The sequence below is a fragment of the Dendrobates tinctorius genome, unplaced genomic scaffold, assembly GCF_039654945.1.
Source record: "Dendrobates tinctorius isolate UK_male_01 unplaced genomic scaffold, ASM3965494v1 ptg000020l, whole genome shotgun sequence".
In the NCBI taxonomy this organism is placed as follows: domain Eukaryota; kingdom Metazoa; phylum Chordata; class Amphibia; order Anura; family Dendrobatidae; genus Dendrobates; species Dendrobates tinctorius.
This window is the reverse complement of record NW_027361688.1, coordinates 36274389-36396284: the sequence shown is the minus strand read 5'-3', so window position 1 is coordinate 36396284 and position 121896 is coordinate 36274389. Positions and strand designations below refer to the sequence as shown.

At 46.6% G+C, this 121896-nt stretch overlaps 1 protein-coding gene across 7 annotated transcripts; it reads left to right on the top strand.

The window, feature by feature from the left end:
* Positions 1 to 1698: 1698 nt before the first annotated feature.
* On the top strand, positions 1699 to 102385 carry HMGXB3 (HMG-box containing 3). 7 transcript variants are annotated; one of them, XM_073568001.1, is made up of 21 exons: positions 1699 to 1813; positions 14038 to 14179; positions 14716 to 14890; positions 16616 to 17107; positions 18612 to 18710; positions 19010 to 19141; positions 26541 to 26893; positions 28207 to 28364; positions 29953 to 30050; positions 39216 to 39311; positions 40106 to 40252; positions 41150 to 41451; positions 44508 to 44638; positions 46978 to 47109; positions 66135 to 66319; positions 68447 to 68666; positions 69210 to 69293; positions 69743 to 69876; positions 73768 to 73884; positions 74716 to 74925; positions 100933 to 102385. In XM_073568001.1, exons 2-21 carry the CDS (start codon positions 14040 to 14042, stop codon positions 100996 to 100998), a joined length of 3471 nt encoding a protein of 1156 aa, XP_073424102.1. In that variant the 5' UTR covers positions 1699 to 1813; positions 14038 to 14039; the 3' UTR covers positions 100999 to 102385. The 7 variants fall into 7 exon arrangements, with proteins under 7 accessions (XP_073424102.1, XP_073424098.1, XP_073424097.1 ...); XM_073567997.1 differs by lacking the exon at positions 100933 to 102385 and adding an exon at positions 82613 to 83629 and having other exon boundaries at positions 26550 to 26893; XM_073567996.1 differs by lacking the exon at positions 100933 to 102385 and adding an exon at positions 82613 to 83629.
* The last annotated feature ends 19511 nt before the right edge of the window (positions 102386 to 121896 follow it).

Below are 121896 nucleotides of genomic sequence, written 5' to 3'. Positions count from 1 at the left end.
AGCGTGCTCTGATGGTTCATCTGTGCTACTGAGCAATTTATTAGCCATTAACAACTTTTCAATGTCTGTAATGGTGGGATCAAAAAACGATAATCCCACCAACTCTGCATTCAAATGCCACAAATGGTTCGAAAATTTGGTCAGGGCTATTTCTGCAATGTTGTTGTAACATTCTTTATAGTCTAACAGACTATGCAAAATACCTAAATCTTAAAATACCTCAATTTGGATTTTTTCAAACTTTGAGCGACGAGCGGCACGGGTTAACGTCATTTGATCGAGCTCAAATTTTGGCTCTCTCAATATCTGGAAAGGGGAATCGTTTTGTGGGGTCCAGACGGACAAAATTCCGACATCGATTTTTTTGCGGTCACCCTAGTGTCCACATCCTCCATGCACCCAATAGCACATGGTAACTGCAGGGCAGAGGTTAGTCGAAAGTCGTTTGCAGAGCGTAACGAGTGGGTAGACCGATAAACAGAAATGAGGGAGGAGATGTAGGGGGGTGCTGCACTGTGGAGAGCTTTGTGGGTGAGAACAAGTACTTTGAATTGGATCCTAGAATGAATGGGCAGCCAGTGTAATGACTGAAGAAGAGCGGACGCATCTGAGTACCGATTAGCCAGATTTGACAACTCTGGCTGCTGCATTAAGGATGGACTGGAGAGGGGATAGTCGAGTGACAGGGGGGAGGCCGTGACGGGGGATCAGGGTGACAGTGAGGGGTTTTTGTTGTTTCCACGGTGAGGTGTATTTCCGATAGTTGCAGTGGATGACTTGGTCCCAGAAAAAATTTGGACATGTGAATGGTCCCATACAATATCATAGGTAGGAAGACCCTCTGACAGTCCGTGTATGTGGTCCGACCCTCTGACAATCTGTGCATAGTGGTCCATGCTCAGACATCTGTATGAGCTGTAACGTCATTTACACGGCATGGTGGCTACTAGAGGTGAGCAAATACGTTTGGTTGTAGTGGAAGTGTCAGTGGTCCGTGGCCGCCTGTCAGGAGCGCTGCGAGTTGCCCCCTACCTGCTCGGATTCCTCTTCAGACCTGAAGCGTTGTCTTTGTGATGTGACACACGAGACGTCGCCCCGCACCTAGTGATCGGAAGGGGAGCCGGGGATTCCAGCAGGTAGGCAGCGGCTTGCAGGGCTTCTGACGTGGCCACTGGACCAGACTGCTGCATATGTAGTCACTCATTTCTAGTGAATAATGTAAAAAATGCAATTACAGAATTCCTAGGTTTTTTCCTCCATAACACAAGACGCGCTCGCTGCATTGTAGGTCACCCAGAATGGCGCCCTTAAAAAACACTTGTGTTAAAAATAAAAAAAAAACTGAAGTGAAAAATGAGCCTCAAAGACGACTTCTGACAGAAAAGTAAGAGGTGACTGAAAACAAACCCTAAAATTGTAAAAAAAATTACCATAAAGACTAGAAGTAGTAGGCATTTTTTTTGCTACTGCATTTCTCTGAGTCTTTCACTACAGTAACAATGTGTGTCCCAACGTGCGACATTGGTCGTATGGGGTCTGACACAACCTGTGGCCGATCCCCAGCACGCACTCGCCACCAGTACGCGCTCCACCAGCTCTGGCCGAGCGATCAATGAGAAGAAGTGCGCTAATCTCGTTTCGCCATCCACTACCTCAGGACACACGTGGCTAAAAGGCTGCAGCTGATTGGCGGTTCGTCTATCATTCCACGCTCCCATTGGTTGCTCCGCCCTAGCAACCCGGCCGCCATCTTGGAGAGGGCATGGCGGAGCAGTTGAGCCCTTAAACATCGGCGCTTGTTCTAAGCACACAGGTAAGTAACTACGGACTGGGCTTTGGGGCTCTGCGGAGCGTCCGGGGGGCTCCAGGGGGATCTAATGGCGGCAGTATGGGCTCTCGGGGGCGGCGAGGGGTGAAGTCCGGTAGGGAGTTAATAAGGCGAACGCTCATTGGCCGTCGGGGAGAGCCAGAGTCAGTATGAAGACACATGAATAGGCGGAGGGGGAGGGGGGAAAACATGGGACGCGTGATGGAGCGCAGCGGTGTGGGCGCCGGGCTGAGGGGAGCTCCACCCGTGACAGACCCCCGCGCTGTGACCCCACGGCTGGTGAATTGTCGCAGTCTCCACGGTTCTACATCTACAGCGACATCTTTGTTACCGGCAGATGTCAATACGGATTTCTGCAGAAACCTGACCCTGGGTGGACACATGGCCGAGTCTGCGCCATTCCATATGGTGTCCACAAAAGAAATCCTACATCCTGCGCTGAATCTTATTTTCCTTTCCGGCCGTCGTGCACCGCTGCAGCCAATCAGGCGGACTCCATACTGCTGGTATATTGAGTGATCACTGAACGGCAGCAGTATATCACGTGACCGCTGCAGCCAATCAGGCAGACTCGTGCCATGCTGCTGGTATATTGAGCGATCACTGAACGGCAGCAGTATATCACGTGACCGCTGCAGCCAATCAGGCAGACTCGTGCCATGCTGCTGGTGTATTGAGTGATCACTGAACGGCAGCAGTATATCATGTGACCGCTGCAGCCAATCAGGCGGACTCGTGCCATACTGCTGGTGTATTGAGTGATCACTGAACGGCAGCAGTATATCATGTGACCGCTGCAGCCAATCAGGTGGACTCGTGCCGTACTGCTGGTGTATTGAGTGATCACTGAACGGCAGCAGTATATCATGTGACCGCTGCAGCCAATCAGGCGGACTCGTGCCGTACTGCTGGTGTATTGAGTGATCACTGAACGGCAGCAGTATATCATGTGACCGCTGCAGCCAATCAGGCGGACTCGTGCCATACTGCTGGTGTATTGAGTGATCGCTGAACGGCAGCAGTATATCACGTGACCGCTGCAACTAATCAAGCGGACTCGTGCCATACTACTGGTATATTGAGCGATCACTGAACGGCAGCAGTATATCACGTGACCGCTGCAGCCAATCAGGCGGACTTGTGCCATACTACTGGTATATTGAGTGATCACTGAACGGCAGCAGTACATCATGTGACCACTGCGGCTAATCAGGCGGACTCATGCCATACTACTGGTATAATGAAGACCGATCACTTAATGCCACTAAATCGCGTGACCGCTGCGGCAGTCACATGAGGTCTCCACCGCAGACCGGCGGCGCAGCTGGAACCGGGAAAATGTAGACCAGTGAAGTCCGTTTCCTGACGTTTGCAGCGGTTACTCAACTTTTTAAAGGCCGGATGGGAGGTACAGTATGTCACAGTGTGACCGGACTGATTTCGAGACTGGACAAGGTCTACCTCTGTGTCTATGAGGTTGTAAGTGCGTGTGGGGGGCTGTGCAGTCAGTGAGGGCGCTGCGGACGGTGAGCGGCACCCGTCATATCCCGGGCCTTACCCGGATGCCTTATAAAGATGAGGTCACTACTTCTTCCAGAAAGTTCCTTCTGCGCAACCAGTTTGTTGATGTCTTTAAAGATCCCCGAAACCGCTGTTTTCCAAAGCGCCATGTTGTGCATGTGCCGTACAGCAGGGCCGGCTCCAGGTTTTCATGGGCCCCGAGGTACAGTACAATGCCAAAGAGTTCACTTACTTCTTACATTACATGAGTGATATCTATTGTAATTTCTACAATAGCTCAGAAATCCGAGAATCCTCGCAGCGCACAGTGCGTTCCCGCGGGGGATTCAAAAGTTTTCATTTTTGACTGGACAGTATTATAGGCACCTTATAATGCTCTATACAGTATTATGGACACCATATAATCCTCCATACAGTATGAGCCCCATATATTGCTCCATACAGAATAATGGACCCCATATATTGCTCCATACAGAATAATGGACCCCATATATTGCTCCATACAGTGTAATGGGCCCCATTTATTGCTCCATACAGAATAATGGACCCCATATATTGCTCCGTACAGTATAATAAGCCCCATATATTGCTGCATACAGAATAATATAATACCTGGCAGCTAGAGATGTAAGTAAATTTGTTGTACCCAGGTCCATCGGCCAGGTCTGTGCTTGCTGGATAGGATCCCTATGAACTGCCTCATACCTGCTTCTCTTAGGTATACCAGTCTAATCAAAAGAGAAGCCAGAATTCTGTCAGGTAGGAGATGATTCACAGAGTTCCCGTCCCTTCCCGTGTCTGCTGGTCCAGGGTCCTCAAACTGATTTGTCCTTCTCTACCCAAAGGCCATTCCTATGATGCTGTTAGTTTGGATGAGTTCCTGTGAGACTCACTTCAGTCCACAATTATATGTTTCATACATTGTGAGATTTTGAAGAGTTCCAGACAATGACTGTAGAGAAATATCGATGTGTATGTTCCTATATATAAATACCCTGACTTTGATGCGGGCTCCGATGCTGAGCCTCCATCTTTTCCCTGATATAATCAGCCATCGTGTGCCTTTAACAGCCGTAGGTGGAGCCAGCCTCCACCCACAGCTATTAACCAGTCAAATCTCACGGTCAATCACTGACAGCAGGAGTTAACATGCTCCAACCAGATGCCCATAATTAATCCCTCCTATCTGCGCCTTGGTCATAACAGCCGGGGGGACTACAGAAGACCCCCGTTGCTGTCATTGCGAATCTCCTGTGAACATTGGCCTGTGGCCGGCCTTCATAGGAGATCGTGATTTCTGCTATATATATAGCAGATCTGAAGCTCTATGTGTTGCACAGACGATCGCAGCGTCAAGTCTCCTAAGGGGACTATTAGGCTATATGCACATGTCCGGAATTCCCGCGGATTTTATGCGTTTTTGCCGCTTTTTTTTTACCGAAAACGCAAAAACGTATAAAATTATTATTATTATGCATTTATATAGCGCCATTTATTCCATGGCGCCTTACATGTGAAAAGGGGAAATATAGACAAGTATAGTAAACATGTGTAAGACAAGGGACACACAAGTACATAAGGAGAGGGGACCCTGCCCACGAGGGCTCACAGTCTACAGGGATGGGTGAGGATACAGTAGGAGAGGGTAGAGCAGGTCATGCTGTGGTTCAGTAGACCGAGGATCATTGCAGGCTGTAGGCTTGTCGGAACAGGTGGGTCTTCAGGTTCTTCTTGAAGGTTTCTGTTGATGGTGAGAGTCTGATGTGTTGCGGCAGGGAGTTCCAGAGTATGGGGGAAGCACGGGAGAAGTCTTGTATGCGGTTGTGGGAAGAAGAGATAAGGGGGGAGTAGAGAAGGAGATCTTGAGATGATCGAAGGTTGCGTGCGGGTAGATACCTAGAGACCATGTCACAGATGTATGGAGGAGACAGGTTGTGAATGGCTTTGTATGTCATGGTTAGGGTTTTGAATTGGAGCCTCTGTGCGATAGGAAGCCAGTGAAGGGCCTGGCATAGGGGGGAGGCTGGGGAATAGCGGGGAGACAGGTGGATTAGTCGGGCAGCAGAGTGTAGGATGGACTGGAGCGGAGCCAGAGTGCTAGAGGGGAGGCCAGAGAGTAGGAGGTTGCAGTAGTCGAGGCGGGAGATAAGAGCATGCACTAGTGTTTTTGTGGTTTCATGGTTGAGGAATGAGCGGATCCGGGAAATATTTTTGAGTTGGAGGAGGCGAGGGCTTGGATATGTGGTTTGAAAGAGAGTGCAGAGTCGAGGATCACCCCAAGGCACCGAGCGTACGGGACTGGGGAAAGAGAGCAGCCGTTGACATTGATGGATAGGTCTGGTGGAGTGTAGAGTGAGATGGGGGAAAGATGATGAATTCTGTTTTGTCCATGTTCAGTTTGAGCAGAGAAGAAGGCTGAGATAGCAGACAGACATTGTGGGATTTCAGTCAGTAAGGAGGCGAGGTCGGGTCCAGATAGGTAGACCTGCGTGTCATCGGCATAGAGGTGATACTGCAAACCGTGGGATTCTATGAGCTGTCCCAAGCCGAAGGTATAGATGGAGAATAGTAGGGGTCCTAGGACAGAGCCTTGGGGAACACCGACAGACAGGGGTTGAGGTGAGGAGGTGGTGTGTGAGAGGGAGACACTAAATGTTCGGTCTGATAGGTATGATGAGATCCAGGATAGGGCCAGGTCTGTGATGCCTAGAGATGAGTGAGTCTGTAGCAGGAGGGAATGGTCTACGGTGTCGAAGGCAGAGGACAGGTCCAGGAGAAGGAGGACAGAGTAGTGTCGCTTGCTCTTGGCGGTTAGTAAGTCGTTAGTGACTTTAGTTAGGGCAATTTCAGTTGAGTGATGTGGTCGGAAGCCAGATTGTAACTGGTCAAAGAGGGAACAGGTGGGAGGACAGTTCAAGATATACATGCTATTCCAGTAGTTTTGAGGCGTAAGGGAGAAGAGATATTGGGCGATAGTTAGACACAGAGGATGGGTCAAGTGAGGGCTTTTTGAGGATGGGTGTGATTGAGGCATGTTTGAAGGATGAGGGAAAGACACCATTTGTAAGTGAAAGGTTGAAAAGGTGTGTTAGAGAAGGGATGAGGACTGTGGCCAAGTTAGGGATGAGGTGAGACGGGAGTGGGTCGAGGGCACAAGTGGTGAGGTGTGATCTTGACAGAAGGGTGGAGAGCTGATCTTCTGTCATGGTGGAGAAGCTGGCTTTTGCAGAACAGGGCTGAGCGGCGAAGAGGGGCATTGAGGGCTGCGGGCCAAAATTTTGTCTGATCATGTCTATCTTCTGCTTAAAGAAGATGCTGTGGGACGGAGTAGAGAATTGAAAGTGTTGAAGAGCTGTGTTTAGGGTTGTGAGACAGGGAGGATATGAGAGATGCGAAGTAAGTTTGTTTCGCGGCAGAGAGCATGGACTTAAAGCTAGCAAGCGACTGCTTGTAAAATAAGCAACCCATTGCAATAAGCTACCCATTGAATGCAATGGCATTCCGCACATGCTGTGCTAATGCTGCGTATTTTTCCGCGGCGGAATCTCATCGCGGAAAAATATGCAGCGTGCTCATTCTTTTTGCGGAATCGCGTGAATTCCGCACACATAGGAATCCATTGTTCTGCTTACTTTCCGCATGTGGCTATGCCCAACATGCGCTAAGTAAGCGGAAAATGTGCGGATGGTACCCAGGGTCTGGGGGAGAGGAGCCTGTCCTCCAGGCTCTGGGTAACATATCCCTGTAAAAAAAAGAAGTAAAATAAAAAATGGTGGAATTCTCACCTTCCCGCATCCCGCGCAGACCGCTGCGTCTTCAAAGGTCATTGTCGCAAGGCATCGCTGGGAACGGGACTTGGCGGGAGCATCGCTGAGGCCTGGGGACGCTGCGTGGGACGCCGGAAGGTGAGAATATCACAATTTTTTTTTTTTATTATTTTTTAACCTTATCTTTTACTTTTGATGCCTCATAGGCAGCCTCAATAGTAAAAAGTTGGTCACACTCGTCAAACGCTGTCAATCAGTTTTCCAAGCGATGCTACAGATCGCTTGGAAAAAGCTAGTATTCTGCAAGCTATTTACGCTTGCAAAACGCTAGTTTTTTGCGGGAATTATGCATGCGTATTTGCCGCTGCAGGGAGTTGCGGAATTGCCACCGAAATTTCCGCGGGAATTCCGGACAGGTGCACTTAGCCTCAAGGCCAGTAAAAAAAAAAAAAGTTTAAAGTAAATAAAGGTTCAAATCACTGCCCTTTTGCTCCATTGAAAATGAATTAAAATAAAATAAAAAATACACGTATTTGGTCTTGTCGCGTTCAGAAATGTTTGATCTATCAAGCTAAAATGTAAATTAATCCGGTAGGTAAACGACATAAAGAGAAAAAATTATCAAAACTCCAAAATTACGTTTTGTTTTTTTTTGTCCTCCACAACATTGCAATAAGAGGAAATCAAAATATTGTATCTATCCCAAAATGGTATCAAGAAAAACATCAGCTCACGACGAAAAAAACCAAGCCCCAACCAGCCCCAGATTCCGAAAAATGGAAATGTTACTGGTCTCAGAAAATGACGACATAAGTGGTATTTTTTTTTTCCTTACTATATTCGGAATTGTTTTTCACTACTTTAATAAAGTAAAAACTATACATGTTTCCTATCTGTGTACTCGTACTAACCTGGAGAATCCTGTTGCCTGGTCAGTTTTACTATCTAGTGAACATGATAGATAAAAAAAAACACTGTGTGCGACTGCAGACTTGCAAATCCTCCTAGTGCACGCAGCACTGCGAGGATTCGCCGGTGTCTGCGCAGGAAGAACTATCAGTTATCCGATATGCAGAACCCCAGGCAGAATCCATCCTGTATTGAGCAAGGTCGTGCCATCTATACACTTAATGGGGTTTTTGGTTTTGTAAAATAAACCAGATGGTACTCGCCTATTCCTGCTCAAGGGCCAGATCCCCGCTGCTGTTCCTGTCTCCGCTGTTTGGCTGCAGCGGTGACATCGCTTTAGGAGCAGCCAATCACTGAACTCGGCGACTCCTCCCATCTACATCAGCAGAGCCACTGAGTTCAATAATTGACTGCAGTGGTGTCAATATGACCTGACGGCTGCAGCCAAACAACAGAGACCGAGGCAGCGGCGGAGACCTGGAGCTGGGATGGACGGGTACCATCTGCTTTTATTTTAGGATCCTGCTAGCGTTTAAGATCCACTTTGCTGAAAATATAATTTAATATAATCCTCTCTTCTAGGGGGCCATAATTATTATTTTTTTAACATCTGCTGTCACATTAAAGGGAATCTATCAGCTATTTTTTCGCATATAAAGCCCCCGTTACACATAGCGATATCGCTAGCAATATCGCCGTAACGTCACTGGTTTTGTGACGTAGCAGCGATACTGCTAGCGATATCGCTATGTCTGATACTTACCTCCGACCGGGGGGGCACTGAACTTTTGGAGATTGACAGGTTAGACCTTCAACATGATTACACTGATGGTCCAGCTAGTTAGCTATTAGAAGTTTCTCTTTAGCAACTGTTTAGGACTTGTGTGAAAATCTCATGCCATTTTTGGCCAGAAATGTGGAAAATTTTGAAGGGTTCACAAACTTTCAAACACTAGTGTGTACACCTAGAAAATTTAGTATCATCATAACCCTACAGACCTGAAGAATTATATTGCCAGGTCGTTTGACTGCACAATCAACGCTATAAACATAAAACCCAAAAACCGATGGCAGCATTGCATTTTTATTTTTTTTTCAGCATTGCTGTTTTTTTTTTTTTTTCATGTTTTCCAGTACATTATATGGTACAATGAATATTGTCTTTCCAATCTACAATTTGTCTCACAAAGAAAATAACAACAAAAAGGAAAAACACAAGCCCCTTTACGGCTACTGTATGTCAATAGAAAAATAAAAAAAAGGCGCTTGAAAGAATGGAAGGAAAAGACGAAAGAGGGGTAAAACTTCTTGCTGTTACTTACAAGACTTTTTTTTTCCGTGTGGGACCCTTGTTTATTACCTTTTGTAAAAGGATTGATAATCTAACAATCTGATCTTTAAATTCCTGGAAAGGAAAGAAGTAATTGATTACCGGGACATGGTAGAACAGGGCCGTAGACAACGATTCACACTTATTAATCTTCTGCATCATTTACCCTGCACTCTGCTAATTTCCATGTATTTGCATATAGTTTGCAGGTAATTATTAATTTGGTGCCTCTAATCTGTCATGTAGAAACATCAAAGACCGACTTGATTATTTTCTTTATTACGTAAGCCTAGATCATGCAAAGAAGATGTGGCCATTTGCAGCTGGAAGGTGTATGACGTATGTATGCTGGACGCAATCCTTTCTGACTAAAGACAATGGGCTTTCTTTAAATAAATACTCAGCAGGTTTTTGCTACCTCATCTGAGAGCAGCCTGATGTAGGCAAAAAAGAGAACCTGAATCCAATGATGTATCTCTTAGATTACTGGGTGCAGCCTTTCTCACACAATCAGAGCTTTTAGAATTTGCAATGCAGCAGCGCTGAGGAAGCTAACTCCGCCCACACCAGGCTCTGTATATAGAATGTCCATGGACAGTGAGCTGCTTAGCACAGGAGGGGGCGGAGTCGGACTACCAGGCACTGCTTCTGTAGTCCAAGCAATAATAAGCTCAAAGTGCTAAATCGATCACTGCAATCAAATAAAACCACTGAGCTTGGTAAGAGAGGCATTGCTGAAATCTGTGTTTTAACCCTTACAGCATGCTGTGTTCACATTGCATAGCAAAACCCTGCTGACAGATTCTCTTTAACCCCTTCACCATGTGTACCACAGACTTGTCACACTTTTGGTGCAGGTGTCAGCTGGGATAAAACAGCCGGCATCTGCTTCTAAGGCTGCAGTCACACTGCCGTATTTCTCGTGCGATAATAGCATCGCACTGCACGGACTGGCCGGCACCTCTCCTGACCTGATCATGACAGCGTGATGGATTACTATGCAGCTGTCAAGCTCAGGTCTGGAGAACCGACAGCCAGGGCGAGTTTTACGATTCAATTCTTGCACGAGAAATCCGGCAGTCTGTCTCTGCCCTAATAGCAGAGATCAGAGCCATTTCTATTAATCACTCAAGTGTCAATATCAAACTCTGACGGCCGGATTTAAGTGCTGCAGTGCCAGCTTCATGTGGACCGGATGCCAACACCCCAGCAGCCTCCATCCTTGTGATCCCATGAAGCTGAGCCAGGGCTTGGCTTCATAAAAGATTGTGATTTTTACTATATTCTGCAATACTGAAGTTTTTCACGTGACCTACTCCAAAAAATGCCAATAAAAGCGACCAAAACATCTTACGTACCCAAATATTATTGTAAGGACGTTGTCAGCCCCCCATGCAAAAACAAATTCTCGCACAGCTCCATGGATGGAAGAATTAAAAAAGTTGCGGATCTTGGAAAATGGCAACACACAACCTCTTCCTTTTTTTTTTTTTTTTTTTTTTTATACAACCTGAATTTTTGTAACCACTTAAAGGGTTGTCCGGCCTTGGGGTACACTATATGTGACTGCAGACTTGTGAGACCTCACAGCATGCCCACTCCGGGAGCATGAATATGTATGCATACTTCTGGGCACATTCCAACTAGACTTGTTCAGCCTAACAGTACATTTGTATTGAGAGAGGCTGCGCATGTCTAGTCTGCACATGACTCCATGTATGCAAATCACATCCTTGCAGTCATGTGCCTGCTGCTCCCGGCCCTGTCACCCCACACTGTGAAGATGTTCAAGCCTGCAGTCACATAGAGTGACTGCTGACTTGTACCCCAAGACCGGCAAACCCATTTAAATATGAAAAAAAACATACACATTTGCTACCGGGTCACTTTTACTGCACAATTAAAGCCTCCAAAACGAACACCCGAAAAAACCAATGGTTATATTGCATTTTTTTTTTCACCATTTCACACCGCTTCATATATTTTTGCTCTAATTTTCAGTACATTATATGGTATAAGGAATGGTGGTATTCAAAACAACAACTTGTTCTGCAAAAAAGCCTTTGATTGGCTACATGGACACAAAAATAAGAAAAAGTTATGAGTAGGAAGAAGCTAAGGTTTAAAAACAAAAGCGCAAGCGTGAAAATTGGCCACTATAGGAAGGGGTTAATGCAGAGGTGGGGAACCTTTTTTCTGCCGAGGGCCATTTGGCATTTTATAATAGCGTTCGGGGGCCGTATAAAATTATTAATAATGATAAGCGAGTATACTCGTTGCTCGGGTTTTCCCGAGCATGCGCGGGTGTCCTCTGAGTATTTTGGCGTGCTCGGAGATTTAAGGTACTGTCACACTTAGCGATGTACCAGCGATCCCGACCAGCGATATGACGCGGTCAGGATCGCTGGTACATCGCTAAGTGGTCGCTAGTGAGCTGCCACATAGGCAGATCTCACTAGCGACATCGCTGGGGACGGGGATCGCTACTTACCTGTCACACCAGGCGATCCTGCGTCCTCCCGCCCGGCTCCACGCGTCGCTCGTCCTCACAGCAGGAAGCGCCACAGGAAGCTGACGACGAGAAACAGTCCTGAACGTTCTCGCGCGATCAGCGATAAGCAGCGGGGGAGCCGGTCGCTGGTAAGTATCAGACACAGAGATATCGCTAGCAATATCGCTATAACGTCACTAGTTATAGCGATATTGCTAGCGATATCTCTTAGTGTGACATGCCCTTTAGTTTGTAGACGCATTTGCATAATTTGCAGCTGCTGGACAGCCTGAATACATGTGGAGATTCCTTAACAAATAGGCATTCCTTACATGTATTCAGGATGTCCAGCAGCCACAAATCATGCAAATGCGTCGACAAACTAAATCTCCGAGCACGACAAAATACTCCGAGGACACCCGAGCATGCTCAGGAAAGCCCGAGCAACGGGCCTGAGGTACCGTGATTACCCTGCACACTGCAGCCGTTTCCCCAGTGCAGCCATCTCCTCAGTGCAGCCGTTTCCCCAGTGCAGCCATCTCCCCAGTGCAGCCGTTTCCCCAGTGCAGCCGTTTCCCCAGTGCAGCCGTTTCCCCAGTGCAGCCGTTTCCCCAGTGCAGCCGTTTCCCCAGTGCAGCCGTTTCCCCAGTGCAGCCGTTTCCCCAGTGCAGCCGTCTCCCCAGTGCAGCCGTCTCCCCAGTGCAGCCGTCTCCCCAGTGCAGCCGTCTCCCCAGTGCAGCCGTCTCCCCAGTGCAGCCGTCTCCCCAGTGCAGCCGTCTCCCCAGTGCAGCCGTCTCCCCAGTGCAGCCGTCTCCCCAGTGCAGCCGTCTCCCCAGTGCAGCCGTCTCCCCAGTGCAGCCGTCTCCCCAGTGCAGCCGTCTCCCCAGTGCAGCCGTCTCCCCAGTGCAGCCGTCTCCCCAGTGCAGCCGTCTCCCCAGTGCAGCCGTCTCCCCAGTGCAGCCGTCTCCCCAGTGCAGCCGTCTCCCCAGTGCAGCCGTCTCCCCAGTGCAGCCGTCTCCCCAGTGCAGCCGTCTCCCCAGTGCAGCCGTCTCCCCCAGTGCAGCCGTCTCCCCAGTGCAGCCGTCTCCCCCAGTGCAGCCGTCTCCCCAGTGCAGCCGTCTCCCCAGTGCAGCCGTCTCCCCCAGTGCAGCCGTCTCCCCAGTGCAGCCGTCTCCCCAGTGCAGCCGTCTCCCCAGTGCAGCCGTCTCCCCCAGTGCAGCCGTCTCCCCCAGTGCAGCCGTCTCCCCCAGTGCAGCCGTTTCCCCCAGTGCAGCCGTCTCCCCCAGTGCAGCCGTTTCCCCCAGTGCAGCCGTTTCCCCCAGTGCAGCCGTCTCCCCCAGTGCAGCCGTTTCCCCCAGTGCAGCCGTTTCCCCCAGTGCAGCCATCCCCCCCGGTGCTCATTCTATACCCCCCAAGTGCCCATTGCCACCCCCCGGCACTCATTCTCCACCCAGCCAGCGCTGCTCTTTCTACCGCCGCTCTTTCTCCCCCTGGCTCACCTGTGGCTTGGACTATCCATTCCCTGCCACAGCTTCTTCCTGTTTGTGTGTGAGCGGAGCATGCCGTCACGTGGTGCCGCTTATTAGGATCATGAATATGGGCGCCACGCCTATGAGGAGTGGCGTCCATATTCATGATTTTAATGAGCGGTACCACGTGACTGCGCGCACTCACACAGGAAGAGCAGGACCATGGGAGCTGCAGCACAAGCACGGCTGGAGGAGGTGAGTATGATCGGGGGGGGGTGCAAATGGAAAATACGGCCCTGCTGAGCACAATACTGCCACACCTGGAAAGTGGCTGCGGGCCGCACAACATGATATGGCGGGCCGTATACGGCCCGTGGACCAGATGTTCCCCACCCCTGGATTAATGGGAACTGAGCTGCAGTACCTGAGAATGGCCGCTATACAATATACGGAGCTGTGGTACTCCCGATCTAATCAGATCCATCTGATCAGTGCGGGTGATGGGCATGACACCCCATTAATCAGTATTTATGGCCTAACATTATGATAGATCATCAATGTAAGAGATCCTAGACAGGCCCTTAGACATAATTGAAGCTCGAACTATGGAGCAGATTTATTAAGACTGGCATTTCTCACACCAGTTTAAAGCAAATGATCATGGGCACGGTTGTCTCTCTTTATTGTAATTTAAAGCTAGAGTTCCACTTTTATTCCTTTAGAAATGGATGATCCTTTTGATGGTAATGAGGTAACAGTGGAGTCTGAAGAGATGGAGGAACACTATGTCCCTGCTAAGCCTCCAGTGAAGAAGAAGAAATACAAGGGGTGCTCAGAACAAGGAGAGACTATGAAGAAACCAAGGTAAGAGGGTTTACACCAGCTCCTCGTGTCCACTTTAGGCAATCCTTTTCCATTGGAAGGACCCTACGAAAGTAAGCTGATCACTGGGTGTCCCACGTCTGGGAGTTGTTAGAAATGCATAAATCTGCGTGGTAATGTGGCAGGAAGTGTTTGATTTCCCAGCAGCTCCTCCACTGGTGGAAATGAGTATTACAGGATGTCCAATAAAATAAATGAGCTGTCCTTGTAATGCACGGACACGCCGGGTCCTCCAGAGAGACACTCTTTGTAGCTGCTGATCCATATAGGTGGGGGGACATAAGGTCAGTTTTCCCAAGATCAATGGGGGTTTCAGCAGTCTGACTTTCAGATCTTGAATCTACTTACCGACCGTAAATTAATTCTGTTCTCTATATTGATAACTTGGAAGGCGTTCTGATTTGTGTTGGCCGTTTGCGTCCCATAAGCTGTCAGATTGATTTAGGCCCTTCCGACCAACCAGTAATTCTCACTAGGGTGATCTATAAATGTACTGATGACGAGCCGTCATGTTGTAGGTCGGCGTACCTCCTCTACTACTATGACATCTACCTGAAAGTCCAACAAGAGGTGCCTCACCTGCCCCAATCTGAGATCAACAAGAAGATAAGCGAGAGCTGGAAACTTCTCAGTGTGGCCGAGAAGAGCTATTATCTGGAGCGAGCAAAGTTGGAGAAGGAAGGCCTGGATTCTGTGAGTGGCCATTAATTTACAGGACAGTTTGTTCAAGGGATATTCTAGTTTTTATTTCAAAGCGGGTCTTCCTGTACTGCTATCTTCCACATTGGGAGATGAGAGTTCTCATTCATGATTGTTGGGTATCCATCCATGTGTGAGATGGGTGAGAGTTGCCGATACCTGGCAGGCCGCCATCCATGCAAAATCAGTATTAACCATCTACTCCACTAGCGGAAGTAAGAAGCATTGGATAACCACTTTAAGGTTTCATTCAGATGTTCAAACGTGGACCGCAATGCACTCACTGGTCACGGGACTCCTGACCTGAGCATGACCGCTTCATATAGTTCTATGAGGCTGTCACGCTCAGTTCAGGAGACCCACGACCAGTCCGTGCATTACGGTCCATGCTCTGACTATGTTATACGGATGTCTGTGAGCCCTTAGGATTATTTCCAAAATTGCAAACTATACCCTATTCACAGGATATGGGATAGCTTGCTGGTCTCTAAAGGTTCTAACCACTGGGACGCTCATCGATTTTGAGTTCTGGTCTCTGCAAAGCCTCAAAAGTGTGCTTTCATTGTCCAGATGGGGCCCTTCAGAGGACAGTTCTTAGGATCGATCGCTGAATTAAAAAGGGACAGGCAGTGTGTTATAATACAGTAGGAGGAATGAAGCTGATAGATTACTTGTGGGGGGAATATTCTGTATAATTTCTGATATAAAGGGGTCGATACATGAAAAGTATGACACTTAGAACTCCACCGATCACATAAACGAGGGCCAGCGTCTTCCAGATGAATAGGCTTTGGTCTTAAGGGTCTGTCACACTAAGCGATATCACTAGCAATATCGCTATAACGTCACTGGTTTTTGTGACGTTATAGCGATATTGCTAGCGATATCGCTATGTCTGATACTTACCTCCGACCGCTCCCCCGCTGGTTATCGCTGATCGCGCGAGAACGTCCTGAGCCGTTTCTCGTCGTCCGCTTCCTGCTGGGCTTCCTGCTGTAGAGACGAGCGACGCGTGGACGCGGGCAGGAGGACGTCAGGATCGCCTCGTCTGACAGGTAAGTAATGACCCCCGACCCCTGCGATGTCGCTGGTGAGATCTGCCTGTGTGGCAGCTCACTAGCGACCACTTAGCGATGCACCAGCGATCCTGACCGCGTCATATCGCTGATCGGGATCGCTGGTGCATCGCTAAGTGTGACAGTACCTTTACATATGTACCGCTCCTTTTCAATATCCATGAGAATGATAGTTGTGTCCAGCTCTCGGCTATCTTCATCAGTCCTGTAAACTTTTAGGGCAAACACGTGACCACCACCCCATACCAGCCGGAACACTAGACCCCTGTTCTCATGATCGGTGGTGTCCTAGCGATCATACAAGTATCCCCTATCCATAGGAAGAGCCCTGGGAAGGTGTAAAGACTGCACTTCCAGTACGCAGATTATCATTGAAAAGTCCTTAATCTACAAAAGAAATCTGGGTGATTTCAGATCTGAAGCTTGCAAAATTGTTAACGCAGCTATGTTACACAATACCTTGCACTCTGGTTTGGTATTGTATAAATAGTGTAATGTATTTGCAAAGTTTTAAAAAAAATGTATGTTTTAATTTTATATGTAAACTACAAATTGTCGGAAGACTCTGAATGCCAGTGTCAGTGGCCCTAACTAGAAATAACCTAGAAGTTCTTCAAGTGATCCTTGTTCTTTTTGTACCCAGAATATAAAGTCCTGCTCATCCACCATGATATCAGATGTCCCAGGCTTTAGGAAAATCCTCCCTCGTTCAGAATATATCCTGATACCCAAAAGGATCCCTGATGATGAACCTCAGCGTGTAGATCTATGTCTCCCTCAGTCCCGGGAGACGGCCGTCCTTGCTCCTTCTGCTGCCTTATCCCATAACGGCGGTCAGAGCATCTTTACTCTGGACCCTGGACAGATTGACCTCTCTGAGCAAATGACAGAGGTGGAAGGTCTAATCGAAGACGGGGCAAATTTCTCTCCAGGCGGCACAATGCAGGAAGTAGCCCCTGGGGGCGTTTATACCCAGCTATCAGAGAAACTAGCAGGAGAAATCATCCTTAATGATGCCACTTTAGAGATGGGAGAAACCAGCACTTACCCTGGCACCAATGTGGTCATCGAGGAAGATGGAGGCATTGCCCTCACGCAGTCGGAGATGTCCGTCCTCACAGTTATGGCAATCCAGGTAATGCAGAAGAAGACATGGCTGTCATTTCAGGTTTTTTATGAAAAATTGTATCATAAAAAAAACGGTTTGGGGTAAATGTGTAGAACAGAGAAGTGTAATTCTTTACTACACTTCTATCTTTATTTCCTACAAGATCAGTAGTGGCAGAAGTCTTGGACAGTCGCTTATCTCATGAGCCTATAGGTTGCATATTAAGAAAATAGCCTTTGATTGATGGTTTAGCCCAAATCTCTGTTTTGAGTTTTTGGGACAGTCACTGTAAAGAGAGGAGGCAGCTGGGCATTGATTGATATAGTAGCACAGAGTAACACACCCAGACAGTAATACCCCTTTGGAGAACTGGATCTGTCATCTCATGGATAGGAGATAACTTTTTGATCATTGGTGGCTGTGGCTCCCAGCTATTCCAAAATGAAAGCTTTGTACCTCATTCATTGTCTATGGGAATGCCGGAGAAAGCTGAACACTGTTCTCTCATTTCAATGGCAGTCCTGCTGACAGATGGAGTGGGCACAGAACTCGCGCACCTCTGCTCCATTCAGAATGGGTCTTCCAGACCCCTATCTTGGGATTGCAGTTGGATCCCCATAAATCAGCAGGTTTCATCCATCCTTTGACTTATTTTGTGAATAACCATTTCATTTACGGGTTTAGGTCTATACATCTCTACTTTGTGCTTTCTATTTACAATTGAAGCCAAAGGGCTGTGACAAATTTGTTTCTCGTTGTGCACCAGCAGCCACCGACTGTCCCCGTTTGACATTAATGGGGTCCTCGAAATGGGATAAGACTTCTCTTCCTCCCATGAGCACCAGTTATGAGTGATAACCATGTTAATCTGCTTCTGAGCACATGTGCTCCTTTCCCTGTTCATGCAAACACAACCACCTCTGTCCTAGGGAAGATCACAGAGCAATCGTACAACATTGTTTAAGGAAGTAAGGTTCATGCAGTCTTATTCTACTTTTAAACAATAGGTAAAAAGATGCATATCATAGCCATAAAAATGACATCCGCCCAACTTGTGTTTCGCTTTAGTCAGCTCCATCTGGGGCAGTCATGCCTCAAAATTGCTGGAATCTCCACGGTGGCTCCGAACTGAGCCTTTGACATGGATGTGAACACAACCTTAATTTAATTTGTAGCGAGCTATGTCTTCTTGCATCAGGTTTGTTTTAAGCAGGATTGAGGATTTGCCAGCGGTTTGACACCTGGACAATGGAACAGGTGTCAAACCGAGGCGGAATCTGCAGAAAGAATTGACATGTACACTGCGGTTTTGAAATCCCATTGATTTTCATTGTACTGTACAATGCGTGTACAATGCCTTCGGATCTGCATCGGATCCGCAGAGGCAAATCCGCTGCGGGTCCGCAGCAAAATCCGCACCGTGTGCACATACCCTTAGACGTATTTTACAATGAATGAGGGTCACAGGACCTTTTTCCTCTCATTTTACTGGGTTACTTTGTATTGATTGCTTCTCTCGTGTCTCACACAGGACGCAGATGAGCCCTGCACTGCACCCCCTGCCTCCCAGTATATTATGATGCCCGTAACTAGTCGCTCCCTCACAGAACCCTCCCGAACTATCAAATTGGTGAGTAATAGCATACGGGATTGTTTTTGTAGTTAATATTTATACAAAAGAAAACCCGGCCGCGGTAATTATTTTTTTGGCTCACACACTTTTTGTACATTTCTTTGTTTGTGTCTATGTGTTTTATAATGACTGATCTTGCATATCTACAGATGAGCCCCGGCTATATTTTTTTAAAATTGTTTATTTTTTCTGATTTTAGGACATTGTAGGACATTTGTAGGACTTATTTTGTAATAAGTAATTCATTTAACTACTGTAATAGCATGAGAATAATACATTTCGTTTCTATGCCGCAGGCGACCACATACACGAGAAGAGGACGCGGGAACTGCACCAACCCCACCTGCACTTTTTCTTACGTGACAAGACACAAGCCTCCTAAATGTCCTGTCTGCAATCAGTTCCTAGGTGGTAAATGGGTTCCAAAGGTAAGTATATATTAATGGCATACATGGAGAACTGCTTTTCTGCCCCTTCGTCACAATATCCATCTTTGGGATCAGAATAGGTAAAAATCCACTGCTTGGAAACACCGCAAAGAAGTAACAGCAAATAGCTAACATTGTCAGCAGGTGTTTGCTATGTAATCTGACAGCAGCACGGACCCTGATTCTGGAGATTTGTCACGTACTGGGCTGCTTGCTGCAGTTTTAATAGAATGCCTGTTTTATCTGCTGTAAATCTAGCAGTGCTCAGAATGCTGAGCTGTGTATAACCCCGGATTGGGAGCTTCCTGTGTACGTTTTCAGCATGCTGCCAATCAGTGGTGGGGGCGGGGTTGCACATTAGCTTGACTGCTCTGCACGTGAGTCCTAGTCCTTCAGTGATAATCTGCTGATAAAATACTGATTGTATTGTAACTTCAACACACAGCCTAATAAGTGACACATTCTTGGAATCAGGCTTTATATTTTGCTGCTCTAAAATTAAATAGCAAAAACCTGCTGACAGATTCCCTTGAATTGTGAGAATATAGTGGAAAGCCCTTTTTAAGGATTGATGGAGGTCGCCGCCACATAATTTTGCACTGATCGATCGCTTACAATAGTAGGAAAACCCTTTTTCTCGTTCGCCTTATTGGGGGACACAGAGACCATGGGTGTATGCTGTGCTGCCACTAGGAGGCTGACACTATGCACAAAAAAAGGTTAGCTCCTCCTCCGCAGTATACACCCCACCGACCGGCAGGGAATTCCTCAGTTTAGCTTAGTGTCAGTAGGAGGTGGACACGGGTCTTTCATTAGACCCATATCTACCTCGTTGTGCGTCGTTCCTTTTCAGGTTTCCGGAGGGATACAGTGTGAACAGTCACAACTGTACTCCCACAAAGAGACTATGAGTACGGCGTGTACTGCCACCCCGTATCCTCATAGGTCTCTACAGCAGGACCAGGAGACCGTACACGGATGTGTGTCAGGCGATCCAGATGGTCCTCGTCCCCCGCCTCCCACCCACTCGCCTACCAGAGCCTGTCGGTTGGATGAGGCGCGGATACTCTTCGTGACAACACACACTGGATGAAGGTACCTTTATTATAGTGACGGAGGGTAAGTATGAGGCCCGGGTCCCATTCTCCTCGGCAGCCCCAGAGGTCACTGTGGCGGTACTGCGACGCCTCCGCGCCGCCCGCGCTTCCCGGCGGCCGCCGCATTTAATTCAGGCCCCGGCTTCTCGGCCTGTTCTGCCGCAACTTGCCCCCAGTGCATTTCTAGGGGGGGGGGTTTCTCCCTTCCGGCCCCAGCGAGCCTCAGGAGCGGTCACCGCGGCAGTGCTGCGGGGCCTCCGCGCCGCCCCGTGCTGACAGGCGGCCGCCTCATCTAATCCAGGCCCCGGCTTCATCTTGGGCCTTGTCCTGCGCCGCGGCCACGCCCCCCGCCTTCTTTCTCGGGTGGGCTTTCCTCCCGCCCGCTTTAAGCCTGCCCACCGCCTTCTCCCCTCACGCTAAGTCTCCCCGAGGCGGCGCTGTCTCCACCCACCCCAGTCTGGATAGGACGGCGCCATTTTTAACATCGGCGGTTAGCCCCGCCCATCTTCTTCCTCGGTCTCTGCAGGGAAGTGCGCGCTTCCTGCTCTGTTCTCAGGCTGCCGCCATTTTCACAGCCTGTCAGCCGGACGCTGTCTTATCTGCCGTGCCCCCTGCAAGCCCAGACAAGCCGTGCACTTCTTTTGCTGGAAGCTGTGACAGGACACCGGACCGTGAGTAGCTCTGCGACTGCAGACTGACACCCTCCTCTGCCTCCTGTCCCCCAACCTTCCGGCACTGCCTCAGTGACTGTCCGTCAGTATGTCTAATTCTAAGTCTGACCGCTCTCGTCCTCCTGCCTCCTCTTGCACCTTAGTTAAGTACTTTGCGTGCTCTTCTTGCAGTCGCAAACTTCCCTCAGGTCAGTCCACTTCCCTCTGCCTGGATTGTAGCAACCCTATTCAGCCTGACGCCGACCAGGAGCCATCTAGGGCCCCAGGCGAGAGTGAACCCCCCCCATGCCTGGCTGGGCCTCGTCTCTATCACAGTCAGTGGCAGACCTCACCAGGGTGTCTCAGACCCTAGTAGCCGTCCTGGATAAGCTGCCCCTGGACACCTCTACAGGGTCCAGCAGGTCCCGAGAGATTCCATCTGAGTCGGCCAGCGATAGTCGCAAAAGACCCAGGCAGGATCCCCAGCCGGATTCCTCTCCTCGCCCCATGTCACCACATAGTCCTTCTCGGCAGCATCCCTCCCGGGCCTCCTCTCCCGAGTCAGGTGAAGCGCTCTCGGACGGATCATCTGAGGGGATCTTAGAGCTGGATTCGGATCAGGATGCGAACATGAGGGTTACTGTGCAGAACCTCATTGCAGCGATCCACCAGACCTTCGACATTGCTGACCCCCCTGCGAAATCCTCAAATCAGGAGGTTTCGTTCAGACGGGAGGAAACACCCTCCAGGGTATTCCCTTTACATTCCGAGTTTGGAAAGATTTTTACCAGAGAAAGAGGGGATCTGACCAGACGCTTTCAACGAGGGAAGCGTCTCGGCGTTCTGTACCCGTTTGCTAAAGAGCTCACGGACAACTGGTCTGCTTCTCCCTCGGTCGATCCGGCCGTGTCCAGGCTTTCTAATAACACGGTTCTCCCGCTTTCAGGCGTGGCGTCTCTTAGGGATTCTAATGATGGGATCATAGAATCCCTAGCGAAGTCTGCCTTCGAAGCGGCTTCGACGGCGGTATGCCCAATTTTTGCTTCATTTTAGGCAGCAAAAGCCATAGCCACTTGGGCAGAGGATCTTCGTTAGGGCATCCTAGAGAAAGCACAACCAGATCGATTGGCCGATCTTGCCAATCAGATTTCCCATGCGGGGGATTATCTGCTTTCTGCTTCTTTGGATGCCGCATCCTGCGCAGTCCAGGCGTCAAGTAACGTTGTGGCAATCCGACGTACAATTTGGCTCAAGGCCTGGCAGGCGGACCTGTCTTCTAAAAAGTCTCTTACTAATCTGCCTATTCAGGGAGGGCGCCTCTTTGGATCCCAATTGGACCAAATTATTAAGGACGCCACCGGAGGCACGAGTTCTCTCCTGCCTCAGGCCAAACCTCGCAGTCCCCCACTGAGGCGTCAGTTTCGACCCTTTCGGGCTTACCGCCGTTTCAATACGGCGGAGACCTCCTCCAACCAGCAAAGACCGCAGGCACGCCAAGATAGGAAGAAAGTTTCCTTCAGACCCACTCCCTCCTGACGCTCCCACTATAAGCGGGGCAGACCATCCAGATCCGGATCGGGTCGGCCCACATCAACATGACTATCCTCGGACTCCCGAGGGTCCCTCCCAATTGGGAGGTCGACTCCTGTTCTTCAAGGACGTCTGGCTGGCCTCGGTAGAGGACGCTTGGGTCAGGGAGGTTGTATCGTCAGGATACAAGATAGAGTTCATCTCTCTTCCACGGGATCGTTTCTTCGAATCCCGTCCTCCAAAAGATCCAGCTTTGATCCCGGGGTTCTTTACGGCCATCGACTCTCTCCTCAGTCCCGGGGTGATTGTGCCTGTTCCCGAATCGGAGCGGTTTACAGGGTTTTATTCAAACCTGTTTGTCGTGCCGAAAAAAGACGGGGCGGTCCGATCCATCTTGGATCTCAAGCTGCTCAACAAGAGAGTTCGTCAGAAGTTCCTGCGTTTTGCTGTTCGCCAGGAACATTACCAGTTCGTCGCGCTGCCCTTCGGTCTCGCCACCGCTCCCAGAGTCTTCACGAAGATCGTGGCTGCGTTGATGGCCTTGTTGAGGATCAGAGGTCTCGTTCTTTTTCTGTACCTCGCCGATATTCTGATCAAAGCTCCCTCTTTCCAGCAGGCGCGCCTAAGTTTGACGATCGTCCTGGACACTCTTTCCGATTTCGGGTGGATCATCAACAGGAAAAAGTCCTGTCTGGTCCCTACTCAACGTCTTGTGTTTCTGGGCCTACTGTTTGACACTCGTCGGTCAAGGGTCTTTCTCCCACAAGAGAAGATTCTCTCCCTGCAGCAGGCTGTGCGATCGCTGCAGACCCCACGATTTCCGTCCCTCCGAACAGCTATGAGGGTCCTGGGAAAAATGGTGGCGGCGATAGAGGCAGTTCCCTTTGCCCAATTTCACGCCAGACCTATCCAACATGCCATTCTGTCGAGGTGGAACAGGTCGGCTCTGTCCTTGGATCGCCCTGTTCGTCTTTCATGCCGGATCAAGCGGTCACTCAACTGGTGGTTGACGTCACCTCTCATCCTCTTGGGGCGGTCTTTTCTTCCTGTTCATTGGCAGATTGTAACAACGGATGCCAGCCTCCTCGGCTGGGGTGCAGTGTTCCGCAATCACACTGTTCAGGGTCGTTGGTCGACTCATGAATCTGCTCTGCCGATCAACGTTCTAGAGATACGAGCGATCCATCTGGCTCTCGTCCACTGGGACAGACTCCTCGGGGGCCTGCCTGTCCGGATTCAGACAGACAACGCCAAAGCGGTAGCATATGTCAACCTCCAAGGAGGGACATGGAGTGCCTCAGCCCTGGCAGAAGTGTCCAAGATCCTTCAGTGGGCAGAGATTTCGATTCCGACAATCTCCGCGGTACACATTCCCGGCGTAGACAACTGGGCCGCCGACTTTCTCAGCCGCGAGGGTCTCGCGGCAGGAGAGTGGTCCCTACACCCGGAGGTATTTCTTCAGGTCTTCAGTCGTTGGGGAACCCCGGACGTAGATCTGCTAGCTTCTCGCCTCAACAGGAAGGTCCCACTGTTTGTATCCAGAGCTCGAGATCCTCTCGCAGTGGGCGCCGACGCTCTGGCCATTCCTTGGTCACAGTTCGAGCTCCCCTACCTGTTTCCTCCCCTGCCTCTTCTTCCCATGCTGTTGAAGATCAAAGCAGAAGGAATTCCAGTCATTCTCATCGCCCCGAATTGGCCCAGAAGGTCTTGGTTCGCGGACATTGTCAACCTTCTCGCGGACGCCCCCTGGAAGCTTCCAGACAGGGCAGATCTGCTGTCTCAAGGTCCGATTTGCCACCCCAATTCTCGGCCGTTCAATTTAACGGCGTGGCTGTTGAGACCGAGGTTTTGAAAAGGGCAGGATTCTCCGGTCGAGTAATTCATTCCATGATCCGAGCCAGGAAGCCATCATCTTCCAAAATTTACTACCGTACTTGGAAGGCCTATTTCACTTGGTGTGAGGCCAATAACATCGCGCCTATGTGCTTTTCGCTCCCTTCCGTTCTGGCGTTTCTTCAGGCAGGGCTGGATGCGGGGCTTGCGCTCAGTTCCTTGAAGGGTCAAGTTTTGGCACTCTCCATTTTATTTCAGAAGACTTTGGCCTCCCGCCCTCAGGTCAAAACCTTTCTTCAGGGCGTGGCTCACACGGCCCCTCCGTATCGAGCGCCCGTAGATCCATGGGATCTTAATCTGGTTCTTGAGGTTCTGCAAGGTTCTCCCTTTGAACCTCTCAGAGAAGTCTCCCTTTCCCTTCTCTCCTGGAAGGTAGCCTTTCTGGTGGCCATCACCTCCATCCGGCGCGTGTCGGAATTGTCGGCTCTTTCTTGCCGCTCTCCTTTCCTGGTACTTCACCAGGACAAGGTAGTTCTGCGGCCTCCGCCCTCTTTTCTTCCGAAGGTGGTGTCCTCCTTTCACCTCAATGAGGATATTGTTCTGCCGTCCTTCTGTCCGAGTCCAACTCACCCTCGGGAGCGGTCCCTGAACAAGCTGGATCTGGTCAGGGCAATGAGTCTATCTGTCTAGGACGTCTTCCTTGCGAAAAACAGACTCTCTTTTCGTCATTCCAGATGGGGCGCGGAAAGGTCACCCGGCTTCCAAAGCTACTATTGCTCGCTGGATCAGATCGGCAATTTTGGAGGCCTACCGGGTTAAGCATCGAGTGGCCCCTCCAGGGATCAGAGCGCACTCTACCCGGGCAGTACGCCACAGAGCCTCCGCGCTGCAGCTTTGCAAAGCTGCAACCTGGTCTTCGGTTCACACGTTTGTGAAATTCTACAGGGTCCACACCTACGCTTCGGCGGAAGCCAGCCTAGGTAGAAGGATTCTGCAGGCAGCAGTGGTGAGTCCACTGGCCTGATGGAAGTTTGTTTCCCACCCCAGGGACTGCTTTGGGACGTCCCATGGTCTCTGTGTCCCCCAATAAGGCGAACGAGAAAACAGGATTTTTGGGTTGCTTACCGTAAAATCTGTTTCTCGGAGCCTTCATTGGGGGACACAGCACCCTCCCATGTTCTACAACTCCTGTTCTTACTTTGGTTGATTGGTTACAGTTGAGTTGTTTGTTCTGTTTTCAATCTATTCTGTTTCTTCTCCTACTGCTTTCTCACTAACTGAGGAATTCCCTGCCGGTCGGTGGGGTGTATACTGCGGAGGAGGAGCTAACCTTTTTTTGTGCATAGTGTCAGCCTCCTAGTGGCAGCACAGCATACACCCATGGTCTCTGTGTCCCCCAATGAAGGCTCCGAGAAACAGATTTTACGGTAAGCAACCAAAAAATCCTGTTTATTTAAAAGGCTGTTCTGGTCTAAAGGGCCCGTTACACACAGCGATCTCGCTGATTTTGTGACACATCAGCGATCTCTCCAGCGAGATCGCTGTGTGTGACATCCAGCAGCGATCGTCCCCCCCGCGGGGTATCGCGCTGGATCGTCCTGGCCCGTTTTTTCATCGCTGGTTTCCCGCTGGCCAGCGCGCATCGCTGCGTGTGGCAGCGGGAGCCAGCGATGAGCGATGCTGCACGCTGGTTACCAAAGTAAACATCGTGGGGCCCTTAGAAGCCCGATGTTTACCTTAGATACCAGCGTGCACTGCAGGCAGGGCGGGAGGTGGAGGCAGAGCGGCGCACAAACCAGACTAGCTCTGCTATCTGCTACTCCAGTCTGTCAGACCGGAGTAGCAGATAGCAGAGCTACGCCGGTCTGTCTGCGCCGCTCTGCCTCCACCTCCCACCCTGCCTGCAGTGCACGCTGGTATCTAAGGTAAACATCGGGTTTCTAAGGGCCCCGCGGCCCTTAGAAACCCGATGTTTACGTTGGTAACCAGTGTGCTCACTGGTCCTGATCGCTGGAGGGGGGTCTATGTGACAGCTCACCAGCGATCAGCTAACAATGTCCCAGCGATCCCATCCACGTCGGATCGTTGGTGGGATCGCTGGGACATCGTTTTGTGTAATGGTACCCTAAGCAAGGTAACATATATCCACTGGATTGTTGAGAACTGCTAGATCATTGACAGTCTTCCACTAATTGCCAAAACTGACTTGTGTCCCCCGCTTTCTCTCCTAATCATCTCCCTAATCAGAATATTCACATAAATATAAGTAATTGGACTTTAATTTGTGAGTTATTGCAGGGGAAACTATCAAAAGAAAAGGGTCCTGTCTCAGCACATGCTGCTGCACCGCCATCCAACAGACGGGATGACCGGTCCACCATCACTGCAAGTGAGTCAAAGGCAACGGAGAAGGAGAATACAGAGGCAGTCAGTCATATTCTACAAGCTGCCACGCTAGCCCAGACTGACGACTGGGAAGAGGTGATCGTCTCAGACGCTCATTTCATAGCAGAAGACAATGATGAGACACAAGGGACGGAGCAGGCAGAGTGTCCGCAGGCGGCGAAGATTGATGCCGACAGGACCGAGAAACCACCTACGTCTGGACGAGCTAAAGGGTCATCACAAGCCTCTTCTTCAAAGTGAGTGCTTTTTTTTTATGCACATTGCCTCTACAAAGAGGAAGAGGTCTTGAACTCTATAGCGCCACCTGTTGGAAGCAGCGATCCTACAAGTCACAATCGACCCTTTAACAAGTCTTGCAATATGACTTTGGATTAAAGCCAAAATAGAATCTCAATTTGCAGACACTGTGTTTCAGGGTGTTGCCCCTCATCAGTGCGTAGTATGAGAACTGATTTGCCTAGGTGATAGTTGACTGAGTTTAAGGAGTATCGTTTCTCCTTGTGGAGACTGACAAGCTAAGCCTGGCATGTCAGACTGAGGAGACTTATAAGCCATGAATGCTACAATTTGCATAGGCGAAGCATGCACTGCTTATAAGTCTCCTCACTCTGACATGCAAGGCTTGGCTTGCCACTCTCCACAAGCAGAAACAATACTCCTTATAAAAAAAAAAGGTGTTTAAGACTGAAAAAAGTAAAAACGCTTCTATATCTGGACTCTGGCTCTGGACTGAGGTCTAATGGGTAACGTTTCTCCTTGTGGAGAGTGACATACCGGCTCTGGCATGCCAAGATTAGGAGGCTTATTTGCCGTGCAATGATCCTCTGAGAAATTTAATATTCAAACTGCCTCTTGTTTTTTATTTCATCCTTGAGCTGTGCTCTTATTATAAGGAATAGGAAATAAATAGATAACCGTTGCTGCGGACACTGCTCGTCCTATCAGAATGCATAGGTAACAACAGCCATGTCTATAGAGTCACCCAGGCTTCATAGAAATGCATGGATCCTGCCAACTGGTCCTGATTTTCCGCTGATCTTTGTGGCCCAACCTGAGATTCCTGCAATCCCTGATGTAGGACTGGAAGCAATATTCCAGAAAGTTATTATGGTGTTAGATTTAAGGGGTGTTCCAGTTTCAGAAAATGTTTGTCCTCCTGACTGCAGATTGTAACAAACAAATAAACAACCATGTACTTGACTCACCATCCCCAGGTCCAGTGCGGAGTCTCTACCTCTGCTCTCGGGGTCTGTTATTGACTGCAGCTCTGACGTCGTGTTAACAGCATTGCAGCCATTCAGTGATTGGCTGTAGTGCTCTCGACGTGACGTCAGCACTCCAGACAAAGACCGACATCGGGAACAGCAGGGGAGCCTCTGCACTGGACCCAGGAAAGGTGAAATAAGCCAGGTTTTTTTTTTTTTTTTTTTTCAACAAACTGCATCTGGGCGACAGGTTTTCCAAAACTGCAAAACCCCTTTAACACTACAGGTTTGGATTAATATTTACTTTTTTTTATATTGTTCTGCTTTTTTTCTTATTATTATAGGACATCTTCATCAGCCCCTAAAGCAGACACAAAATGTGCAGCTAAACCACTTGCGGCCGCGTCCAAGCCTATAAGAGCGATACTCCCAGCCCCGGCCAGTGCGACCAGAGGAATCACCATGGAGGGTGCAGGCAACACATTGACCATTTTAAAACCTGGTAATGAGCAACCGCAGTCTTTTACTTACAGTTAAAAGCTCTTGTTTTTCCTGATATTATTCTGTTTTAACATTTTAAAGGGGTGTTCCATAAAATAAGGAAATAAGAGCGATGTACTGCTGCATTTCCCGGCTTCTCTAGACTTGCTCCTCTGTTGGAAGTAATAATGTACTATCCATACATTCTGGCTACGGGATAAAATGACTTGGAAGTGGATTTGTCCCTTGAATCTGCAGGCGATCCGTGATCACAACGGTCCAATAGATAAATGTGGTCACCAGGAGCAACGTTTAAGGGGCATGTCTGGTTTCTATACTATGGGGGGCAGCAATAGCGCCACTAGTGTTCCGATCATTCCTCGGGACGAATCCCATGCACCCAGGTGCTCCACTCAGCATGGCTGCTAGATGCAGGCGATTCGTCCCAAGGAACAATCGGAACGCTGGTGTCGCTATTGCTGACCCCCATGGTTACCTGTGTCCCCCTAATGAAGGCTCCAAGAAGAAGATTTTTTTACTGAGTACCTAAAATCCTTCTTTAACTCACTAGAAACCAGACGTACCCCTTAAACATTGCTCCTGATGACCACATTTCTCTAAAGTGGTTACTGGAAAGGTCAGAGACAGAAGGATTCATTCTTCAAGAATTTACATTTTTTTTATACAGAGCGCTTAGCGTTGGCGCTGAACAATTTGCATGACCCACGTCAGTGATGTGTGGCTGTAGGACGGGAGCCACGAGAACCGCCTCCTACCTTCCGACATACATGGCTCTTCTTTTGATTGGCCAACCTAGAACGATGTCACATGTTCATCTCGCAACGTTCATCTCGCAACGATCATCTCGCGCCTGATCAGCTAATCAAAAGAAGAGCTGCAGATAAGTGGCGGTTCTCAGGGCTCCCGTCCTGCGGCCTAAGATTACTGTCATGGACATTGGCCCTAAGCCTGTGGATCGATTCACACCAATGCTACTACGGTAGCTATTACTGGCGCCCTACTGCAGGTATAGATTATGTGGAGCTTGTGGCAGTCTGTATGTAGGGGATCATTAGTGTAGTCCAAACTGCTGAAAACTGCAGCTATTGCTCCGCTGAGAACGGGTGAGCAATGACCATTTGGAGCTACACTTAGTAAGTTATTTTTTAATTTTATTTTTTAAAAATTGAATATGCAAATTGTCAGAGTGAGGATACTTATAAGCCATGCGTGCTCCTCTTGGAAATTAAATATTTAAAATGACTTAGGAGAAAAGCCAATACAGAATGTCAATTTGCAGAAACCGTGTTTCGGGGTGTTGCTCTTCATCAGTGCAAAGTATGAGATCTGATTTGGCTAGATGAGAGTGGACTGTGGTGAAAGGAGTATTGTTTCTCCTTATGGAGAATGACAAGCTATGCCGGGCATGTCAGGGTGAGGAGACTTTTATAAGCCATGCATGCTACAATTAGCAAATGGAATGCATGGCTTATAAGTCTCCTCACTCGTGACACGCCAGGCTTGGCTTACCACTCTCCACAAGGAGAAACAATACCCCTTATAACAAAGTGGAAATGACAATGAAAAAAGTAAAAACTCTTCTCTTGCAGATACTCACAACCTTATCTCGTCCACCGGGCTAAAGGCCAGTACATTGAAGCAGCTGGGGCAAGTGGTTTTACAGCAGCCAGTGACTCAGGACATCACGGTAAATATACATATACGTGTTTCGTCAGGGGGGATTATTTCTTTGCAGAAATGTCATATTGTAGCTGAGGAAGGTGGACGCAAGCTGATCACTCTCGCCTCTGTTACTGCAGCCGTGTATGTTTAACATTGAGACGCTGCGGTGTTTATGATAAAACCTACTGTAAAGCGCCAGTAGGACTAGGTTGACAAGTACAAGGAGCTGGTCCTCGTGGTTATGTATAACCTTGGAAAGACCAAGGGAAGTGGGTCTGGAAGAAGCCGTACCTCTTAGTCATAATAGGCGCATCGTCCTCGGCCGGCGTTTTAGCTTCTGATCCCGTCAGTCATGGATATGTTAGGTCTTTGATTTGTAGCAAGCTAGTGAATAATATACACAAAAACAAAACTAATCCACTTTATTTAAACAGGTTAAAAAAGAACCAAATGGATCTTAGTGAAAGTGCACGTGAGACAAAGACAAACAAAATCGCATCTGTGACAACCAGGCCACCAAATTTCACAAAGCTATAAGGCTTATTATTCTACTGACAGTACCTGGAGATATATTCCTCCCTTACATAGGGCTGACTTTAAGAACCGTTGGTGCCTAGCAAAGCATTCACCTTATTCATAATTCATTGGAGGCACTCTCCTAAATGAATGCTTAAAAAAGTCTGTTATACAGCATTTAATCAGTGGAGTTTCTGAGTACCATTTCATACCCTTATGCTCAGGAATGGCAGGCATTAAATGGTATTCAGAAACTCTGCTGATGAACTGGATATAGCGAAACGCGTCGGGAGGGAAAAGGGGGTATTAGATGTGAGGAGGGTCCCAGTGCTGCTGCACCAAATCCCTCCATGACCTATGCTGTTTTTTGTGAGTCATGTAATTTATTTATAAGGATGTTGTGTGCTCATACTGAGAAATGAGCTATATGACTTATTCATCATCATGTACGTTCTGATTTGCTTCATATGCCACCTATTCTATGCTGCTATTTAGTCTGATACCTGTATGCATTCATTTACTGCAGGGTCAACCTATGTGTTGTTCCTAAGCAATAATGCTATATAACATAGACTTTTTCTAAGCATTCATTCAGGAGAGTGCCTCCAATGAATTATGCCACTTATTCTATGCTCCTATTTAGTCTGATACCTGTATGCATTCATTTACTGCAGAGTCAACCTACGTGTTCCTAAGCAATAATGCTATATAACAGACTTTTTTAAGCATTCATCTAGGAGAGTGCCTCCAATGAATTATGAATAAGGTGAATGCTTTGCTAGGCACCAACGGTTCTTAAAGGGAATCTGTCACCCATTTTTAGTGATATCATGTAAAGATAATCACCCAGTTGTGCGTCCCATAAGGATTCAATTAGGACTTTTTATTCCCCCTGACCCCGCACCTTTGACGCATAAATACCTTTTTATCTTGGTGGAGATGTATGGAAATCGCCCCGGTCTGATGGGCGGGGCTTATTCGCCTTCTCCCCCCCCCCTTCGGCTTGCTGAACGTAATCTTCATCTGTGAATGTCACAGATACCATAGTTTTCTGCGCTTGCGCATTGAAAAGGCCTTCGGCGCTTGCGCAGTATGCTTTGCCCAACTGTGAGCAAAGCATATAATCGGTACTGCGCATGCGCCGGTATTTTTCAGCGCGGTCCATGCCCCAGAAGTGTGTCCTGCATGTGAAGACTTCCGGGGCATAGACCGCGCTGAAAAATACTGGCACATGCGCAGTACCGTTTATATGCTTTGCCCACAGTTGGGGCCTTTTCAATGCGCAAGCGCGGAAAACTACGGCATCTGTGATATTCACAGATGAAGATTACGTTCAGCAAGCCGAGGAGGGGGGGGGGGGCGAATAAGCCACACCCATTGGTCCGGACTGCAGCGATTTCCATACATCTTCACCAAGATAAAAAAGGTATTTATGCGGGGTTGGGGGGAATCAAAAGTCCTAATAGAATCCTTATGGGACGCACAATTGGGTGATATCTTTACATGATATCACTAAAAATGGGTGACAGATTCCCTTTAAAGTTAGCCCTATGTAAGGGAGGAACACAAGATATATCTCCTGGTACTGTCAGTAGAATAATAAGCCTTATAGCTTTTTGAAATTTGGTGGCCTGGTTGTCGCAGATGCAATTTTGTTTGTCTTTCTTTGTCTCACGTGCACTTACTCTGTCGCCTAATTGGGGGACACAGAACCGTGGGTGTTATGCTGCTGTCCACTAGGAGGCCACACTATGCATAATCTGAAAAAGATTAACTTTGGCTCCTCCTCTGCAGTATACACCCCTGGACGGCGTCAGCCTTCTCCAGTTTTTGCTTAGTGTCGCAAGGAGGCACACCTAAGATTTTTTTCTCTCATCCGTTTTATTTCCTTAATTTTTTCAACGGATTACAGATGAAGAAAAGCGGGTCTCCAAGTGAGACTCCCGGCATGGCTCCCTCCTCGGTCCCCTATTAAGGGGTACCCGGTTGAGGTCGAGATGGCTCTTCCCCATGTCGCTCCTTCCCCAGTCCCTCGGGTACTGGTTCGAAGTCGAGGCCCCCCCCCCTCCTTCCCCAGTTCCTTGTGCTGTGGGTTGAGGTCGAGGGTAGGACGAAGCCCCCTGACGGTGACAGCAGCACCCTCCCTAATCCCCCTCTGGGGGCATTAGGTTGAGACACCGTAGGTAGGGCCTGTACCAGGCACCATTCGGCCACTTACATGTCCAGGGACCCCAGCCCAGCTGCGGGCTCCTGTTTGGACCGGGGGAGGTGCAGGCAGGCTGGCACTTGTCAGAGACAGGGCTCCCTGCGCCCCTGTCTCTGCGGCAGCACCAGCTGCATAGCGCCTCAAAGGGACCCCCACAGAGCCCAGGTGGCGCTCATGTCCCAACCGCTAGCCTACCGTTTAATCCGGGGGGGGTCTGGTTGGAATTCGACCCTCCCCCGGACAACCGCGCCGTCCTGGATCCCTTTTGGGCATGAGCTATCAAATTTAGGCCGCGGCTTCGGCCTAGCCGAAGTTGCCGCCTTATTCACGGCCCCCCCCCCCCCTCCCCCCCGAATGACGAAAAATGACACTGCAGTGTCATAGAAGGGGCGGATCGAGACAGGAAGGGCGCGCTTTTACATAGCTCCGCACGCCCTTTTCAGCTCTCCGCCCCCTTCCCCCTCCACCTCAGAATCCGGTGGCCATCTTGCTGCACCTGAAGAAACTGAAGGCAGCACAGCGGTCTCTGGGGGGCACAGGACGTGGGATTTATCAGCGCTGGACCTAGGGGGAACACCGGTGGGGTAAGATCACAGCTGGGTTCTCTGTACTCAGCTGTGAGTTCCGGTAACCTATAATGCTCCCCTACTTCTCCTTTCCTCTGCGTAGATACCCCTGTAGGGCCTCTGCGAATAGGTATCATGTCGGGCTCAAGGAAAAGGACCAGGCAAGACTGCTTTTACGCAGTCTGCACAGCCTGCAAGGCCACTCCCCAGCGGCAGCACGTACCCGCACTGCCGGGACTGTACCCAAAAAACAGGATCAGAACCCCAAGAAGTCCCTACCAACGCTTCTGCGGCCGCTACTGCGCCGGAATGGGCGGCTAAGATGTCGCAGTCTATGACATAGTCTATAGATTACCTGACCTCCACACTACTGCAGGCTCTGCAGAGTCATGTTTCGGCTATGAACGTTACCCAGCAAAGGGACGTCCAGTCTCAGGAACAGGCCGCTTCCGACAGTTCGATACGTAAACGGACCCACAGGTCGCGTTCATCTGCGTCCTCACATAGCACTAGGTCTTCCCCCTCCAGGGAGAGGCACAGTGGCTACAGGTCACCGAGACCGTCCCCTGATAGAGAAAGACAATGTGGATCTCCACAACGATCCCAGACCACAGAACACCTCCGCCCTAGTTCGCTAGGGAGCTCCTTAGCGATGCGCAAGACTCAGAGGGCATATGTGACTCCAACTCAGATAACGAAAAAGAGAACGCTCTGCTCCCTTGTCCCCCTAGCAATACTGTGCTAGTTGAGGATATAATCTCTTCCATCCTTCGGGTGCTGGACATTTCTGATCCAACCCCTGAAGTACCAGAACACAAGATTTCCTTTGAAAGTGTTCAGAAACCATCTAAGGTCTTTCCTAATCACCCGGAATTTCAAAAAATACTTTCTAAGCATTTTTCGCAGCCTGAGAAAAAATTCGCCAATCACAAATACCTGGAGGCAAAGTACCCCTTCCCACAGAAGGACACTAAGGATTGGACAGATCCGCCTGAAGTGGATCCTCCAGACTCTAGGCTGGCAGCACAAACGCTTCTCTCGCTGCTGGACAGCTCAACCCTCAAGGACGCAGCAGACAAACAGGTAGAACGCATGGCTCGTTCAATCTTCGAGGTGGCTCTTTGGCTCCCGCATTTGCTTCAGTTTGGGCAGCCAAGGCCATTATGGCCTGGGCTGATCTATTACAACAGGGCCTCCAAGCTTCAAATCCTCAGCTGGCGGACCAGGCGATGCAAATTGCAGTAGTGGCAGATTACATGGTCCATGCAGCGTTGGATTCTGCAAGGCAAGAGGGGTAGCGGGAATAGCATCAAACGCCATCACAATCCGGCGTATTCTCTGGCTAAGAGAATGGAAGGCGGATACGGCCTCAAAAAAGTCCCTAACAAATCTCCCGTACTTCAGTGGCCGTCTTTTCGGTGAAAAGCTGGATACAATGATATCCAATGCTACCGGGGGTAAAAGTACTTCCCACCCTCAGCTAAAACCAAAACGCACGTTTAAAAGACGTAATCAATCTCGTTTCCGATCCTTTCGGAATTCTTCAGGCTGGTCCGTCTCGCGCCCGGCACAAAATCGTAACCGTTCCCCTCGCAGGGACAACACACGGGCGGCACAGAGGCCGGACAGAAACTGGCAGTCAAAGGCAAGCCAGGCAAAATCCAAGGGAGGGAAAGCTCAGACTTTTCCTTCATCATGACTCATGCCCTCCGGAAAACATCCCACTTGTAGGCGGACGACTGCTACTCTTTCAGCAGGTCTGGCTGCCTATTACAGAAGACAGGTGGGTCAAGGAAATAGTGTCTTCAGGATACAAGATCGAGTTTACTACCAGCCCACCGCACAGGTTTTTTCTCTCTGTCCCTCCAAAACCTCCACTCAAAGCTCGAGCCTTCCATCAAGCGGTTTCATCCCTCCTGCAAGCAGGAGTCATAATACCGGTTCCAGCAGACGAGCGCTTCCGAGGGTTCTACTCCAACCTGTTCGTGGTGCCCAAGAAGGGAGGCAGCGTCCGACCCATACTAGACCTCAAGCAATTCAACAAGTATGTTCGAGTTCGTCACTTTCGCATGGAATCCCTCCGGTCAATCGTTGCGTCCATGGAGAAAGGAGAATATCTCGCCTCCATAGACATACAGGACGCATACCTGCATATACCGATTGCTCCCGCCCATCAGAGATTTCTCACATTCGCAATCAACCAAGACCATTACCAGTTTGTGGCCCTCCCGTTCGGTCTCGCCATGGCTCCCAGAACATTTACAAAGGTCATGGCAGCTACCATGGACGTTCTGCACTCCAGAGGCATAGTAGTCGTTCCATACCTGGACGACCTTCTCATCAAGGCCCCCACCTTCAAGGACTGCGAGGTCAACGTCTCAATCACGATCAACACTCTGAGTCGCCTGGGATGGTTAGTCAATTTACAGAAGTCCTCGAGTACCCCGAGTCAGTCTCTGACCTTCCTGGGGATGCTATTCGACACCTCCAGGGGTCTGGTGATCCTCCCCAGGGACAAGGCACTGGCCCTCCGTTTGGGAGTTCACACTCTCCTCCGCAGTTTTCCCCGATCTCTCCGCTATGCCATGAGGGTACTGGGCAGGGTGGCAGCGGCAATGGAGGCGGTACCATTTGCCCAGTTTCACCTCAGACCCCTTCAACTGGCCATCCTCAAGTCCTGGGACAGGAATCCGTTTCTGGTTATCAGCGAAAACCAGGAGGTCCCTGCACTGGTGGCTCCAGCCAACCTCGCTTGCAAGGGGAAAATCCTTTCTCTCCGGTCACTGGAAGGTTTTGACCACCGACGCAAGCCTTACGGGTTGGGGCGCGGTACACCTACATCACAGAGCACAAGGCAAGTGGTCACCAATGTAAGCGACCATGCCCATCAACATCCTGGAAATTCGGGCCATCTTCCTGGCATTGAAAGCCTTCCATCACTTGCTAGCAGACTCTCATATCAGAGTACAGTCGGACAATGCCACGGCGGTGGCATACGTGAACCATCAAGGCGGCACCCGCAGCATCCAGGTGATGAACGAAGTAACATGTATCTTACACTGGGCGGAGGATGCGAGGTCGGTACTCTCTGCGGTCCACATTCCGGGTGTGGACAACTGGGAATCCGACTATCTCAGCCGTCAAGGAATGGACTCGGGGGAGTGGTCTCTCCATCCCGAAGTTTTCCGTCAGATCTGCCATTGTTGGGGGGACCCCGGACGTGGATCTGATGGAATCCCATCTCAATGCCAAGGTTCCCAGTTTCATGGCCAGGACGCGCGATCCGCGGTCGCTCGGAGCAGATGCCCTGGTTCAGGACTGGACCCAGTTCCAGCTTCTGTACATTTTTCCACCCCTCCCCCTGATTTCCAGAGACCTGAGGAAGATCAAACAAGAGGGTGTTCCCACCATCCTGATCGCTCCAGACTGGCCCAGGCATACATGGTACGCCGACGTCGTGCAACTCACAGCAGACGCTCCCTGGCGTCTCCCCACACATCCCGACCTTCTGTCACAAGGCCCGTTCTTCCACCAGAACTCAGGGGCTCTCAATTTGACGGCGTGGCCATTGAGACCTGGGTTTTGACCCAAGCAGGTTTTTCACTGGACGTTGTTTAAACCATGATCAGGGCTCAACAGCCAACTTCAGCCAAGATTTACTATTGTACCTGGAAGGCTTTCTTCACATGATGCGAATCTTGTTGGCACATCCCACTCCCCTACTCTCTTCCAAAGGTCTTCGGTTTCCTTCAGTCAGGCCTGGATGCCAGGCTATCCCTGGGCTCACTTAAGAGCCAGGTGTCAGCGCTTTCAGTGCTCTTTCAGAGGCGTATTGCTAACAAGCCGCAAGTGAAGACTTTTCTCAAAGGGTTTTCCCGATTGGTTTCCCCCTACAAACATCCGTTGGAGACGTGGGACCTCAACCTGGTCTTGACAGCACTACAGACACCTCCTTTTCAACCCCTTAAGGAGGTCTCACTCCGCTTTCTATCACAGAAAGTGGTTTTCCTCGCTACACAGGGTGTCTGAACTTTCAGCTCTTTCCTGCAGACAACCCTTCCTGGTTTTCCATCAGGACAAGGTAGTTCTCCGTACAGTCCCATCCTTCCTTCCGAAGGTTGTATCCAGCTTCCACCTCAATGAGGAAATATCACTACCATCGCTTTGCCCGGTTCCTGTTCATAGAGTGGAGAAGGCTCTGCATATGCTTGACCTTGTCAGGGCATTGCGTATTTACGTGTCTAGGACTGCTCCCTTCCGGAAGTCTGATTCACTTTTCCTTCTTCCAGAAGTCGTTCGCAAGGGCCTACCGGCTTCCAAAGCCAACCCTTGCTAGGTGGATCAAGTCCACCATACAAGAGGCTTACCACTTTGTCAATTCTCCTCTTTCGGCCGGTATCACGGCTAACTCTACGCGGGCGGTAAGGGCCTGTTGGGCCATTCGGCATCAAGCCTCGGCACATCAAGTGTGTAAGGCAGCCACTTGGACTAGCCTGCACACATTTACAAAACACTACAGAGTGCATACCCAGTCCTCAGCGGATGCGAGCCTGGGTAGACGGGTCCTGCAAGCGGCAGTACCCCAAATTTAGGAAACTGTCAGTACAATATTCGTCCACTGCTTCCCACCCAGGGACTGCTTTGGAACGTCCCACGGTTCTGTGTCCCCCAATTAGGCGACAAGGAGTAAAGGAGATTTTTGTGTACTCACCGTAAAATCTCTTTCTCTTAGCCTTTAATTGGGGGACACAGCTCCCACCCTGTTGCCCTTGCGGGCCGTGGTTACGGTTGGGTTCTCATATTGTTTGAGCTCGTTTATAGTAGCCTTCTTACAGGCATGGTTATGTTTCTGGTATATTCCTCCTAATGCTTTTGCACAAAACTGGAGAAGGCTGACGCCGTCCATGGGTGTATACTGCAGAGGAGGAGCCAAAGTTAATCTTTTTCAGATTATGCATAGTGTCGCCTCCTAGTGGACAGCAGCATAACACCCACGGTTCTGTGTCCCCCAATTAAAGGCTAAGAGAAAGAGATTTTAAGGTGAGTACACAAAAATCTCCTTTTTACTAAGAACCTCTTGGTTCTTTTTTAACCCGTTTAAATAAAGTGGATTAGTTTTATTTTTGTGTTTATTATTCACTAGCTTGCTACAAATCATTTATCTTTTTGGCTGGTACGTCACATGCTTTTTCATGACATGATAGATCTTTGTATCATAGATGGCCTCATGCAGGAAACCCCTCGACGATGATGACCATATGCCTTACGAGGTCATATGGAAAGAGATTGTATTCAGGAAATGTCTGAGGTATCTGTGCCGAAGACTAAAGTGTTTCTTTGTGACAACGTTGGGAGGTCCTCTATTGTGTGCAAATTGGACATCACCTTTGGGTGGGTTAAGTACCCAAAATACATTAGATGAAAGTTTGCCAAGCTCATTGATTTCCACAGGATCTGCTGACCATCTAATGTGTATGGGGGGCTTTTTGACATGGGGATCTGGCCACTAGAATTTCAGCAGATTATCCTTTTGTTCGGCAGAGAGGTAAGACTCCTTTGGCAGCAGCATGCTCGTAGAGGAAATAGGAGCCCTCGGCTCACCGCGGTCCTGTGTATGGGGGCAATAGGAGAGACAGCTGTCTGCCAAACCAAATAATAAAGTGCAATGGATGCAGCAATAATAATGGAGCTTTTTGTAGTTGATTATCCCCCTTATAGTAACTTCCAGTCTTAAGTCACTCTATTTTATCAGAAAAAATGCTCTAAAAGAAATGATTTGTTGCATTAATGTTTTCTCTTTTACCACTTTGTATAATTTTTCCTTTTTTTATAGTATGTTGTTATTATTATTATTATTAGTATTATTATTATGCTTTCATTTTTGCTTGTTCCTTATTGTCAGGTAAGAACGGACCTACAGGCACCTGTACCCCAGCCACAGATAAAAGTGGTGACCGACTCCTTCCCACCATATAAATATAGCTGCCCGGTGGCCCTGGTAGGTGTATATCACTTATACACAGCCTTCATCTTCAAAAGATAAGAGCCTGTACAAGTAAAAATGTTCCTGTTAGGGTTAACACATTGCGTATTTGATGCAGAATTTTGGTTTGAAATCTGCATTAAAATTCTGCAACTAAATAAAGTACAATGTAAATGTGCGGTATTAAACCCCTCCTGAAATAGGATAATTTCTATGTCGCGTGCAGGTTTATGGAGCCAAACCAATATCTGAACTTGCTCAGCACATGTCGATTCGCTGGCTGTTTTACCCTGCTGGCATCTGCTTCTAACAGCAGCAAACGGAGCTTGCTCTGATTGTTGCTGTTTAATCATTTCTAATGCTGCTATTGATCCCTGACATTCCAGTAATTTCAGTTTCAGGTGCATGTTAATGGAGCGGACCCAAGAGCTGAGCTCACTCAATGCAGGGTGGTTTGCTGGCTGTTTTACCAAGCTGGCATCTGCTTCATACCACAGCGACCGGAGGTAGCTTTTAAACAGTTCCTGTATGCAGGGTGCTGATGAGTTTTCATACAAACCAGTGAAATTCAGACATGATGCAGATTTCTGAATTGAGCTTCATCCATTGCAATGAGGTATTCATAAGACGCAAGGATTGAAGGTCATTTCCATGTAAAATTAAAAAAAACAAAAAAAAAACGTGAAGACTGATAAATATTAGACAATTTATTTTCCTTCTATACTTTGCCAAGTTGTTCAAAATCCCATGGCAGGCCACAATTAGAAGGAAAATTACATGACAACTTCCATTCTGTCTTCTTTTTTCAGGACCTGGGCTTAGCTACACAGCGGGGGAGAGGAAAGTGTAAAAATCTTTTCTGCAATTTCATGTATACCAACAGACATAAGCCGAAAACCTGTCCTAACTGTGGATTCAGTCTATCAAAGGACAAAGCAGAGAAAGAAACTATAGCTGTGAGTCTTTATACACGATTTCCAAATAAATGTCATGTCTTGTTTACTAGAGATCACCTAAATATACACTTTTATGGGACTCCGACATATAAAAAGTCGGATTAGTCACAGTTCTTCAGCTGAAACCCCACCGAATCCCAAGTCGGTCCCATTCTTGGCCACATTCGACTTGAGAACTTGATCTCAACCTCAAGATTTGTTGTCAGACAGCTATATTATCTCATTGGTTGAAAAATCTGTACGGCGACCTTTATATAGTCCCTAGCTGCAGCCGTCATCTGTATACTGACATACAATATATTTAAATGTTTTGCAGATCAGTCTTGACCGCATTGTGATAGGACAAGTAGTATTTAGTTAAGCCCCCAATCAGATATAAGTGTTCTTTTGTACGCAAAGATCAAAAAATATGTAGTGGGTACTGATTATCTTTGTGGGGACTTTCTTCTGATGTGTGAGTCTTATAGGCCAGGCAATGCTTCCTGGGAAAAAAGGTATGCATATTAGCTCTCCTCAAGAAGAAATAAAGCTGTCTCACTAGTGCCACCTATTGGAGGTAATTACCCTATAAGACATGGACTTAAAAGGGTGGTCTGAAACTAACGTTTTTTTATATTCTAAATTCTCCTTATAATTTGCGCTGACAGTGCACTCTTTTGGCAGCTCGTCACTTTTAATTAGAGCCAGTGAAGGAGCGCACTGTCATTGTGCACTGAAAAAAATATTTCCCACTACTTAAACAAGTTATTAAACAAGTAGATGATGCCATTGAGACAGCTTTGATATGGAGGAGACCTCCTTTGTGTTGCCTCCGTCTAGCACAGTGTATCTCACCGCCGGCGTTCGCTCTGACATAGCTGTCGCTGATCATGTCTAATAGACAATTTATTATTACAGGAATCCCCCATTTGTATTTCCACTGACCTGAGTGTGCCCGAGTCTCTTTCCCAAAGCCAAAAAGAAGTCCAGCGACAGTCCACCGTGCAGCTCCTCCGCAAATCTGTTCAGATCCCCGAGAATGAGTCTGAATTATCCGAAACATTCAGTCTGATCCAAGAGCTGAATAGTTCTCGGCTAGTGCTCTCTGATGTCAGCGATGGCACGGTCACCATAGAGCAGACCTCCTGGGCCAACGTCTACGAGTCTCCATCTGACCAGTGTCTTCTTTGTGAAACACAGTTATACAAGAGCGACAAGAAGTGAGTTGGTTTGTATTTTTATCCATTGCGCTAATAATTTTTCTTACTCCCTTATGTAATTTCTGATGAAACCAATACTTGCCATGTACCGTAGATATTACTGGGAAACTAATATTAATTTTTCACTCCCTCCCTACTTGTGTTGATCGGTGGGAGTCTGACATTTCTGGTCCAGCATTGAAGGCCTGAAAATATACCATCCTTGTATGACTTCCCCAGAAGACCCCTTTACTGGTCTATCTGGAAATGACCCATTGTAAATTGTGGGTGCTATCCCAAGACTAGAATTTGTGCATGGGTTGATTCACACGTCTTGTTCCATCGGCCATGACAGTGGTCTGGACTGCTGTAATGTTAGGGAGAATCCCGCCTCTTACCTGTAGGCTCTTCTTTTGATTAGCCGGCCTGCAGTTACAACATTGTTGCAGTGTGACATTATGCCAGGCAGGGTAATCAAAGGAAGAGCCAGAGACACCAGCTGGTAATATCCATTGACGTCCTTTCCCATTCCAGCAGCCACAGACCACTATCATGGCCGATTAGATGGGATGTGCAAATCGATTCACATCATTGCTGCCCATCAGCGTTTGTGATCTATGCCCGCCATCAGAGCTCCACCAATCCCATGGTTACTGCTTGAATGCACATGGTTCACCACCACTCCATCCACTGTATCAGAGCAGTAGTGCGAATGGTTCACAGCCACTGTGTATGGGAGCTGTAGTGCGCGTAGTTCGCCACCACTCCATCCACTGTGTATGGGAACAGTAAGGGTCTGTGCACACGGTGCGGTTTCTACAGTATCATTATAGCCTATGTAAAAAAAAAAAAACGCTGTGCACATGCTGCGTTTTTTCCGTGCGGTTTTTGTGCGGGGAAAAAAAAAAAGCAGCATGTGACTTCTTTTTGCGGTTTTGCTGCAGTTTTCCACCTGCTCCATTCTACAAATCCGCAGGTGGAAAGCCGCACAAAAACGGCAGTAAAACCGCACAAAAAAAGGAAGAAATCCGCAGGAAAAATGCAGGTCATTTGACCTGCTGATTTAGTAAAATCCGCGCGGAAAAATCCGGGGAGCAGCCGCACCGTGTGCACATAGCCTGACTACATCCACTGTGTACGGAAACAGTAGTGAGCTTGGCTCACCACCACTCCATCCACTGTATTAGAGCAGTAGTATGCATGATTCGCCACCACTCCATCCACTGTGTAAAAAAAAAAATAAAAACAAAATACTCTCATTTCATTTTGTTGCAGGTTTATTAATTTCATATTATGAGAGATCAGACTTTTATGGATGTGGCAATGCCAAATATGTTTGTGTTTTAATTTTATTTTTTTAAACTGGGAGCAGTGAAATTTTTTTCATTTTTTTTTCATCGTTTGAGCTAAACATTGCAATATATATATATATAATATATATATATATATATATATATATATATATATGTACCGTATATATACTCGTGTATAAGCCGAGTTTTCCAGCACATATTTTTGTGTGCTGAAAACGCCCCCCTCGGCTTATACACAAGTCGATGTGACAGAATACAGCGGGGGAGGGAGAGCAGCGGGTCACAGGCGGCTGCGGCTGTATCTGTGCCTGCTCCTAAAGAAAAATCAATATTCACTGTGCTGGCAATGAATATTCATTTATAGCGCGCACAGTTACAGCAGCAGTCACCGGCTTCCAGCAGCTGCCGGGCTATCACGGGTGCCCACTCATTAAGGTAATGAATATTCACCTCTCTCCACTCCCATAGGCATGGAGTGAAGTGAATATTCATTATCTTAATGAGCGGGGACACGTGATCGCTTGCAGCAGTTGCTGCTGGCACCAGAACAAGATGCTGCAAAGGTGCGCAGGGAAGGTAAGTAGGATGTGTTTTTTTTTTTTTGTTTTCTTTTTAGGATAGGGATGAGGAACCATGCATACAAGGATAGGTATAACGAACCATTCATATAAGGATAGGGACGAGGAGCCATGCATACAAGCATAGGGATAACAAGCCATGCAGACAAGGATGTAAGTAAAGAGCCATGCAGACAAGGATATGATTAAGGTGCTATGCAGACAAGGATGGGAATAAGGATCCATGCAGACAAGGATGGGGATGAGGGACCATGCATACCAGGATAGGAATAAGGAGCCATGCAAACAAGGATGGGGATAATGGGACAATGCATACTTGGCTTATACTCAGGTCAATAAGTTTTCCCAGTTTTTTGTGGCAAAATTAGGTGCCTCGGCTTATACTCGGGTCGGCTTATACACGAGTATATACAGTGTATATAAAGCGAAAATGAAGAACCAGCTTCAGCGTCTGTATCTTAGGAGGAGGAAGATGGCAATGAGGGCCTTCAGAAGGCTTTCAGCTGCTATGGCATTCTGCAGCCACATTGCGATTTATTGGCATCCTGCATTCTCATTGTGGAAAGTGCGATAGAAGCCTGTCCATGTGCACAGCGGTGATTGCACCATTTAATTGTCAGTGATCGACAAAGGCTTGCTCTTTTCTCTACAGATACTGACTGTGTAACACATCCTCCAATTATGGTGCAGGCTAAGCTCATGGGCCCGCTGCATACATAGGGACCCTAAATAGGACTTACTAATACGTCCTACGTTGGGAATTGTTTAATAGGCTCTAGTGTGAATGTCGGTAACAAAGGAATTAGATTGTGAGCCGTCTCATTGGGAACGTGACAAACTCTGTACTGTGAAATGCCTTGGTGCTACAAAAGTAGCTGGAAGCGAGTGATTACTAATGTAAAACGAGGGCATTTTAATGATACATGATCTATGTTATCCGAACATGGTCACCAAGAGTCTGCAGCTAAATGTACATCACATGGCCATTATATGGATCCGCATGACTCCCATTGATGTCCACACATATATGAGAATATAAGTGCCACTGTCCAGGAGAGGCAGCTTCTGGATGGCTAAAGCTCAGGCGTCGGGGGCTCAATACTGGATTACGCACTAGAAGAAACTTACCGTAGATTTTTCTTTATTTGGACAAACGGTAATTTTACAATCCGCTCTTCCTGTCTAGTAACTCGGCAGCCGGCGCTAATGAATGCTGGTTATTAACAGCTACCCATCTGCAGCCGGTGACTGCTCAGGTGAAGGTCTGTCTGAACCCCCAGTGTCTGGCGCTGCACAGCTTCAGTGACATCTATACCGGTATGTATGATAATAAATGCACATTTATTATAAGGTGCACTGGCACGGGAGAGCTATATACAGCTCTAGCAAAAATTAAGAGACCACTTTAAAATTTTCAGTTTGTCTGATTTTTCTCTCTATAGGTATATTTTTGAGTAAAATGTAAATTGCTCTTTTATTCTATAAACTACTGACAATATGTTTTCAAATTTCCAAGCAATAAATTTTGTATTTTTTTCTGAAATTGAGAAATGGTCAAAATAACAAAAAATGCAGCACTTGCAGACCTCAAATAATGCTAAGAAAACAAGTTCATAATCATTTAGAAACAACAATACTAATGTTTCAACTCAGGAAGAGTTCAGAAATCAATATTTTGTGGAATAACCATGATTTTTAATCACAGCTTTCATGCGTCTTGGCTGCTTTCCACCAGTCTTTCACTCTGCTTTTGGGTGACCTTATGCCACTCCTGGTACAAAAATGTAAGCAGTTCTTCTTTGTTTTGATGGCTTGTGACTATCCATCTTCCTCTTGATTACATTCCAGAGGTTTTCAATGGGGTTCAGGTCTGGAGATTGGGCTGGCCATGACAGGGATTTGATGTGGTGGTCCCTTAATTTTGTCTGAGCTGTATATACTGTATATACATACAGTTATGGCTGAAAGTGTTGGCACCCTTCAAGTAGTTTCAGAAAATGAAGTATTTCTACCAAAGAATTATTGTAATTACACATGTTTATTTCCTTTTGTGTGTATTTCAGCAACACAAAAAAAAAATTGAAAATTGGACATCATTTCACACAAAATTCTGAAAATGGGCCGGACTAAATTGTTGGCAGCTTTCCAAAATTGTGGCTAAAGAACTTTTGTTTCAAGCATGTGATCCTTAATCACACTCATCTGTGGGAAGTAACAGGTGTGGACAATATGAAAATCACACCTTAAACCCGATAAAAAGGGGAGAAGTTGGCTCAATCTTTGCATTGTGTGTCTGGGTGTGCCACACTAAGCATGGAGAACAGAAAGAGGAGAAGAGAACTGTCTGAGGACTTGAGAACGAAAATTGTTGAACAATATCAACAATCTCAAGTCTACAAGTCCATCTTCAGAGATCTTGATGTTCCTTTGTCCACAGTGTGCAACATAATTAAGATCTTTACAACCCATGGCACTGCAGCTAATCTCCCTGGACATGGACAGCAGAGAAAAACTGATAAAAGGTTGCAACGCAGGACAGTCCAGATGGTGGATAAGCAGCCCCAATCAAGTTCCAAATAAATTCAAGCTGTCCTGCAGGCTCAGGTGTAAAAAAGCTTGTTGATGGTTATAGGAAGCGATTGATTGCAGTTATTTATTCCAAAGAGTGTGCAACCAAATATTAAGATGAGGGCGCCAACAATTTTGTCCGGCTCTTTAATGAAGTTTGTGTGACATTTTGTCCAGTTTGCCTTTTTTTCCTTTCTTTTTTTTTTTGTGTTGTTCCACGCAAAAGAAATAAACGTGTATAACAAAACGTGTGATTGCAATAATTTTCTCGGAAAAATTTTTCATTTTCTGGAACAATTTCGGCCATGACTGCACTTGTCCTGATCACGACAGACGTTTAAAATGGGTCCTGATGGCAGCATCTTTGGGCTTACATTGCATGGATCAGAGGGAACGCTGATCTTGGCTGTTGCAGTGTGGAATGCGCCCACCGCTGTAATAACCATTACATCCATGTGTGGCAAGAACACCACAATGTGGAACGAGAAATCTGACTTGGTGCCTGTATGAGTTCATTAGGTCTAGAGAGGATTTCTTTATAGGGTCTGATGTGCGATCTGTATTAATTTTTAGGTCTGGTGAAGGCCATTATATGCATTATTTTGCCTGGAAACCTGGGGGGTTGTGGTGACATGCACTATTCGGGACAAGTCCTAAATAAATGGACAATTACCCAGTGTACAAGGTGGGCCACCTTATACGTCCATTTCAGATTCTCCCTTCTCAAAAGTTGGAAAGTTTTCTTGTAAGCCCCAGAGAACGACATTTTATCTTTGTCCATAAAACTATTGAAGACAATTCATCCTGCCCATCATTACTGCAGTGAGGGGTGAGAAATCGAATGTTTCCAAAAAGATAGATAATAGTGATAAGTGAATAATAAGACTTGACATAAGAATAAGTGTAAACTTCTTACACCGCTCCTCTGAGTTGTCCCACACCTGTCATTATTACAGTCATCCTGCTTTATTACAGTATTATTACAGCATTATTACAGTCATCATTTCCAGTAAAATTCTATAATCAGAAGTTTATGCAGCATTTTTTCATGACCGGTTTCCTAATAATGTTTTTATTGTCATCATCAGGACTCTTCAATGTGGGGAACAGGCTTCTGGTTAGTATAGATCTTCTTTTTTCTATCCGGAGCCAAATAAAAATAGGAGAAGATCCCAAAACGTCCATCAGCAGCATCTTGGAGTCAGTGCAGAGTCAAGCAGGTAAAGCCTTATAGAGTTAATACAAGCATAGTGCCGAAGGTCCTAAACTTTCATCAGTCTTCACTAGAGAAGTCATTTGCGGGACTTTGGTCCATTGACCAGGTCAATAGTCGCTGGACGGGAGGCTCTCAAATGTCTTTCCTTCCGGGATCCCTGTCTCAGCTTTTGGTTAGTCGGGCTGGCGTGACGTCATCATTGCAGCGTGATTCACAGATGACATCACACCAGCACGACTAATCGAAAACCTCGGCAGGGGTCACCCAAAAGTAAGATATTCACAAGACTACTGACCTGGCTGAAGGACACAGTCTTCTGAATCAATCCGCCCATCTTGTGAATTGATCCGCCCATCTTCAAAAGTTTCATGGTTTTTAAAGGCTATGGACACTTTCGCTTGTTTATTAGTATGATTGTGTGACTAAAAAACATTTTTACAAATGATTTTCATGAAGCATTGGAAAAGATATGGCCACCCTTGAGGACCTTTTTTATCTTATATGTATGTATTTTGAGCTAAAATAATTTTTTCTAATAATTTTTTATTAAAACATTTTGCACCGTTTTACTTTTAGAGGCTGTTCAGACAGAAGAGTTTCTAACTCCTCTATCTGTATTTTCTGAGCTCACTTTAGCTGATTTATGACCATATCAACGTTTACACCTCAATTTTGAGATGGGTTGAGGTCATAAATCAGCACAGTGGATTTTGGAAAAAAAACGGATTAAAAAAAAACTACAAGTTCACTGACTGTTTTTCAAGGAACTCTTTCTGCAGTTGGGAATGTATGGGAAAACAGCCTGTAAAAACCGTATGTTGCAAACATTTTTTAGTGAAACCCATATCAAAAATTATTTTAAGGCCAAAATATATGCATATAATAAAATCTACAGTTCCCAGTGGTGTCCATATCCGGCCATTTGTTCGTAACCTCAAGATGAAGAGCACTTGAGTTATGCAGCAGGAGAATGGTCCAAAACACACCAGCAAGTCTACCTCTGAATTTTAAGAAAAACAAAAATAAGACTTTGGAGTGGCCTAGTCAATGTCCTGACCATAATATCTGATTGAGATGCTTTGGCATGACCCTAAGAAGGCGGTTCATGCTCGGAAACTCCCCAGTGTGGCTGAATTACGACAATTTTACAAAAATGAGTGGCCAAAATTCCTCCAGAGCATTGTAAAAGACTCATTGGCAGTTATCTCAAATGCTTGATTGCATTTGTTGCCAACCAGTTTTTAGGTTTAGGGGCCAATTACTTTTTCACACAGGGCCTTGAAGGTTTGGATTTCTTTTCCACTTAATAATAAAAGCATTTTCATTTAAAATTGCATTTCTCGTTCGCCTTATTGGGGGACACAGAGACCATGGGTGTATGCTGCTGCCACTAGGAGGCTGACACTATGCACAAAAAAAGGTTAGTTCCTACTCCACAGTATACACCCCACCAACCGGCAGGAATTTCCTCAGTTTAGCTTAGTGTCAGTAGGAGGTGGACAAGGGTTTTTTATTAGACCCATATCTACCTCTGTGTGCGTCGTTCCCTTTCAGGTTCCGGAGGGATACAGTGTGATCAGTCACAACTGTACTCCCACACAGAGACTATGAGTACGGCGTGTACTGCCACCCCGTATCCTCATAGCTCTCCGCAGCAGGACCAGGAGCTTTGCACAGGTGCGTGCCAGCTATACGGATGGTCCTTGCCCCCCGTCTCCCACCCACTCGCCTACCAGAGCCTGTCGGTCGGACGAGGCGCGGACACGGGGGAAAATAGACTCAGACAGCGTTGGATTTACAAGGTACCTTTATTGAAGACACCACTGGAGGATTCTTCGGAGCGGCACAGGGCAGTGCCGAAGGGTCCTCAACTGCCTGCGTCTCCCGGCAGCCGCCGCACTTTCTGTTGCGCCACATGCCAGGCCCCGGCTGCGGTGCGGGCCTTGTTCCCCCGCCCGCCCTCCCTCACTCTTATGTGGGCGTATCCTGAGGGGTTTTTTCGGGCAGCGGTTTCTTCTTGGGTGGCCGTAGCTGCGCTGCAGGACTTCCGCGCTGACAGGCGGCTGCCGATACTAATTTAGTCCCCGGCTTCATTTCGGGCCTACTCGTCCGTCGCGGCCATGCCCCCCACCCTCTGTTATAGGCGGGCTGCTCTCCCGCCCGTTCTAGGACCACCCACCCTCCTAGTCTAGCTGGACAGCGGGCGGTCTTCTCTTCGAGTCAGGCGGCTAGCTCCGCCCTTCTTCTCTCCTGAACCGCACGCTCCTTTACCTCAGGCTGCCGCCATCTTTGCAGCCTGTCAGCCGGACGCCTTTGAAGACACCGGGCAGCGGAAAGGGGTTCCTCGTTATCCTCTACTGCGGCCCTGCATCTCAGACGAGCTGGGCACATCGCCTTTCGGGCCACCGGACTGTGAGTAGCTCTGCAACTGCAGACTTGACACCCTCCTCTGCCTTCTTTCCCTCAACCTTCCGGCATCTCCTCGGGGTTCTTTCTTCTTTTCTTTCATTATGTCTAACCCCAAACCGGAACGTGCCCGTCCGCCAGCATAGAGAACTTTCCCACTCCCCTCGGCTTAGACTGCAGTAATCCCATTCAGCCCGATGCCGTCCAGGAACCATCTATTGCGCCACGTGAGTGTGAACCCCCCCCATTCCTGGCTAGGCCTCTTCTCTATCACAATCAGTGGCGGACCTCACCAGGGTGTCTCAGTCCCTAGTGGTCGTTCTTGATAAGTTGCCCCTGGACACTTCTGCAGGGTCCAGCAGGTCGCAAGAGGTTCCATCTGAGCCAGCCAGCAGAAGCCGCAAAAGACCCAGGCAGGATCTCCGGCCGGAATCCTCTCCTGACCTGGTCTCTCCACATAGTCCTTCCCAGCAGTCACCTTCACGTGCCTCCTCACCCGAGTCAGGTGAAGCGTTCTCGGACGCGTCATCCGAAGAGATTTTAGAGCTGGATTCGGACCAGGACGCGGACATGAAAGTTACGGTACAGAACCTCATTGCTGCGATTAACCACACCTTCGAAATACAGACTCCCCTGCGAAACTCTCAGATCAGGAGGTTTCGTTCAGACGGGCAGAAACACCTTCCAGAGTCTTCGCCTCCCACTCTGAGTTTGGCAAGATCCTTACCAGGGAGAGAGAAAATCCGACCAGACGCTTTCAAAGAGGGAAGCGCCTCGGCGTGCTCTATCCATTTTCAAAAGAGCTCACCGACAACTGGTCGGCTCCCCCCTCTGTAGACGCTCCCGTGTCCAGACTATCTTAACAACACGGTCCTCCCGATTTCAGGTGTGGCGTCGCTAAAGGATTCTAATGACAGAATTATAGAATCTCTAGCAAAGTCAGTATTCAAAGCGGCTGCGGCGGCGCTAAGCCCAGCCTTCGCTGCATCTTGGGTAGCAAAGGCCATAGCTACTTGGGCGGAGGATCTCCACAAGGGCATCCTAGATAAAGCCCAACCGGAGCAATTGGACGAACTGGCTAACCAGGTCTCCCATGCAGGGGATTATCTGCTCTCTGCCTCCTTGGATGCCGCGTCTTGCGCGGCTCAGGCGTCCAGCAACGTGATGACAATCCGGCGTACAATTTGGCTCAAGGCTTGGCAGGCGGATTTGTCTTCAAAAAGTCCCTTACCAATCTGCCTTTTCAGGGAGCGCGTCTCTTTGGATCCCAGCTGGACCAGATTATTAGGGACACCACTGGAGGCACAAGTTCCCTCCTCCCTCAGTCCAAGCCTCGTAGGCCTCCACTAAGGCATCAGTTTCGGCCCTTTCGGTCTACCAACAGAGGCCGCAGGCACGCCAGGATAGAAAGAAGGTCTCCTTCAGACCCACTCCCTCCTGGCGATCTCACTCATCCCAGGGCAGATCCTCCAGGTCCAGATCTGGTCGGTCCACATCAGCATGACTATCAAGGAAGTCCCGAGGGTCCTTCCCAACTGGGCGGTCGACTCCTTTTCTACAGAGACGTCTGGCTTGCCTCAGTAGAGGACGCTTGGGTCAGGGAAGTTGTATCCCCAGGATACAAGATAGTTTGTTTCTCGTCCCCGGGATCGTTTCTGCAAGTCCCTCCAAAAGACCCTGCCTTAGTCCGGGTTTCTTTGCATCCATCACCTCTCTCCTCAGTTCCGGGGTGATTTTGCCCGCTCCCTAATCAGAACGTTTCACAGGGTTTTATTCAAACCTGTTTGTAGTGCCGAAAAAAGATGGTGCAGTTCGTCCCATCCTGGATCTCAAGTTACTGAACAAGAGGGTCCGATTGCGTCATTTCAGGATGGAGTCTCTTCGGTCGGTAATCGCTTCCATGGAGGCGCAGGAGTTCATGTGTTCAATAGACATTCAAGATGCCTGTCTACATGTTCCCATCTTTCCCGGGCATCAGAGAGATTCCTGCGTTTTGCGATTCACCAGGACCACTACCAGCTCGCTGCACTGCCGTTCGGTCTCGCCACCGCACCCAGAGTTTTTACAAAGATCATGGCGGCGTTGATGGCCTTGTTGAGGATCAGAGGTCTCGTTCTTTTTCCGTACCTCGACGACATTCTGATCAAAGCTCCGTCTTTTCACCAGGCTCGCCAAAATCTTACCATCGTCCTCGACACCCTGTCCAATTTTGGGTGGCTCGTCAACAAAAAGAAGTCCTGCCTTGGTCCGACACAACGTCTGGTGTTTCTGGGCCTATTGTTCGACACTCGTCGATCTAGGGGTTTTCTCCCAGAGGAGAAGATAGTTTCTCTGCAGCAAGATGTACGATCGCTGCAGACCACACGACTTTCATCTCTCCGGACAACATGAAAGTTCTAGGAAGGATGGTGGCGTCGACAGAAGCGACTCGCTTTGCTCAATTTCACTCCAGACCCCTCCAACAGGCCATCCTGTCTCGGTGGAACAGGTCTGTTCCTTCCCTGGATCGTCCAATTCGCCTTTCATACCAGGTCAGGCAGTCCCTCATTTGGTGGCGGACGTCACTTCTCATTGCCCTAGGACGGTCATTCCTTCTCATTCACTGGCAGATTGTGACAACGGATGCCAGCCTCCTCGGCTGGGGGGGCAGTATTTCGCAATCACACTGTTCAGGGTCGGTGGTCGACTAGAGACAGCTCTGCCGATCAACATCGTCGAGATACGGGCGATCTATCTGTCTCTCGTTCACTGGGAGAGACTTCTCCGGGGCCTGCCAATCCGTATTCAGACAGACTGCCACAGCGGTGGCAGATATCAACCACTAGGGGGGGACACGGAGTGCCTCAGCCCTAGCGGAAGTGTCCAAAATTCTTCACGCGGCAGAGGTTTCAGTTCCAACAATATCCGCGGTGCAGATTCCCGGCATGGACAACTGGGCCGCCGATTTTCTCAGCCGCGGGGGTCCCACGGCGGGAGAGTGGTCCTTACATCCGGATGTATTTCATCAGCTTTGCCGTCGTTGGTGAACTCCGGACGTTGACCTGCTGGCGTCTCGCCTTAACAGGAAAGTCCCACAGTTGGTATCCAGGGCTCGAGATCCTCTCGCCATGGGCGCCGACGCTCTGACCATTCCTTGGTCTTAGTTCGAGCTCCCCTTCCTGTTCGCTCCCCTTCCCCTTCTTCCCAAGCTGTTGAAGAACATCAAAGCAGAAGGAAGTCCAGTCATCCTCATCGCCCCGAATTGGCCCTGAAGGTCTTGGTTCGCGGACATCGTCAACCTTCTCGCGGATGCCTCCTGGAAGCTTCCAGACAGGGCAGAGCTGCTGTCTCAGGGCCCGATTTGCCGCCTCAATTCTCGGCCGCTCAATTTGACGGCGTGACTATTGAGACCAAGGTTTTGAAACAATCAGGTTTTTCTGATCGGGTTATTCATACCATGATCCGGGCCAGAAAGCCTATTTCACTTGGTGTGAGGCCAATAACATTCCGCCCATGTCATTTTCTCCCCCTTCTGTCCTGGCGTTTCTTCAGGCAGGCCTTGATGCGGGCCTTGCCCTCAGCTCTTTAAAAGGTCAAGTCTCGGCGCTATCCATTTTGTTCCAGAAGACATTGGCCTCCCGTCCTCAGGTCAAGACCTTCCTTCAGAGAGTGGCTCATGCGGCTCCTCCTACCGTGCGCCCGTACATCCATTGGATCTTAATCTGGTTCTCGAGGTTCTGCAAGGTCCTCCCTTTGAACCTCTCAGGGAAGTTTCCCTATCTCTCCTTTCATGGAAAGTAGCCTTCCTAGTAGCCGTCACCTCCATCCGGCGCGTGTCGGAATTGGCGGCCATTTCTTGTCGTTCCCCTTTCTTGGTGCTCCACCAGGACAAGGTAGTTCTACGGACTCCGCCTTCTTTCCTTCCTAAGGTGGTGTCCACTTTCCACCTGAATGAGGATATTGTTCTCCCGTCCTCTTGTCCGGGTCCAACTCACCCTCCGGAGCGCTCCTTGAACAAGCTGGACTTGGTCAGGGCAATGAAGGTCTACCTAGCTAGAACGACTCGTTTGAGGAAGTCAGACTCTCTTTTCATCATTCCAGATGGGGCGCGGAAAGGTCAGCCGGCCTCCAAAGCTACTATTGCTCGCTGGATCAGGTCGGCAATTTTGGATGCCTACCGGATCAAGCATCGAGTGGCCCCTCCGGGAATTAGAGCTCACTCTACCCGGGCAGTGGGTGCCTCCTGGGCGGTGCGCCACAGAGCTTACGCGCTGCAACTTTGCAAAGCTGCAACCTGGTCATCTGTTCACACGTTTGTGACATTCTACAAGGTCCACACCTACGCTTCGGCGGAGGCCAGCCTAGGTAGAAGGATCCTGCAGGCAGCGGTGGTGAGTCCACTGGCCTGATGGAAGTTTGTTTCCCACCCCAGGGACTGCTTTGGGACGTCCCATGGTCTCTGTGTCCCCCAATAAGGCGAACAAGAAAACAGGATTTTTGGGTTGCTTACCGTAAAATCTGTTTCTCGGAGCCTTCATTGGGGGACACAGCACCCTCCCATGTTCTACAACTCCTGTCCTTATGTTGTTGGTTATGTACAGTTGAGTTGTCTGTTCTGTTTCAATCTATTCTGTTACTTCTCCTACTGCTTTCTCACTATCTGAGGAAATTCCTGCCGGTTGGTGGGGTGTATACTGCGGAGGAGGAGCTAACCTTTTTTTGTGCATAGTGTCAGCCTCCTAGTGGCAGCAGCATACACCCATGGTCTCTGTGTCCCCCAATGAAGGCTCTGAGAAACAGATTTTACGGTAAGCAACCCAAAAATCCTGTTTTTGTGTTTACTTGTGTTATCTTTGTCTAATATTTAGATTTGTTTAGTGATCTGAAACATTTAAGTGTGACAAACATGCAAAAGAATAGGAAATTAGGAGGGCACACAGTTTTTCACACAACTGTAGGGTTCAATGAAGTCTGATATCTGGCACCAACGATGATCAGCTGTTTTCATCTCTTGCTGCGGTTGGATGTGTACAGCCTGTACACCACAGCTCCGTACACTGTCTAGGGGCTTTACTGAGTGCTGCAGTTCAGCTCTTATTGAGAATGGCCACCTCACTGTGTACGGAGCTGTGGTGTACCGGCCCTGGCCACAGCAGGCGCTGAAAACAGCAGATCTGTGGGGGTGCCAAATATCAAACACCCACTAATCTGTTATCTTGCGTATGGTCATCAACACATAGGACCTGGACAACCTCTTTAACATATCACAGCTTCTTTGACCCATGTAAGTGTGACATGAAGAGTTTTCAGCATCAATGTTTTTTTGTATTTCGAGTGGAGTTATGCTAAATACATTTATTTGTATTGATGACATCTAGCCATTGTAAGTACAGCTATCCTAAAATGTTAAATAGAGAAACATGTATTCTTCTCCACTTATTAGCCACTTCTTCCTTTTCTCCCTGTTTTCTGAGTTTGTCATCCTCCTCAGAAAACTCAGCTTAAAGGGAACCTTCCAGCTGATACTTGGTGACCAATCAAGGCGTAGTATATAGCATGAACTGGCTGTACGATCCCAGCCAGGTAGGTTTGACTCTGAAACTCTGCAGCCTTTCAGAGAAAAACATAGTTTAAAAGCTGCCTGGGACCTAGCCGCGCTGCAGACTAGCCGGACAGCGCGCAATCCAAGAATCCAAGGCACTGGGTAATCCTGTTGACACCAATGTATACACAGGAAAAATAGTAACATTTTGGCCACGAAAGGCCTTTATCAAGGCAAGAAAAAGGTACATAATCAACAGGGACTATTTCTAGTAAGTCAGTCGTGGACTACTCCCTTCAATTCCTTCTATTGGTCCAACAAACCATTGGCATAGAGACACTACATGAATAAAACAAAAAAATAAAAGTAGATCTAAAAAGAAGACATCAAGCGTCGCTAATGGAATAGTTATTGATAAATCCAGTCATGGCCAAAAATGTTGGTCCCCTTGAAATTGTTCCAGAAAATTATTGCAATTGCACATGTTTTGTTATACACATGTTTTATTTATCTTATGTGTCTTGGGACAACACAAAAAATAGAGCAGAAAAGCCAAATTGGATATAGTGGGTGGGACAAAAAAAAATTGTTGGCATCTTTCCAAAAATGTAGGTGAACAACTTTGTTTCTAGCAAGTGATGCTCGTTCAAGCTCACTTGTGGCAAGTAACAGGTTTGGGCAATATGAAAATCCCCGGAAACCAGATAAAAAAAGGGAGAAGTTGACTCAATCTTTGCATTTGTGACATTCTGAGATGTTGTGCTTGCTCCATATTAAAATGTAAAATCCACGTATGTACCGGAGAGAGGTCCAACGCAGACACACTCTTCTTAATGTATTTCAGTAGAACTCCACATCATCAGTCAGGATTTATATTGTTTTTTTCTGGACATAAATTGTAATAATATAATTGTCTCAGCTTATGTCTACATATGTGCCGCCAGCATTATCATGCATACATCTAATTGGCTAAAATTAACACTATCAATACCCAGCTTTAGGGTCTAGGTGTGGCTCTACATCTTTCCTTTCACTTTGCTATGTTATCTATGTTTATCCCGTAAGGCGTGTTTCACACATTCGTTTTACAGATCAGTCGTAATCCACGAAAATGGCTGAAAACGGATCCGTCGGCGGATTGACAGCAATGGGTGGCACCGGACCGTTGGATCCGTCGAAGGTTGAATTTTAAAGGAACCCGTGCCAGGAAAAAAAGGAGAGAGAGAATTAATTAATTACTGGGTTAACAATGATCCCGGAGCAAAGCTTCCGAGCATGCGCACATGAAAATAGCGTCACACTAACCATGGAGAACAGAACGAGTAGAAGAGAACGAAAGGTTGCAATGCAGGATAGCCCTGATGGTGGATAAGCAGCCCTAATGAAGTTTCAAAGAAATTCAAGTTCTCCTCTAGGCTCAGGAGGCATCAGTGTCAGTGTGAACTATCCTTCGACTTTTGAATGAAATGAAATGCGAATCCTGCTTTGAGCAGGGGGTTGGACCGGATGGCCCATGAGGTCCCTTCCAACTCTACGATTCTACTGATTAAGACAAAATCCTCCTGGAAAAAGGGTCTTGTGGACAGATGAAACCAAGATAGAGCTTTTTGGTAAAGCACATCATGCTACTGTTTACCAAAATGAAATGAGGTCTACAAACAAAAGAACACAGTACCTACAATCATATATGGTGGAGGTTCAAAGAATTTTTGGTGGTTGTTTCGCTGGCTCTGGCACTGGGTGACTTGACTGTGAACAATGAATCCAGATGTAAATCCTATTGAATACCTGTGGAGAGATCTTAAAATTGCTGTTTGGAGAAGGCTCCTTATAATGCGAGTGACCTGGAACAGTTTGCAAAAAGAGTGGTCCTAAATTCCAGTTGAGAGTTCTAAGAAGCTTGTTGATGGTTATAAGAAGCGATTGATTGCAGTTATTCATTCCAAAGGGTGTGCAACCAAATATTACGTTGAGGGTGCCAACAATTTTGCCTGGCCATTTTTGTGGTTTTGTGTGAAATTATGTCCAATTTGCTTTTTTTTTTTGTTTGTTGGTCAAATACACACAAAGGAAATAAACGTGTATGACAAAACATGTAATTGCAATAATGTATTTTCTTTCTATTCTGGGTGTTGCGTATTGTGATGTATCCCCTACCTTGCTGTAGTTGAACCAATGGTTTTTGACAGTGCTCCCAGCAAATAGATAAGATTGAATTGATATATACAATAGGTTTGACTGGGTGGAACTGGGTGTGTACCTATGTTATTGAATATGTGATAGGACAAACAAATGCACTTCTGTCTATTATACAGTTGGTTATGTAAGATTGTTCTTACAGTCATATGTTAAAGTTTGGGCACCTCTATTAATGTTAACCTTTTTTGTTTATAACAATTTTAGCTTTTGCAACAGCTATTTCAGTTTCATATATCTAATAACTGATGGACTCAGTTATATTTCTGGATTCAAATGAGGTTTATTGTACTAACAGAAAATGTGCAATCTGCATTTAAACAAAATTTGACCGGTGCAAAAGTATGGGCACCTCAACATAAAAGTGTCATTAATATTTCGTAGATCCTCCTTTTGCAAAAATAACAGCCTCTAGTCGCTTCCTGTAGCTATTAATGAGTTCCTGGATCCCGGATGAAGGTTTTTGTGACCATTCCTGTTTACAAAACAATTCCAGTTCAGTTAAGTTTGATGGTCGCCGAGCATGGACAGCCCGCTTCAAATCATCCCACAGATGTTCAATGATATTCAGGTCTGGGGACTGGGATGGCCATTCCAGAACATTGTAATTGTTCCTCTGCATGAATGCCTGAGTAGATTTGGAGCGGTGTTTTGGATCATTGTCTTGCTGAAATATCTTGCTGAAATATCCATCCCCTGCGTAACTTCAACTTCGTCACTGATTCTTGCACATTATTGTCAAGAATTTGCTGATACTGAGTTGAATCCATGCGACCCTCAACTTTAACAAGATTCCCGGTGCCGGCATTGGCCACACAGGCCCAAAGCATGATGGAACCTCATGGGTAGCAAGTGTTTTTCTTGGAATGCTGTGTTTTTTAGCCTCCATGCATAACGCCTTTTTGTATGACCAAACAACGCAATCTTTGTTTCATCAGTCCACAGGACCTTCTTCCAAAATGTAACTGGCTTGTCCAAATGTGCTTTTGCATACCTCAGTCGACTCTGTTTGTGGCGTGCTTGCAGAAACGGCTTCTTTTGCATCACTCTCCCATACAGCTTCTCCTTGTGCAAAGTACGCTGTATTGTTGACCGATGCACAGTGACACCATCTGCAGCAAGATGATGATGCTGCAGGTCTTTGGAGGTGGTCTGTGGATTGTCCTTGACTGTTCTCACCATTCTTCTTCTCTGCCTTTCTGATATTTTTCTTGGCCTGCCACTTCTGGGCTTAACAAGAACTGTACCTGTGTTCTTCCATTTCCTTACTATGTTCCTCACAGTGGAAACTGACAGGTTAAATCTCTGAGACAACTTTTTGTATCCTTCCCCTGAAAAGCTATGTTGAATAATCTTTGCTTTCGGATCATTTGAGAGTTGTTTTGAGGAGCCCATGATGCCACTCTTCATAGGAGAATCAAATAGGAGAACTACTTGCAAGTGGCCACCTTAAATACCTTTTCTCAAGATTTGATACACCTGGCTATGAAGTTCAAAGCTCAATGAGGTTACAAAACCAATTTAGTGCTTCAGGAAGTCAGTAAAAAGTAGTTAGGAGTGTTCAAATCAAGAAAATGATAAGGGTGCCCATACTTTTGCACTGGTCAAATTTTGTTTAAATGCAGATTGCACATTTTCTGTTAGTACAATAAACCTCATTTGAATCCAGAAATATAACTGAGTCCATCAGTTATTAGATATATGAAACTGAAATAGCTGTTGCAAAAACCAAAATTGCTATAAAGAAAAAAGGTTAACATTAATAGGGGTGCCCAAACTTTAACATATGACTGTATATCTTTCTTTATCTAGGAATGCATATTTATCAATAACTATTCCACTAGCGACGCTTGATGTCTTTTTATATCTGTTTTTAATTTTTGGTTTATTTATGTATTGTCTCTATGGTAGCGGAGGTTGGATCAATAGAAGAACTTACGGCTAGTGGTCTATAACTGTTCTGTGTTATTTCATAATGCGCTGTTTTCTCTTGGCTTGATAAAGGCCCTGCATGGCTGAAACATTGATATTTTTCCTGTGTGTAAATAATATAAATATATAAATAAATAAAAATTTATGTTTTTCCTTTTGTGTCAATAAAACTTTTTTGGAAGGGGATTACATGGCGCCTTGGATTGTTGGATTACGTGCAGTTTTCACAACCCAGTGGAGGGGCTGTACCAAGTTTGTACGGATTTCGGAGTGGTGCGTGGGATACATTCTTTGGAACCGTAAGAGACTAGTCGGACAGGCGGTTCCCCTATATACGAACTCAGGGAGAGACCCGTCAGTCCCTGGCAGCAGGCGGGGAGAAGCTGTCAGGAACACGCTTGTCCAACTTGTCTACCATGTAGCTTGGTCCTTTTCTCGTTCGCCTTATTGGGGGACACAGAGACCATGGGTGTATGCTGCTGCCACTAGGAGGCTGACACTATGCACAAAAAAAGGTTAGCTCCTCCTCCGCAGTGTACACCCCACCGACCGGCAGGAAGTTCCTCAGTTTAGCTTAGTGTCAGTAGGAGGTGGACACGGGTCTTTTATTAGACCCTTATCTACCTCGTCGTGCGTCGTTCCTTTACAGGTTTCGGAGGGATACGGAGTGAACAGTCACATCCGTACTCCCACAAAGAGACTATGAGTACGGCGTGTACTGCCACCCCGTATCCTCATAGGTCTCCGCGGCAGGACCAGGAGCCTCGCACAGGTGCGTGCCAGCTATACGGACGGTCCTTGCCCCCCGCCTCCCACCATCTCGCCTACCAGAGCCTGACGGTTGGACGAGGCGTGGATTCCATAAAGACGACAGACAGCGTGGGATTCTCAGGTACCTTTATTGTGGCCCCCGGCCTGGGTGAGTATGCGGTCTAGCGGTCCCCCGGCGTTTTCATCCTAAGGCGGTCGCCAGGGGACCACGGTAGGGCGTGCGCGCCCGCTTCTCCCCACGGTCGCCGCATCCATGAAGGCCCCTTTTCTTTCGGGCCTTGTTCTGCGCCCCCCCTCCGTTTCTTCTTCATCCCGGCAGGGGTATACAGGGGTCGGGCTGTGGGAAGCAGGGACGCGGCCCGGGGATGCGGCCCGGTGTTGCGGCGCATCTTCCGCGCCGACCCCCTGCTGACAGGCGGCCGGCGCTATTAATTTAGGCCCCGGCTTCATCTCGGGCCTACCGCTGCGTCGCGGCCACGCCCCCTGCCCCTTTCTTCTAAGCGGGCTTCTCTCCCGCCCGTCCTAGGCCTTCCCAGCCCCCTTGCCTCACACCAGCCTGCTATTGGACAGCGGGCGGTGCTAAGGGGATCTCTGCGGCGAGCTCCGCCCTTCTCCCTCTGGCAGCTCGCCCTTTCCCTGGTGGTCGCCATCTTCTCAGCCTGCCAGCCGGACCTCATTCCCTGCCGGATTTTGGTCGCTGGGCCTTTTTTCAGCCGGATTGGCCTGGCCTCATCCTGCAGCCAGATCAGAGAGCGTCGCCCTTGGGGACACCGGACCGTGAGTAGCTCTGCACCTGCCGACTGACACCCTTCTCTGCCTTCTGTCCCCCAACCGGCCGGCACTGCCTCTCTTTTCACTATGTCCAACGCTAAGTCTGATCGTACCCGCTCTGCGTCCAGCCCGACGCCGCTCAGGAGCCATCCATAGCCCCAGGGGCGAGTGAGCCCCCCATGCCGGGTTGGGCCTCCTCTTAATCACAGTCAGTGGCAGACCTCATCAAGGTGTCTCAGTCCCTAGTAGCCGTTCTGGACAAGTTGCCCTTGGGAGCTTCGGCGGGACCCAGCACGTCTCAGGACGTCCCATCTGAGTCAGCCAGCGGCAGTCGCAAGAGGCCCAGGCAGGACCTCCAGGCGGAGTCCTTCCCTCGTCCTACCTCACCCCATAGTCCCCAGCAGTCTCCCTCTCGGGCCTCCTCCCCCGAGTCAGGCAAAGCGCTTTCGGAATCGGAAGGGGTCTTAGAGCTGGATTCGGACCAGGATGCGAACATGAAGGTTACGGTGCAAAACCTCATTGCCGCGATTCACCATACCTTTGACATCGCTGACGCCCCTGCGAAATCCTCAGATCAGGAGGTTTCGTCCAGACAGGCGGAAACACCATCCAGGGTGTTTCCCTTCCATTCTGAGTTTGGAAAGATTTTTACAAAGGAGAGAGAAGATCCGACCAGACGCTTTCAAAGAGGAAAGCGTCTCGGCGTGCTGTACCCGTTTGCTAAAGAGCTCACGGACAACTGGGCCGCTTCTCCCTCGGTGGACCCTCCCGTGTCCAGACTTTCTAATAATACGGTCCTTCCGCTGTCAGGTGTGGCGTCGCTAAAAGATTCTAATGATAGGATCATAGAATCTCTAGCCAAATCTGCCTTCGAAGCGGCATCAGCAGCGGTATGTCCAGTCTTTGTTTCTTCTTGGGCAGCAAAGGCCATATCCACTTGGGCAGATGACCTTCGGCAGGGCATTCTGGATAAGGCACGACCAGAGCATTTGGCCGATCTCGCCAATCAGATTTCCCATGCGGGGGATTATCTGCTTTCTGCCTCCTTGGATGTCGCATCTTGCGCAGTTCAGGCGTCAAGTAACATCGTGGCAATCCGACGTACAGTTTGGCTCAAGGCCTGGCAGGCGGACTTGTCCTCTAAAAAGTCTCTGACCAATCTGCCTTTTCAGGGAGTGCGTCTCTTCGGATCACAATTGGATCAGATTATTAAGGATGCTACCGGAGGTACGAGTTCTCTTCTCCCCTCCAAGCCTCGCAGACCTCCTCCAAGGCGTCAGTTTCGTCCCTGTCGGACTTTCCGCCGTTTCAATACGGCGGAAAACCCTTCCAACCAGCAAAGGCCACAGGCACGTCAGGAAAGAAAGAAGGTTTCCTTCAGGCCCACTCCGTCCTGGCGGTCCCACTCTTCCCAGGGAAGACCGTCCAGATCTAGATCTGGACGGTCTACGTCCGCATGACTACCATCGGTCTCCCGTGGGTCCCTTCCAATTGGGAGGTCGACTTCTCTTCTTCAGCGACGTCTGGCTCGCCTCAGTAGAGGACTCTTGGGTCAGAGAGGTTGTATCAACAGGATACAAAATAGAGTTCATTTCTCTTCCACGGGATCGTTTCTTACAATCCCGTCCGCCGAGGGATCCGGCCTTGGTCCCGGGGTTCGGTTCGGCCATCGCCTCTCTTCTCAATTCCGGGGTGATTGTTCCCGTTCCCGAATCGGAACGCTTCACAGGGTTTTATTCAAACCTGTTTGTGGTGCCGAAAAAGGACGGGACAGTTCGACCCATCTTGGATCTCAAGTTACTCAACAAGAGAGTTCGCCTTCGCCACTTCCGGATGGAGTCAGTTCGCTCGGTAATTGCTTCCATGGAGGAGCAGGAATTCATGGGTTCCATAGACATCCAAGATGCCTATCTACATGTGCCCATATTTCCCGGACATCAGAAGTTCCTGCGGTTTGCGATTCTTCACGAACATTACCAGTTCGTCGCGCTTCCTTTCGGGCTCGCCACCGCTCCCAGAGTCTTCACGAAGATTATGGCGGCGTTGATAGCCTTGTTGAGGATCAGAGGTCTCGTTCTTTTTCCGTACCTCGACGATATCCTGATCAAGGCCCCCTCCTTTCAACAGGCCCGCCTAAGTGTGGCGATCGTTCTAGACACCCTGTCCAGTTTTGGGTGGATCGTCAACCGGGAAAAGTCCTGTCTGGTCCCTACTCAACGCCTTGTGTTTCTGGGCCTTCTGTTCGACACTCGTCGGTCAAGGGTATTTCTCCCACAAGACAAGATTCTTTCCCTGCAGCAGGGCGTGCGGTCATTACAGATCACACGATTTCCATCCCTCAGGTCAGCCATGAGGGTCCTGGGGAAGATGGTGGCGGCGATAGAGGCAGTTCCCTTTGCCCAATTTCACGCCAGGCCACTCCAGCAGGCCATTTTGTCCAGGTGGAACAGGTCGGCTCTGTCTCTGGATCGTCCGGTTCGCCTTTCCTGCCGGATCAGGCGGTCTCTCAACTGGTGGTTGACGTCTCCCCTCATTCTCTTGGGGCGGTCTTTTCCCGTTCACTGGCAGATTGTCACTACGGACGCCAGCCTCATCGGCTGGGGTGCAGTGTTCCGCAATCACACTGTTCAGGGTCGATGGTCGACTCAGGAATCAGCTCTGCAGATCAATGTCCTAGAGATACGGGCGATCCATCTAGCTCTCGTCCACTGGGAAAGGCGCCTCAAGGGCCTGCCTGTCAGGATTCAGACAGACAATGCCACAGCGGTGGCGTATATCAACCGCCAAGGGGGGACACGGAGTGTCTCAGCCCTGGCGGAAGTGTCCAGAATTCTTCAATGGGCAGAGACCTTTGTTCCAACGATTTCCGCGGTTCACATTCCTGGCGTGGACAACTGGGCCGCCGATTTCCTCAGCCGCGAGGGTCTTGCGGCAGGGTAATGGTCCCTACATCCGGAGGTGTTTCATCTGCTCTGCCGTCGGTGGGGAACCCCGGATGTAGACCTCATGGCATCTCGCCTCAACAGGAAAGTACCACAATTCGTGTCCAGGTCTCGGGACCCTCTGGCAGTGGGCGCCGACGCTCTGGCCGTCCCTTGGTCACAGTTCGTGCTCCCCTACTTGTTCCCTCCTCTGCCTCTTCTTCCCAAGTTGTTGAAGAAAATCAAAGCAGAGGGGATTCCAGTCATCCTCATCGCCCCGAATTGGCCCAGAAGGTCTTGATTCGCAGACATTGTCAACCTTCTCGCGGACGCCCCCTGGAAGCTTCCCGACGGGCAGATCTGCTGTCTCAAGGCCCGATTTGCCACCCCAATTCTCGGTCGCTCAATTTAACGGCGTGGCTGTTGAGACCGAGGTTTTGAGACGGGCAGGATTCTCTGATCGGGTAATTCATACCATGATCCGCGCCAGAAAGCCGCCTTCTTCGAAGATCTATTACCGTACTTGGAAAGCCTATTTCTCCTGGTGTGAGGCCAATGACATCGCGCCCTTGGTTTTTTCGCTCCCTTCTATTCTGGCGTTTCTTCAGGCAGGGCTGGATGCGGGGCTTGCTCTCAGTTCCTTGAAGGGTCAAGTTTTGGCACTGTCCATTTTATTTCAGAAAACGCTGGCCTCCCGGCCCCAGGTCAAAACCTTCCTCCAGGGTGTGGCTCACACGGTTCCTCCGTACCGAGCTCCCGTGGATCCTTGGGATCTTAATTTGGTTCTTCAGGTTCTGCAGGGTCCTCCTTTTGAACCTCTCAGGGACGTTTCCCTTTCCCTCCTTTCTTGGAAAGTGGCCTTTCTGGTGGCCATTACCTCCATCCGGCGCGTGTCGGAATTAGCGGTACTTTCTTGCCGCTCTCCTTTTTTGGTCCTTCATCAGGACAAGGTAGTTCTGCGGCCTCCGCCCTCTTTTCTTCCGAAGGTGGTATCTTCGTTTCACCTCAATGAGGACATTGTTCTGCCATCCTTCTGCCCAAGCCCAGCTCACCCTCGGGAGCGGTCTTTGGACAAGCTGGACCTAGTCAGGGCATTGAGAGTCTATCTAGCCCGGACGACTTCCTTGCGGAAGTCAGACTCTCTGTTCATCACCCAGCCTCAAAGGCCACTATTGCGCGCTGGATCAGATCGGCAATTTTGGAGGCATACCGGGTCAAGCATCGAGTGGCCCCTCCAGGGATCAGAGCGCACTCTACCTGGGCGGTGGGTGCCTCCTGGGCGGTGCGCCACAGAGCTTCCGCGCTGCAGCTTTGCAATGCTGCAACGTGGTCATCGGTTCACACCTTTGTGAAATTCTACAGGGTCCACACCTACGCTTCGGCGGACGCCAGCCTATGTAGAAGGATTCTGCAGGCTGTGGTGGCGAGTCCACTGGCCTGATGGAAGTTTGTTTCCCACCCCAGGGACTGCTTTGGGACGTCCCATGGTCTCTGTGTCCCCCAATAAGGCGAACGAGAAAGCAGGATATTTTGGGTTGCTTACCGTAAAATCTGTTTCTCGGAGCCTTCATTGGGGGACACAGCACCCTCCCATGTTCTACAACTCCTGTTCTTATGTTTGTCGGTTTGTTACAGTTGAGTTGTTTGTTCTGCTTTCAATCTATTCTGTTACTTCTCCTACTGCTTTCTCACTAACTGAGGAACTTCCTGCCGGTCGGTGGGGTGTACACTGCGGAGGAGGAGCTAACCTTTTTTTGTGCATAGTGTCAGCCTCCTAGTGGCAGCAGCATACACCCATGGTCTCTGTGTCCCCCAATGAAGGCTCTGAGAAACAGATTTTACGGTAAGCAACCCAAAAAATCCTGTTTTTAAGCTATGTTTATCTCTGAAACGCTGCAGCGTTTCAAAATTACGCATATGGTTGAAATCATACAGCTAGTGTCTGATACATTCTGTCCAGTCTACGGGCAGTACGTATCAGCTGTCAGGTTCCCTCTAAATCTGTTTTTCTTTGACAAGACTAACTGCCAGCACATTGTGATGTCATGTAACATAGCCCTTTATAATCTATGGAGGTAGAGGAGGTGAGCGAGGAGCAGAGTGAGGAAACAGGCAGATGGAGACATAGCAAGATTGTGCTGAGCTTTCTAACAAGCCTTGAATCTGATCCTAGAGCTGGATTCACATCTACAAAGCGCACTACTCCTGTAAATTGGCCTCCCTGCTGATACTGCTCCTGTCTGTGTGGTAACTAAGGTATAAGGAGCAGGAATCCCTCCCTGTGTGCTGAGCTGTGCTGTGTATTGCAGAAATCATAGCACTTGGTCTCCATCCACTAGCTCACAATGGAATGCAAACTAACAGATAGATCGTACAGACGAGGAAACCGGTGAAAGTGCAGGATACAAGTGAAAACAGCATTTTTCTTCATGTACACACAGAACAGCTTATTTGTAAAAGTTACTGGAATGTAGGTTATCCTTTAAAGTCAGTTCTCTTTTCTCCATACAGAGAAGATCCTAAGTCCAGAAGAGTTGCTGGCGGTGCAGGAGCTGCTGAGCTGCGGGTATTGGGCTTTTGAGTGTCTCACTATCCGGGATTATAATGACATGATCTGTGGCATATGTGGCGTGGCACCAAAAGTGGAAATTGCACAGAGAAATGTAGAGAACACATTGACGCTGACTAACATTGAGGTAATGTGACTTTCACCACCAAGCTATCTTGAGGCTACGCCTTTAAAATGAATCTGTCACAAGGTTTTTGCAAAAGAATCTGAGAGCAGCATGATGTAGAGGCAGAGACCCTGTTTCCAGCGATGGGTCACTTACTGGGCTGCTGGTTGTAGTTTTGACAGAATCCCTGTTTTCCCTGTTGTAGATGTAGCAGTGGTGTGAATGCTGAGCTGTGTATAACCCCGCCCACACCACTGATGGGCAGTTTTCTCTGTACACTGTCAGCAAGCTGCCAATCAGTGGTGGGTGTGGGGTTGTACAGATTAGCTTGACTGGCCTGCACGTGGGACCTAGTCCTGTAGCGACAATCTCCTGCTAATAAAACCCTGATTGTATTGAAACTACAACTGTCTGCTGAGCAAGTGACACATTGCTGGAATCGGGCTCACAGCCTCTACATTATGCAAAACCACCTGGTGACATATTCCTGTCAAGTATACAGTGCCTTGCGAAAGTATTCGGCCCCCTGGAACTTTTCAACCTTTTCTCACATATCATGCTTCAAACAGAAAGTACCAAATGAAAATTTTTGGTGAAGAATCAACAAGAGGGACGCAATTGTGAAGTTGAACGAAATTTATTGGTTATTTTAAATTTCTGTGGAAATTCAAAAACGGAAAAGTGGGGCATGCAATATTATTCTGCCCCTTTCAGTGCAGCAAACTCACTCCAGAAGTTCATTGTGGATCTCTGAATGATCCAATGTTGTCCTAAATGACTAATGATGATGAATATAATCCACCTGTGTGTAATCAAGTCTCCGTATAAATGCACCTGCTCTGTGATAGTCTCGGGGTTCTGTTTGAAGCACAGAGAGCATCATGAAGACCAAGGAACACAACAGGCAGGTCCGTGATACTGTTGTGGAGAAGTTTAAAGCCGGATTTGGATACAAATTGATTTCCAAAACTTTAAACATCCCAAGGAGCACTGTGCAAGCGATCATATTGAAATGGAAGGAGTATCATACCACTGCAAATCTACCAAGACCCAGCCGTCCCTCTAAACTTTTATCTCAAACAAGGAGAAGACTGATCATAGATGCAGCCAAGAGGCCCATGATCACTCTGGATGAACTGCAGAGATCTACAGCTGAGATGGGACAGTCTGTCCATAGGACAACAATCAGTTGTACACTGCACAAATCTAGCCTTTATGGAAGAGTGGAAAGAAGAAAGCCATTTCTCAAAGATATCCATAAAAAGTATCATTTAAAGATTGCAACAAGCCACCTGGGAGACACACCAAACATGTGGAAGAAGGTGCTCTGGTCAGATGAAACCAAAATTGAACTTTTTGGAAACAATGCCAGACGATATGTTTGACATAAAGGCAACACAGCTCATCACCCTGAACACACCATCCCCACTGTCAAACATAGTGGTGGCAGCATCATAGTTTGGGCCTGCTTTTCTTCAGCAGGGACTGGGAAGATGGATGGAGCCAAACACAGGTCCATTCTTGAAGAAAACCTGTTGGAGTCTGCAAAAGACCTGAGACTGGGACGGAGATAGGTCTTGCAACAAGACAATGATCCCAAACATAAAGCAAAACCTACAATGGAATGGTTCACAAACGTATCCAGGTGTTAGAATGGCCAAGTCAAAGTCCAGACCTGAATCCAATCGAGAATATGTGGAAAGAGCTGAAAACTGCTGTTCACAAATGATCTCCATCCAACCTCACTGAGCTCGAGCTGTTTGCCAAGGAAGAATGGGCAAGAATTTCAGTCTCTTGATGTGCAAAACTGATAGAGACATACCCCAAGCGATTTGCAGCTGTAATCGCAGCAAAAGGTGGCGCAACAAAGTATTAAGTTAAAGGGGCTGAATAATATTGCACGCCCCACTTTTCAGTTTTTTAATTTCCATAAAAATTTAAAATAACCAATAAATTTAATTCAACTTCACAATTGTGTCCCACTTGTTGTTGATTCCAAAAATTTACATTGGGTATCTTTATTTTTGAAGCATGATATGTGGGAAAAGGTTGAAAAGTTCCAGGGAGTCGAATACTTTCGCAAGGCACTGTAAATGGTAGTGTCATTGTAACAACCAGTAGACCATTGCTTTTCTCCTTTATCCTCAGTTTACTTGGCCGGAGTTTTTAACAACTAATGAAGTGAGCATGGAGGATTTCTGGTCCATGCTGGAAAATGAAGTCTTGGAACAAGCCGCCTTTCCCTCCAGTATTCCCATCACAAAGTTTGATGCCTCCATCATTTCCCCGTTCTTCCCTCCTCTGATGAGAGGATCGGTGGTAGAAAACAGCGAGAGCTTCAAGAATCTGGAAATCAAGAGGGTAGTAGGTGAGTTTACACTCAGGAGCGTTCGGGGCCATGTGTCGTAGAAAGTACGTCTAAGAGATGTTGTATTGGTTAGATTGCGAGAGCCATAATTTACACAAAATATAGGGTCCTTATAAAGCACTTTTTATAGGCAGCGCCTTAAAGGGAACCAGAGCAGCCAAGAATACTAAGGCCGCGTTCACATCTCACGCGGAATACTCATTTGTGGCTCTGTCGAGGTTTCTGTCTGAAAAATTATGTTTGGACAGAAATCCTGACGAAGCTACAAGCGCATGGCAGAAACAGAAGGTGAACATAGCCTAATGGACACAGACTGATCTCTGCCCACAATGAGTGCCGATCAATGCTATAACGAGTCAATCAATGCTTGATTAAAGGAGGTGTCCTTAAGATAGGTCATTAATATCAGATCAGTTGCGATCCTGCGGCAGCCGGATGTAGACACTGAACAGTGCCACTCCGTACACGGTGGCTACTGCTGGTACTGCAGCACAGCTGCTGTACTATATAGCTTCACTCATTGTTTTCATCCTGCTTCCCCAGAAACAATAACAGCTAATCTGTTGGAGTACCAAGTGTTCGACCCCCACCGATCTGTTATTGATGATGTATCCTACAACTACCCAGGTAACCCCTTTTAAGGTTGTTTTATACAGGCCAACACATAGTGTATGTCATCTTTTGCCCCCCATCCAGTTTGCATATTTTCACGTCCCCTGTTCACATGAAGAGACATTTTTCCAACAATGACAATTATAAATGAGCCAAACTGGATGAATCATTTGCTGCTTTTTGCTTTTTTTTTTTTTCTTCAGTCCTCGCTTTTTTTTTTTTTTTTTACAGTTGGTCGTTAAGAGGTGAAATGGGGCCATTCGCCAAATTTACTATAATTTATGCCAGAAACTTTAGTAAAAATCCAATCCAGATCCCAGCTGGTGTAAGTCTTAGTTTGTGTAGCATTTGCTGCCCAATATTTGCACAATCTTAAATTTAGCGCAACTTACTCTGGCGCTGTGTTAAGCCGGCTAACGAACTGTGCGATATTCCATTGACACTTTTGTCTATTCTGATTGCAGGTAATGGCAGCGCTCTTGCCAGACTTCTTCATGACGGGACCTTGAAGCTGGACAATCTACACCAGCTCCAGACTGAAGAGCTCCAGGAGATGCTGACGCTTTGTGGGATTCCTTTTGGCATCACAGATACAAAGGTGAAGATTGTCGCTCACATGGCTCGTTTCCTGGAGTAATATCATATCTCCATTGTGGATCAATATTGTAATATCAAGTACTATTCAACGCCAGTTTGCTGGCTTAAAACACTTTGAAAATTGGCAGACCACGAAGTTCCATGAAAATTGTGCAACTTTTAGCCTTTAAACGCCAGTCGTGTCCAACTCTGACAAAGTGGGCAGAGCAAAGGCAATACTGGGATATGGCAACACCCGTCCGTCTAATACATGTTCAGTTGTGGCTTACCTTACACCAGAATTCTTACTTCAGTTTCTGACTCTGAATGGAGTAAGATTTATGGCAAGGCGCACGACACTTGTATGATGAGACTGATTCATTAAATGGCGTACCCCTCTAAAATGGGATACTGTTAGACTGTCCTTAGTATAGGTCATCAGTGTCAAACAACTGTCCTTGGTGCCACCAGTGTCCGGATGTCATCAATTATGAAGCAGAATAGAACAGCTGTCAACTGTATTTTGACCACGACGGGGTACTTTTCATCCACTCTCATTCATTCGAATAGGGGCGGATGTGCAGTACCCCGTGACAGCCACTATTTGGTTGACGGCGCTGTGGTGTTCCGCTTTGCGGCTGAACATATCCAGCTGCCGTTGGCATTGGGAGCAGCTGGGCTGCCGGGTAACCCACCCCTACCAAGCTGATATTGCGACCTATCGTATAGGAAGAGTCAGACAGCCATGTAAATCGGACCAGGATTGTAACCCAATGCTCACAGGCTGGCTGCTCTCCCTACCCAAGCTTGACAGCATGTATTTGTATGCAGCTGTCACTCTCGGGTCGGGAGAGCCGCCAGCCTGTGAGCATTGCGTTGCAATCCTGGTCGGATTTATACTGCCGTTTGACTCTTCCTATAGGATAGATCACCAATATAAAAGTACTGGACAATCCCTTTAATGAATCCTCTTACCCCACCAAGCCTCTTCATAGAAACTGGCATTCACAACAGCAGACTTAATGACTTGGGGACAGTGTCTTTTAACCCATACAGGATGACAAGTGTATGTCATGCTCGATTTTTAGCATCCTGCAGCCGCTGAGATGCTGATCAGTGATGGATATCACTGCTCAACATCCGGTTGTTTTTAGTTTTCTTCCTCAAAAAGTGAAAAAAATAAATAAAATAAAGGTGATAGCACTAGATTAGGGACAGTAAAAATATACAGTAGTAACCACACTACGGTATTCTTTACTAAAATATAATCAGAATTAGCATCAGATGGTAAAATGTAAAAAAAAAAAAAAAAAAAAATCAATTAAAAAGAATAGTTTAGATTAGTTGCTAGAAATAGTTTAGGATTATATAATCCACAGTGAAATATATTGTAGTAATTCGCTACTACTACAGTATTTTTTATTAAAATATAATCACAATCCTCAGTTAGTTGCGGGTGCGCAGTAATTTTTATTTTACTGACGTCTGTTTGGTAATTGTACTTTCAGAATTTTAGTGGAAACTTCTTGTAGTAATTAAACTACAGGTTTTTCATTCCACATAGAATTACGGTTAGCATAGTTTAGTTGCGGGCGCTCCGTAATTGTTTTTACTGCGGAGTGTTGACGTTTTGTATAAGACTCCACAATGCTATGCCCTGGACACGCTTAGAAGCCATCCAAAAATTCTTGCTTTACAGTAATAATACACGGTGTCCACCCCGAGCCGACCCCAACTTTGACCGACTTTCCAACGTTCTGCCGATTATTTATCACTTTAGTAAAAAGTTTGCTGAGGTGTGCGTGCTCCAAAGGGACATTTGCATGGATGAGTCTATGGGAGGCTCAAATTCCGGCAATACCTGCCCGTTAATAGGGCCAGGTACGGAATTAAGCTCTACAAAATGTGTGAGAGTACCTCAGGGTACACCCTTAGTTGTAGAATTTATGAAGGGAAAGACACCCGGATTCAACCCCCTGATGGTCCCCCTGTCCTGGGAGTGAGTGAAAAAATTGTGTGGGATTTGGTGCACCCACTGCTGGAGCAGGGTTATCACCTTTACGTTGATAACTTTTATACTAGTGTCCCACTCTTCAAGTCCCTCTCTGTGCGAGGTACCGCAGTCTGCGGTACTGTCTGCAAAAATCAAGAGAGGCCTCCCTAAGACGCTAAATGGGGATATGCTCAGAAAAGGCGACAGCAGAGCCCAATGTAGGTTGGTGGTCAAGTACAAGGACAAAAGTGATGTCCTTTTCTTGACCTCCATAGATGGTGATGACAGCCCCCTCAGTACGGTACAAGGTACCGGTTCAACAAGTTGGTTTGAGGAGTTGATCTATCTGATCAAATCCTCTAGCCGTACAGTGTAATGAGAAAAGTAAAGGTGTAGTATAAGAATCTGGCATTATAAGAATTGTACAGATTGCACTGTCTAACGCTTTTGTGCTATCACGGTGTGAAGGCCAGACCAGGACCTTCCTTCAGTTCTAGTAGGTAGTGACCAAGGCCCTAATATTTGGAAGTCAGGAGGGAGCGAGCCTCCAGTGCTTCCTGAACTTTACCAGGTTGTTGTACCAGGGCAACATTTCGCTGGTAGAGATCCTTCAAACTGCAAAGAGAAGAAGGTCGCAAAAAAGGTGAAAAGTGTGTTAGAAGGGGGATATGAAAATGCACCACTTATCAGTGTGACACCTGCCCTGACAAACCTAGCCTGTATATTGAAGATTCTTTTCCACCACATATGGGGTATAGGCATATTCAGGAGAAATCGCTCAACAAATTCTGGGGTCCATTTTCTTTTTTACCTTTTTGTAAATAAAAGAATAGAGCTAAAACAACATTTTTGCGAGAAAAAGTAAAATTTTCATTTTTTTTCCTTCCACAGTGCTTTCATTCTTGTGAAGCACCTGAAGGGGTTAATACATTTCTTGAATGTGGTTTTGAGCACCTCAAGGGGTGCAGTTTTTATGGTGTCACTTTTGGGTATTTTCTGTCATATAGACCCTTCAAAGTTTCTTCAAACGTGAGGTGGTTCTTAAAAAAATGATTTTGTTGGAAAAATGAGAAATTTCTGATCAACTTTTAACCCTTCTAACTTCCTAAAAAATATATATATACGGTATGTTTAAAAAATGTTGTAAAGTAGACTTGGGAAATGTTATTTATTATCTATTTTATGTAACATAACTCTGGTTTAAGGGCATAAAAAATAAAAGTTTGAAAATTGCGACATTTTCACCAAATTTCTGATATTTTCACAAATAGATGCAAGTAATATCGAATAAATTTTGCCAAGATTAGATTGATGCTCTAGTTGTTGGCGCACGATGGTGGGACACAGTAACCCTTACTCCATTGTATTCTGGTTGTAGGAAGAAGTTGCGATTAAATGTGTAAAAAGCCAATTTATATTCCTCTTTCTATGGTGCAACAGTGTCTAGCTGGGATCAGGGCTCATGGCCTCTTGGTTTTAGTGCTGTCTTAGTGTTTTGACTTCCAAAATTCTTTAAAGGGGTTGTCCGGTGAAGAGAAGTGACCACCTATCGACAGGCAAGATGGTCCCTTATTGATCGGTTGGAAATCACCCAGTGGAACCAGCACCATTTTAATCCACAACCACCACTCTACACATTCTTTATGGGGCACTCCATTCTAATGGGGATTAAAGTGCCAGTCATTGGGGGTCCCAGCATTTGGACCCCCTGATCTGTAAGTTATCACCTATCCTCACCGGACAACCTCTTTAAGTTACGGCACAGCACATCCTTGTGATATGCAATAACTATAACCACTTAGGCTGATTACCCCTTAAAAATAGACTCTGAAAATGAAGACGTTTGAGGGCACTCTACTGTCATGACTGTAAATATATGTATGGCATACTGACAATTCTCTTTTTTTTCCTGTTCTGTAGGATAGTATGTGTTACTCCATCTTGGCCCTTTCTGAGTTTGTGCAGAACGGCACGCAGATCCAACAACCTCCTGCTCATCTCACTGGAGGGAAACTCTATAAAGTCTGCCCACATCAAGTAAGATAATATCAGGTCATTCCATATACAAGCTATAAGGAGGGAAAAAGAAACAAGTGGCCGGGACCTTCACCACCTGACTCCCTTCAGGCCTTCCCAGATACTAATATGGCGTTTCTACCTTCAGAGAAAACCAATGGACAGCTGCGCTGCCGGTTTACATGAGATGGGTCTGGATAACTAATATGTTAGTCATCCACACGATATGCTAAGGAGAGGTCCCAAGCCAAATTTCTTTGCTTGCCAATATATAAACTTTATAATGGAGGCCCCTCTTTAATCTCTTTCTTTTGGTGCAGAGACTTCCAGAATTGTGGGGAACCCAACACCAAGTACCCGGTTCCCCGAGGGGAATAGATCTAATTTCCTCCCAGCATGGGGCTCCAAGTGCCGGCACCAAACTGTCAGAATGCTATTTACCTGCAGATTAACCCGTTATGTGCAGGTTATTAGCGTTATCTTACATGACAGGTCTCTATAAAGTACACATTTTAGCCAACACAAAGAAAAGGAAGCTTTACGACATTTTATCAAAATTAGTGGGCTGGCTAATCTATGGCTTCTAGAACAAAAGTTGCCTGTTCAGACTCGCTAATCAATGAGGGTCCTATATGGAACCCTCCACCCTAATATTGTGTGTGGTAGGGGATCTCTTGATAGGATTCGCTGGTGGCTGATTAGAATCTTGCTGTTTCCTCTGCAATTGTTTTTGTGGGAAGAGCCTAAGGCGCAATTCCTCCCTTTTCTAGTCTGCTGTGTAAGAACATGATGGTGACAGTGACCGCCACATAAGTATATGACTATAATGGCCCGCTTTTTTTTTTTTTTAAGGTGGTCTGTGGATCCAAATACATTGTGCGCGGTGAAAGCCCCCGGGATCACGTGGATCTCTTGGCCTCATCACGGCACTGGCCTCCAGTCTATGTAGTAGATATGGCAACCCAGGTGGCTCTCTGTGCCGATCTCTGCCATCTAGATCTGACTCGACAGATGTGGGGGAAGAATCAGGGATGTTTCTCAGACCCGTCAGAGGCAACAAAGGTAAATGGATACGTTTATTATTAAAGAGAACTTTGTCATGTAAAATAATACTATTGTTAATCTGCAGGTATATTGGGTTCTGACACCGAGAGCCCCACTGCCAGGAGGAAATTAACTTTATTTCCCCAGGCAGTGTTCGGGTTTAGCCATGAGGGTGATGAAGTTTCAGTCACCGCTCTCTGTATAGAGAACGGCGGCTGTAAGCGCTCCCCCGGCATTGACTGACAGCACTCTCGGCATTAGAGCCTGCTGTCAGTCAGTTCCGGAGGTGCGATTACAGCCGACACTCTCTATACACTGAGCGGTGGCTGAAACCATGACTATAAACCAAACACTAAGGAGAATAAAGCTAATTTCCTCCCTGCAGCGGGGCTCTCAGAGCCAGCGCCACACAGTGTCAGAACTCTAGTGACCTGCAGATTATCCCCATATCTGCAGGTTAATAGCTTTATTTTACTTGACAAGTTTCCTATAAAGTACACATTTTAGAAAAACAAGAAAGTTTTTCAACTTTCCATAACAATTCCTGAACTTTTTCACTTTTTTAAGATCTCTGCTTCTTGTAGTTGAATGTAAACCTTCAATAAGCACTCTGACAACTTTTTTGAAGGAACCAAGATGTCAGACAGCCCAGTCATGGCCCATCAACTAAAACAAGTATACACAAGTCATACACAGAAACCTCTAGAATTCTAGATTATTCTGCAAAAACTCGCTAAACTTTTTTACTCTGTCGCCTCATTGGGGGACACAGAACCATGGGTGTTATGCTGCTGTCCACCAGGAGGCGACACTATGCATAATCTGAAAAAGATTAACTTTGGCTCCTCCTCTGCAGTATACACCCCTGGACGGCGTCAGCCTTCTCCAGTTTTTGCTTAATGTCGCAAGGAGGCACACCTTTTTTTCCGTTCTCCTTTTTTTTTTTTCGTCAGGAACAGATGAAGAAAAGTGGGTCTCCAGCGAGACTCCTGACATGGCTCCTTCCTTGGCCCTCTTTTTAGGGGTGCCCGGTTGAAGTTGAGATGGCTATTCCCCATGTCGCTCCTTCCCCAGTCCTGCGGGTACTGGTCCGAAGTTGAGTCCCCCCCTCCTTCCCCAACCCCTTTGGGGTCTGGGTTGAGGTGAGGATAAAGACCCCCTGACGGTGACAGACGCACCCTCCCTAATCCCCCGCAGGGGGCATTAGGTTCAGACGCCTCAGGTAGAGTCGGAGAATAGGCATCATTCCGCAGCTTCCAGGGACCCCAGACCAGCTGAGGGATCCTGTTGGGGCCGGGGGAGGGTGCGGACTGGCATGGCACAGCAGAGACAGGGCTTTTCTGCGTCCCTGTCTCTGCAGCAGTAGCGGCTCCATAGCGCTCCAGGGGCCCCCCATACAAGAACCGCTTCCCCTGCTACCCCCACTGCTATCCAGTCGACCATTCTGGGGGGGTTTGGTACAAATCCGCCCCCCCCCCCCCGGACTACCGCGCCGCTCTGGAGCCCTCCTGGGCATCAGGCCTCTAATTTAGACCGCGGCTTCCGCCTAGCCGAAGCCGCCGCCTTTTCCCCGCCCCCCGGCCCGCCCCCCGGATGACCAAAATGACACGCTGGAGTGTCATAGAAGGGGCGGATTGAGGCAGAAAGGGCGCGTTTTTACACAGCCCAGCGTGCCCTTTTCAGCTCTCCGCCCCCTCCTCCCTCTCCTCAGAGTCCCGGTGGCCATTTTTTTTTTTTTGGATGAGATCCAGGAGAGGAGCATCACAGCGGTCTCCGGGGGGCACCGAACTGGGATCTTTTGGGGCTGGACCTAGGGGCACACCGGTGGGGTAAGCTCACAGCTGGGTTCTCATTACTCAGCTGTGAATCCATACTTCCTAGAAGGCTCTCTGTGGTTTCCCTCTGCGTTGCCACCCCTGTACGATCCCTGATAGCCAGCCTCTGTGCACTATGCCGTGCTCAAGGAAGAGAACCAGGCAGGAATGTTTCTATGCATTCTGCACAGCCTGCAAAGCCACGCTCCCTAGTGGCAGCACGTATCCGCACTGCCGGGACTGCATCCATAACTCTGGGTCAGAACCCCAGGGAGTCCCTACTGACGCTTCAGTGTCAGAGGCCACGCCGGAATGGGCAACTCAGATGTCACAGTCTATGACACAGTCCATAGACAACCTAACTGCCATATTGCTGCAAGCTCTGCGGAGTCGGGCCCCGGCTATGGACGTTACACAGCAAACGGACAGCTTGTCTCAGGAACATGCTGCTTCCGACTCTCACAGACGTAAGCGGATCCACAGGTCTCGATCACCTGAGTCGTCCTATAGCACAAGGTCGTCCCCCCCAGGGAGAGACAGCGTCATTCCAGGTCTCCTAGGCAGTCCCCTGTCACAGACAGACAGTGCAATTTACCACAGAGATCCCCCACCACAGAAGACCCCCGCCCCAGGTCGCCCTCCAGGGATGACCTTAGCGAGGCACAGGATTCGGAGGGCATCTGTGACTCCGACTCAGATAACGAAACGGAGAGGTCCGTGGTACCTTCTCCCCCTAGCAATACAGCGCTAGTTGAGGACATAATCTCTGCCATTCATCGGGTGCTAAAAATTCCAGAGTCGGCCCCGGAAGTCCCAGAACATAGGATTTGCTTCGAAAGTGTTCAGAAACCACCTAAGGTCTTCCCTAATCACCATGAGTTTGAGAAAATACTTACCAAACAGTTTGCGCAGCCTGAGAAAAAATTTGCTAATCGCAAATATTTGGAAGCGAAGTACCCCTTCCCACAGACAGACACCAAACAATGGACAGATCCACCTGAAGTGGACCCCCCGGTTTCTAGGCTAGCAGCGCAGACCTTACTCTCTCTGCCAGATAGCTCAACCCTCAGGGACGCAGCAGACCGGCATGTAGAACGCATGGCTCGTTCTATTTTCGAAGCGGCAGGCGCCTCTCTGGGCCCTGCGTTTGCTTCAGTTTGGGCGGCCAAGGCCATCCTGGCTTGGGCCAAAAAACTACAGGAGGGTCTTCAAGCTTCAAATCCCGAGCTCTCGGACCAAGCGGTCCAGATAGCAGTGGTAGCAGACTACATGCTTCATGCAGCCCTGGATTCCGCAAGAGGTGTAGCGGGAATAGCATCAAACGCCATCACGATCCGACGCATCCTCTGGCTGCGAGAATGGAAAGCGGATGCGGCCTCAAAGAAGTCCCTCACGCGACTTTCATATCTTACTGGAAGACTTTTCGGCGAAAAGTTGGATACAATGATAGCCAATGCCACTGGGGGTAAGAGTACCTCTCTCCCTCAACTAAAACCGAAACGCACGTTTAAATGAAGAAACCAGACGCGATTCCGATCCTTTTCGGAATTCCTCGGGCTGGTCCGTCTCGCGCCCAGAGCAAAACCCTAACCGCTCTCCACGCAGGGACAACCCACGGACGCAGCAGCGACCGGACAGGTCTTGGCAGTCGAAAGCAGGCCAAGCGAAACCCAAGGGAGGAAAACCTCAGAACTTCGCTTCATCATGACTCACGAACTCCGGAAGACACCCCACCAGTAGGCGGCTGACTTTTACTCTTCCAGCAAGTCTGGCTGCCTATTACAGAAGACAGGTGGGTCAGGGAAATAGTGTCTTCCGGATACAAGATAGAGTTCACTTCCGCTCCACCGAACCGGTTCTTCCTTTCTATTCCTCCAACACCACCAGACAAGGCTCGTGCTTTCCACCAAGCGGTCTCCTCTCTCCTTCAAGCAGGAGTTGTGGTGCCGGTTCCTGCGAACGAGAGATTCCGAGAGTTCTACTCAAATCTGTTCGTAGTCCCCAAGAAAGGAGGCAGCGTCCGACCCATACTGGACCTAAAACAGCTCAACAATTACATACGGTTCCGTCATTTCCGCATGGAGTCCCTCCGGTCCATCATTGCATCCATGGAGCAGGGAGAATACCTTGCCTCCATAGACATACAGGATGCGTATCTGCACATACCAATTGCTCCCGCCCACCAAAGGTTTCTCAGGTTCGCGGTCAACCAAAACCACTACCAGTTTGTCGCCCTTCCGTTCGGACTCGCCACGGCTCCAAGAACGTTCACCAAAGTCATGGCGGCCACCATGGACGTTCTGCACTCAAGAGGCATTCTAGTCATCCCGTACTTGGATGACCTCCTCATCAAGTCTCCCACTTTCAAAGACTGCGAGGTCAGTGTCTCAATCACAATAGACACACTGAGTCGCCTGGGATGGCTAGTCAACCTACAGAAATCGTCGACTATCCCAAGTCAGACTCTAACATTCCTGGAAATGTTATTCGACACCTCCAGGGGCTTGGTGCTCCTTCCCAAGGACAAGACACTGGCCATCCGTCTGGGAGTTCGTACACTCCTTCGCAGTCCTCCACGATCTCTCCGGTTTGCCATGAGAGTCCTCGGCCGGATGGCAGCAGCAATAGAGGCAGTGCCATTTGCCCAGTTTCACCTCAGGGTCCTTCAACTAGCCATACTCAGATCTTGGGACAGGAATCCCTTCTCCCTCGACAGGGAGTTCAGGTTGACGTCGTCAACCAGGAGGTCCCTGCATTGGTGGCTCAAACCAACCTCGCTTACACGAGGGAAGCCCTTTCTCTCAGGACAATGGAAGATCCTGACTACCGACGCAAGCCTGACAGGCTGGGGGGCGGTGCACCTACATCACAGGGCACAAGGCAAGTGGTCACTGAGGGAAGTGACATTGCCCATCAATATTCTGGAAATCAGGGCCATCCTCTTGGCACTGAGAGCCTTTCATCGCTTGCAGCCTCGCACATACGGATACAGTCGGACAATGCTACGGCTGTGGCATACGTGAACCACCAAGGCGGGACCCGCAGCGCCCAGGCGATGAGAGAAGTGGCGCATATCCTCTGCTGGGCGGAAGACACAAGGTCGGTACTTTCTGCGGTCCACATTCCGGGTGTAGAAAACTGGGAAGCCGACTTCCTCAGCAGGCAAGGAATGGACTCGGGGGAGTGGTCTCTCCATCCCGAGATTTTTTTACCAGATCTGTCAACGCTGGGGAACCCCCGGAGGTGGACCTAATGGCATCCCATCTCAATACCAAGGTCCCCAATTTCATGGCCAGGACACACGACCCGCGGTCGCTCGGAGCGGATGCCCTGGTCCAGTGCTGGTCCCAGTTCCGACTCCTGTACATTTTTCCACCCCTCCCCCTAATCTCCAGGGTCGTGAGGAAGATCAAGCAAGAGGGAGTTCCAATCATCCTCATCGCGCCAGACTGGCCCAGACGTACATGATACGCCGACATCGTTCAACTTACAGCAGACGTCCCCTGGCGTCTACCCGACCGTCACGACCTTCTGTCTCAAGGTCCGTTCTTCCATCAGAATTCAGGGGCTCTCAATTTGTCAGCATGGCCCTTGAAACCTGGATTCTAACCCAGGCAGGTTTTTCACCGGCAGTCGTTGCAACTATGATCAGGGCAAGGAAGCCTGCCTCTGCCATGATCTATTATCGTACCTGGAGAGCTTTTCTTGGTGCAAATCTCATGGACAAGTCCCACTCCCTTATTCCCTCCCGAAGGTACTAGGTTTTCTTCAATCGGGCCTAGACGCCAAGCTATCCTTAGGCTCGCTTAAGAGTCAGGTGTCGGCGCTTTCAGTCCTTTTTCAAAAGCGCATTGCTATTAAACCGCAAGTAAGGACTTTCATTCAGGGAGTTTCCCGATTGGTTCCTCCCTACAAACGTCCGCTGGATACGTGGGACCTCAATCTGGTCCTGACAGCATTGCAAGCTCCACCCTTCGAACCTCTTAGAGGAGTTCCACTCTCGATTCTGTCTCAGAAATTGGTTTTTCTAGTGGCCATCACCTCGTTACGCAGAGTGTCGGAATTGTCAGCACTTTCCTGCAGACGGCCTTTCCTACCCTTTCACCAGGACAAGGTGGTTCTCCGCACGGTACCATCCTTCCTTCCGAAGGTTGTGTCCAACTTTCACCTCAATGAGGAGATTTCACTGCCATCCCTTTGCCCGGTTCCGGTTCATAGAGTGGAGAAGGCTCTGCATACGCTTGACCTCGTCAGAGCATTGCAGATTTACGTGTCCAGGACTGCACCTTTCCGGAAGTCTGATTCCCTCTTCATTCTTCCAGAAGGTAGTCGCAAGGGACTGCCGGCTTCCAAGGCTACCCTTGCCAGGTGGATCAAGTCCACCATACATGAGGCCTACCGACTTAACAGTTCCCCTCTTCCAGCCGGTATCACGGCACACTCTACACGGGCAGTAGGGGCCTCCCGGGCCATTCGGCATCAGGCTTCGGCACAAAAAGTGTGTAAGGCGGCCACTTGGACTAGCCTACACACATTTACGAAACACTACAGTGTTCATACCCAGTCCTCAGCGGATGCGTGCCTGGGTAGACTGGTTCTGCAGGCGGCAGTGCCCCAAATTTAGGGACCTGCTAGCACATTATTCGTCCATTGCTTCCCACCCAGGGACTGCTTTGGGACGTCCCATGGTTCTGTGTCCCCCAATGAGGCGACAGAGTAAAGGAGATTTTTGTGTACTCACCGTAAAATCTCTTTCTCTTAGCCTCTAATTGGAGACACAGCTCCCAACTTGTTGCCCTTATGGGCCATTGTTTACGGTTGAGTTCTCATATTGTTCTTTGAGCTCGTACATAGTAGCCTTCTTACAGGCATGGTTATGTTATTTGGTTACGTTCCTCCTAATGCTTTTGCACAAAACTGGAGAAGGCTGACGCCGTCCAGGGGTGTATACTGCAGAGGACGAGCCAAAGTTAATCTTTTTCAGATTATGCATAGTGTCGCCTCCTAGTGGACAGCAGCATAACACCCATGGTTCTGTGTCCCCCAATTAGAGGCTAAGAGAAAGAGATTTTACGGTGAGTACACAAAAATCTCCTTATTTGTTTAATAATTTTGTCAAATATGGAAACTTCTAAAGCTTTGCAAATCATTTTATTAGAGGATTTGTCTTTGTTCCTCTAAGAAAAAGAAAAATAATAATGTAAGCGGCCTCCAAACCCCGGCTTCTCCCTATTCTATCCCTAATCTCTTTCCCTGCCATCAGCTGCATTGATGCCAGACCGTACTCATTTGGAGTACTGATGATTGCAGTGAAAGAGTCCCTTCAGCACTTGTCTCCTCCTCTGAGTGTTCTGCTTATCAGACCACCAGCAGCAGCTTATCCCCAGATAGTGAGACACAGGGGTTGAGCTGAATCTTGACTGCAATCAGCTGTACTCCACATGAGTATATTCTGATATCTATGAAGCTGAAGGTCAGTAAACACACAGGGGAAAAGCAGGGGTTTGGAAGACAATTACATGCAATTTTTTTTATGGGAATGAAGACAAATCCCCTAATAACGTTATGTACAAAGTTTCATTCCTTGCTTGGCAAAATTCTAAAAAAGAAAAATGAAAGTTTAGTTACTCTTTTATATCAGTTGATGTGGCACTATATAAGTATAAAAAAAAATAGTTTTAGCTTGCACATCTGTCCGACTCACGATGATCCGCTTCTAGTGAAATACCGCAAACAGAGATCTTGAAAACTATAAGGAATTGACACATGAAGTATATTGGAAAATATATAACTTTAAAAAGAAATAGCACCCTATTTCGGTCGGGTTACCCAAGACCGATGACTCTTGGTGAATGGCCTTATCCAGCTCCCATATTGTCCCCGTGTCTTAGTTCGTGTCCTGCCCGGAACTCTTAGACATACATTACAGCGTGGACATGATGGGCAACGATCCTTCAATTCTCCATCCTGTTACCAAGTCTGAGACTCGACGAGTCGTTCACGCCGTGGCAGAACAGAACGGAGCCAGTGACCCAACCGCTCGCCACCATTCGCTATCATTGTGCCGGGAGATGGAGCCCTACAGCGCAATCATCACCGCCATCGGAGACAGCAAAACCAGCGTCATCCGCCACCACCCCATTGACTTTGACAACGTCACCCACTATTACCTCTACAACAGGCTGATTGACTTTCTGACCAGCCGAGAGATTGTCAACCGGCAGATTCACGACATTGTCCAGAGCTGTCAGCCCGGAGAGGTGGTGATCAGAGACGCTCTATACCGACTTGGCGTGGCTCAAATCAGGACCGAACTAGAAGACAGTGTCTTGGAGGGAGACGTGTTGTCAGAACAGCCAAGTTCTGTGTGATAGAGCCCAAAAATAATAGTATTGAGCAGTACAGGTTCCATACGTTTCCCTACAAACTATGGAGACAATCGGGTTCCTGGAGAGCGTCAGTTCTAGGGACAAGGAATGATCGGAAAAATTCCTTAAATGTCGGGAAATGAACCAAATCCCTATGCTAAGCCCATATCTGGTGAAATGACAGGTCGGTTTGATGCCCAGGGGATGGGCTGGAAGATTCATCTCTAGGGTCCATCAGCAATGGTTTTTTAAGCTCATAAATCCTTTGTCAATATGATATTTTGCCTTGCACTGAAGAGCTCAACACAGTTTTTAATACATCAAAGTTTTCCCAACCTAAGAATATAAAAAAATATCTATATTAATTAATATCTACTCATACCATTGCGTTTTATAGCAACAAGGACACTCTTGCCTTTTATTGGTCTTGGACCACAAACATTGACTTATTTCTCATGCGTTTATTGAAAAATGTCTGTAATGGTAATCTGTGATAGGGATAAATGGTGAAACAGAATCATGAGTACTCCACCAATATTGCATCCGTCATCTGCATTCCTTGTTTTGTCAATAGAGCAACAAAAGCAAATCAGAAAATAATGGCATCCGATCAGGGCTGTGGAGTCAGTAAGCCAAACCTGCGACTCCGACTCCTCAATTTCCCTGACTCCGACTCCTACTCCGACTCCCACATATATTGCTTATATTTAAGTGAAAAAATTATTCTAGTACAATGTGAACATCAGTCATTAAATCATTTTTATGATACAATAATCAAGATATTTAGATAGAACATATCTATTTATTGGAATACAACTTTAGAACACAAACTGTAATAAATTGTAAACATGTAATACACCATGTAATATCGATTACATATATATATATATATATATATATATATATATATATATATATATATATATATATAGTGTGTGTGTGTGTATATGTGTGTATATATATATATATATATATATATAATGTGCTCTCAGTGAGAGAAACAAAATAGGAATCTTGTGGGTATGATACCTTTTAATGGCTAACAAATAATAGTGAATGTTGTTACAAAGCAAGCTTTCGGGACTGCTTATGTCCCTTCATCAGGATATCAGCCTGATGAAGGGACATAAGCAGTCCCGAAAGCTTGCTTTGTAACAACATTCACTATTATTTGTTAGCCATTAAAAGGTATCATACCCACAAGATTCCTATTTTGTTTCTCTCACTGAGAGCACTTTATATATTTTTTTCTACTGGCTAACACGGTACCAAACCACTTTTTTCGTTTTTGTATATATATATATAACACTATGTAATAAACTATAAGTGGCAAAAAACAGTTTTCATCAAAAACATACTAAATAACATTTGTGCAGTCTATGAATTTGTTCTAAGAAATAAAATTGCCTCCATCAGATCCTCCTTCATAGATGACCTCACTTCTGACCTAATAATTTTAAGGCTAGAGAACAACCTCTCTACAGTAACTTGGGTTGGAGGCAAAGCCGTAGCAACATGGGCAACATCTCTAACAATTTCCGGGTATAAAGGAATTGCCTCATGCACAGTCAGTTTTGATGAACAGTTGAATTTTTCTATTTCTTTGAGAACAAGTGAAACATTTTGCTGAAATATGGTCAATCTGCTTGCTATAGGAGACAGAGTGAAATCTTTTTCCTTGCGGCAACACTTTGCCTGCTCCATGTCATACAAATACTTGTCAAAGTCAAACTCCTCATCTGATGAGGATGAAGATATGGCAGCAGTAGCACTGTCAGGACCCGAGTCCTCTTGCGCCTGGCAGTCCTCCTGTAGGCCACTCTTCCTAACTGCTACCTCAGTCAGAGCTTCTTTTCCTTTAGTAAGCTGTTGATCATCAAGCAATATACGATGACTTGGGTCCACATAAACAGCTGCCAGAAAAATTTTATTTTCCAAAAGCTGTGTCTCTCTCCTTTTCATTGAAGCAGAAATGCCATCTGCGATTAAACAGCAAAATAGCAAGTTCTTCCGCTCCCTCATGAAAATGACAGGAGTTAAATCCTCAGCTTGTAATTTTTTAGTCACAGTAAATGGGTGATTAAGCAATTCCTTCAATTCAGCCACCTGTGTCCATTGACCTTCATTTAGGGTTCCCTGAGGGTTCGCCATATCTATAAGAAACGGTTTTAGTTGATCAACAGTTGCCCTTTTCCAGCACGTCTCTTCAAGATGGAGTCAATTTTAGGGGTTCTGGCGGCAATAACCAATCTCCTCACTTTTCCAGTCAGATTTCCAGCATGTCCCTCTTGCAGACTATCTCTTATTGCCAGCTGCAGCGTGTGCACAACACAGCGCATGTGATGAACAGGAAAGTGTTTTGAAGCAGCTTCAACAAGATCATCTATTTCTACAGTATAATTTTGCTGTCCCTTCTGTAGTAATATCTGTTTGTTCCTCAGTTACATGAACAGCACTGTGGCCTTCCATCGCAAACATACTGAATCCTAAATGTTCCTCTAGCTGTTGTTCATTACTCTCATTCATCAGTGTAATTGTACTTATGTTTGAAGCATTGTCCGTTACAATAGCAAGAACCTGTTCTTTTTTGAGTTCGTAATCTTGCAGAACTTTTTCCACTAAAGCCTGGAGAAACTGGCTGCTGTGATGAGCTTTAGTATCTTTTAAGGCCAGCGCGTTGGTAACAATTTTTGTTGTCACAAACATATCGAACATTGATGGCAAAATAGTTCACTCTGTGACGTGTGCAGGCATCCATTTTAAGAAACATGAAGCGTCTTTTGAGAGTCTTTTTAAGATCTTCCTTTTGGTTAAGGGCTTCTTCAATCACTAATTTTCTAATACTTTCTCTTTCCAGAGAAACACCAAGTTTGGGGGCCATTTCTCCATTAAGAGCTGTAAAAGCTGGTCGTGCAAATAATGTTAATGGTACACCGTCCTTCACAACAAGCTGTATGAGCCGTCTGTTAGACATATCTGCTGTCATTGTTACAGTAACTTTGTCACTTACAAAATATCTTGTTAATGATGTTTGAGACGCTCTTTCCTCCTCCTTTGCCTGGCAGGAAGTGTCAGTCTGTGTGCTACCCAGCTTTCATTCTTTTTGGTACAGATAAGATATCGAGACAGATATGGATAAATGGATAGATAGAGCAGATTTCTAATCTGCTTTTGATATTGAAAACATTATCTATGAGCTCAAAAACCTTTTAGGTGATGCGTTTTTTTTAAAAAGCTGATCTGCTTTTGCAGCTGAAAAACGTATCCACAAAAAACGCAGCAAAAACGCTGTGTGTGAATGTAGCCTTAGATCAGGAATAGAACAGCCATTTATAGGACATTTCATAACTTTCCCAAATTCCTATGAAAAAATATTCAGCACATTCTGCATTGAATTACTGTACCCAATTTATTATATATTTTAGGAGTCAGTCCATTTTATACCGACTCCACGACTCCGACTCCACAGCCCTGCATCCGATGCAAGTATGGATGCCGTACTGATGAAATATTGATGCATCTGTAGTTTAAGCATTTTCCATTTGCCAAGTGGATGAGAATTGTGCGTGCTGCGTTTTTAAACGATTCGCCTATTTTTTGCTGCGCTCATGTGAACAGAAAAGAAGAAGATGGCTGACGGATGAAATATACACTTGCTTGAAAGCAGCTCATGTCCAGGAATTAAAAAAGAAAATTAGGAGGTTAAATTTTCCTGTAAGGAGAAATGAAAACTTTAAAGGGGCTGTCCGGACTTAAGATGCAAGTCTGCAGTCATTCTTACATGACTGCAGACTTGTGAATCCTCGCATTGTGCACACTGCGCACCTTGAAGATTCTCCGGCCGTGCGTGCTTGACCTCAAATATGCGACATGCTGAATACCATCTAGTCGGAATGTGGCCGGAAGTATGCACATGACCTCCCGCTCCCAGCATCGGAGAATCCTCACAGTGCGCAGTGTACACATAAAGTGACTGCAAACATCCGCTATAAATGTCTCGTCCTCATCCATTCTATGCCTAAAAATTCCCTTTTATTCTTCCTTTTGACAACAATGGATGACAAACAGCGAGGCTAAGATTAAAGGTATCATCCCATAAGTATCATATGCCAACCTTATGGTCTGTGGGGGACATCTGATGGAAAACTTGAGAACAACCCCTAGTTCACACATTCAGAATTTCATATGGATTTGGATTCCGACAAAAAGTGACTAATAATCATGTCCATTATGCTTACCATGAAAAAGTTGCAAACCCAATGCCAGAAGTGTCAGCCTCAGCTTTCGGCCGAGGATCCTCTTGTAAAATACAGATTTGCTATGGGCAATCCTAAATGTGTGCATGTATCATAAAGGAGTTGCATTGGCGGACATGTTTGCTGTCACACAGCTTTTCCTAAAACAGATACCTCTGGGTTGTAAACGATATTGCAGCTTCAATTGGATAGAGGGTGAACTGCAATACCAGGCATGACCTATAGTCAAGCATGGCACTGTTTGTTTGCTTTTTTAAAGTACACAATACTTTTAACCCTAAATAATTAAAATATTTTGCAAATTTAAATAGATGCATTTATTACATAAATATGCAGTTTTGCATATTTATGACCTTGCTTGGTCTCAGTCTTGTTGGTTAATTTAAGTCCTGCTTTATTATGTCACTACACCCTTCCTACATGGAGGACGGAAGGTTCTTGGTAGAAGACCTGGGGTTCATTGAGGTTGCTCTGTCTTGGTGAATAAATATATTGTATAGTCCTGGGTAGTGATGAGTGAACGTGCTTGTGAGCATGTATGTGCTCAAAAAATATGTTCGAGTCCCCGCTCCTGCCTGTCTCGTGGCTGTTTGACAGCCGCAACACCTTCAGGGTTTGCTTGTTTTTTAGGTATCCTCTGTATGAGTTGCGGCTGTTGAACAGCCACAGGACAGGCAGGAGCAGGGACTCAAACATATTTTTCGAGCACACCGAAGGCACTTGGTTAGCACTCAAGCATGGTGGGATAACACCTTATCCCAGCACACTCGTTCATCACTAGTCCTGGATATGAAACTCATTTTAGTTTTGCGGCAGAGACTTTTGCTCTGGATTGCTTTCAAGAAATGCAGTGGGGGTTTACACCTCATGGGAACAAGTACAGGATAAAATAAAGACTTACTTTAAGAGAGTAATAATATTAAAGGGGTTGTCCAAAGATAACCTGAAACTATCACATGAGAATCACCGCACTTTAACACTACTTGTCTTATTCAGTTGTCTTCTTTTACGTCCACTCTCAAACTCTGTTGTAGGGGAAGGACTTCATGACATGTACGTGCCTCAATTACGTGATCACTATAGCTCTAGGTCAGTATTGCTACTTATGGAAGGTTGCTTAAAGGGGTTGTCCGGGCTTTTCACATAATCTCAGTACATATCTGGGCTGCAGAATTATGACAATAAGTAATTTACTTTCTGTCACTAGTTAGCACGGTTTTCTAGATATTCTGAACAGAACGTCCAAGGGGGGGTGTGTTATGGCATTGAAATGAGAACTAGTCGTAACCTCTTACTCTACTCCAAGCATGCCCTCTATAGCAACAACCCCACCCTCCATAGCTACAGGCCCTCCCGTCCACATGAAGCAGCCCTCATCACACAGTAAACAATTCTTCCCCTCCAGCAGCCTCAGTGCAGAGAGCTGCTCCTCCCCCAGACACAAACTGAACAGTCATCTATGGAAAGTGAAACTAGTGAGAAGGAGTGAAAATCGTCCTGTATTCTGGGCCACTCCATGATTACAATACATAACTCATCAGTAATTCCTTCCCTCACTGTCCCAGGCTGCTGGCAGCAGTGAGAACAGACTGTGTGATGGCCAGTGATGGGGGTCTGCAGCTTCTAATGTGCACAGGGGATGGCAGTCACTGATGTAATCTGATGTGTGACAAAGCCTCTGCTGTGTGAATGAGGCAGCTCTGTGTCACTGATGTCTTCACACAGCAGCAGATTTGGTGCAGTGTATGTGCGAAGCTCCACCAAACTCCCAGCAAGCTCCAGTGACCAGCACCACCCACTGCCCACTCATTGGCTGGCAGTAAACTGCACCAGCACTCATCTTTATCATCATTCCAGCATTGGAAAAAACACAGCAGTGATCCTGTATTTGTGAAAGCAGCACAATACATACATACATACACCCCCCAACACTTCACACTGTTACAGCTGCTGATTGGACTGGCTGCTCCCATCAGTATTTGTGTCATTAGAGACACACTGCTCACACATACACTGCACCAAATCTGCTGCTGTGTGAAGACATCAGTGACACAGAGCTGTCTCATTTACACAGCAGAGGCTTTGTCACACAACAGATTACATCAGTGACTGCCATCCCCTGTGCAGATTAGAAGCTGCAGACCCCCATCACTGGCCATCACACAGTCTGTTCTCACTGCTGCCAGCAGCCTGGGACAGTGAGGGAAGGAATTACTGATAATGAGTTATGTATTGTAATCATGGAGTGGCCCAGAATACAGGACGATTTTCACTCCTCACTATTTTCACTTTCCATAGATAACTGTTCAGTGTGTGTCTGGGGGAGGAGCAGCTCTCTGCAGTGAGGCTGCTGGAGGGGAAGAATTTCTTACTGTGTGATGAGGGCCTGTAGCTATGGAGGGTGGGGTTGTTGTTATAGAGGGCATGTTTGGAGTAGAGTAGGAGGTTAAGACTAGTTCTCATTTCAATGCCATAACACCCCCCCTTGGACGTTCTGTTCAGAATATCTAGAAAACCGTGCAAACTAGTGACAGAAAGTAAATTACTTATTGTCATAATTCTGCAGCCCAGATATGTACTGAGATTATGTGAAAAGCCCGGACAACCCCTTTAAGCCTAAGAGAAACACTTTTAACTCTTGTTTGATAATGAATGTCATTTAATTGGTTAAAGATTATATTTGCGTATTTTGTTCAAATGCACCTATAATAAAAACTAAAGAAAAATCTAAACAGCTCCAGCTCTTATGCAGATTTATGTATCTCCATGGTAACAGACTACAACCCGTGTGTAGTCGGCTTTTGGCAGTCATGCCGTCTTTTATTTCTTGTCAGTTGCGGCTTACATACACAAAGGGGGTAATCATTCACATCCTACAGTAATACTGTCTTATTAAGAGCTTATCTATGACTTGTTGGAAAGACGTAGACGTATGGCACTAATGGAAGGGTTGGTCTCTTTCCGTGGAGACACATAAACTGCCATCGAGCCTGAATACACTTGGGCCCCGATTCATCAAAGTGTTCCTTGCAGAATTCAGGTGTAAAATCCTTTGAAAATTTGCATAAAATTTAGGGGATTTTCAGCGTTTTCACACTATCTGCTGCCAGATCCGTCAAAAGTGAGCAGAAAATGAGTGGGACGAAGCATGGTGAAACCCGTCTATCAAGTTCTTAAAAAGATAGTGGTGTAACTTACACCAGAAGTGTACTCCAATCTCTGACTGTGTCACATTCCCGGCGGAGGCACGTCTTACTTCGTCATGGCCATCACTAAGATTGGCGTGTCCACGGACAGTCTTAATGAATTGGGCTCAAAATGTTAGATATTTAATCCTTTTATTTTAGATGCATTGAAACAAATACTACAAACTATATATTGTAATTTTGAAATGATAGCTAACGAAAAATTCAGCAAAAATGTCTGAGAAAAAAGATAGGTTTTTTTTTACTTTTGGTCCATTTTAAGCTCTGGCACCTTCTTCACTCATACGTTTTATAAAGTTATCTGCTTTAAAGAATATCTATCACTAGGACGAAAGTGGACAGTTTTGGCTCCTGTTTTTTTTCTCGCTGCTCCCCTTAGGATACTGTTTTTTTCTTTATTTGCCATACGACCCCAGAAATATGAACCTTTTTATTTAGTGCTAACTTTATGATCTTTACAACATGGCGTGGCTCACAGGATCCTCTGGGGCGTGACTTTGGCCGGCTTTGCATTATTACCCTATCAGCAACCTCTTCTGAAGACTATAAAAAATGTACCAGTGAATAAAGAGGCCCATATCTCTTGGGTTATATAGTGCATCTAAAAAACAACAAAAAAAAACAATACTCAAGTGAAGAGTGGGATTAGAATAAGAGCAAAAACTGGCCACTTTTTGGTGACAGGTCCTCATTAACATCTGCCTTAATGTAATTTATTATTGAGGTGCAAGTTGTATTGAAATTGTAATTCATATTGTAGTTATTCTGTTATGTTCTCTCTTTTTGCACATTTTTATTTATATTTAGTTTTTTTGTTAGGTCTGTTAAAATAAATTTTATTTATTTCTGAAAAATTCCCATCTGTTTATTTATTTTGGTTATAGTCATTCAGTATTAGTGGATATTTCATATAATCTAATGTTTTTTATGAGCAATGTGTTAATTGCTTTAAGGCTAATTTATGGCATCCGTCACAACAGCAACTTCAGTGGCTCATGAAAATGCTGACCTGTTTAAATTAATTCCCAAAATTCTGTTTCAGATGCTATTTGCTTCTCATTGGAATATTTTGCATAATTTCTGTGGAAATCCCAAATTGCTTTTTTATCTCTTGCTTCCAGGGTGTCCCTCCTCACAACACAATGGAGGTCATCCTTCTTTTCTTTATAGGGACAGGAAACACATGAGAGGTTAAAAGACCCCTCACCCCTTAGTGTTTCTCCTGCCCCTATGATGACAGAAATGAGAGAAGGCATTTAGCCACGAAGATTACCTTGGAGTCGGAATTCGTGGGTTCATCCTCACTTTCACCTTGTCAAGTGGTCCACAGCTGACACCTCTCTAAGGGAGGACCCTCAGCCACAACCAGTTGAGCGCAGAAAGCTCCTGGTCTTTGAGCCACTTCCCTCCTGTGGGGGCTCTTGGTTCCAGCACATACCTCTAAAGGCATCAAAACTATGAATTAACACATGTGGAATTATATAATTAACAAAAAAGTGTGAAACAACTGAAAATATGTCTTCTAGTCTAGGTTCTTCAAAGTAGCCACCTTTTGCTTTGATTACTGCTTTGCACACTCTTGGCATTCTCTTGATGAGCTTCAAGAGGTAGTCACTGGAAATGGTCTTCCAACAGTCTTGAAGGAGTTCCCAGAGATGCTTAGCACTTGTTGGCCCTTTTGCCTTCACTCTGCGGTCCAGCTCACCCCAAACCCTCTCGATTGTTTTCAGGTCTGGTGACTGTGGAGGCCAGGTCACCTGGCGTAGCACCCCATCACTCTCCTTCTTGGTCAAATAACCCTTACACAGCCTGGAGGTGTGTTTGAGGTCATTGTCCTGTTGAAAAATAAATGATGGTCCAACTAAACACAAACTGGATGGAATAGCATGCTGCTGCAAGATGCTGTGGTAACCATGCTGGTTCATTATGCCTTCAATTTTGAATAAATCCCCAACAATATCACCAGCAAAGCACCACCACACCATCACACCTCCTCCTCCATGCTTCACGGTGGGAACCAGGCATGTAGAGTCCATCCGTTCACCTTTTCTGCGTCGCACAAAGACATAGTGGTTGGAACCAAAGATCTCAAATTTGGACTCATCAGACCAAAGCACAGATTTCCACTGGTCTCATGTCCATTCCTTGTGTTCTTTAGCCCAAACAAGTCTCTTCTGCTTGTTGCCTGTCCTTAGCAGTGGTTTCCTAGCAGCTATTTTACCATGAAGGCCTGCTGCACAAAGTCTCTTAACAGTTGTTGTAGAGATGTGTCTGCTGCTAGAACTCTGTGTGGCATTGACCTGGTCTCTAATCTGAGCTGCTCTTAACCTGCGATTTCTGAGGCTGGTGACTAGGATGAACTTATCCTCCGCAGCAGAGGTGACTCTTGGTTTTCCTTTCCTGGGGCGGTCCTCATGTGAGCCAGTTTCTTTGTAGCGCTTGATGGTTTTTGCCAATGCACTTGGAGACACTTTCAAAGTTTTCCCAATTTTTCGGACTTATTGACCTTCATTTCTTAAAGTAATGATGGCCACTCGTTTTTCTTTACTCAGCTGCTTTTTTCTTGCCATAATACAAATTCTAACAGTCTATTCAGTAGGACTATAAGCTGTGTATCCACCAGACTTCTGCACAACACAACTGATGGTCCCAACCTCATTTATAAGGCAAGAAATCCCACTTATTAAACCTGACAGGGCACACCTGTGAAGTGAAAACCATTTCCGGTGACTACCTCTTGAAGCTCATCAAGAGTGTGCAAAGCAGAAATCAAAGCAAAAGGTGGCTACTTTGAAGAACCTAGAATATGACATACAGTATTTTCAGTTGTCTCACACTTTTTTGTTAATTATATAATCCCACATGTGGTAATTCATAGTTTTGATGCCTTCAGAGTGAATCTACAATTTTCATAGTCATGAAAATAAAGAAAACGCTTTGATTGAGAAGGTGTGTCCAAACTTTTGGTCTGTACTGTGTGTGTATGTATATGTGTGTGTGTATATATATATATATATATATATATATATATATATATATATATATATATATATATATATACATAATATATATATATACTGCATGTGTATGTGTATATATATATATATATATATATATATATATATATATACACACACACACACACACACACTATGACTTATCTCGACTAAGATAAAGCCTAGATCCTCAGGCTATATTCACACTATGGGCGTAGCCAGGGTCAAACCTGGGGGGGGCAGAACCTCATACTGTTCCGCAGAATTTCATACTGCACACCTCAGCTGCTGCAGAACCTCATACTTCACACCCTTACACTTGAAAATAAAGCCTGCACCTTAAGAAGATGTGGTGATGAATGCAGTCTATTTATTCCAATTATCAATTGATGTTGATGTGTTACTAAAGACAAGCAATGCCTGTCCTGGCCGTCCTTTTGGGCAGCTATGAGGTGTACCTGACTGGTGCTAAAAAAAAAAAAGTGTTAGTCTATGTGCTATCCGGCTTTCATTCTTTTTGGTACAGATATGATATGGATAGACAGATATGGATAAATGGATATATACATACAGTAGATAGAGCAGATTTCTAATCTGCTTTTGCTATTGAAAACATCTATGAGCTCAAAAACCTTTCAGGTGATGCAGTTTTTTAAAAAGCTGATCTGCTTTTGCAGCTGAAAAACGTATCTTCAAAAAACGCAGCAAAAACGCTGTGTGTGAATGTAGCCTTAGAACAGTCATTTATAGGACATTTCATAACTTTCCCAAATTCCTATGAAAAAATATTCAGCACATTCTGCATTGAACTACTGTACCCAATTTATTATATACTAGCTGAAGAGCCCGGCGCTGCCCGGGCATAGTAACTAACTGTGGTTAGTTATAGCAAATTATATTTATCTTCCATCCCATAGTCCCGTGCCCATATACCCATCATACATATCCACGATCCCATAGGCCCGTACCCATATACCCATCATACATATCCTCCATCCCATAGTCGAGTGCTCATATACCCATCACACATCCTCCATCCCATAGTCGAGTGCTCATATACCCATCACACATCCTCCATCCCATAGTCCAGTGCCCATATACCCATCATACATATCCTCCATCCCATAGTCCAGTGCCCATATACCCATCACACATCCTCCATCCCATAGTCCCATGCCCATATACCCATCACACATCCTCCATCCCATAGTCCCATGCCCATATACCCATCATACATATTTGCCATCCCATAGTCGAGTGCCCATATAGCCATCAGACATCCTTCATCTCATAGTCCCTTGCCCATATACCCATCATACATATCCTCCATCCCATAGTCCCGTGCCCATATACCCATCATGCATATCTGCCATCCCATAGTCCCGTGCCCATATACCCATCACACATCCTCCATCCCATAGTCAACCATTATGACATCATAATGAGGGGCGGGGCTTGACACACACACTTTTTCCCCATTATGTAGATAGGGGCAAAATTGTTTGGTGAATTGGAATGTGCGGGGTTAAAATTTCGCCTCACAACATAGCCTAGGACACTCTTGGGGTCCAGACGTGTGACTGTGCTAAATTTTGTGGCTGTAGCTGCAACGGTGCGGATGCCAATCCCGGACATACATACACACATACATATCCACGATCCCATAGGCCCGTACCCATATACCCATCATACATATCCTCCATCCCATAGTCGAGTGCTCATATACCCATCACACATCCTCCATCCCATAGTCGAGTGCTCATATACCCATCACACATCCTCCATCCCATAGTCCAGTGCCCATATACCCATCATACATATCCTCCATCCCATAGTCCAGTGCCCATATACCCATCACACATCCTCCATCCCATAGTCCCATGCCCATATACCCATCACACATCCTTCATCCCATAGTCCCATGCCCATATACCCATCATACATATTTGCCATCCCATAGTCGAGTGCCCATATAGCCATCAGACATCCTTCATCTCATAGTCCCTTGCCCATATACCCATCATACATATCCTCCATTCCATAGTCCCGTGCCCATATACCCATCATGCATATCTGCCATCCCATAGTCCCGTGCCCATATACCCATCACACATCCTCCATCCCATAGTCAACCATTATGACATCATAATGAGGGGCGGGGCTTGACACACACACTTTTTCCCCATTATGTAGATAGGGGCAAAATTGGTGAATTGGAATGTGCGGGGTTAAAATTTCGCCTCACAACATAGCCTAGGACACTCTTGGGGTCCAGACGTGTGACTGTGCTAAATTTTGTGGCTGTAGCTGCAACGGTGCGGATGCCAATCCCGGACATACATACACACACTTGAGCTTTATATATTAGATTTTAGGAGTCGGTCCATTTTATACCGACTCAAACTCCGACTCCTCCAAAATGAGCACCGACTCCACGACTCCACAGCCCTGGCGGTAAGTTTGTCAGAAAACACAAATATAAGCTGCCATGTGTTTAACTACTACATAAAATATTCCCGCCTCACATTATTGTATATATTCTGATGTATTGTAAAGATCCATAGAAGCTCAGATACACTGCTACATATTTTTTTACTGACTTTATTAACTTCATTCAAGGTGGGTAATGTAAAAGTTCCAATAGAAGTCTGGGCAATAGTTTTAAAAAGTGTCCCAATAATAATGATGAGTGATTGCGTGCCCTTCGGGCGTGCGCTGTAATTGCGAACCTAGCAATAGGGTGTAACCACGCATCAGACTGACCTCGCAATAGGGTGTAACCACGCACCAGACTGGCCTATATGCAGACTAACGGTAAACATGAATACCTGGTGTACCTCTCCTGCCACTCCTACCTTATGTATGAAAAAGCTCTGTCGTTAATACTGTTCGGGTAGAGCTATCCGATAGCGCTATCCATGAAGAAAGTGAACGGGTAGAGCTATCCCATAGCTCTATTCCTAAAGGAAATGAACGGGTAGAGCTATCCGATAGCGCTATCCCTCAATGTTCCTGAGCGTAAGCTATTTCACATGGTTGAGCGCACTTGGGAACTGCCCCCAAGGCCCTGCCCATGCCCAATGTTTGGTCCGTAGACCGCGGCTAGGAGTTAGTCCCGCTTTTGTGAAATAATAATGATGACCCTGCTCTGCCTCACCTGCAATATAATAGTCACAAAATTAGCAAAACAGTAAAGATTAACATACAGTATGTACAAGCAGACAGATTATAATGAGGGGGCAACAGAAGACGTTTACATGTCATCCTTTATAGGTTATAATACTGTACTATGTAATACATAATGGGTATTATTTGATGTCTATGTTCAGGTATGTTCTACATCCTATCAGTGCTGTGATATGAATAGCACCCTGCCTATTATTTTAGGATCTTCTATGTTTAGATTACAGCTTACTAGCAATCCCTCCCTCATGGTATATATACAGCACTGCACCTTGTTCCTATATCCCCATGAAAAAGCTGTGATTGACGGTGAAACAAGTGTCTGGGTTAAGTGGTGGAATGGCAGTTTTGGTACTATAGCATGCTTAATTGTACTTAGTACTGACATGAGTTTTTATTATTGGTTTTCTGTGTTACTAAGGCTTAGCATTTGTACAAGTATTTGCTTATGGCATCTGGTAGTACATTGGATATAGAGCACTTTTTATTCTGCCATCAGCTCTTTTGATTTTTTATATTTGCACTTGAAGTCAGTATTGCTATGTATAAAATGTGATCATGATTAAATATTCATCTGTTTCTCAAAATTTTGAGGAGGCGGAGGAATAGACAAAGGCGGAGTCAGAGGAGGAGGCGGAATAAGTCCTCTGCCCTCTTGTTTTGTAAATGATAGTGTATAAAAAATGAGTTGTTCATTAATGGACATTGATTCTACTCTGTCACTCTGAGATTGAGGGCCGGGAAATTTTAAGAAATTGCTTGAACTGCAGTTCAATAATATATTGCTTAAAATGGCAGATTTTTAATTTATGCAAGTTATGGAGATTAGAACAGATTATATTTATGGTAGTAAGCATTCTTCTTATCAACATGAAGAAAAAAGGAACTTACTGTCCGAGGCGGCGACCACAGTCTAATCTGGCATGTAGATGGTTACATAATCGGGGCCAGACGTAGAGATGTCGGTGTTTTCGGCAGTGGGTCCATGAGCAGCTAAGTCATTCATAATATCCAAATGTTCTCCTGTAAGGTGTAACATTGAAATTAACATTACTAAAATAAAAGCTTCTATGTTTGTTAAAGAATATCAACATTTTACAGGTTTTCTAACGGCTAAATTGTAAAGTATGAAAATAGAAGGATGGAACAACCAGTTATCTACTATTAGAAATTCTTTTATTAGACTGTATTTTTCTATTAAACATATTTTATAAAAGCCTAGAACTTACTGTCAGAGGAGATGACCACATCCTCATCTAGGTCGATACTGATAATTACATAACTGGGGTCAGACTTAGAGATGTTGTTTAACTCTCTTTTCAGCCATGGGTCCAGAGTTGGAGAAAATCCCCAAATATAATAAATTTGTAATTGTTCCCCCCCCCATAGTACTGATGAAATCACAGATATGGAAATTAGAGACGCACTTGACTTTTTTTCTCTTAAACAATATCGATCCCCAATGACATCACAATTGTGACCTCATGGCAGGGAGCATCGTATGTCCACACAAGTGATGTCACGATGGACCAAAGATACCTGTAGCCACTAAAGATAAAGCAGCTTCATCCATTTGTATGTGTTTCTTAATACAACTAGCTTTGTCTGTAGATCACTGATTACACAGGATTCAGGGTTGTACTGGCACACCGGAGAACTAGAGGATTCTCCGGTGGGCCCAGGCACTGACACCTGCTGCCATACTGGCCAGCAGCTGCTCCAGGGGCCCCCAGCCAGTGGCTATGGGGCCCCTGAGTGAAGGGGGGCTGCCCTGTGCCTGCGAAGTAGCTGGAGACAGGAACCTGTCCCTGCTGCTTAAGAGAAATGAATATTCACTCCTCCCCACACCCCCATGGGCGTGGAGAGAAGTGAATACCATTTTACTTTAATACTAGACAGCATTAGCCACAGGCTGCAGCTAACACTGCCCGCATGTAAAGCCCCACCACCACCGCTCCACTCTCTCACACTCACACACAAAGCACCGCACTGCACCACATACACATACAGACACACAGCGCACTCACCTCTCCGCAAGTTCCCCGCACAAATACCGGCATCCTGCTTCCTGCCTGGTGCTTCCTGTCTGAGACAACGCAGCTGAATGATGTCATCATTCAGTGTGCGGCTGTTTCAGACAGAAAGCTGCCGGCGAGGAAGTGGCTGCCGGGATGTGCTGCGGGGAACTTACGGAGAGGTGAGTATGCTGTGTGTCTGTCTGCGTGCATGCATGCGTGTGTGTGTGTGGTGCGTTGCTTTGTGTATGAGTGTGAGAGAGTGGTGTGATGCTGTGTGTGTAAGTGAGAGGGAGTGGTGTTGTGTGTGTGTGTACTGGAGATTGGCAATGATAAGGTGGTAGGGAAGGAAGCAATGATGGAAGTTGTGGGGGAGAAATCAATGATGGTTGTGGTGTAAAGGACAATGATGGTAGTGCTGGAACGGACAATGGTGGTGATGGTGGAGGAAGCAATGATTGAGGTGGTGGAATGGGCAATGATGGGGGGGTTGTGGGGGAGAAAACAATGATGGAGGTGGTGGAAAGGGCAAGGATAGGGTTGGTGGGGGAGAAGGCAATGATGGAGGTGGAGAGGGGCTGCATTATAATCTATGAGGGGGCTACATTATATTCTGTGGGCAGACTGCATTAATCTCTCAGGGGACTACATTATTTTCTGTGGGGCTACAGTATACTCTATGGGGGCTGTATTATATTCTGTGGTGGGGCTGCATTATTCTCTCAGGGGACTACATCTAATAGTACAGGTTATAAAATCTTGAGAATTTACCGTCAGATGAGGTTGTCATGTCTCCACTTTCGGAGAAAGTCATGCAGTAAATATTGCGGAGAAACCAAAGGATGATGGTGTGACAGAGATCACCTCTCTTGTCAGCCACGAGTCCATGACGAGAATCCTGATCTCCTGTAACACAAAACATTGAAATCAACATTTGAAAGGAAAATATTCTGTCTTTTCTAGATTGTTTCCTTTATGTCTGCAGTAAATTCACTGTCAAGATCTATTAAGAGATTATTTTTAGTGTAAAATGTTGTTTTTGTGTTTTTTTTATGCTAATTTTCAGTTGCGGTTTACGGTATCAGCAAAACCTACGAGATTTCAGAAATCTCCTGCGCACACATTGCTTTTTTGTCATCAGTATTTTGTGCTTTGCAGGTTTCTTTGGACGTACAGCACGTCACTTCTTTCAGCGTTTTTTCAGTGTTTTTCATCCATTGACTTCAATGGGTGGTGAAAAATTGCTGAAAATCCACACCAAATAAGCAAGTATCGTGTTTTACTGTATTTTTTGTGCTAAAACCTGATTCTATGGAATAGGACTTTTTTTTAACACTAGACTTTATCGGCATGCACAAGAGATAAATCGAGCATGCCAAAATCGCTGCCAAAACACACAAAAAACATCAAAAATGCTGCAAAATGCAAGAAACAAAACAAGGAAAACAGATTTTGTTTCTGCAGCTTCTTTCCTGCCAAGAGATCAGGTTTTGCTGCAAAAAAAAAAAAAAACCACTGAAAAAAAAACCGCGTAGTGTGACCGTACTCTGAGACAGATTTCATATATGGAAAGAAAGTAATGAGAATCTGACTAGAGTAATTACTCATCTTTACAATGTGGACTGCGACCATGTAAGGCCTGTTTCACACTTCCGTTTTTTCAAATCCGTCAAAATCCGTTTTCCGTAAAAAAACGGATCCGCCATTTTTTGCAGGATCCGTTTTTTTTGTCCCATAGACTTCCATTACGGTTACCGCGGATCCGTCAAAAAAACGGATCCGTTTTTAAAAAAACGGATCCGTTTGCATCAGTTTCCGTCAAAAAAACGGAAACGGATCCGTTTGGCGGACACAAAAACGGAAGTGTGAAACAGGCCTTATAGAAAAGCCGCCAAGAAGTGTTTGTATGTACATAGATACTAATGTGGGGTTAGTGAGGCTGGACGTACCGTCAGGATCAGCCCTATTCTCTGTATCTGCCTTCGTGGTGTCTTTTCCTGTATCTTTTCTCCAGCATTTCTTTATCAGAAGTCTATAAAATGATAAAACAGAAGTCATGTAGCAAATTGTAAAGTCTATCTGTGTTCTGCAGAATGTTATGAAGACATTTATTTTTCGCCATCTATTTTGTCTCTCCCTATCGGCAGTTATTTTCTATGACAATCAGCATTTTTTTCAATTATACAGAAAAGTCCATTGTGCTCGGACCGGTCAGAGCCGGCTTATGACCCACTAAACATCTTCTCTAGATGATTCCCTTTCCTGAATCGTGTGATGACCTGAAGATGGGATGTTTCTTCTATAGACTCCCGTGTAGCCCACAAATCAGTATAAGACTTACCCACAGATGATGGTACAGGCGACACCGGAGAAGAATCCGAGGAAGAAGTAGACGGCAGGATGTAGAGTAACCATAATGAAGTATTCTATTGGAAGAAAAGAATAGATGTCAGATATTTGGAGCTATGAATATAGACAGGAAGAAGAAGCAAACCCCGACCTGGATCATGACATTAATAACAATTTTCCCCCAAAGTATTGATGAAGTCACACATATGAAGATCAGAGATACAGGTGACTTTTTCGCTTACAGGGGATCTCCATTCAAGCTTACAATTTGTTTGAGCCTGGAATAAGGAACACATGATGGGAGAAGGCTCCTGGAATTACAGGTAACACATGAAGAATACTCCAAAAAATGCACCATGTGACTTACTAACAATAACTCCATATTGGATAAATATCTGGGAAAACACTTACCTCCAGGGGCCAAAGCCCCGGAATGCTGGCGGCGGATTTTGATATGAGCGCCTTGCACAGATCTTATTAGTCAGTCACGATCAGAAGAAATCAAAACAGCAGATTATCCCGGAGGAATATCGCTAATTGTGTAACACACAGTGAGTCTTTCCAGACAAAGCCTCTTCCTGCAGTGTCACTCCTTATAACCCCTCAGTCCGTGAGGTCACAATGGTGATCTCATTGTGACATCACAGAGGAGCGGAACACGAGTGACATCACAGAGGAGCAGAACACGAGTGACGTCAGATACCTGTAACCACTAAAGATCAAGCAGCTTCATCCTTTTATATTATGTGTTTCTTAATATTTCTAGTTTTGTCTCTAGATCACTGAATAAAACATTACACAGGAATACGCCCATCCTCAGGGGCAAGTAGTAAATGCAATAGTCAGAGAATAACTGGAGAACTGAAGGATCAGAGGATGTTCTGACTGGTCCTGATTACACCTATAAATGTGGCCTTTATATCAGTCGGTCCCGTGGTGCTGACTTCCCTTCAGTCCATAACGATATTTCAGAGGTCACACTCTGTTTCTCACATAATCTCACTGGGGTAATCCATATGAATACTGCTCTGTCCAGATGTCCTGATATAATGACCTCACAACTGAACCAAACCAAACCTTGAAAGATTTGCTCGTCTCTACTTGGCAGCTACTCAGAAGAATCCATGGCAGCTGTTTATTTGGCACAAGGTTAGAGGAGGCCGGTTGTTATAAAGCTGGGACATATCCATCACCAGGCCTTCCCTAACAATGATACCGAAGAAGTCATAAATCTAAAAGGCTAATTACGGTCTGAAACTTTGGTCAAAATTATCTGAGCACACAAATCTCCCCAAGGGTGCCCAAACTTTTGCATTGGACAATTTTCCTTTTTTTGTAAATTTTAAAATGTAAAATATGAAAATACATATAATTTGTTTTTGCATAAAATGCAAAGGCTATGTGCCGTGAGATCATTTCGTCTTCAACTTACTTAATTGTTCACACAATGACAGTAATTTTGACCAGGGGTGCCCAAACTTTTACAAGCCCTGACTTGATCTTGAATACTTATTAGGCTGGAGTCAGACATGTGAGAAACTCGGACGAGTCTCGCATGTCAACAAAAAAATAACTTCAGATCCACATTTTTTTTAATTTTCCCTAGGATAAAATTAGAAATTTTACCACAAAAGTTATTGTGCAATTTCTTCTGAGTGTGCTGATATCCCATATATGAGGGTAACCACTGTTTTGGGCGCATGGCAGATCTCGGAAGGGAAGGAGCGCCGTTTGACTTTTTCAACAACTTAAAAGTGGCTGGAAATGAGATCGGACGCCATGTCGCATTTGGAGAGCCCCTGATGTGCCTAAACAGTGGAAAACCCCCACAAGTGACCCCATTTTGGAAACTAGACCCCCCAATGAACTTATCCAGATGTGTGGTGAGCACTTTGAACCCCCAAGTGCTTCAGAGAAGTTTATAACGTAGAGCCGTAAAAATAAAAAATATTTTTTCCACAAAAATTATCTTTTTGCCTCTTATTTTTTTATTTTCCCAAGGGTAACGATGACATTTGAGTTATTTTACAATTTGTGCTGAGTATGCTGATACCTTACATGTGGGGGTAATCCACTGTTTGGGAACATGGCAGAGTTCAGAAGGGAAGGAACGCCAGATTCTACCGTTATGGTTTGCAGGTGTCATGACCCACAGGGAGAGCCCATGAGGTGTCAATACAGAACAGAATCCCCAATAAGTGACCCCATTTTATGAACTACACCTCTCAATAAATTCATCTGGGGTGCAGTGATCATTTTGACACCATGGGTGTGTCACAGAATTTCATACCATTGGGCAGTGATTACAAAATAACTACATTTTCACCACCAAAATTTTGGTTTAGTCAAAATTTTACATTTTCACACAAGAAGTGGGTAAAAATGGCAACAAAAATTTGTCCCACAATTTCTACTGAACGTGGCAATACCCCATATGTGGATGTACAGTGCTAATTAGCCATGTGGAGAGACTCCGGAGGAACGGAGCACTATTTGCCTTTTCAAGTGAATGGGTCTGTGCACATGTCAGTGTGTTTCAACGGGCCGTGTCTCCGTGGGCAAATCATGCTGACATGTCCTTTTTTAATGTCAGCATGGGCCACAAAACATCCAGCACACGTGCATACGCCTAACACACATGGATGTCATCCATGTGAAACGCATTGGCGCTGGGGAAGAAGAGTTACAGTAAGCGCTGTTACCCGGCGCCGAGTGCTGAACACGGCCCTCATCGTTCTCCCATGCTTGTGCCGATCGCTGGCAGAGCAGGATAGAATGATGAGATGATGAGAGCCGTGTTCAGCATCCGGCGCCGGGGAACAGCGCTTACCCGGCGCCGGGTGCTGAACACGGCTCTCATCGATCTCCCATGCTTGGGCCGATCGTCGGCAGAGCAGGATAGAATGATGAGAGCCGTATTCAGCATCCGGCGCCGGGGAACAGCGCTTACCCGGCGCCGGGTGCTGAACACGGCTCTCATCGTTCTCCCATGCTTGTGCCGATCGTCGGCAGAGCAGGATAGAATGATGAGAACCGTGTTCAGCATCCGGCACCGGGGAACAGCGCTTACTGTAACTCTTCTTCCCTGGCGCCAATACACCATAACGTTTTTATTTTCTGGGGATGGAGCTATATGGCGACTTGTTTTGCGGGACAAGATAATGCTTTCATCGGTACCATATTTATTTATATCCGTCTTTTTGATGGCGTTTTATTCCACTTTTTTTCGGTATGGTGATAAAGCATTGTTTTTTGCCTTGTTTTTAATTTATGGTGTTCACTAAAGGGGTTAACTAGTGGGACAGTTTTATAGGTGCACATGACAGGAAGTTTCTCAGATCTGGAGACCTGGGTGTCGTGATGACGACATCGGGACTCCTTGGCAGCGATCGGGACACTGCGTCACGCCACGTGGTCTCCGATCCAAAGGCAGAGGGGCTGTTAGCCCTCTGCCTGCTCCAGTAATGCTGTGATCATGTTCAATTGCAGCATTTCCGGGGTTAGTGATGAGCGAACGTGCTCGCCATTACTCGTTACTCGCCCGAGTATCACGGTTCTCGATTTACTCGAACATTTCCGGAATTACTCGGCGGGAACTCGGGTCTTCACCCAGACGTTAGAGACCCAATCACGATGCAGGGATTGTCTGTCAGGCAATGAAACAGTGACAGTTCACAATACAGCCAGAATCTCTTCCTAGCACGAGAAAATCCTGCAATTTTAAGGAGGTCCCAAAAATTACTTTTGAGTGCACTGAGAAATATTTAATTTTTATGTGGTACGGTTGAGTAGATTTTTTTTGAGTGTCTTACACAATTTCTTGACACTATTTTGCTTAAACTCCCCCCCAAAAAACAGGCCAAATATTTTACAGTGTGGTATATCTGTGAACACGCCTCATCCATTCGTTTGCTAAAAGGTTTGTTCTTTTTAGCTCTAAATTAAATTTTTCTTTGCTGTTTGTCACTGTCACTTATATACAGCACTATTTAGCCAAAAAATTAAAAAAATACAGGCCACACATTTGTCGGTGTGGTATCTCCCTAACTGGCCTCATTTATCTGTGCCAACAATTTGGCCATTTTAGGCCTACATATTTTTTGCTGTCTGTTACCGTACTTATTAACACAAATCTGATAAGGCAAAAAACATTTTTACCTACAGTCCAGATAGGTGAAAGTGTGGTTTTCCAACATACGTATCACATACAAGTTGCCTCCCAAATCAGCCATTTGTAGTGAACGTGTATGATATTCTAGTCAATTTACAATGGGCAAGGAGCGTGGCAAGGGAAGGGAAAGTGGATGTGACGGTGATGGCGCAGGCTAAGGTCATGGGCAAGCTGAAATTGGGCCACCAAAAACACCCACATCTTCTCGCTGGACCTTAATGTCCGAAGTCCTAGGGGACCGCGGCAAGAGAGCACTATTGAAGCCTGAGCAGTGTGAAAAGGTTGTTGGTTGGATAGCAGATAATACTTCCAGTTACTTATCCACCACCAACAGCACCGTGTCTTCCACACGGTCGAGTCACAGTAGCCATGAATCTGGACCGCATGTTCCTTACCCTGATCCTCCTTCCTCCCACCATGCTGAGTGCCCAGAGACAACTGATCCCACACTCGGACACTCTGAAGAGCTGTTCATTTTTCCATTTGGAGATTTGTGCCTCTCGCCCGGTCCACTTGAAGCGGGGCAAGATGATATTCCATATAGCGATGCACAAATATTTGAGCAGCCATGGTCACAAGAGGTGGACGATGATGAGACACAATTGCCAGAAAGTCAGGAGGAGGACCAGGGTGGGGCAGTAGAAGAGGAGATGGTGGATGATCTAGTAACAGACCCAACCTGGCAGGAGGACATGCAGAGCGAGGACAGCAGCACAAAAGGGAAGGTAGGCATCGGACCACTTCAGGCAGGAAGAAGCAGTGTGGAGGCATGCAACTGTTCCCCGTAACACCAAAATGACGGAAGTTGCCAGTCCAACTGTTAGGACTTCCCGAGTCTAGTTATTTTTTAAAGACTCTGCCAATAACCCCAAACAGGCCATTTGCAACATCTGCCATGCCAGCATCAGCAGGGGTAGCAAAACTACCAGCCTTACCACCCACCAGCATGATCAGACACATGGCAGCAAAGCATCTGACTTTATGGGCCCAACATCATGCTGCAGGAACAGTGTCTGAGGGTGAAACCACAGCTTCTTCCACTGTTGTGCTTGCAAGCCAATACCCTGTCCACGGTGCATGCGAAGATGCCTCCTGGCCTGCACCTGCCGTTGCCCACAGTCAAATAGCACCATCATCAAGCATCTCCACGTTTTTGCCCCAGTGCAGCCTTCAGTTGTCCATACCCCAGTCATTGGGGCACATGCAGTGTATATAGGGAGGCTGTGTGGGGCTCATGCAGGGTATATAGTGAGGCTGTGTGGGGCTCATGCAGTGTATATAGTGAGGCTGTGTGAGGCTCATGCAGTGTATATAGGGAGGCTGTGTAGGGCTCATGCAGTGTATATAGGGAGGCTGTGTGAGGCTCATGCAGTGTATATAGTGAGGCTGTGTGGGGCTCATGCAGTGTATATAGTGAGGCTGTGTGGGGCTCATGCAGTATATATTGTGAGGCTGTGTGGGGCTCATGTAGTGTATATAGGGAGGCTGGGTGGGGCTCATGCAGTGTATATAGTGAGGCTGTGTGGGGCTCCTGTAGTGTATATAAGGAGGTTGTGTGGGGCTCATGCTGTATATGGGGGAGGCTGTGGGGCTCATGCAGGCTATATAGGGAGGCTCTGTGGGGCTCATGTAGTGTATATAAGGAGGTTGTTTGGGACTCATGTGTATATAAGGAGGTTGTGTCGGGCGCATGCAATATATGGGGGAGGCTGTGTTGGGCACATGCTGTTTATGGGGGAGGTTGTGTTGGGCACATGCTGTATATGGGGGAGGCTGTGTGGGGATCTTGCCGCATATAAGGGGCTGTGGGGGGCTCATGCAATATACAGAAGGGGCTGTACTCTTTCACGTTTTATATAGGGGGATGTCAGCATACTTAATTCTGCTCAATATTAAGTGATACAGTTAATATTAATTTACTGTGATTATCAATAAAATAATTATAAAATTTCGATATTGATGTTAAGTAGAATTAATTTTGGCATATTGGTTCGGCCCTGCACAACAGTAATAGTCTTTCATGTGGCCCTTCAGGAAAATTAATTGTCCACTCCTGCTCTAGATTATTCTGCAAAAACTCGCTAAACTTTTTATTTGTTTGTTACTTTTGTCAAATATGAAAACTTATAAAGCTTTGCAAATCATTTTATTTGAGGATTTGTCTTTGTTCCTCTTAGAAAAAAAAAATAATGTAAGCGGCTTTCAAACCCTGGCTTCTCCCTATTCTGTCCCTAATCTTTTTCCCTGCCATCAGCTGCATTGATGCCAGACCGTACTCATTTGGAGTACTGATGATTGCAGTGAAAGAGTCCGTTCAGCATCTGTCTTCTCCTCTAAATGTTCTGCTTATCAGAACACCTGCAGCAGCTTATCCCCAGAGATAGTGAGATACAGTTGAGTCTTCACTGCCATCAGCTGTACTCCACATGAGTATATTCTGATATCTGTGAAGATGAAGGTCAGCAAACAGACAAGAGAAAAGCAGGGGTTTGGAAGCTAATTACATGCAATTTTTTTATGTGAATGAAGACAACTCCCCTAATAAAGTTATGCACAAAGTTTCATTCCTCGATTGGCAAAATTCTAAGAAAATAAAGAAAAGTTTAGTTACTCTTTTATATCAGTACATGTGGCAAGAATTGATACATGACGTATATTGGAAAATGTATATCTTTAAAAATAAATTTCACCCTATATCGGTCAGGTTACCCAAGTAGAGTTGAGCAAAACGGGTCGAAAAAATTGAAAAGTCGCCGACTTTCGCCAAAGTCGAGTTTCATGAAACGAAACCCGATCTTAGCGTGAGGTCGGCCACGAGGTCGGCGACTTTAGCGCCAAAGTCGCGTTTCAAAAGATGCTTGAGCGCCCTTTTTGCAGCCAATCAGTAAGAACAGACACTGTGGGCAACGTGATGACATAGGCAGCGGTCACCACCATCTTGGAGAAGGGCATGCAAGTGATTGGCTTGCTATGTGGGGCGTCACAGGGGGTATAAAAGGGCGGGGACACACACCAGTCACTGTGCAGTGCAAGGGGAGGCTATATTTTGGTGCATCAGCTCTGTTGGTTATTAGGCTGCCTTTTAAGGCTACCTGGTAGCTGCATTGCTGTGTGCCCACTGCTGAGCAAACTGCTTTTTTCAAAGCAATCCAGATTTTATTGTTTTGTCCTTGTGAGTTACTGAGAGTTCATTTTTCACACACCGTACAGCGGTGTACGCTCCTCTCTCAGTACCATGTAACGGCTGTTATCACGGCCACAGTGAAGCTATCTGTGTGACTCTGTAAGGAGAAGTCGAGGAGTTGTTCCGTTCTTACAGACCTCCACCTTATAGTTTTGTCAGGTTTTCAAACTGTTTAGTATATTTGCTGTTTGATTACATTCAAAACTATAGAGAGACAGCGTGTATCAGTCCGTATACTAAAACACGGAGCTTGACAATTTTACATACACTGGACAGCGGTGTACGTGCACGCTCCTCTCAGTACCGTGTAACGGCTGTTATCACGGCCACAGTGAAGCTATCTGTGTGTGACTCTGTAAGGAGAAGTCGAGGAGTTGTTCCGTTCTTACAGACCTCCACCTTATAGTTTTGTCTGGTTTTCAAACAGTATATTTACTGTTTGATTACATTCAAAACTATAGAGAGACAGCGTGTGTCAGACCGTATACTAAAACACGGAGCTTGACAATTTTACATACACTGGACAGCGGTGTACGTGCACGCTCCTCTCTCAGTACCGTGTAACGGCTGTTATCACGGCCACAGTGAAGCTATCTGTGTGTGACTCTGTAAGGATAAGTCGAGGAGTTGTTCCGTTCTTACAGACCTACACTGTAGGGAGATTCCAGTTCTGCCCAATTCTATATACACCTTGTAGTTTGTCATACACTAGGAAATTTCTGCCGGTCACATTGCGGTGTTAAATAAACAGGGCCTGACTGAATCCCACAGTGTCCTGAAGTGTAGAGACATTCCAATTCTACACAGTCCTCTGTTATGAATGAGTCACCGTAGGAGGCAAAAACAGAAAAGCTTGCTAAGTCCAGAAAACCAGAGAAGTTGGCAGCTATCGGATTGCAGACCCCTGAACCTATCAACACAACTAGCAGTAGCCGTGGTGGGTTCCTACGATGCCCTAGACCCCTCGATCACAGCCGGAGGACTATACAGCAGGGAATGGCAGAATCCAGAAAAGCAAGGCAAACAAAAACAAAACACAAATGCTAACAGGCAAAGCAGAAAACTTAGCTTTAGAGGAGCAGGAATCAGACTGGTCTCCTAGAAGTCCACAGAGAAATCACCCGCAGGGCAGAAGGGCGTCGGCAGCCTTATATCCAGTCCGTGACTCCACTCAGCCAGTCATCATCATTAGGCTCAGGTGCCTGATAATCAGGCTCATTACCTTCCTTTACCAGAATAGGGAGTTCACCAGACATCAGTGACGAAGGGGAAAATGAACTCACAACAGTCCTCTATACACCCTTCTAACAGCATAGAGAATCTGCCTGTCATATTGCGGTGTTAAATAAATGGCCTGACTGAATCCCACAGTCTCCTGAAGTGTAGAGACATTCCAATTCTCCACAGTCCTCTATACACCCTTCTAACAGCATAGAGAATCTGCCTGTCATATTGCGGTGTTAAATAAACAGGGCCTGACTGAATCCCACAGTGTCCTGAATTGTAGAGACATTTCAATTCTACACAGTCCTCTATACACCCTTCTAACAGCATAGAGAATCTGCCTGTCATATTGCAGTGTTAAATAAACAGGGCCTGACAGAATCCCACAGTCTCCTGAAGTGTAGAGACATTCCAATTCTCCACAGTCCTCTATACACCCTTCTAACAGCACAGAGAATCTGCCTGTCATATTGCGGTGTTAAATAAACAGGGCCTGACTGAATCCCACAGTCTCCTGAAGTGTAGAGACATTCCAATTCTACACAGTCCTTTATACACCTTTCTCACAGCATAGAGAATCTGCCTGTCATATTGCGGTGTTAAATAAACATGGCCTGACTGAATCCTACAGTGTCCTGAAGTGTAGAGACATTCCAATTCTCCAGTCCTCTATACACCCTTCTAACAGCATAGAGAATCTGCCTGTCATATTGCGGTGTTAAATAAACTGGGCCTGACTGAATCCCACAGTCTCCTGAAGTGTAGAGACATTCCAATTCTCCACAGTCCTCTATACACCCTTCTAGCAGCATAGAGAATCTGCCTGTAATATTGCGGTGTTAAATAAACAGGGCCTGACTTGAATCCCACAGTCTCGTGAAGTGTAGAGACATTCCAATTCTACACAGTCCTTTATACACCTTTCTAACAGCATAGAGAATCTGCCTGTCATATTGCGGTGTTAAATAAACAGGGCCTGACTGAATCCCACAGTGTCCTGAAGTGTAGAGACATTCCAATTCTCCACAGTCCTCTATACACCCTTCTAACAGCATAGAGAATCTGCCTGTCATATTGCGGTGTTAAATAAACAGGGCCTGACTGAATCCCACAGTGTCCTGAAGTGTAGAGACATTCCAAATCTACACAGTCCTCTATACACCCTTCTAACAGCATAGAGAATCTGCCTGTCATATTGCGGTGTTAAATAAACAGGGCCTGACTGAATCCCACAGTGTCCTGAAGTGTAGAGACATTCCAATTCTCCCCAGTACTATATACACCTTGTACCTTGTTTTACAGTACCAGAGAGTTGGTGTAAATTTGGGTAAATTTTTCCAAAAAATGAGGAAGTGTGGTGGAAGAGTCCGTGGAAGTGGGCGGGGTTTGGCAGCTGGTAATGATGATGTTGGTGTTGGTGGTGGATCTGCTGGTAGTGGCAATAGCAAAATAGCACCTAATACTGGAGGTGTTGAGGCTGCGTCATCGTCTGGCTCCACAAGGCCTCGAAGGCTTCCTTTTCTGGGAGTAGGTAAACCGCTTCTAAAGCCGGAGCTTCAAGAACAAGTTTTGGCTTACATTGCTGACTCAGCCTCCAGCTCTACCACCTCCTCTTCTGAAGTTTTAAAAAATAAAAGCACTGAGTCGTCATTGGAGGCTCATGGTCATGAACCACACCTTTCCTTGTGTCCTTCACCCCTACCAAAATTGAAGGATGCGGTAGACCACACTACAGATTACTCCATGGAGCTGTTTTCACATACCATGCCTGGGTTATCAAGTCAAATCGTGAATTACCCAGGCCAAGATGAATCTGACATGGAGTGCACTGATGCACAGCCACTGCTAGATTTTTCTGCTGGTACATTCACTCAGAGCACTACATTGTCCTCGCAGTGTACTGAGCCAGAATCTGATCCTGATGAAACTCAGTTGCCCCCTTCCGCATACTATACCACCGTACTCGGTGACACAGAGGAAGGTGCACATGACATTGAAGAGGAGGTGATGGATGACTCAGTTGTTGACCCAGATTGGCATCCATTGGGGGTAGAGTGTGCCGCTGCCAATAGCTCAGAAGAGGAGGAGGAGCATCCTCAGTGGGCATCGATATTGCAACAGTTGTTATCTGGCACTTTTTTGAACAAAATCCTAATGATCAGGCAAAGGTAATCTGTAAGACGTGCGCAAAGACCTTTAGCCGAGGGAAAAATCTGAGAAATTTGAATACCAGTTGCATGCTAAGACATTTAACCACCATGCACTTGCAAGCGTGGATGGACGACCAAAACTCACGTACCACATGTGCTACTGCTCCCAAAGAAGGTAGTCAGCAACGCAACATTGTTTCCCCCACTGTAAGTCCACCGGTTAGCACACCACCAGCAGCAAATGTTGAGTTGTCGTCGCAAGGGCAAATCATTCAGGGACTCACACTGTTATTGCAACGAAAAACTGAATCTAGGCCATCAGAAAGAACACCAACTCCATCACCATCATCAACCCTCTCTCAGTCCGCCATGTCCACCGCTACTTCCACCATATCCAGCTCTCAAGTCCAGCTCACCCTACCAGAGACTATGAGTAGGACAAAAAAGTACTCATCCTCTCATCCGTGTACACTGGCTTTGAACACCCACTTTGCCAAACTAATCTCGTTAGAGATGATGCCCTATCAGTTGGTTGAAAGCGAACTAATGGCCTACGCAGTTCCACGCTATGAACTACCCAGTCGCCACTTCTTTTCTCGCAAAGCCATCCCAGCCCTCCACCTTCATGTGAAAGACTGCATTGTCCATGCACTCAAGCTGTCAGTGAATGGAAAGGTGCACCTCACAACTGATGCATGGTCCAGTAGGCATGGCCAGGGCCGTTACGTGTCCATCACTGCGTACTGGGTTTATGTGGTGGATGCAGGGTCCACAGGGGACAGCGGTGGTGGCACAGTGCTGCCTATCCCATGGTATAGGAAACAGTTGGCTGTAGACATTCGACCCTCCTCCTCCAGAAGCGAAAGCTGGTCCACAGAGTGCAGTCGCACGAGCACTGCATCCGCAGTTGACAGTGTTGCAAATGAGGTGTCCCCCTATCGATCAGCTAGTGGAAAGCGTCAGCAGGCTGTGTTACAGATGATGTGTTTGGGCGACAGACACACCGCAGAGGTACTGGCCGACTACTTTCAGCAACAAACTGAGTCATGGCTGGGCAGTCTACATCTTGAGGCAGGCAAGGTAGTTAGTCATAACGGCCGGAATTTTGTGGCAGCCATAGCCCTTTCAAAACTCAGACACATACCTTGCTTGGCTCACACCTTGAACCTGGTGGTGCAGTGCTTCCTCACTAATTATCCGGATTTAACAGGCCTGCTCCTTAAGGTTCGAAGACTGTGCTCGCACATCTGCCGGTCGCCAGTACACTCCAGTTGTATGCAGAAGCTGCAGCGATTGCTCCACCTTCCCAAGCACCGCCTAATTATCGACGTTGCAACAAGGTGGAACTCCACCCTGCACATGGTTGATCGGCTGTGCGAACAAAGGCAGGCCGTAATGCATTTGTGGGAGGATATATGGGCAGGCACTTTGAGGGCAGACATGGAGTTGACAGGTGTGCAGTGGTCGAAGCTGAAAGATTTCTAAAGTCCTTCAGTGTTTTGAGGAATGCACACGGCTGGTAAGCGCTGGCGACGCCATCATAAGCATGAGCATCCCACTTATGCGTGTGCTCATGCAAACTTTGACGCACATTAAGGATCAGGCGTCTGCAGCCGCGGTTGATGAGGAGGGAAGCCTTGATGACAGTCAGCCATTGTCTGGTCAGGGAACTGTCGTGGACGAGGTGGAGGAAGAAGAGGAGGAGGATGATGATGGGGATGATTATTTAGGGGAGGAGGATGCTTCTCGTGGGGCAAGAGAAAATGTTGGCTTTGCAAGGTCTGGTACAAGGTTTGTGCGTGACTGGAGGGATGTGGATTTGCCAGAAAGTGCTCCTCCACCCAGCACTCGCAGTGCATCATTGACACCGGGAACATTGGCCCACATGTCAGATTATGCCTTGCAGATCCTAAAAAGGGACCCCCGCATTGCCAAAATGATGAACGATGATGACTACTGGTTGGCCAGCATCCTGGATCCACGCTATAAAGGCAAATTCCTAAACATCATGCCACAGGAGAACCTTGACCTAATATTGGCTAACAAACAAGCTACTCTGGTAAACCGGTTGGTTGAGACATTCCCAGCACACCGCAGCGGTGATGGTTCTCACACGAGCCGTAGGGGCCGGGGGCAACTTGGCAGCGGTGTTGGTGGTGGACACATCAGAAGTGGCGTTGGAGACAGGGGTTTCATGACCATGTTGTGGACTGATTCTTCAAGTCCCGCTCACACGACTGGTAATACTGCATCGATTGAAAGTGACAAGAGACAGCACTTGTCAAGTATGGTTACAAACTACTTTTCCTCCCATATCGATGTTCTCCCTCACAGGTCATTCCCATTTGACTATTGGGCAGCTAAACTGGACACCTGGCCTGAATTGGCACAATATGCCTTACAGGAGCTCGCATGCCCAGCTGCAAGTGTGCTATCGGAAAGAGTCTTCAGTGCTGCTGGATCAATACTGACAGAAAAAAGGACCCGTCTGTCGACTCAAAATGTGGATAATCTAACCTTCATTAAAATGAACCATGCATGGGTTTCCAAGGATTTTGTCCCACCTTACCCTGATGACACATAGGTTGCCAGAAAAATAGTTTTCTTTGGTCCGCCTGTTCCTGGGACTTGACCAATTTCGCCTTTAGCAGCAGGTGAATGTCCCACATCAACATATGCCATTTTGTAAACCTCCCTAACTGGGCAGCCTCCTCCCCCCAATGGCCGGGGTCACCACCGAGCGCATGCAACCGTGCGAGTGCCATTGCCCTGGACAGGTGGGTGGGCCGACTCGGCGCGGGCACTGGCACAGGGTCCCTCATAGTGCAATCAAGTGTCTCTGACTGTGGTGGTGCACACCCGCCGTCAGACACACTGCCGTACTATGAGGTGCCCAGTGCCAGTGCCGACGCCCACGAGTGGGCCCCCCTTGCTTGGGCAGGGCCCCAGCATTTGCAATGTTTACCTCTCCCTGCTCCTCCGCTGTGTAGTCTGGGCTGTCAAATCCATCACTGGGACTGGCACTTCAAATTTGGTGAACTGATAGAAGATGATGGTTAAGATGTAGCTATGCCCTGTCTCGCTGGCCGGGATCCAGCTTCAGATGATCAATGGCTTCCATTTCTTATGGACGTCGACTCACAATGAGATGCAGTGGTGGTTTCTCATCAGCTTTAACAGTTTTCCTACCCAGAGACGTGTGACATTCCAGCGCACATTTTTAAATGTGCCCTCCCTCTCATGCCAATCCAATTGAATCGCCTACGGCCTGTGGCTTCTGTGTTTTGCACTCCAAAGTTACGTGACAGATCATGATAGGCAGTGAGCACCATGTTTACATCTCTCCCTGTGATCAAAATTGGTTGGATATGAGTAACGGCGATGGGATCAACGGTACTGCGATACAGCAACACTTTCTTCACAAAGAAAGGATTTTGCTGTGTCCACACACTAATTAATTGAGGGTCAGCATCGCCTCTGAGAAATGTGACGGAAGTTGTTCCCGTGAATAGTAATTCGTAGATTTCTGCAATCACTAAACTTTAGGTAAATAATTGTATGCATCTAATTTCAAATTGCAGAGAGTCTGGGCTGTCTTACTGAGACAGAAATATAAATGAAGATTTAAAAATACCACCAAAAGTGTATCATGGTGTACGCTTGAAATACGTTTCCTTTTTTCTAGTTTTTAGATTGTTGTGCAATCCATGCAGAGAACACAGAGATTTTAACCCCTTCCTGACATCAGACGTACTATCCCGTCCATGGGACCCGGGACCCTATGCCCATGGACGGGATAGTACGTCTACCGCGATCAGCGGCGCCCACGTGGTGAGCGCCGCTGATCGCGGCCGGGTGTCAGCTGATTATCACAGCTGACACCTGGCACAATGTGTCAAGGGCGGTCACGGACCGCCCCCGACACGTTAACCCCTTGCACACCGCGATCAAACATGATCGCGGTGTACCGGGGGTTAAAGGGAAGCATCGGCAGGGAGGGGGCTCCCTCCGTGCTTTCCTGAGCCCCCCACGGCAGCGCAATGTGCAGCGCTGCTGCGGGGGACTCCTTCCCTGCAGGCCCCCGAATCCAAGATGGCGACGGGGGCCTTCGGGGGCCTGCAGGAAGCTGGCTTCCTCAGTGCCTGCAAAGCGCAGGCATGAGGAAGCCTTCTGCACTGCCTGTGACAGATCGCTGATCTGTCACAGTGATCTGTGATGTGACAGATCAGCGATCTGTCACAGGACAATGATGTCCCACCTGGGACTATTTAATAAAGTTAAAAAAAATAAAAAAAAGTGTTAAAATAAATTTAAAAAAATCGCCAAATAAATTAGAAAAAAAAAAAAATATTCCCCCAAATAAATCCATTTTTTGGAAATAAAAAAAAAAAAACATTAAAAGTACACATATTAGGAATCTCCGCGTCCGTAACGACCCGCCCTATAAAACTGTCCCATTAGTTAACCCCTTTAGCGAACCCCTTAAAAAATAAAAATAAAAAACAAAGCAAAAAATAATGATTTATTATCATACTGCCAAACAAAAAGTGTAATAACGCGCGATCAAAAAGACGCATATAAATATCCATGGTACCTCTGAAAGCGTCATCTTGTCCCACAAAAAACGAGCCACCACACAGCATCATCCGCAAAAAAATAAAAAAGTTATAGCTCGCAGAATAAAGCGATGCAAAAATAATTATTTTTTATATAAAATAGTTTTCATTGCATAAAACCGAGAAAACATAAAAAAACGACCTAAATGAGGTATCGCTGTAACCGTACTGACCCGAAGAATAAAACCGCTTTATCAATTTTACCGCACGCGGAACGGTGTAAACGCACCCTTCCAAAAGAAATTCATGAAACGCTGGTTTTTGTTCATTCTGCGTCCCAAAAATCGGAATAAAAAGCGATCAAAAAATGTCACGTGCCCAAAAATGGTACCAATAAAAATGTCAACTCGTCCCGCAAAAAATAAGACCTCACATGACTCGGTGGGTCAAAATACGGAAAAATGATAGCTCTCAATATGTGGTGATGCAAAAACAATTTTTACAATAAAAAGCGTCTTTTAGCGTGCGACAGCAGCCAAATATAAAAACCGCCATAAATAGTAAATCAAACCCCCCGTTATCACCCCCTTAGTTAGGGAAAAATGATAAAATTAAAAAAATGTATTTATTTCCATTTTTCCATTAGGGTTAGGGTTAGGGCTAGGGTTAGGGTTACGGCTAGGGTTAGGGTAGGATTAGGGCTAGGGTTAGGGCTAGGGTTAGGGCTGAGATTAGGGTTAGGGGTGTGTTGGTGTACGGGTTGGAGTTAGAATTGGGGGTTTCCACTGTTTGGGCACATCAGGGGCTCTCCAAATGCAACATGGCGTCTGATCTCAATTCCAGCCAATTCTGAGTTGAAAAAGTCAAATGGTGCTCCTTCCCTTCCAAGCTCTGCCATGCGCCCAAACAGTGTTTTACTCCCACATGTAGGGTATCAGCCTACTCAGGTCAAATTGCAAAACAATTTTTGGGGTCCAATTTCTCCTGTTACCCTTAGGAAAAAAAAAATTGGGGGCAAAAATATATTTTTTGTGGAAAAAAATGTTTTTTTTATTTTCACGTCCGAGCGTTATAAACTTCTGTGAAGCACTTGGGGGTTCAAAGTGCTCACCACACATCTAGATAAGTTCCGTGGGGGGGCTAGTGTCCAAAATGGGGTCACTTGTGGGGAGTTTCAATAGTTTAGGTACATCAGGGGCTCTCCAAACGCACATAACACCCGCAGACCATTCCATCAAAGTCTGCATTCCAAAACGTCACTGCTTCCCTTCCGAGCCCCGACGTGTGTCCATACAGTAGTTTTCTCCCACATATGGGGTGTCAGCGTACTCATGACAAATTGGACAACAACTTTTGGGGTCCAATTTCTCCTGTTACCCTTGGGAAAATGAAAAAATTAGGGAATAATTGATCATGTTTGTGGAAAAAATACGATTTTTTTATTTTCATGCCCGGGCATTATAAACTTCTGTGAAGCCCTTGAGGGTTCAAAGTGCTCACCACACATCTAGATAACCAGTAGATTTGGTTTCCAGTACCATCTCTATGCTGATGACACCCAATTATACGCTTCTTCTCCTGACATCACGCCAGCCTTTCTAGAAAACACCGGCGATTGTCTAAACGCTGTGTCTAATATCATGTCCTCACTATATCTGAAACTGAACCTGTCAAAGACTGAACTCCTGGTGTTTCCTCCCTCTACTAATGTACCTATACCCGACATTGCCATTTCTGTGTGTGGTTCCACTATTACTCCCCAGCAACAGGCCCGCTGTCTTGGGGTCATACTTGATTCCGAGCTTTCCTTTGGCCCCCACATTCGATCACTGGCTCGCTCTTGTCATCTGCACCTCAAAAACATTTCTAGAATTCGACCTTTTCTTACCTTTGACTCTGCAAAAACTCTTACTGTTTCTCGTATTCATTCTCGTCTCGACTATTGTAACTCTTCTAATGGGTCTCCCTCTTACCAAACTCTCCCCTCTCCAATCTGTCTTGAATGCTGCAGCCAGGATCATATTCCTCACCAATCGTTACACCGATGCCTCTACCTTGTGCCAGTCATTACACTGGCTACCCATCCACTCCAGAATTCAGTATAAACTTATTACCCTCACTCACAAAGCCCTCCATGGCTCAGCACCACCCTACATCTCCTCCCTTGTTTCAGTATACCACCCTACCCACGCCCTCCGTTCTGCTGATGACCTGAGGTTAGCATCCTCAATAGTCAGAACCTCCCACTCGCGTCTCCAAGACTTTACACGTGCAGCGCCAATTCTTTGGAATGCACTTCCCAGGTCAATACGATTAGTCCCCAATCCCCACAATTTTAAGCGTGTCCTGAAAACGCATTTATTCAGACTGGCCTACCGCCTCAACACATTAACCTAATCTATCCCTGTGTGGCAGAGCCAAAAGTTTTACCATAACCAGGTTCCCCGCACTATTCTCCCACATGCTTTATGCATCCATTAGCCCTCTGTGTCCGTGCTGTCACACACCTAACATTATGGCTGGTCCATACAATCAGGGCAACTGTTACCACCCACCTTTCGTGTCTACCTCTTTCCTCATAGACTGTAAGCTTGCGAGCAGGGCCCTCTTTCCTCTTGGTATTTGTTATAATCTACTGTATGTGATTATTGTTATGCTGTAATGTCTATTGTCTGTACAAATCCCCTCTGAAATGTAAAGTGCTGCGGAATATGTCGGCGCTATAAAAATAAAATTTATTATTATTATTATTATTATTATAAGTTCCTTAGTGGGTCTCATTTCCAAAATGGGGTCATTTGTGGGGGTTTCCACTGTTTAGGTACATTAGGGGCTCTCCAAAGACAACATGACACCCGCAGACCATTCCATCAAAGTCTGCATTCCAAAACGTCACTACTTCCCTTCCGAGCCCCGACGTGTGTCCATACAGTAGTTTTCTCCCACATATGGGGCATCAGCGTACTCAGGACAAATTGGACAACAACTTTTGGGGTTCAATTTCTCCTGTTACCCTTGGGAAAATAAAAAAGTTGGGGACTAATTGATCATGTTTGTGGAAAAAATACGATTTTTTTATTTTCATGCCCGGGCATTATAAACTTCTGTGAAGCCTTTGGGGGTTCAAAGTGCTCACCTCACATCTAGATAAGTTCCTTAGGGGGTCTAGTTTTCAAAATGGGGTCATTTGTGGGAGGTTTCCAGTGTTTAGGTACATTAAGGGCTCTCCAAAGGCAACATGACACCCGCAGACCATTCCATCAAAGTCTGCATTCCAAAACGTCACTACTTCCCTTTCGAGCCCCGACGTGTGCCCATACAGTAGTTTTCTCCCACATATGGGGTATCAGCATACTCAGGACAATTTGGACAACAACTTTTGGGGTCCAACTTCTCCTGGTACCCTTGGGAAAATAAAAAAATGGTGACTAAAAGATCATGTTTGTGGAAAAAATACGAATTTTTTATTTTCACGCCCGGGCGTTATAAACTTCTGTGAAGCACTGGGGGGTTCAAAGTGCTCACCGCACATCTAGATAAGTTCCTTGGGGGGTCTAGTTTACAAAATGGTGTCATTTGTGGGGGGGTTTCCACTGTTTAGGTACATCAGGGGTTTTCCAATCGCGACATGGTGTCCGATCTCAATTCCAGCCAAAAACGTCAAATGGCGCTGCTTCCCTTCCGAGCTCTGCCATGCGCCCAAATAGTGGTTTACCCCCACATGTGGGGTATCAGCGTACTCAGGACAAATTGCACAATAACTTTTAGGGTCCTGTTACCCTTGGAAAAATAAGAATTGAGGGTGAAAAGATCATTTTTGTGGAAAAAATATGATTTTTTAATTGTACGGCTTTATGTTATAAACTTCTGTGAAGCCATTGGGGGTTCAAAGTTCTCACCACACATCTAGATAAGTTCCTTAGGGGGTCTAGTTTCCAAAATGGTGTCATTTGTGGGGGGTTTCCACTGTTTTGGTACATCAGGGGTTTTCCAATCGCGACATGGTGTCCGATCTCAATTCCAGCCAAAAACGTCAAAAGGCGCTGCTTCCCTTCTGAGCTCTGCCATGCGCCCAAATAGTGGTTTACCCCCACATGTGGGGTATCAGCGTACTCAGGACAAATTGCACAATAACTTTGGTAACTTAATACCATTGGAAAAATAACAAAAATTGAACCTGAAGTATTTTTTTTGTGAAAAAAAGTTAGATGTTCATTTTTTTTTAAATATTCAAAAAAATTCCTGTGACACACCTAAAGGGTTAATAAACTTCTTGAATGTGGTTTTGAGCACCTTAAGGGGTGCAGTTTTTAGAATGGTGTCACTTTTGGGTATTTTTTATCATATAGACCCCTAAAGTGGCTTCAAATGTGATGTGGTCCTAAAAATAAAATGTTGTAAAAATGAGAAATCGCTGGTCAACTTTTAACCCTTATAACTTCCTAACAAAAAAAAATTTTGGTTCCAAAATTGTGCTGATGTAAAGTAAACATGTGGGAAATGTTAGTTATCAAGTTTTTTGTGTGCAGTATCTCTGATTTAAGGGCATAAAAATTCAAAGTTGGAAAATTGCGAAATTTTCAAAATTTTCGCCAAATTTCCGTTTTTCTCACAAATAAACGCAAGTTATTTGAATGAAATTTTACCACTAACATGAAGTACAATATGTCAAGAGAAAACAGTGTCAGAATCACCGGGATCCATAGAAGCGTTCCAGAGTTATGACCTCATAAAGGTACAGTGGTCAGAATTGTAAAAATTGGCCCGGTCATGAACGTGCAAACCACCCTTGGGGGTGAAGGGGTTAAATGTTTAAACTGTGCTCTATATACCTGCTATCCAGTGATAATGTACCCAATCTCAACTTTGTACAATCTGGTCTAATCCATACTGGGCCTGAAACCGTCTGAGCCTGCCTCCTGAACGATACACATAGGTTTTTAATGTGTAAACTATGCAACATATATACGTGTTATCCGGTGAAACTGTACCCTTTATCAACTTTTTCGAATCTTATAGAATCCATACTGGGCCTGAGAACGGCTGCAGAGCTGTTAAGCAAGCTACAGCACCTGTGGTTAGGACACGTAATGTTTTGCATTTTTTCTGGAATGGCGGTTAGGCCGAAATCAGGAATTGCTGTTGACCTTCACTTACTGGGAAATCATCGTTCACGGCGAATTATTGGAATCCCAGATCCCCATCACTAGCGGTGTTCAGCGGGTTATCTGCACCTGTAAGCGACAAAAGATGGTCCTTTCAGTGTAGCACGTAGCCCCGGACATGGAAGGCCATGATAGCCCTGTTATTGCTCGATCACGCGTGCCAGAGCCTCGCGTATCCCTCTAGTAAGCTTGACGCGTACCGCAGGGGCATGCCGGAGTCTCGTTCGTTAACGGAATAAAGCTGACAAATCGCTAGCACAACTACAAACGGACATACCACACCACACACACACAATCGACAAAGCTTTCAATGTGTGCATCTTTTTTTGAGGTGGCATGGTTTCCCGGGTGG

What these genes read in the sequence shown, in the direction of transcription:
- HMGXB3 (XM_073567996.1), top strand. Translation starts at nt 14,040, where the DNA reads ATGGATGATCCTTTTGATGGTAATGAGGTAACAGTGGAGTCTGAAGAG. An exon ending in CCTCCCGAACTATCAAATTG is followed by an intron (nt 18,711 to 19,009) that starts GTGAGTAATAGC and finishes TCTATGCCGCAG; the next exon opens with GCGACCACATACACGAGAAG. An exon ending in ACCCGTCAGAGGCAACAAAG is followed by an intron (nt 74,926 to 82,612) that starts GTAAATGGATAC and finishes CCCGTGTCTTAG; the next exon opens with TTCGTGTCCTGCCCGGAACT.